Source organism: Saccostrea cucullata, unplaced genomic scaffold (genome assembly GCF_032062105.1).
Source record: "Saccostrea cucullata isolate Sc308-1 unplaced genomic scaffold, CSIRO_AGI_Scuc_v1 ctg295, whole genome shotgun sequence".
NCBI lineage: Eukaryota > Metazoa > Mollusca > Bivalvia > Ostreida > Ostreidae > Saccostrea > Saccostrea cuccullata.
Window position 1 is genome coordinate 580,107 of NW_026937303.1, and position 144,179 is coordinate 724,285.

The 144,179-nt window shown below is 33.2% G+C and overlaps 5 protein-coding genes and 1 long non-coding RNA gene across 17 annotated transcripts in view; all 6 read left to right on the forward strand.

The window, feature by feature from the left end:
* Positions 1–3,582: 3,582 nt before the first annotated feature.
* Positions 3,583–4,821, forward strand: LOC134247847 (integumentary mucin C.1-like). Its single transcript, XM_062730251.1, has one exon. It carries the CDS (start codon positions 3,583–3,585, stop codon positions 4,762–4,764), a length of 1,182 nt encoding a protein of 393 aa, XP_062586235.1. The 3' UTR covers positions 4,765–4,821.
* Positions 4,822–16,793: 11,972 nt separating this feature from the next.
* Positions 16,794–108,981, forward strand: LOC134247828 (uncharacterized). 11 transcript variants are annotated; one of them, XR_009987928.1, is made up of 8 exons: positions 16,829–16,867; positions 40,059–40,213; positions 40,623–40,737; positions 40,823–40,968; positions 41,138–41,273; positions 42,296–42,447; positions 42,601–42,715; positions 43,333–43,641. XR_009987928.1 is itself a non-coding variant. In XM_062730230.1 (6 exons), the coding sequence occupies exons 1-6, from the start codon at positions 16,811–16,813 to the stop codon at positions 33,552–33,554; spliced, it is 834 nt and encodes a 277-aa protein (XP_062586214.1). In that variant the 5' UTR covers positions 16,794–16,810; the 3' UTR covers positions 33,555–33,595. The 11 variants fall into 11 exon arrangements, 3 of the variants coding, with proteins under 3 accessions (XP_062586214.1, XP_062586216.1, XP_062586215.1); XR_009987930.1 differs by lacking the exons at positions 16,829–16,867; positions 40,059–40,213; positions 40,623–40,737; ... (3 more) ...; positions 42,601–42,715; positions 43,333–43,641 and adding exons at positions 95,434–96,032; positions 98,868–99,022; positions 99,620–99,734; ... (3 more) ...; positions 101,546–101,660; positions 102,218–102,363; XM_062730230.1 differs by lacking the exons at positions 40,059–40,213; positions 40,623–40,737; positions 40,823–40,968; ... (2 more) ...; positions 42,601–42,715; positions 43,333–43,641 and adding exons at positions 20,862–21,019; positions 21,266–21,380; positions 24,275–24,417; positions 26,809–27,164; positions 33,550–33,595 and having other exon boundaries at positions 16,794–16,867.
* On the forward strand, positions 58,066–63,164 carry LOC134247834 (uncharacterized). Its single transcript, XR_009987936.1, has 2 exons — positions 58,066–59,288; positions 63,099–63,164. It is a non-coding gene; the product is annotated as an uncharacterized LOC134247834 (long non-coding RNA).
* On the forward strand, positions 76,338–88,817 carry LOC134247829 (uncharacterized). Of its 2 annotated transcripts, none has more exons than XM_062730233.1 (5): positions 76,338–76,498; positions 86,774–86,919; positions 87,147–87,261; positions 87,348–87,499; positions 88,047–88,812. In XM_062730233.1, the coding sequence occupies exons 1-5, from the start codon at positions 76,445–76,447 to the stop codon at positions 88,156–88,158; spliced, it is 579 nt and encodes a 192-aa protein (XP_062586217.1). In that variant the 5' UTR covers positions 76,338–76,444; the 3' UTR covers positions 88,159–88,812. The 2 variants fall into 2 exon arrangements, with proteins under 2 accessions (XP_062586217.1, XP_062586218.1); XM_062730234.1 differs by having other exon boundaries at positions 76,339–76,498; positions 88,054–88,817.
* A 5,254-nt stretch (positions 108,982–114,235) lies between the features above and the next one.
* On the forward strand, positions 114,236–120,081 carry LOC134247821 (cell death abnormality protein 1-like). Its single transcript, XM_062730218.1, has 8 exons — positions 114,236–114,417; positions 114,745–114,887; positions 114,981–115,104; positions 115,378–115,520; positions 115,776–118,852; positions 118,936–119,294; positions 119,422–119,525; positions 119,620–120,081. The coding sequence occupies exons 1-8, from the start codon at positions 114,376–114,378 to the stop codon at positions 119,837–119,839; spliced, it is 4,212 nt and encodes a 1,403-aa protein (XP_062586202.1). The 5' UTR covers positions 114,236–114,375; the 3' UTR covers positions 119,840–120,081.
* A 16,499-nt stretch (positions 120,082–136,580) lies between these two features.
* LOC134247848 (mucin-2-like) overlaps positions 136,581–144,179 on the forward strand; it is a 19,993-nt gene continuing 12,394 nt past the window's right edge. The window contains 8 exon segments of the mRNA XM_062730253.1: positions 136,581–136,774; positions 138,998–140,105; positions 140,107–140,891; positions 141,040–141,483; positions 141,695–141,854; positions 142,802–142,887; positions 143,667–143,791; positions 143,945–143,997. Coding sequence (XP_062586237.1) covers positions 136,581–136,774; positions 138,998–140,105; positions 140,107–140,891; positions 141,040–141,483; positions 141,695–141,854; positions 142,802–142,887; positions 143,667–143,791; positions 143,945–143,997 — 2,955 coding nt within the window.

A 144,179-nucleotide genomic window follows, 5' to 3' on the forward strand; every position in this document is an offset into this window, starting at 1 on the left:
CTAAATATCTCATCACTAAAGTTGCGTATGAGGGAGCAACTTTTGTTCCCATGGCGGTTCCTTTTATTTGTAGGTAGAACTCATTGTTAAAATGGAAATGGTTATTTTCCAACACTATCTTCAGTCCTTCTAAAATGAATTCCTTTGGGAATCGTTCATTTATAATATCCGGATGTTTGTCTATCCAGTAACTAACTGCTTCCAGTCCCAAAGTATGTGGGATATTTGTGTACAAACTTGTAACATCAAAACTGACGAGAATAGTGTTTGGGTCTACATTTTGGGGAATATAATTCAGAAAATCCATATCATCTCTTACGAAGCTGGGTAATAATTTGCATAGGGGTTTCAATAAAATGTCCAATAAATTACTCAGTCGTTGGGTGCTTGATGCAGGTCCAGCGATGATCGGACGTATTTTAAGGTCAGCAGGTTGGGATATTTTTATATATGCGTCATCACAATTTTTTACAGCTTCCTGGATCTCCTTAGATTTGTGGACTTTTGGTAATCCGTAGAAATTACTGGATTTCAATTCAAAGTTAGTTAAGAAATCAATTTCATTTTTTGTTAAATTGTCGGCATATTTTTTAGTTAATTTCTCAACCTTGAGCATTGTGTGACGATCTTCGTTGGCTGTTAATTTTCTATAAAACCGACAGTTCTGAAGTTCGTTCAGTACCATTTCCTTATAATGGGGTTTGTCCATAATAATAACAGCGCCTCCTTTATCAGCTTCTTTTATGATTATGGATGAATCATTCCGTAGATCCTGTATTGCATTTTGTTGGGAAAACATGAAAAGTTTAGTTCAGCCAAATGATATCATAAACAGTCGACGACAAGCACCAAGTCTTAAAAAACTGTTGACCAAGGCCCGTTTTACAACACAGGAGGAAATTCCAACCATTAAAAAATGCGGAGATCCGAGATGCGGAACATGTACATATTTAGAAGAGGGGAATAAAATCCAACTTAAATCAGGAATGGAAATTCGAACCAACTCATCTATGAACTGTAAATCGGAAAACGTCATCTACTGTGCCATCTGTCCGACGTGTAAAGAATATTATATTGGACAAACGGGAAAATTAAATGCCAGGGTTCGTGTGCACAAGCAACAAATTAAAGACCCTAGTGTGCGTAATACACCGTGTTGTGAACATTTCGCAAAATGTGGCAAAGGAATATTTAAGATTTTCCCTTTTTATAAACTTCCAAATGAAAACGAAAATTTACGTTTGGCAAAAGAAGACTATTTTATCAACCTCTTTAAACCCAAACTTAATCGCAAATGATACTGTATATTTTATATTTTGAAATTTCATTTGTATAATGTGTGAAAGTTAGTGCAAGATTTGTACATTAACAATTACGCCAACTTAACGCTACCTACATCTATTATGACGTCACAATGAACTTTATGCTTTTGACGTTACCAGGTAACCTACCTGACATTTGTATAACTGCCTGAAGAGCCGAACATGGCGAAAGCGCTTGCAGTAAATGTTTTGTGATATTTTTGGATTTTTACTTTTAAATATATATATATATATATATATATATATATATAGAGAGAGAGAGAGAGAGAGAGAGAGAGAGAGAGAGAGAGAGAGAGAGAGAGAGAGAGAGAGAGAGAGAGAGAGAGAGAGAGAGAGAGAGAGAGAGAATAATACATACCCTTTTCCATATCACATCCTGTATCAGCCCGAGACACCAATATCAGCCAGAGGGCCGAAGGCCCGAGGGCTGATATTGGTCGAGGGCTGATACAGGATGTGATGTGGAAAAGGGTATGTTTTATTATATTTATTACATACTTAGTAATAAAATACAGTTGAGAAGAAAATAAGTAAATAATCATGCATGGACTTCTTACATACATGTACATAGTCTAATGTCTCATAAGATTTGGGTTTGTTTCTATTTCTATTTCAATGCACTTGATCCGTAATTTGAAAATATTCTATAGTATATACATGTATTTGTAAATTAAGATTAACTTTAATTTCAAAAAGTTAAAATTAAGAGAATATGAACCCATCAAAAATTGTGTATGAGTACAAGTACTGTTATTGTGGTTTTATTTACTAAGGGTGTGATATTGACGTCACAATAGCCGTATCAGCCCTGCAGGGCTGATATGGATTTGCAGGGCTGATACGGATATCAGCCCCGCAAATCCATATCAGCCCTGCAGGATTGATACGGCTATTGTGACGTCAGCCATATCGCATATGCAAAAACCTGTATTTATTACTAAGTGTGTAATAAATATATATATATATGTAAATCTAAAAACCTTATATACTGTATGACGTGTCCTACATGTGAGGAAAATTATATAGGACAAACCGGAACTAAATTAGCCGACCGTGTTCGCGTGCACAAACAACAGATTAAGGATCCGACCATAAGAAACACGCCATGTAGTGAACACTTTGATTCGTGTGGCAAAGGACAATTTTATATATTTCCTTTTTACAAAATAAAAGAGGAAAATGAACAATTACGGAAAGCCAAAGAACAATATTTTATAAATCTGTTTAAACCAAAATTGAACTGTTAAAAGGAATTTATTTCAAATTATTTTATTATGTACAATTTATATAAAATGTCTCCATTATTGTACATTTAAAATAGGCGCTAAACTTTGATCAGATGAACTGTAAAACTTTATCTGTGCGCCTCACTGAACTGTGATTATTATTACGTCACAATCATTATGTTTAACGTTGCCTACATAACGTCACGAGAATGACGTCATAATGTAACTTGTTTACAATTTCAAATCTACTGATGAGCCCGCATGGGGCGAAAGCGCTTTAGATAAAAGTTTGAGTTTATCATTTGAATTTGGATTTTATATATATATATATATATAAGAGTTATCTCGTTTAAACCACTGTAAATTTATTCAGTAGGCGACAACATAGTTGTAACTGTGCATGCTCGCTTAAGCTATTTCATTGTCATCTGAAGGGTGACAATAATTGTCAACCTGCGCGTGAGAGAGACATCACGAATTGTCACACCTCACGCGAAATGCTCTAAACCAATCAGATTGACTGTATAATTCTGAAGGATAATGATATATATTATAAACGTATTATAAATGATATAAGGCCAAAATTGTTATTTCTTTTCTTTTCAGCCCTCATTTCAAATATCAGTGCATACATACGACCACGATGCTTTCGCTGACAAAGATGATCTTGGCGTGACAAACTATACGTATAGAGGGAATACAACTACAGGACAAACTGTCACCACAAAACCCGGAAATAAAAACCTAACGTGAGAAGCAATCAATTCAAGTTACACTCTTGGTTCCAAAACTAAGTTTTAAATGTTTAAGGGGAGTTAATCTTTCAGATCCAAAAGAGGGTTTTTTTAAATATTATTTTATAGTTAGATAAAAAGAGGTCAATTTAAACTATTCCCTCAAAAACTAGTAAACCTTTGAATATCAACCAATGTTAATAGTTCTTGTTTCCGTTATCTAGGATCAAGTTACAACTTACAATTTCTTGCTCTTCAAATTATATTGGTTGGCAGTGTGAACAGGAAAATACAACAACAATGACAACTACAAGGACATCAATAACTAAAACAACGGCTGCAGATAAAACAACAAGTGCACAAGCAAAAGCAACTATTCTGACAACCACTATAGTAACACCATTACCACCACCAACAACAAGAACCACTACATCAACAACCACCACTTTACTAACAACAGCCACTAAACCAACAATAAAAAATACCACAATACCACCAACAAGAACAACTACACCAACACCAATTACAACCACAACACCAATTACAACCTCTACAACAATAACAACCACAACACAAATTACAACCTCTACTTCACCAATAACAACAACCACTACACCACCAACAACAACCACCACAACACCAATAACAACTACTACAACAACAACCACCACTACACCAACAACCACCACTACACCAATAACAACAACCACTACACCAATAACAACTACCACTACACCAATAACAACTACCACTACACCAATAACAACCACAACAACCACTACACCAACAACTACACTAACAACCCCAACTACACCAATAACAATAACAACAACCACCACACGAACAACTACCCCCACTAAAAAAATAACAACAATTATTAAACTAATAACAACAACCACAACCACTACACCAAAAACAACAACAACGACCTCTACACCAACAACTACACTAACAACCCCCACTACACCAATAACAACAACAACGACCACAACTACCCCCACTAAAAAAATAACAACAATTATTACACCAATAACAACAACCACAACCACTACACCAACAACCACACCAACAACCCCCACTACACCAATAACAACAACAACCACCACTACACCAATAACAACAACAACAACCACCCCCACTACACCAATAACAACAACTACACTAAAAACAACCACCACTACACCAATAACAACAACAACCACAACTACACCAATAACAACAACAACAACCACTACACCAACAACCACTAAACCAACAACAACAATATTTTCAACAACTTTATCAAGAACCACCATATCAACTTCCACTAGGTTACTGAAAAATACTACACCACCAACAACCAATAATCCATTAATACTTTCTTCACAACACAAAACACTTACATCAAGTACACCCAGGACATCATCAATTAGCACACAAGCGAATAGACCTTGGAGTCATGGCAATATTAATATAATTATGTTTTTCCTCTCTTTGAATTAAAATCTTGATAATATTTGGCTGGAATTGAAAATATGTGAAAAGATATAAAAGTACGCATCGCACTATATTGATATATTAGAAATTAAAATTCTATATCTGTATCAGCCCGAATAAAATCTACAAATTCAAAACAACCATATTTTTATTTATTTTAATTCCTCAATCAGAATTTCATCATAATTTTTAAATCCTAAAATATAAGCACTGGTGAAAAGTAGAAAGTATCTTTAACGGTAATATTCCCAATTTTTTAAGTTAATCAAGAATATGAGGCGGATGACTATAAAATCACTGTACTATAAAGAGGCTGGGACAACAATTTGAATCTCATTTAAAAAAAAGAATATCAAGACTTAAATGTTGCTGGATCATTTCACACCCAAACATATTAAAAGTATATAGAGGAACTTCTTTTGTCTGGAAAAAATTAAAACTGTAAATTTCGGGATGTAGTGATTGACACATACATTGTATCCTTGCACTTTCACAAAGTATACTTTATCCATAATACTTTAGAAAAAATGAAGTCTTGTTTTTTATTGACGAGAAATGGACATTTAAGATGGTAAACAATGCAACTGTGTCCAAGGTCCTCTAGAACCGTAATCGTTATAATTGAAAATTGTGTTTACATATATTGACCATAATTAACACTTAAATTCAGTAAATTTGTAAATAAAAATATTCCTCTCGAGTAATGTGTAATCGAGCAGTTAAGGGAAAATGATGAATAAGATGGTGGTGTCCATTTTATTTATTGAGTATATGGAAAAACACATTGACCTATAACAAATACAAAGAATACATTAGATAAAAAAATACAATTTACATATAGTTTCATAAACACTGAAAATAAGATACCGTTTATTCAGCATACATATTTCAGAAAGAAAAATGTTCTGTAGCAAAATATAAACCTTGAACATACAGACAAAATATTTACTCAGACAACTTAAATGCAAAAATATCATAAAGTGTAAACTTTGCAATTAAAATAATATATTATGATAGTAAAGTAACAAATAATTAAATATGAAAGTTACATACCACAAAATGCAGCTGATATCAGCTAGACATAATGGATATAACTTCTTCTTTAAAATGTAATACTGCCCAATTTTGCTTAGTTTGAACAGTTACTTATACTTTAGGTAAATTAAAACTGTTGGATAATATCAAATGAACCAATGAAATTGAAGATAAAATGTTTAAGATTACTTTAGATGAAACGAAAAATAGAATGATCCCAAAACGAATAAATACATAAGAGATAAATTATTATTTTAAATTTGGTCTACCACAAATGTAAATATATATACCTGTTATATGGTTAAAGAAACAGTTACGTTAAGAGCAATGTTTCTACTAGCTGCAGATCTGTAGCGTTATGGTTTTATATAATTGTCGTTGGTCATAACGCTTCAGATCCCGTAATGCAAGAAAGGTGCAATTTACGGCGCGATATTTTTTGCTCACTTTTGCATTGGTCAATCAACTACCTTTTACTTCCTAATTCTAGACACATTCTGTAGCCAAATATGTATATTTTATCCACTTCCCAAACATTTATATTTGTCTCTAAAGGGCAATAAACTCGCTTGAAGTGAATTTTCAGTTAATCATGCGAGTTTAACACTTGTAGGGACGACTATGAACAGATGAATAAAATATACAGATAAGTTAAATGGTGTGCGTAGAATTAGGGAGCGAAAGGTAGTTAAATGACCGAAAATCAACGATTACACACTTCGGGCTTCATGGGATTGTCACGTGTCCAACCCGTATTTACATAGCGATAAATGTTTTAAAATCGTATCTTATTATTTTTTTTTTTTACAAATAACATTAAATTATTCGAAAATATCTCTTTCAATATAATATAAATGTTTTACAGCAAATTTTCTCATTACAACACAGAATGCCCACTCCTTAATCTTCATTTAAGTGCCCTACCAATTGAGCTATCTGACCAACGGCCATCAAACTCACCCAAACACCCAATTCAAAATTTCCCTGGCATTTCTAACTTGTCACTTCTAGGACAAGACAAAGGACCTAATGTAACAGCAGATTAAATGTGACGGACTAGATCGGTATTCGAACCAGAGCCCCCGGAATTTCTATTCAGGTGATCTATCAACTGAGCTATCTGATCATCGATTATCAAACCGTCACGTCTCTCTCTCCTTAAAGAGAGAGATGGTGATACTTATATTTAAATGTCCACATCTTGGGGATATTAAAGATGTTGAATAATTTTTATAATAAAAAATTAGATATAAACTTAATAAAGATAAATATTTACATTCAGTGTAATTTTCCTTATGAAATCCATTAGAAATCCACGACGTTCAAATTTCTATAACACACGCGAAACCTTGTCACCGCGCGTTAGAATACACAGTAGGAACTATACGCATTTTCAATAATCTAGGAACACCAAAATGTAAAATGTTTTATTTCAATTTAATGAAAAACTATAACCCTAAAAAATTAACATAAAATTAACGTAATGTGCGTTAAGAATTAATTTGTCACTTTTTTTCTCGCAATGTTTGTTTGCGTCATTTAACGTCATATGACGTCACAAACGGCTCTTACATCTACTAACCACGAGAGTTTTGAAGGGCGCTAAATTCACATTGAAGATTAACGGAATAAGAAATTATGAGGAGGGAAAATTAGGGAATGTAAATATAAGCATTGAATTCATATTAAAGTCATCAATGACCTTCTCAAAAAATACAATTTATCATTGAGTCAAATGCTGACTGACGTTTTTCATACTAAATGTTATTCATTAATTATACACTGAATTAACGAACAGATTTTTCCGTAATTTTCTGATCATGATAAGGAGCACACGGCGGGTATGACCCGTCAGCAGGGGATGCTCACTCCTCTATGGCACAATATCCCACCTCTGATGTTTCGGGGGTCCGTGTTTGCTCAATTCCCCACGACAAATTATCATACCGTGCTAAAGCGTGGTATTCAATTTGTCGGCACGGCCAGGTGTGTTATAGGACAGAAAACATCCAAAAATATGAATTCAATGCTTAAATAAACTATGTTCACAGGACTTGTTTCCTAGGTAATTTGATATGTTAGTATATTGGTAGGCTCATTAAAGTAATGCATTACAATACCATTACATTACTAGAGTAAATAAATACATTACTATTACCAAAATGAATTTGAACTACCGTATATATATTGGATTCTGAAACTTCATAAGAATCCTTACAAACAAAGATACATTGCGGGTTCCAGTAATTGTTCAACCAAGCCTCTTTCATTTCTCCTCACTAAGATATTAACAGTAGTGAAGGATAAACTTCAAGAGTACTGTGCAACTATATATTCAAGAAGTGGTGTGAATCAGATGTGGATACTTAAAAATTCTAAAGAACTCTTGGACAATTTGAAATCACAAGACTTTACAAAAATCACCAGCTTAAAAACTTACGACTTTTCAACTTTATAAACAACAATTCCCCACGACAAATTAAAATCCAGGCTTTTTGATATCATTGACAGCTGTTTCTTCAATAAAAATAGAACTCGTAAATTTACTTACCTCATCATTGGTCATTTGCAAAATTATTTGTTAAAACAGATTCTGATTGCACACATAAGTACTTTGAAGTTGACATCAAGAAGATGCTTGAGTTTCTGATTGACAATATCTATGTGGTTTTTGGAGACCAGGTATTCCAACAATCTATTGGAATTCCCATGGGTACAAATTGCGCTCCGTTATTAGAAGACTTTTTTATATTCATATGAAGCATAATTTATGCAAAATGTTATGCGTGAAAAGACGAAAACACTTCCTGTGGCCTTCAACTCGACATTTAGATATATCGACGACGTATTGTCAATTAACAATGGTAATTTCGATCCCTACGTCGATACGATATATCCTGGTGAGCTTGAGATAAAAAAAACCCCACAGATTCTGACACTTCTGTTTCATACTTGGATATTTTACTTGAAAAAAGACGCTAATGGTAATCTCACAACCAAACTATATGATAAACGTGATGACTTTAACTTTTCTGTCGTCAACTTCCCATACGTATGCAGCAATATACCTTCATCACCTGCATCAGAGTCTATATATCTCTGTTGATTCGATTCCCAAGAGCATGATTTACGTATGAACAATTTCTTAAACGAGTTAAATTATTGACAAGCAAGTTAATGAAACAAGAATACCATCAGTCTCGTTTAAAGTCATCATTTTGTAAGTTCTATGGTCGATACAATGACCTTGTCAGCAAATACAATTTATCATTGCGTCAAATGCTGACTGACGTGTTTCATACCAATTGTTAGTCCATTATTTATACACTGAATTAACGACGGATTTTTTCCGTTATTTCCTGATCATGTCAAGGAACACACGGCGGATGTGTCCAGTCGGCAGTGGATGCTCACTCCTCCATGTCACCTGATCCCACCTCTGATGTTTCGGAGGTCCGTGTTACCTCTGCTCTTATTTTGCATTGTTTTATGGAAATTGAGATTTGGTACTGTTCGTTATCTACATATCCCTCCTTATTTCAAATTTTAAAGAAAATGAGTCAGATTCTGTGTGTCTTTTTCATTAATTAAATAAAATTTAATATAAATAGTTCATAGGACATAAATGAATTAAATAGTAGACATCCTTTCTTCCGTCAAAGGACATAATGTACATGTATAAAGGCATTGTGTACTTGTTGGTTAAACGTCTAGCCCAAACGTCACAAGGTCGTTGACCATTGTATTTATTGATAAGAAAAAACATAGTGCCAAACAATACATGACCTAAATATCAAATTCCAACCTCTAACAGTTCTCTAGGTATAAGATATAAGACGGACAAACAGATATCGTTCTCACTAGAGTTTAAAATGAAGAGACATGTTCTTATTGTCCAACATTCTGGGTTAAGTTTTGTAGTGTGGGATAAACCTCTCAGTGACAGGGTTTAATTATGTTTAAAATGACTGTGTGAAGATTTTAAAAAGAGACCCCACAAGGATTCTCAGACATGATATGAAGCTTGTCTAACGTAGATATGAACACAAGAAAGCTCGCACTAAAATTACTCCAATTTGGTGAAAAGATAGATAATCGGATTAAGTGATCTTGTCGATCACTTTGTTCTGCAGGCTACACAAATACCAGTTGTCTGATTAATTTCGTGATATTAAGAAGCACCAGTAAAGCTTACATATAATGAAACGCAAAAGAAACGCAACATGCGTTTTAGGAGGGAATTATTATGTTTAAAAAAAACTTTATGACAAAGTATATGTTTACAACTTTTCTATCTAATTCATCAAATTTGTTTTAGTCAACATTGTTTTTTTTATCGATTCAAAATATTCTTTGATGAAGGATATGGAGATAGCGAACAGTTTTCAAGATCAAAAGTCCATAAACAATACAAAACAGCAGCAGAGCAAACACGGACCCCCGAAACATCAGAGGTGGGATATTGTGCCATAGAGGAGTGAGCATCCCCTGCTGACGGGTCACACCCGCCGTGTGCTCCTTATCATGATCAGAAAATTACGGAAAAATCTGTCGTTAAATCAGTGTATAAATAATGAATAACATTTAGTATGAAAAACGTCAGTCCGCATTTGACTTAATGATAAATTGTATTTGTTGACAAGGTCATTGTGTCAACCAAAGAACTTAGATAATGATGACTTTAAACGAGACTGCTGATACTCTTAATTGTTTCATCAATTTTTTGTCAATAATTACCTCTTGACGTTTTTTTCGAGTAAAGTATCCAAATATGAAAAATATGTGTCACACGCTGAGGTATCTTTAATCTCAAGGTCACCAGGATATATCGTATCGACGCAGGAAAGGAAATAACCATTGTTAAAGCCGCTTGGTCCGATTCTAATCGCTAAAAATATATATTCGTTTTTCTTCTTGAAAAATATTTGTCCATAAATTGTTTCAACTTTTGTCAAATTATATCCCAAAAGTCTTTTTTCTTTTAAAAGATATCAAAATTCAAAAGTTAAAAAAATAATTTTTGTTAGGTCACACAAAAAATAATCCTATGTTGATCATTGTTGATATCGCGTAAAATTACCTTAATTAAATTTATCGCTTGCATGTTTATCTCATGAAGAACAAACCTGAGCGTTTTTTTTTTCACAACAAAGTACATATATTACTTGTACTTGGACAATATTTTAGCTCCTTTAAAAAAATCATTTAAAATATCTGATTTTCCTTTCTCCTTTAAATATGCATATCAATATAATAATTACTATGGATTATATTCAATTAATTTCTTAATTTTGAAAAGATGTATTATGACTAAGACTTTCTACTGATAGAGAAAAAAATAATCGGGTTTGAATTATCTTCAATATTAGATATATCCGATAAAATTATTTTTTTTCAAAATTGACTTCATAACAGATCTTAACTTCCGTCAGGAACTACAGTTTGTCAATAAGGTTTTTAATCTTCGTTTTCCATGTAAGGATTGTTGTAATAAACTATTAATCAATCTTATAATTTATTTTTATATATTATCTATGTAATGACGTACTTTTAAGTACTTTATTTTACGTAAGATAATATGTGCCTGTTTCGGGTTAAGCGGCTTTAATTGACAACACGTCGTCGATATTATATAAATATTGCATGTAGTTGAGTGTAACATTGAAAATTTTCAATGTTACACTCAACTACATTCAATATTTATTTAAGAAATAAGGTATCATTTTTAAACATCTATCGGGATATAAATACGGGTTGGTCACGAGTTTAAATTCCATAAAGCCCGAATGATGAATTTAATCTTGTACCAACCCGTATTTATAGCCCCATAGATGTTTTAAAATGATACCTTATTACTTATATTTACATTTGTGACATATTCATACTTTATATTTGCCTGATTATGACTTTTAACGTGTGAAATGCATCAGTTTTCAAACCCAACGGCATGCATGTAATCAACTGAACTCGAGTCAACCCTTTATGACGTCACAGTTAAATTACGTCAAACGTTTATCCATACGCACATCTATGACCTCTTGACCCCGTACCTGTATTTATACAGTTGTCTTTCACTAATTAACAATTTTCAATTGTCAATGAGTACATGACTAATGACAATTGAAAATTGTTAATTAGTGAAAGACACAGTTATAGATACGCATTGCTTTCAGTAATGTTATATAAAGGAAAACATTTGCAAATGTAAATATTATATTATACTGAATGTTCTATACAAATACATATAACAGTGAACCGTGGGCGCATAATTTCTGCGCAGTCGCTACTTTTTTTTATATCACCCATCTTCAAGCAATGTTGAATGTTGCTACGCTGGAGGTAGTGGCTTCATTATTCAGCGGGTAATAATGTTTTTAAACAAATGTTTCTCGACCAATCAAATTCAACTAATTTACATGAAAGTATAATATATCTAAATGTTGAGTTAATTGAAGGCCTCAGCAAATGTATTCTTCTTTTCACGCATAAGATTTTGTATCTACATCTTCTAACTATCTACTGGAATTTTCATGAAACAAACACTAAAAGTATGTTTTATTGCGGCGTTTTGGATTTTATGCAGATTTTTTTGAAAACGTACAAAAACATTTTCTTTAAACCCAAATTTCTCTTGATATGTGAGATTTCATTGCTAGAATTTGTAAATGGAAACGAACAAGTATTTAAAATATGTCAGTATTAGAATATTCTCACTGATAATTTTTCGTGAATGAAATAATTTTATTTCAGTGATATTTTTAAGTGATGTGCAAATGTGTGAATGTATTTGATAAAAGTATCTTAAACAGAGACAGAAAATGCATGCTTTTAATATATGTTTAAAATATTATTCAAACTATGCAGAAAAAACGAAAAACGAAAAAACGAAAGAAAAAAAAGCTTTGGATAATTCAGATATTGCAAGTTCCTGTTAATTAAATAGTCATGTTAACCTCCTGGGAACTTCTTCAAGAAGAATAATGCGTGCTGAATGTCTGTAGTTTTAAATGTACAGTCAACATTTTGAAATTCCATGGTCAATAGAATGACCTTCTCGGCTAAAATAATACATTATTACGTTGAATATTAAATGACGTTTTTATATAAATTTATTTCTTCTGACACACTAAACAGTAAATGAAATTCTATGCGTCTTATTCCTCCAGGGTATATAATGAGTCAAAACCAGGTGTTTCTTTGAAGATAATTGTATCATATAACAAAAGATTTATGTGAAATGTGAATATATCAAAGTTTTACAAACTCAACTGCCACTTTAAAGTAAGAAAAAAACTGCAAAATGCAAGTGCCAGAAAAACAAACGTATCTTTTGCCTTATTTTGTATAGTCAATGACAACAAGTCAAGGTCCAGCTTCCTTTATTTTTAGCGTGTATAAACAACATTAAATTTTAGCAAGCAAAAATAAGGAATAAGTTCAAAAACCTTTTTTTGAAAAAATTGTTTCAAAATTCTCAGTCATTCAACTTCAATATCTATGGCATTGAAAATATGTAAAATTATTGCTTTTCAGCGCAAGCGTACAATAAAAAGGAAGAAGTGAAACACTTTTTGTGTTGGAGTATAAACATATTTTTTGGATATCCGTGTCTACCTAGCACCTATTTTGTATTGTTTTATGGACTTTGATATTGAATACTGTTCGTTATTTCCAAATCCTTTATTAGGGTCTTCTGTCTTCACGGAAGACATTATATAATAGTGATTCTACTGTTTCTATATTATTATTACTTTTCCGTACATCAAATTTTGTGCACGCGATTTCTCAAAGACTTCTGGGTGGATTTTCATGACATTTACAGGAATAATGTGTTGTTATCTTAAATACTTAAATAATTTAATCCAAGAGATTTTTTGAAAATTCGTTTCCGGTGACAAGTTTCGGGACGTTTCCTGAATTTTAAATGACATATTGTCCGCGGATAATCTCGAGAACGGGGAAAGATATCAATGGGAAACTTTTAGGGATTATAGATCGTGATAAATTCTATCCAGGACGCGACTTTTTGTTCGTCGTCAATACTTCCGTTTGGTAGGAGATGCAAATTTAAACATGAGAATTTTCTAACATTTTTGTTTTTTTCAATATTTTTCATTCATTTTTCTTATGTTGATAGAAACGTTTCTTATAATGCTAACTGTGTACTTTGTTTGAATATTGATGAATCCAAACTCTAGATATTAACATTTGAAAATCTGAAGCTGGTCCAAAATAGCGGCTGTCTCCGTAAAGTCTTACATTGAGCAAGTCAGGTATATGGAGACAGCTGAGCGTTTGAATGAACGAAACTAACATAAGGATAAATGAAATGTGAAGGAATACTTGGATTGTCACGTCGTAGTAACGTTGCATTTCTGAGTCACATTAAAGTTTTAATGCAAGGTTTTCTCGACCGTTTTCTATAACTTGTTTTCGCTGGTTTTCAAAGTAGAAAAGGAAAAGATTACATGTACAAATAAATTACGATACTGTATACCAGAAAATTCTGCACCCGTTTTGTGTTCGCCCATGTCACAAGTAAGCGAATTCAAAACGGGACCAATTCAAAGAACACAGTATAATCTTTTTAACAGAACTCTGACTGAGCGAATACAAAACGTGGCAAACTTGTTAGCAAGTGTAAAGGGGCGAAAATAACACGGGCGTTAAGAAATCTGTATACAGTATCTATAACATTTTGTTTTGCATCTCGGAAAAACAGATCTAAAATCAAGGTTTAATTTTCCAAGAAACATTATATATAGTAAGTATAAAACGTGACCACTGTTCTTTCCATGCACATCCGTGTCCTATTAAACTAATAGAAAAGAGAGAAAAAAAAGTGAAAACCATTTTTTAAAAGATAGTTTAATGGAATTTATATAAACTTTTTTCTCAAAGATTTAATTTAAGTTCTGGAACATAAATGGAATCTGATTCCTTGAACGTCATAGAGCGAGACACGTTTTTCGGCGAAACATTCCATCCTTTTCATGAAAGTGTGCATGTAACTTATCGGATAGTCCACTTAAGGGATGAACAGGAAATTTTAAAAAGTAAAATAATCATAGCCGCTTCACTGTCCTAGTGTTACTTGCCTATAAGGAATGTGTACAATGTATGAATTAAATATACTCTCAAAACCTTGAAATGTAGGCTACAAGAATGTTCTATTTTATTTTAATTAAGATATCACATCTATATGTATTAGAAAATTCCTAAGAAAAGGCGCAAATATCGCAAATATTAACTCGTGGTGTTTGGGGAGTAATTATGAATAGTGACCTGTCTTTCATAATTCTTGCACAGATGTACTATTGAGAAGTATCTACAGGTACCTTTAGAGCATTGGTCCCAATAGCGTTATGGTTAGCGCGTCAACTTGGCATGGCATGCTGTCGACCTGGATTCAACCCCCCTCCTTGTGTCCAAATTTTTTTGCTGACTTTTTCAGTTAGATTTTACTTTTTTTAGAATCGGGCGGAAGACCTCTCGTTGCTCACAATGAGATCGTTTCTAGTTAGTTTTATTTTTCTCCAAAACTGTAGACTTTCAGGTTCTGAAACCTGTAATTTTAACTTAACCTTACCTGTAATTTTCTGAATTCTTATATCTTCAAAAACTAAAAATAAGTTTACAGAGTCTGACACATCTGTTTCATACTTGGATATTTTACTTGAAAAAGACGTTAATGGTAATCTAACAACCAAGCTATATGATAAACCTGATAACTTTAACTTTTCTATCGTCAACTTCCCATGCATATGCAGCAATATACCTTCATCACCTGCATCAGAGACTTTATATCTCAGTTGATTCGATACGCAAGAGCATGTTCTACGTATGAACAATTTCTTAAACGAGGCAAATTATTAACAAGCAAGTTGATGAAACAAGAATATCAATAGTCTCGTTTAAAGTCATAATCTCGTAAATTCTATGGTCGATACAATGACCTTCTCAGTAAATACAATTTATCATTGAGACAAATGCTGACTGACGTGTTTCATACTAATTGTTAGTGCATTATTTATACACTGAATTGACGACGGATTTTTTCGTTATTTCCCGATCAAGACAAGGAGCACACACCGGGTATGACCGGTCAGCAGGGGATGCTCACTCCTCTATTGCACCTAATTCAACCTCTCATGTTTCGGAAGTTCCGAGTTTGCTCTGCTCCTTTTTTGTATTGTTTTATGGACTTTGATATGGAATACTGTTCGTTATCTCCATATCCTTCATGCAAAAGTTCTACTTCTGTCAATTTTTCTGTTCTTCATTACTGTGTATCTGTAAGCTGATAAACTGTTTGTTTTCTCCATATTTAGCCTAATATGGTCATATATAATTTCTGTATTTAATATTTGGAGTAAACTTCTAATGAAGAAAAAGAAATGAAATTAAAACAAACAAGACTTTTCTACAGAAAAATTTCAAATATTTTATGGCTAAAAAATGGAATTTTTAGGGTTGAACCAAAGTAATAAACATTCTAATCATTATTTTTTCCCTTCGTGATTAACATGCTTTATAAATACGCTTTACAGCACCTTAAAAATAAAGGCATTTAAATAACACTTTTCTTTGACTAAATAGATCTGAAATATTTTTTTTATAAAAGATACGAATATTTTGTCATAAAAGTATACTTTATTTAAGTATAGTGGGTCTTTGCTACGTATCTATTACCCTGAGGATTTTTAGTATAATGTCATGAAAAGGAGCAAAGACCCACTCATATTGAAACTTTGTGTTTATGCAGGTGACATTTATCTTTTATTTGGTGTTTACCTTTTTACTTTAGTAAACAGTAGTAAGTTAGATTAAATAGGAAAAATAATATATATTGAAATCTATTTTTTTTTTCATTGTCGCTCAATAGACAGTTTGTTCGCCTTGTTCGCCCATCTTCTTTCAGCAAGTAAACTGCAGTATAAGATTAGATCATAAAAGTCTTGTCTTCCGTTAAGAAATGTGCTTTAAATAGGGAGCGGATAAAAAAAAGTAATGCAGAATGAAAATGAAGACCTGGATATTGATCATGCTTTTCTTCACAGGACTTGTTTCCAAGGTAATTATTATATCGAAGTATTATGGTAGAAGTATGGCAACGAAGGTCAAATTTATACAAATAATTCTAAATTCTCTTGGGTTCATTTTATAGAAAGATGCATGCTGATACGGTTACCGTAGAGTTCCAAATTTAAATATTTAAAAAAAAATAATTTGATGTTGTAAATGTACACATAAATTTAAGCTCTTTACAATGTAATAAAAAGATAATATGAAACTGTGAAGTAAAAAATTGTTAAATATAAAAAAAATGTCAACTACTGATAACCTGCAGACTTTATGAATGAAATTCGCTTTTTAATATATATATATATATATATATATATATATATATATATATATATATATATATATATATATATATATATATATATATATATATATATATATATATATATATATATATATATATATATATATATATATAACACTTATATAAGGATACTTAATAAAATAATATCTGTAAAATCAGTTTGATGTTTTCACAGTTTTTTTAACTCTCATTACTGTTGTCATTATCTATGCAAATAGAATGAAAGAAGACCCTGTGAACGCCTTTTTTAAAATTCTACTCTGATTATCAATAAGATAATATCAATAACAGGTATTATTCCACTGTTGCAGAGTTAACATTAAAAAAACTGTTACAATTACTTAGAATACACAAAAGATCAAGGTCAGCGATAGAAAGGAGAGTTTTTTTTTCCCGAATTCATCCAAAACTGTTGCCCGAACAGATACTCACTTCGGTGTTATCGTTTGACAGATAAACCTACAATATACCTTTATTAATTACGTATAAAACTTTAATCTCTCAGTTGCTTAGATACACAAGAGCATGCTCTGTGGCAACGCACTTTGAAAAAATTACGCACTTTGAAAACTTTTTTCAAAGTGCGTTAAATTTGGAAAAAAATCAACTTCAAAGTGCGTTAAATTTGGGACACACTCAACGCACTTTGAAATTTTTTTCAAAGTGCGTAAGGGGTGTACATAAATATTTTTTACATTAAGGACATTTAACGCACTTAGAAAAAATATGTATTTTAACAAAAAACTCTAAACTCAGATTTTAGTAATTGAGAGAATCAATTTATATTAATTTTATCTTTCGAAAAACGTTTTAATTTACATGTACTCATTTAACCTCATTGGGTACAAGAAGAAGACGAGTATAAGGGCACTCAGCCCAACTCTTTTTTCTTATACATTGTACTTAGCCGTCTGTAGCAAATTGAAAGTGGACACCCCCGTCAAAGGTAAGACCCAATTTTTAATGCCTATATATCTTTGCAAAACATTTGTGTGCCTAAGACCCCCGTCCCAGTACATGTACCGATGTCCATTCTACACCTAAATATATGTAGTTGTATAACTGGTATGACGTTGAAAACTTTCAATAAATTTTAGTTTACATATAGAATGCATGCAAACTGGACAAATTAAGTACATGTACAGTAAAACATTGAAGAGAGATAGAATTTTCAAAGTACGAAAAATCAAAATCGCTTACTTTAACATCTTGAAGTGACCTCATCACCGAAGAGTTATCAAACAGATTCAATTATTTATCTTACCTACAATTTGCAAGAATATTGACCAGGCCACACAATGTTTTCAAAGTGCGCTAATATGGTCGATATTAAACGCACTTTGAAAAGAAATTTTATTTTTTCAAAGTGCGTTAATTTGGTCCCAGTGCGTAATTTTTCAAAGTGCGTTGTAACAATTCTCTACATACGAACAGTTTCTAGAAGGATGTAAGTTATTGACAAACAAGTTGATGAATCAAAAATATCATCAGTCTTGTACACGTAATCTTTTCGCAAGTTCTATGGTGGATACAATGACCTTACCAGTAAATGCAACCTAATATTTTGTCAAATTCTGAATGAAGGTTTTACTGATTGTTAGGCAATGCTTAACGCACTGAATTATTGACAGATTTTCCCGGGTTTTTTTTTTCGCTCATGACAAGGAGCACATTGTAGATGTGACCGGTCGAAAGTCACTCCTCTATGGCACCTGATCCCACCTCTGATTATTAAGATGCCTGCGTTTCTCTCCTCATGATATTTGTTTTATGAATGGACTTTTGAGCAGAATAATGTTCCTTATCTCCATATCTCATTGCCATATTACCATATTTTATTGACAAAACCTTCAGATAGAAATAAAAAAAAAACAAGATTCAACTATCACACTCAGATTTAAGTGGGGGGAAATTTTTAAGTGTAGATGCACCTAATAAAGGTACTGCGTATGTTTTTTTAAGATATCAAAATTAGAAAAACACAAACTATTAAAAATTTTCTGCATTTCTTATCGTGCTTTTACACAATGTTTTTTTCTTGTTTGTACTGCATTACCACTTCTTTCTTTTTCTTTCATTTCCGTCCTTACATTCGTTTAAAGCGGAAGAACATCTGTGTTTACTGTACTTTGCAGCTTTTCTTTTCCTTCATTTTGAAATATTTCTTAATATAAATTTGATTTCTTTATTTATCTTCCTAAATTTACATTTTCTATTAACGTCGCATGAATATCAGATAATAACATTGAGTGTTTTGAATTATTCTGGTTTCTATTTTTTTTTCCATTTACACATTTTCTCTTCCTTCGATGATTAATTTCTTTTATCTTTTTTCAGCCAAATTCTTATTCTCAATTTGGATCGTGTTGCGGGGTTTACCCTACTCCAGCATGCTAGAGGTTCACGGCGAGATACTTTTGACTTGGCGCCGCGTAACGTCTAGCATCCATTGTAAAAATTCTCGCCGCTGAAACCCCAAGTGGAAATGAATTATTTAAAATTTCAGGCTTTGAATATCAAAGAACGACACGAAACAATAAAATATTCATCATTTACGATAAAACTTACTCATTAAACAATGTTAATATCTCGTATTAAATTAGCGATAAATCCATTATTTTTTAAATCGAAGCAGAAATTGAAACAAGTCGTCTGTTTAAAAGTAGGAAATGGAAAGCAGAAAATCTGACGAAACGAAACTAGTTTACTGCAACGAAATCTTCGTTTTCTGGATAGCAATCCGCAAAATTAACGTTAAAGTCAAAATGAAAGCACTACTGGTCACAAATTGAAATAATTACGATTTTGATTAATGAACAATGATGCACGCTAAAAGAAACATACTTTATAAATTCTTGTGACTTTTATACGCTATGCAAACACGTAGGTACCTGAAAATTACTTGTTTACAGTTTATTTCATGCATTATATGTTCCGTCCAAAATCTCAGACGGAACGAGCTCGTTAGAGAATGGCCTTCGGATGTAAAATTCCGAGGTTTATAAGGAGCGTAGGGACGTTAATCGAGGCTCTTACTTGTAGGAGTAGGGTTTACCCTAAGTAACAAGGTTTATTGAAGAATGTTTCTCAGTTTTGTGAAAGTTATTTGTGTGTAAATCACACAGACTCTTCACATAGTCATATTTTATAAAGCTTGCAATGAATTTCACTCCACATATGTTGATAGATAGACAGACATACGTCGGGTAAAGTAATCCTCTAGTTTATATCTCTCAATTACAATTATAATAATGAAACAATTTATCATTGGGTCAAATGCTGACTGACATTTTTCAAACTAATTGTTATTTACATCATAAATTGTCAATGGACTTTTCCATTATTTCTCAACCATGACAAGAAACACACGGCGAGTGTGACATGTAGGTGGGGGATGCTCACTCCTCCATGGCACCTGATCCCACTTCTGATGTTTTAAAGGTCCGTGTTTTCTCTGCGCCAATTTTGTATTTTTTAACGGGCTTTGAGCTTGAATGTTGTTCGTTATTTCCAGATATTTCTATTAGTTTGTGTTGCTCTGATCTGCAGGCTACACTAGTTCCTAGAGATTATGAAGTGTCAGTGAACAATCAAGTTGGTCTATGTATATTAATTATGTAATATTAGTGTTTACGTACTAATTTTTATATTTTTACAATGATATTAACTTGTTTTGAAGATTGTTTTCGGAAACTATGATGTCTCAGTAAAGTTACTTGAGTACTATAGAGACGAGGACCTTAACTGTGATGGCGTGGTGATTCCCTGGATCACCAGTGAACGGGAGTGTGATGTATATTTTGAGATATGCCTGCAAACGTCACCTCGGGCACAGATGTAACTCTCTCTCTCTCTCTCTCTCTCTCTCTCTCTCTCTCTCAGGCATTTTTTAACAATGCACACGGATATTTAATATAATTGAATGAAGTTAATGTTATTTTGAATTGTTGACAATAACTGTTAAGACTTTTTGCCCCGGTATGTCTATTGATTATACAAGCAACTTAATTAAAAAGAAAATTTTAAAATTCTTGAGAGCAATGTTAATTTTTTTTAAAATATAACTTCTAGTTGTTTTTTCAGACAAAAATGCTATGGAAATAACAAAACCCAGCGAGTTTCTAATACACATAGCTTTTTATTCGCTGAACATCCCAGAAAGGATCAGTATTACGTGTGGAGGAATATTATAGGGCGGGTAAATATTTTACAGATAAGTAAAAATTGAAAATAATTTAATTAAACAAAAAAATGCTTTTTGTTACTTTTTAGCTCACCTGAGCCGAAGGCTCATGTGAGCTTTTCTGACCAAAATTTGTCCGTTGTCTGTCGTTGTCGTTTTTAGCTCACCTGAGCCAAAGGCTCAAGTGAGCTTTTCTGATCAAACTTTGTCCGTTCTCTGTCGTCGTTGTCGTTGTTGTCTTCGTCGTTCTTGTAAACTTTTCACATTTTCATTTTCTTCTCAAGAACCACTGGGCCAATTTCATCCAACTTGGCACAAAGTATCCTTTGCTGAAGGGAATTCAAGTTTGTTCAAATGAAGAGCCACAGCCTTATTCAAGGGGAGATTATTCAGAAATAGTGAAATTTGGTGGTATGTTTTTCTTCTCAAGAACCACTGTGCAAGGAAAAATGAAACTTATATGAAGGCATCCTCAGGTAGTGTAGATTCAAATTTGTTCATATCATGACCCCCAAGGGTAGGGCGGGGCCAGTTACATAGAAATATATAAGAAAATTCCTCAAAAATCCCCTTTTCAAGAATAACAAAGGCATGAATGATAATATTTATATGTAAGCATCCTCAGGTAGTGTAGATTTAATTTTGTTCAAATCATGACCCCCAGCGATAGGGCAGGGCCACAATGGCCAATCGAAATTTTACATAGAAATATATAAGAAAATTCCTCAAAAATCCTCTTTTCAAGAATAGCAAAGGCATGAATGATCATATTTATATGTAAGCATCCTCAGGTAGTGTAGATTTAATTTTGTTCAAATCATGACCCCCAGCGGTAGGGCAGGGCCACAATGGCCAAACAAAGTTTTACATAGAAATATATAAGAAAATTCTATAAAAATCTTCTTCTCAAGAACCATTGTGCCAGGAAAGATGAAGCTAAAAGGGAAGCATCCTCAAGTAGCATAGATTCAGTTTTGTTCAAATCATGACCCCCAGGGCAGGGCTGGGACACAATGGCCGATCAATGTATTACTTAAGAAATAAGATATGATTTTTAGAGTTTTACATATTTCAAAAATAAACTCTAAAAAATGATATTTTATTTCTAATATTTAAATTTTTATTTCTATTCACATTACAAAGAAAAAATGCACTATTTAGACTTTGTTATTGAAATGCAACGTAACGTATATATACGACGTCATATGACGTCACACTCAAGACTTTCCAAATGTCTCGCGCTATTTGCTTTAAATCTGATCATGTGACCGACTGCATGTCATTTAAGGAATGTTTTTAAGTTTTGTGTGAGTTATTGGTGTGTGAATCACACAGACTTGTCAAGTAGGCATATTTCATGAAGCGCGCTCATATATGGAAGCATCCTCAGGTAGTGAAGATTTAGGTGTGTTCAAGTCATGACCCCTGGGGACTCCGGGACCACAATGGCCAGTCAAAAGTACATAGAAATATGTAGAAAAATTCTTTAAAAATCCTCTTGTCAAGAATAGCAAAGGCATGAATGATCATATTTATATGTAAGCATCCTCAGGTAGTGTAAATTTAATTTTGTTCAAATCATGTCCCCCGTGGGTAGGGCGGGGTCACAACATAGAATCAAAGTTTTACATAGAAACATGTAGAAAAATTCTTTAAAAATCTTCTTTTCAAAAATGGCAAAACCATGTTCAGTCATATTAATATGTAAGCATTCTCAGGAAGTGTAGACTCAAGTTTGTTCAAATCATGACACCTGGTGGTAGGGTGGGGCCACAATGTAAAGGACAAGAAAGAAGCCAAGGTAGTCAAAGAAATATGCAAGCATCCTCAGTGTAGATTCAAGTGTGTTCAAATCATACCCTCTCCCCTTTAAGGATTGGTTGGGACCACTTTTGGGTTTAAACTTTTCAAAAATAAATTGATTCTGTTTTTTTCAAGTTACAGTGCTCAGATGAGCGATGTGGCCCATGGGCTTCTTGTTGTAGTCGTTATAGTCGTCGACGTCGTAAGCTTTTCACATTTTCATCTTCTTCTCAAGAACCAATGGGCTAATTTCAACCAAACTTGCCACAAAGTATCCTTTGGTGAAGGGAATTCAAGTTTGTTCAAATGAAGGGCCAAGCCTTCTTCCAAGGGGAGATAATTATGAATTAATGAAAAATTAATGGCATCTTTTAAAAATCTTATACTCCAGAACCACTGGACCAGGAAAGATGAAACTCATGTGGAAGCAATCTCATGTAGTGTAGATTCAAGTTTGTTCAAATCATGACCCCCGGGGGTAGGGCGGGGCCACTATGGCTGATCAAAATTTTACATAGGAATATAAAGGAAATTCTTTAAAAATCATCAGATCAAGAATAGCAAAGCCATGAAAAATCTTCTCCAGAACCACTGGGCCCGGAAAGATGAAACTCATGTGGAAGCATCCTCAGGTAGGGTAGATTCATGTTTGTTTAAATCATGACCCCCGGGGGTAGGGCGGAGCCATAATAGCTGATCAAACTTTTACATTGGAATATATAGGAAAAATCTTTAAGAATCTTCTACTCAAAATTAGCAAAGCTATTATTGGTGATAATAATATGGAAACATCCTCAGTTAGAGTTAATTCATGTTTGTTCATATGATGACGACCCCTGGGAGTAAGGTGGGGTTATGTTGGGCAATCAAATCTTTACATTGAAATATATAGGAAAAAGTTTTAAAATTCTTCTCAATCATGGCGAAATTATACATGTTGATATTATTGAGCTTTATTGATATAGTGCATTATGAAGTAATAAAAAAGTTCAACCCCCTCCCCCAACAAGTAAACTTTTCAATACTGAGCTGATTTGTGTTTTTTTTTTAACTAGCCCATGTGCTCAGATGAGCGATGTGGCCCATGGGCCTCCTGTTTTACGTAGCCGTCCTTTCAACTATCAATTTACGCTTACGACTACGATGTTACCGGTAAAAATGATTATCTGGGCGTGACAAGCTACATGTACAGAGGGAATACAACTGAGGGATTGACGGTCACCACACGACCCGGAAATAAAAGTCTATGGTCAGTTTCTATCTCTCCGTGTGTGCGTGGGGGGAGGGGTGAAGATGTGTGCAAGTGTGTAATGTGTGTTATGAGTTAGTGCGTATGAGATGATGCGAATTTAAATCTATATATTTACATAACACTTGTATTTTCATATAAATTGTGTGGAAATTTACGGTATTTAAAACACCATAACACAAACGGGGTCAAAAAGTTAAAGATTACGATTTATCTTTACGTCACAAATGTTAAACGCCGAAGAAGTGCAACGCCCTAAACGAAAATCAAATATCACACTACTTTTCAGAACGAAAGTTGTTGCATTGGTTCTTCTATTAACTTGACTTTGCCCTAACGATAATACAGGAATTTTTAAATATAACTCAAACTTGCAATGAAAGGCAATATGAGTTAATAATGTAATTATAAGCAATGAAGCATTACATGTATTTCTTGAAAGATTTTTTTGCACATACCGCACCCCTACTAATGTTATTGTGATTTAAATTCAAGACACGTGGTTTAGGTTTACCTATTCAAAGGTTATAGGGTACAACCGGTTTTATAAATAAAATTGGCAGTAAACAGGAAATTGCTATAGTCTTTTTCTTCTGAAAACATGTCCTGTGTTCCAGAACTTTCTGAATGATTTTCATGATTTTTAACAGAAATCAAATCAGTGGCTAAAAAAGGGGGGATTAAATAACAAGTAATGCATCTTATTATAGTTTACTGCAAAAATAACAGCTCACTAGCGAACGATACAAAGTGTATAATATCATCTACACTGACAAACCTTTGTTTGCCTTATATGGCTATTGCTATTAATGCGCACAGAGGAGCTTACCACGATCAACTGACCATTTGTTGATTGAATACGTTTTACCAAATATTATCATTTTACTAACTGCGTGACAGTTCGCTTGATTGGGCGTGCCAAAATTTTGTGTGCTGATTTTCATCTTACTCATCGATTGGATGCTATATTTCAATGGAATCAATAATGGAGGTTTGGTTTTATCTCATCTTGATATTTTGAAATTTTGAAATATTTTGAAATTCCTGACTAATTTGTCTACGTGTTTAAAAAGTTATCCAAATTGTTTAAAAGAAACTCTTTCCACAGCTTAAAAACGTCATTTTCCATATGTTTCAATAGTAAAGCGTAAACAAGTACTAAAAACTAGCCCGCGTTTACAATAACATAACATTAAAACTACGTAGGCAAATTTAATAAAAATTAGAGATAATACGCAGTAAATTCTAAGGAACATTATATCAAATTTTTAGGATATCTTTTCTTTTAAGAATTTTTATGCAGTAAACCCGCGACCTACCTTAAGTAATGAATCATTATTGTTTGAAAGATATAGTCTAATAACTGCAACGGTATGTGCAAACAAATTGAAATATGTGCGCTAGTGCGTTATGAAAATTTGTTTGAACACTCTGTTGCAGTTATAAGACAATATCTTTCAAGAAATAAATGTAATGATTCATTGCTTATAATTACATTTTTAACTCATATTGCCTTTCATTGCAAGTTTGAGTTATATTTCAAAATTCCTGTATTATCGTTAGGGCAAAGTCAAGTTAATAGAAAACCCAATGCAAAATTTCATTGCAAATTTGAGTTTTGGTTTTACCTCATCTTGATATTTTGAAATTCCTGAAACATTCTACGTGTTTAAAAAGTTATCCAAACTTTTTAAAAGAAACTCTTTCCACATAATTGGCTTAAAAGCGTCATTTATCCATATGTTTCAATAGTAAAGCATAAAAAGGTACTAAAAACTATACCGTGTTTACAGTAACATAACATTAAAACTATGTAGACAAATTTAATAAAAATTTCAGATAATACGCAGTAAATTCTAAGGAACATTACATCAAATTTTCAGGATATGTTTTCTCTTAAGAATTTTTATGCAGTAAACCCGCGACCTACCTTAAACAATCCTGATCACTTTTGATAATGTAAGGAAGGCAAAACCTTTATGTTAATTATCACTTTATATTTACATTTACAAATGTTTCCCTTTATAAAAAAATATTGAAAGTAGTGTGTATATATAACCGTATAGATACAGGTTCATCGTGTCATAAAGTTTTTCAGTGACGTAATAAAGGGTAGACACGCAATTAACGGATTACGTTCATGCTGATAAGTAATATAATAAAACATTTCACGTGTGAACAAATATAAAATATGAACGTCACAAATGTAATTATAAGCAATAAGGTATCATTTAGATACATATGTTTGGCTATGAATACAAGTTGGTACGAGACCAGAATGGCTTTATGGTATTTGATCTCGTGACCAACTCGTATTTATAGCTCCATAAATGTTTACAAATATATGATACCTTATTTTTTAAAACATATATTGTATTTTCCATTAACTAGGATAAAATTAACACTGACAGTCTCTTGTTCAGTAAATTATTTTGGACAACAATGTGATCAGGGAAGCAAAACAACAATGGTATCTACAACGACATCAAAAATTCCATCAACGACTACGGTGAGAATAACAAGTAGGCAGAAAAAGGTTTTTACACCACCTACAACACCAAGCACCACGACAACGATGGCTACGACAAGAATAACAAGTAAACGGGCAAAGATTATTACACCAACAGATACAACAACAACAACGACTACAGAGAATTTAAAGAACACAGGAAAAGGTTATTACACCACCAAACGCAACATCTACAACAACGGCTACAGCAAAAGAAACAACAAAAGCAAAACAAAAGGTTATGTATCACTACGCCAAAAAATCCTATTGCTACAACTACAACATTAACAGCATTAGATAAACAAAAGAAAAACTTCATCAAAAATATAACACTGCAGAAAAACTACAAACAACACCATCACTACATTACGTACATTTACATGTAACAATGGTACGCTAACAACGATCAAGGACATGCGCAACGTACGTTACCTACCTATAATTTTTCAAGATATTCTTATTTAAAGATAATCAGCCATCAGATGTTCGAAGACAAAAATCAACGTGCATTACCAGGGTTTTGAAAAGATATCTATCGATGAAAATTCTTGTAAAATTGAAGGAAAAATAATTTTTAAAAAGATAGATGTTTTGCTTATCCAGATTTGTTTTAGAAGTGTACAACAGCATATATAGATATAAAATTTAGCAAACGTTCCTTAAAGAATGGAACTCTTCAACTCCAGGGGAAAACACAAAAAAGTTCAAACTACGTTGCATATGTCCTTAAACCTAGAAAAAGCTCCACACTAACAGAAACTCTACAAACAACAATAACCACAAAAAACAACTACACCATTACATCCACTACACAAACAAGAACTACAACAAAAAAACTGCAATTTCGGGTAATATCTTTTGTATTTTATGCATTATGTCGCTTTAAGAATAGTATTCGGTAGTTTATAATAATCAACAAGCGAATTATATAGTAACAGCGACGGCTTTTTATTTGCTGACACTATGAAATCCGCCGATTTCTACACGAGGACGAAAATCAGGGAAATGGTAAATGCACATACATGAAAATTGTAAATGATATTAATCAGTCAATTTTTTTGCTAATTTTTACTTTTTGTACATAGCCCTCATTTGAAATATTTCTTTATACCTTTGACTTTCACGTCTTAGCATCCGACGATGATCTTGGAATAACAACATTCGAGAGATAACACAATTATGAAACTGATTGTCACTCCTAAACCGACAGTACAGATTTACGGTAAGAGGAAATTGATTGACTCCTCGCTATTGAAAATATCCTACTATGCTGCTTGCTCTGAGTGCAATCGATTTTTAAAGTAAGCGAGGACATCGAAGATGGAATCAGGTGCCATGGAGGAGTGAGCATCCCCTGTCGACCGGTAACACCCGCCGTGTGCTCTTGTCATGATCGGGAAAAAACGTATAGCAATTCAGTGTATAAATAACGGACTAACATCTAGTATGAAAAACGACAGTCAGCATTTGACTTAATGAAAAATTGTATTTGCTGACAAGGTCATTGTATACCATAGAATTTACGAAATAATGACTTTTATTGAGACTGCTAAGATTCTTGATTCATTAACTTGTTTGTCAATAATTTACCTCGTTTTAGTAATTTTTCATACGTAGAGCATGCTCTTGCATATCGAATCAACTGAGATATATTGACTCCGTATGCAGGTGGCGAAGGTATATTGCTGCATAAGTAAGGAAAGTTGACGATAGAAAAGTTAAAGTAATCACGTTTATCAAAGAGCTTGGTTCTTAGATTGCCATTAAGGTCTTTTTCAAGTAAAATATCTAAGTATGAAAGCATGAAAGTTCACCAGGATATATCGTATAGACATAGGAATGGAAATTCCCATTATTAATTGACTACGTCATCGATATACCTGCCCCGTGGGGATCCGGGTTAGAATAGGTCCTCAGTACCCCCTTGCTTGTCGTAAAAGGCGACTAAATGGGGCGATCCTTCGGATGAGACCGTATAAACCGAGGCCCCGTGTCACAGCAGGTGTGGCACGATAAAGATCCCTCCCTGCTCAAAGGCCATAAGTGCCGAGCATAGGCCTAAATTTGCAGCCCTTCACCGGCAATGGTGACGTCTCCATATCAGTGAAATATTCTGGAGAGGGACGTTAAACAGTATACAATCAATCAATCAATCGATATACCTAAATATCGAGTTGAAGGCCACAGCAAGTGTTTTCTTCTTTATACGCATAAGATTTTGCACAAATTGTGCTTCATATGAATATATAAATAGGTTTGCAAGTGGCCAATGACAAGGTAAGTAAATTTACACGTTCCATTTTTATTGAAAAAGCAATCGTTAATGATATAAAAGAGCCTGGACTTTAATTTATCTTTGGGAATGTTTGTGTATCAAGTTGAAAAGTCGAAAGTTTTCAAGCTGCTGATTGTGAGGAAATCCTGTGATTTCAAATTGTCCAAAAGTTCCGTGGAATTTTTAAGTATTCATATCTGATTTATACCGCTTCTTGAATATATTGTTGAACAGTACTCTTGAAGTTTCTCCTTAACTATTGTTAATATTTCAGTAAGGAGTAAAGACAAAGGCTTGGTGGAACATTTACAGGAACCCGCTAAGTATCTCTGTTTGGAAGGATTCTCATAAAGTTTCGAACTCCAATATATATATGGTAGTTTAAATTCATTTTGGTTTTTTTTTTTTTTGGATATTAAAAATACTAGTATTCAAATCTTACATATGATTTTGAAGAATTTCTTCCTTAGAAAGAGAACTATGAGTGTAAGTTGTATTACCACTTGTAAAATTAAATCCAAGTTCTTAAATACAGTTTATGCAATAAGCCTTACAAACGAAGGCAAGCTTGTCATTAGGGACCAGAACATACTGATCATGTAATCTATCTTAATTCCTTTTTCACTTATGGATTATTGTATACAGAAGGATAGATAGTTTTCCTATTGTCACCCAATCTTTAAATATGTGATTTAAACATGCATCTGATACATTTTATCCATTCTGACAAAGTATCAATATCTGATCCATCGTCTGACGTAATTGTCAACAGAATCCACAATATTTATGAAATTCCGATGCCAGTTGAAGGATCGAGGTTCCCTATTTTAGTACCTTTTTAAATAAGTGATCTGATGTCATTATTAACTATATTTACGTCACCTGTAATAAGGTGAAGAAGAACATTAACACAATTCAGTGTATAAATTATAGGCTAACAATTAGTATCAAAACGTCAGACAGCAATTTACTCAATGATAAATTGTATTTGCTGATAAGTGATCAATGTAAAAAAAAAATAGACAATTTTGAGCGCCGTTGTTACTATAATTATCAGCTGGATCATGTAATAAACGTGAATAAACCCCTGTTCTAGTGTTGAAATTAGATAACTGTAAGAATTAGAAAAAGAGCACAAAAACTCAAGGTTAGCAATCGACAGGAGAGTAGTTTTCTTCTGAATTCATAAAAAAACACTATGGTTAATATACACAGAAATAATCCTTTCAGTGTTATCAACATGTATTGGTAACAATCCTCTGTTAAAACTAATGTCCAAATAACTGTATCTCGTCAATGACTGTGTAGTGTAGGGCAGCGGCAGACTCGGCATACAAAATACCCTTAACACATATATATATATATATATATATATATATATATATATATATATATATATATATATATATATATATATATATATATATATATATATATATCTGTTAATAGGCAAAAGCATGCTCTACGTACAAGCAATTTCTTAAGCGAGGTAGGTTATTGAAAATCAATTTGATGATACAAGAATATCATCAGTCTCGCTTATTGTCATCATTTTACAAGTTCTGTGGTCGATTCATGGCAAATACAACCCATCAATAGTCTGATGCCGACTTTCGTTTTTCATACTAATTTTCAGGTAATTCTTTCGACACTGAAATTCTACGGATTTGTTTTCCTTTATCGCTCGTGACATGGAACACACTCTCGGCTTGCCCATTTGGCAGTGGATGCCGCCCCACACTACATGGTCATTGAGAATAGAAGATAGACACTTATTTGGTCATTTGTATTATTAGAGGATCTTTACCGATGCACACTCTACGGAAATTTATTTGCAGGGTGGTATTTATAAATTACAGATCGCACTTCCATTCTAGAGTGCGATTTCATCCTTAAAAAAAACTTTCCTAAAAACTTCCTCAAAAAACTGAAAAATTGGATAAAAGGAAAATTGTAAGAAATCCTGTCTTAGTAAGAAGCCTGGCTTTGTACGGTTTACCTAGAATAACTTCCGCAAAACAGTAGAAGGATGAAGGCCTGGATTTTTGTAATATTTTCCCTCTTAACTAGCTTTGTTTCTCAGGTAAACATTAGGCGATATAAATGTTTATATATGAAGTGAATTGAGCATAATTATTTTGCATTTTTAAAAGTTTAAAATAAAAATGCATGTTTAAACATAATATGAGCTCTTTTCAAAAAATATTATCAAATAGAATCATTGTGAATAGGAAAAAATAAAATGAATGAATAATATTCAACTAATAGTAAAAGTCAAACTATTTGTGTTAAAAAAGCTAGCATTTGCTCGAGTACGAGTATTATGCCAATAAATTACTATTTATTCCTGTATATCATTATACAAATGATTTATTTTGTATTTACCTGTATAATTGAAGAATTTTCTAAACAAAAATGCTTATGTATATGAAAATTATGAACGTTTTCTATATCAATGTAAGCCAAAACTGAGAAAAGAAAGCAATTGGGGTAGAAAAAAAACAAACAAAGAAGTACTGTATACCATAAATGAACGCGATGAAATAAGGCATAAAACTCCTTTTCTGCAATAGTTTAAACATTAATTAACGCTTTGAAGTTCTGTCAGCGTGTGAAAACTTGTATTATATAACATGGGAGAGTTCTTTTAACAGTTTCCACAAAACTTGCCAATAAATACTCAACCAAATCAAAGCAATACTAGTATTTCAAACGGAAGTATTTCAAAACATGGACATATCCATACTGTCTTTGGAGGTAAATGGTTCCCATTATTAATATTCTAGCAGAAAATCAACCATTTTTGACTGAAAAATTTAAGTACATAATTATCATCGTATTTTCCGAACATTATAATAAACTGTCAAAGAATGGGTGGACTTAACGCCCTATTTTGGATCTTTTTGCGACTCCTCTACCAAGCTGTAAATGAAGTTAATCCAAAATATTTAACGAGCAATGGAAAGGGCTACATATACATGGTTATATTAGGTGGAACATTTATGCAAAAACAATGCCATGTTGTCATGTATCAAAATTGAAGCAACGATACATAAGTGTTGTTTTCCGGAATTCGAAATGTACCCGGAGTGGTTTTTATGTCACACAATCAATATTTACAGGAGGCGGGGCTATCGATCGGCGTCATTGTTGACATCTCTCTCTCTATCCCTCTCTATCTCTCCAAAAATTCGAATACGTGTTTAGCATATTACAGCGATGTCAATATGAAATTATTTTAAAAATGTGATGACACACAAAATTAAAACAATATTTAATTTGCCAAATTCTGAATATGGCAACAAAACACGCTCAAAGACATGATTTAGATCGAGGTCAGGTTGAAGAATACAATGTTTTCATGAGTACACTCGCAGGTGGACATCACGTGATGAATTGTAATATTTAACAGGTCAATCGAAGACATAACAATGGAAGCAAGAATTTTGTTCGGAACTTTTTTTTTGTTAAATTAGCACACGTTTATCGGCTCTTCTCCTTTTAATATAACATTATTTTGTTCAATATACAACTACAGTTTTCTTAAGAACAGCCGACAAACATGTGCTGACTATGTATTCAGACGATGAAAATGTGTGACCCTTATTATCTATTGATATTCAAGAAATCTTCAGGTACCATGCCTTCGATATTTATTAAGTTTACCCTGAAAAGAGCGCTTTAAATTCACATCCGTACCATGAATACACGGTCAAGATATCGGGGGTTAATATTATGGGAAAAAAAATAAACATTTTATGAATTTACGGCATTTTTTTCTGGCCAATTAAGTCCACCCATTCTTTCTGACTTTCTTATTTAGTCAAATACAGATTTATGATTTTTTTTCTCTTTAATTTTAATACTGTCTTTTTACATAACTTTTTGGGGACATATTTTTTCTTCCTTCATTAATCTCCTCAATCTTGATCTCTTGATCTCTTTCAAAAATCGTCCTTACATCAGTTTCTAAAGTATTTTTTTCTGATTTGAGGATGTTATGTATTATAGAAAAATTTTTTGCGTATCATTATCTTTCTTTGGATCATCTTTTTTTTCCAATTATTTATTCAGGAACGATAAAAACTGTCTAAATATTGCAAAAACAAAAGTTAAATGACTGCCTGTTGATCTGTAGTTTTCCTTAAACGTTGAAAACCTCGGGTCTCCTTTTTCATAGTTTCTCTGTCCTGTCGTCTATAGTTTTATTCATATAAACAAGACTTTAAAAATAAATTTATTTTCACTTAACAATGATGACTTTATCTGCTCATCTTGAACGTCTAGTTAGTTTAATAAGTATTGTAAATATTATGATCTTGTTTCCTACATTGGTTGTATATAATAGGTTAATGGAGGCTATGACGTGTCTGTAAAGTTATTGGAGTATTACAGAGACCCAGACAATTGCTGTGATACGGTTATTGGGTGTGCCGGGGAGTGTGACGTTTATTTCCAGATCTGCTTGAAACCATTACAACCAAAACAATAGTAAGGATCTCTCTCTCTCTCTCTCTCTCTCTCTAACGGACCGGATTTGCTTTAAATATATCTTATTTTATGATTATAATGACACTCATGAATGATTGAAGGAGTAATTATCGATACATACTACAAATAACCATTCTCATGATTCTAGGTGGTAGATAAAAGAAACTCCTAATGAAAAGTTGAAAGTTTTTGATCCGATTTCTTCTTGTAATTTCTTCAGTCAGAAGTGCTATGGCAAAAATCGAAACCAGAGAGTTAGAAACACACACAACTTTTTGTTCGCCGACTCTCTGAAATCTGCTGATTTATACACGTGGAAAGACATCATAGGACAGGTAAATGTACATTAATGTGCATTAAAATTGTAGATGATATTAAGTCGTCAATAATTTAATGCTAGGTATTGCTTCTTGTACACAGCCATCGTTTGATATATCAGTCCATGCCTTTGACTTTGACGACTTTTCATCTGATGATGAACTTGGGGTAACAACATACGAGTACAGAGATTACACAACACAGAAACTGACTGTCACAACGAATCCCGGGAGTAAAAAATTACGGTAAGAGGAAATGGACTGATTCCTTGTTATTGATAAAAGCATCCAATATGTTTTACAATATTACTCAGTCATATGATCAAGAGAAAGTTATAAGTAATTCATAGATAAATAAAATTCAAATACTAGTACTATATATATAGGAGACTGGATTGAAAAAAAATGATTATCTATCTATATACCTAAAAAATCAGGTTTAAATTCTTTTTTTCTCCTAAAGGATAAAGTTATCCCTGGATGTTTCAAGTGGACAAGAAAGTGTGAATACTCCAATAGAGAAGTGGCTACATTTAGTTGTCGCTGTGTCCGCTGCCTCGTTGTTTTGTCTTTAGACAGTTAATACATCTCCTGTATGGGTTCGACAAATACAAGGCTTTTAATAAATCTATTTGATTTTGAATCATTCAATTATTTAATGCTTAATGAATTATTTCTGTTTCATATGATCTTGTCATGTATGAAGATTTCTACTGGGTTTCTTAATAAACGATAGAATACTCTACAACTTTACCTACAACGTGTAACACTAAACCAAATCAAAACAATACTTCAAACAGAAGTACGTCAAAACCTGGACGTATCCATATAAATTTAAAAGTTAAATGTTTCAAGCCATAACTTGAATAACTTGACGAATTCTGAAGGAAATTTGAAGTGGAGTTGTTTAGGATTTAAACACTGACTTTTCACAATAAAAACTCCATCAGCATGTCGATCTGTCTGACAGATTATAGTGATTTTATACCTGATATCAACGTTGAAGACAAATTCTTCAATAGTTTAAACAAAATATTAATATTCTAGCAAAAAACAGTTTCATTAAAAACAAGAGAATAAGTACATTAGTACATTAGCAGGGAGTTTTCCAATTATTTTTACAAAAAGTAAAAATTCTGAATTTTTGTTTAATCAAACACATATTTTTGATTTTACTTTCTCTGTATTTTTAGCACAGGTTTTTGTTTTACATCACGTTTTAGGACACTTTCCTTCCTTCTTTAATCTCCTCCATCTTGTTTTAAAAGTTTTTAAAGTATTTTTTTCTGATTTGAGGATGTTACGTTACGTATTTTACAAACATTCTTCGGCGTTTCAGATCTTTCTTTCGATCATCTTTTTTCATTATTTAATACATCTTCACAGCTATTTTAATCCAAAATTAGAAGGACACGGACGACAGATTATAAAGATAAATAATTTTCAAAATGATTTACGTGTTTGCAATTTATACTTCCGTATGCTTGTTTGTTTTTTTAATGTAAGTTTATTCTGACTGCCCTTTATCTTTATTCAAGCCATTCTCTCTTTTCTGTCGTATTGTCTTGCACAATTGGACCAAGACTATGCCTTAAAACAAGCAGAGTGTGCTTCTGTGTATCCGATAAGTTGATAAACGTAACTCCTCTATATGCAGGGTGAAGGTCGTTCAAAAGACGTAGCAGTAAAAAAAAACTTTATGTGTCAGACATAATTACAAATTAATTGCTCCTTAGTGCTAATTTATTTGCCCCTTTTTTCTTTTAATTTTGTATTAAGATATGTGTAGATTCTAAAAATATACTTGACAAAACATTCTCAATACGTTTGATGACAAGAGCCATCGTCCTTAAAATCAGGTCTTTGCTACGCTTCGAAATTTTGGTAGTCGCTTTGCACAGCGACCATCAGAATTTCAGAGCGTAACAAAGATTTTATTTTAATCAGATTGACACACGTGATGGCTTCAAGAACCTCTTTTTGTTTAAGAATCTCAATATGGACGCTTTAGCTTCTTCAGAAGAAGGATATGGAGATAACGAGCAATCTCAAAGTCCATAAAATAATACAAAATAGAAGCAGAGCAAACAGGAACCTCCAAAAACATCAGATGGCTCATTCAAAAACTTCAAGGGAACTGAGCAAAGATGTGATGTGATGAAAATTTTTAGAGTGATAAATTGTTTATTGATTTTATGCAAAACCTCATCAAAAGAGACATGTATGTTTTGGTCTACTGTATATAATCAATGTCATTTACTACGCTCACTTCTATGTGTATTGTTAAAACAACTCAACACATTCGGGGTTTGAAAGATTACATTAATCTATCAGTTGTTGCAACCATACGGCAAAAATAATGCCTTAACATTTTGACAAATTTCCCATAATCGTAAACGTACTGTACACTGGCTCTCAGTTATTATATATAAATAGAGAAAAGATGTAACCCCAGTCTTGATATATGACTTTTTGATTTCTAAGGCAATAAAATAGACTGAAATACACAAATATGTGTAATATATTCAGTATTGTAAAATTCTCCCATTAGTGCTCGAAAATACATGTTTACTTCATTGGCATATAAAAGAATAATGCAACTGAATATGATCGTTGTATCTTCAGGATAAGCAGATACACACGATTTTATTAGATATAAAAATATTATATGGTTTTAAAAAAGAGAGAAGATTAAAATCGTAAATTCTTGTCTTCCGTTTGAAGTTCGATTAAGAAAGGAGGCGGGGAAAAATAAAGTAATGCGAAGTGAAAATGAAGACCTGGATATTTGCAATGGTTTTCTTCTCAGGATTTGTTTTCCAGGTAATTTTATATAAGGTAGTAGTAGTATGGCAGGTTTGGTGCCAATAGATTGTAAAGCAAATGTATTACAATTACCATTACTTCTTTAATTTGGGCTTTAGATAACTATACCTGTAAACTCAATTGAATATTATTTGAAATTAAAGTTTATCTAATATAGGCATAATATTTGTTCATGTAATTTTTGTTATTTAGACAGAATATGATAACAGTTAAATGTTGTAGATTGATTGTAATGCTAAATAAAATTTAAAAAAATCCTGTAAAGCATGATTAGATGCACTTATTTTCTTAACTTGATAACTGTTACAAGTGTCTATGCAAGAATAACAAGACCCTTTTCAACACTGTTTTCAGTAATAATTAAATAATTATCTAATCAGTAGGATATTATCATTAATGTACTTAAAACTATATTTTGAATGTTGATGAATGTAAATAACAAAGAGATGTTAAAATTACCTATCACGGAAACTGAATTCGGTGAAAGAAAGATTTTACTTTTTCCTGAGTTAACTCAAAATGTAGACGGAAAATTCCTTTAGATCGATCTCTGAATGAAAGCAGACAGATCCTGTACGTGAAAATAAATACAAACGAGACACAAATATCAAACTGTAATTTGTATCTTTTATCTCAAGCTCACCAATATGAAATAAATTATGAAATGAAATAAACTTTTTAAAAATGCTTACAATTTTGGTCATTTTTAAAAAAGAATTTACAGGATATGGGGAAGATGACACATTGCATGACGTCATAATGCATTGAATAAAGAGAAAATTACTTCATGTTCAGTATATACACGGCCACAGAGGGTAAATACTGTATTGTCAACTAAAACTGAACAGTTTTGATTTTTTCAGAAATATAGAGGACGAAAAAGACTCTAAGTGGTCCATGCTCTTAAGGGGGCCGACTTTGGTTTTGATTGCGCAATATTTCACGCATCATAGTAAAATGAAGCGTACTTACTGTTTTAAGCAACTTTTTTTTCACTTCATTGATAAAATTAAACAAACTTAAGAAAAATCAAGTTTAAAAATGTAATTATAATTTTGTATAACTGATTTTTAACCGATTTTGCAATTGACTGGTAGGTTGACGTCGTTATAGAGTGTTTTTGACGTTATGATAAACTGAAACTCTTAAGAAATGGGTAATAAAAATGTTATTTAAGGAGAAGGTATAAACAAACGCTCTTGAAATTTATAACAGAGAAATTTAAGGATATCTTCAATATTTTAATGTTTTCATATAAATCTCTTGTGTCCGTTATATTTTGTAGTACTCTATAAAAACAGGAAAATTCATTGATTTTTTTTTTGCATTTTGAGATGCCCCCTCTGGTAACAAGACGGTTGAATTTTGTGTTTCTTATATATAATTTTCAATATTGTATTACTCGTCATATTTTATAGTTCGAACAACAAGTATTTTGCATTATTTGTATTATATGCTTTTTAAAGTGCTAAAAATGGCACTTTCTTATATAATTCTATGGGAAAGGTATCTGTATTTTGAGACGGATACCTGGAGGGTAGATTTTTCCAAAACTTGGCATGTACGCTGGTGTTAATGTATATATATGGTATTAAAATGAAGAGTTTCGCTATTGTAGTTTTTACACAATAAAACTCAAGTCCGCCGACTTAAATTACAATGTTGAATGAAGATAGCACAGACTATTCCTTTAATGCATTTTAATTTTTATCACACTTTTACACTTTTCTTGTACCTCATCATTATTTCTTCCTATCTTTTAATTTTCTGTCTTTTGTTTCTGTCTAATTTAAGCGGACAGACGTCAGAATAAAATTAAATTAATTTTATGTCATTTTTTTCTACGTAGTATCCGATTAAAAAACAGATGAAATACATGTAGATGACGTTTTTCATATCAATTGTTAGTCCATTATTCATACACTCAATTGACAGCGAATTTTTTCCCCCGTTATTTCCTGATCATGACAACGAGCACACGGCGGGTGTGACCGGTCGGCAGGGGATGCTCACTCCTCCATGGCACCTGATCCCACCTCTGATGTTTCGGAGGTCTGTGTTTGCTCTGCTCTTATTTTGTATATTGTTTAATGGACTTTGAGATTTACTGTATAGGGGGAAAATAACTCGCGGTGTTAATATTCGCTATATTCACGGTTATAATAAATCCGTGAATTCAAGAAACAGTGAATAATTTTTCAAAAATCTCAATGTTTTATTTTGAAATTTGAAAATACCGGTAGACTACGATAGGTTTAAATGCATGTACCATTGACAGTAAATGGTCATTTCACTAACTACGAGTAGTACTTGTCATTCAATTATTTTAATTAGCACATTTTACATTAATTCAAATCAACAGATAATAACCTGTATTTGTTAAAAGGCTTTTTAATAGCTAACGCTACATGTTTCATCAATTAAAACACGTGGGCCTTGAGTTTTGATTACCCGTGCGTAACTAATGTTACCACGCACAGTGTATTTGTTACCTGCATTATCATGCATATTATAGTTTTTATCGACATTTTGATTTTTAAAAATTGTCAAATAAATATTGAACTTATTGACGATGTGGAAGGATATTCTTTCGTCAACCTACATTAACACATTTATTACCGTCCAGTGGTTTTTCGCCGCGTTGTTTTGAAGATCTTGAAGTGTATACAGACAATTCATTTGACGTTTATTGTCAAGGACTTTTGATAATAGCACCTGTTTTAATTAATTGTCAATTATTTGATAAGTCTAACTATTCCATTTTAACTTACCCTGTTGTTGGTGAAATAAAGACATACCAATAAAAAATGTCGTTTACTACGTGTAGCTTTGCTATGGATTAAACGGATATAGACACGGGAGGTAACTTCTATGACATAAGAATTCCGCGAATTCAAGAAACCGCGATCGTGTCCGATGAGAGAAATCCGTGAAAATTACAACCCGTGAAATTAATCCCCTATACAGTAATACTGTTCGTTATCTCCATACCCATGATTTAGATTTGTCTACTAGATAAATTAAATGGAATTTTCTGACTCGGATAATGTGATTCTTTAGTGTTGCTGTATAGCATGCTACTTATATACAAAAAACAGTGGACTGAATAGTTTCTTGAGACTATGAAGAGCTTATATAGTCAAGAGTTGTATATTTATCATATTTTAGGTTGTCAATGTCCTGGCTTAGATATTTGTACAGTGATTTTAACTTGTTTTTACAGACTATCTTTGGAGACTATGACGTCACAGTAACTCTGCTGGAGTACAACAGAGACGAGGACTGTACGTGTGACGTTTCGATTCTCGGGTCCGTATCTGTACGGGAGTGTGATGTATATTTCGGGATATGTCTGGAAACGACACCTCAGACACAAGGGTGACTCTCTCTTTCAATTTACTCATTTAAGAAATGTATTTGTTTACAATGTACATTAACACTCAGCATGTTAAAATGACCTCAGTGTTATTATACAATTATGGACTTCAGTGTAGGTCGATATGTGGTTATAAGGACTCATGGCAATTGATATTGACCGAAGACACAGAAAGTGATAGCGACCGAGCCTGCGAGGAATATCATGTGACGTCCTTTCAGCCAATGAAATTAGAGAAAATAATCCTCTTATATAATATTCCAAATTAATGGGTGACAATGATTATCAAGACTTCATACCCAGGAATGTCGAATGTCTGTACATATAAAATTTTTAAAGAGAAAAGCTTAAATTTTTGGAACAGATAGTTTCATTTCTGTTAAATGATTTAATTTTCGGTGCTTGTTTTAGAAAAATATGCTATGGTAATGACACACTCCAGCGAGTTTTTTACACAAATAGCTTTTTATTTGTCCAACATCCGAGAACGACTAATGTTTACACGTGGACGGAAATCAAAGGGCAGGTAAATGTTCAAATACAGATAGGAAAAATTACAAATGATTTCTTTTAAACAAATAATTGCTTTTTGTTTCTTATCTTGTCCGTAGCCCTCCTTTCAAATATTAGTTCACGCTTACGACTACGATCCAATCGGTGGCAATGATGGTCTTGGTGTGACAAACTACACACACAGAGGGAATACAACTACACGAGTGACCAACGTCACCACAACACCCGGAGATAAAAACTTATGGTGAAAGTCAAGAAGTTTAATCAATAATTTTTTGACTGAACAAAATTTTATTCAGTTCTACAATGTCACTCATTTTTAGATTTCTCAGATTTTTACTGAAGGAAAATGTGGATTAATTGAACCTTTTTATGCTGATTATCACTCCATATTTCGTACTTTTCTTATCTAGGATAAGATTAACACTGGAGGTCTCGTGCTCAGTAAATTATTTTGGACAACAGTGTGATCAGAGAGGCATAACAACGACATCAGAAACTCTACCACTAATACCTGTAACGACTACAACAAGAGCAACAAAAGAAAAGGTTTTAAATGAATCACTTCACAGAAATTAATTTCACCAAAAACAGCCACTAAAACATTGACAGCATAAAATAAACAATGGAAAAAGTTCACCAACAAGAAAAGTTACACCAATAACAATTCTAAAACCAACAAACACTGCACAAAAACTATGCAAGTAAAAACAACTACTGTACACCATCACATCAACACGTACATTAAACAACAATACACGAACAACGATTAAACCCACAACAAAGCACCATACTAACAGAGATTCAACAAACAGCAATACCCCAAAAAATTATCAACTATACCAACAACAACATTGATAAAAGAAATTAATTACAACAACAAACCCCGAAAATGCGATCAATATCAACCTTAGCAAAAATAAAAATACCATCAATATTAGCCACCATGTCAGCAACAACCACGACACCACCAACAATCACTTTATCAGGAACAACAACACCATACGAACAGAAACTCTATAAACAGCAATAATTATGAAAACAACTACACCAACTTAAACTAATACACAAACAACAACAACAGCAACGACTAACTTACAACGCTATAAACATCAAGCATACAACTCAACACATAAAACCATCAACATCAACCACCATGCCTAAAACAACCACTTCACTACCACCAATCACTTCCTCAACAACGAGGGTTATATCAATAGAACAACTTCGATGAAAAACATTCATAACACCAGCCACCACGATTATACAAACAAGAAATTGTTAAGTGAATGAAATATAGTAGATTTTTTTAAAAATACAATGCGATGTTGTTTTTTTTCATGAAGCACATTTTTGATTTACTCTCCCTCTATCTCAGACGTTTTGGAGGCCCATGTTTGCTCTGCTTCTATTTTGTATTGTTTCATGGACTTTTGTAATTGAATACTGTTCGTTATCTCCATATCCTTCATGTAGGAGTAAATACATATATGATACATATTATGATTAGATATATATGATACATACTATAAATCCTAAATGACTGTACATAAAATACACTTGCCTGGTAGGTTACTGGTAACTGTGACGTGTCAGTGAAGCAGCTGAAGTACAACTGAGACAGAGACCGGGATTGTGAATGTGATCGGGCTTTTCTCAGACTCTGTGACGATTGTGATGTTTATTTCCAGATTTGCTTACAACCTTTATCACCAAGACAAGAGTAAGGAACTCTCTCTCTCTCTCTCTCTCTCTCTCTCTCTCTCTCTCTCTCTCTCTCTCTGATTTAATATACTAAATTTATTCAAGATGAACATTAAAATAATTTTAAAGATAAAATCCTTCAAAAATAACGTCAGTTATTTGTATTTTTCAGTCCTTAGTGTTCTGAGGATGATGATAATCTGCGAGTTAGAAACACACACAGCTTTGTATTCGAAGACTCGCTCAAATCCGCTGATTCCTACACGTGGAAGAACATCACTGGACAGGTAAATACACATGCATCAATATTTAAGAAGACATTTCAAAACCTTCAATTATTATTCCTCCGGCTTGAAAAGTGGTGGGATGTAAGGTGATCTGGCTGTTTGTCCGTCCGTTGCCTCTGTGCATCTGTCCGTCTGTTAAACTCTGGGGTACCTATCTCTTATCCGCAACTCCTATTATAACAGGGAATTATTTTTCATGAGAATGAAACTTTCAAAGAATCTTTGTTACATGGTGCCATTATGCACCTACAGTTTACTTTTTTGATCGGTACCTACAGTTTACTTTTTGATCGGGCTGATATTTCGGGTTTCCTATAGCAAAACATGAACACTGACATTTGTTCTATTATGTTGAAGGGTGCCCTTCTCTTATCCATCCGCAACTCCTCCTATACCTATGCCACTGGATAAAGTTTGATAATACTTTCACAGATTCTTTATACCATAATGCCACTGTGCACCTCCTATTTTCGTTTTTGATTTGACACTTATTCCGAGTATCCCGGAGCATACACATGAAATTTGAATTCAGAATCATATGGGAGGGCGGGTATTTTAGTGAGCTCGGTGTTCAAAGTACCTCTAGTTTAATGCTAACTTAATCTTCTTGTACATAGTCCTTGTTTGATATATCTGTTCATGCCTTTAACTATGACATCCCACGAAACAAAGGTGATCTTGGTGTAACAACATACGAATACAGAGACTACACAGCTAGGAAACTGACTGTCACAACAAATCCTGGGAGAAGAAATCTACGGTAAGAGGAAATAGATTGATTCCTTTTAATTGATGAAAGCATGTTAATTTTACAATAATCACTTATTCTAAGTTATTTGTCCTGAAGAAAATAAAGAGGCCCCTATTTTCGATCATTCTATAAATAAATAACACACGCAATATAAGAGGTTTGATTGCAATATGATCTTTTTTTTTGTTATCAGAGTAATGTTAGCTCTAGATGTTTCAAGTAGAAAAGACAACGCTCTAAGTGGACAAACCTTAAAAACCGAGGCCCCCTGTCAGCGGCAGGCGTTGGCACGATAAAGATCCCTCACTGCTCAATGGCCCTGAGTGCCGAGTAAAGGTCAAAATTTGAAGCCCTTCACCGGCATACGGTGACGTCTCCATATCAGTGAAAAATTCTCGAGAGGGACGTTAAACAATATGCAATCAATCAATCAATCTAAGTGGACAAGAAAATGTCTACACTCCAATACAGAAATGGATACATTTAGTTGTCGCCGTGTCGGCTGCCTTACTGTTTTATCTGTAGTCAGTTAATTCCTTCATGTATGTGTGAGACGAACTCAAAGTAATTTTATGAACTTGTCTGTTTATGTGTCTCCAATCAATGCTTTAATCATTTCTCTATCAGGTAATATTGTTGTATGACATCATGATTTCTGTGTTTTTTAATCAATGGTAGATTATTCTACAACTTTAATTCAATGTGTTTTCATAAAGGGAGAGAGAGACTTAAGCTGTCCGAAGACAGAGGAAAAAGTCTAATTTCGGAATTATCTGAACCTAACTGCTGAGATATAATTTATGTTTTTTGCACATGAATAGAACGAGAATCTTAATTCTTTGACATTTGTTTTGAGATATCATTGTATCGATAACAACCGTTGAATTTGGAGTCTCTTTTTTCAGCTAGGTTTCGTTGCATTAAAACAAATAATTTTAAATTGAGACACAATCTTCTGTTGATAAAGTCTGAATAGTGTTTGTTTTTCTCATGTAGATTTTTTGAAAAGAAATATGCTTTATTTGAATACAAAATTAGATAAGATCATAAAGAGGTGATACTAGTTCCCAGGAAATTCAACAAAACTTGGAAGACTTGACCCCGGGATCATGAAACATCTTGAGGGAAGTCAAAATTTTTATGTTGTATTTAATGTTGTAGAAGTCATGCAACCCTAAATTAAAATACTGGTATTTCTCCACATTATTTTCTAACTGTTATCTTCAAACTTTAATATTAATTCAATGATCGACAAACATTTACAGGCAATTGGAAATTTGATTTAAGTCTAAGTCTGTTTGATGATCCTGGGGCCTGGCCTGGAGACCATACTGAGGATAGATTTAAGTCAAATTTTGATTTTAAATATCCTGTCTTTAATAATACATACGTTATAAAAAATCATTAGGTTTGCATAATATTTCAATTTAAACAAATAAAGATTTTTTTTGTCATCAACATTATATCAAAAATTATATTGATTTGAAATTTCGACTAATTAAGTCTGTTCTCATTTTATTATCTTGGGGCCTGATCTCCAAAAACCATATTTACATATACATTTTTTTTTCAATCAAAATCTCAAGCTTCAATTTTATATCAACTTAAGAGTACTTACGTAAACAATCAAAAAGTTTTATAAAGAAAACAATATATGCACATGACAAATGTACGAAAGCCCAGAAGGCTCATTCGAGATTCAAGTTTCGAAATATGAGATTCGAAATTCGAGATTCGAAATTCAAGATCCAAACTAACCAATCAAAAGCGGGTTCATTTTTTGATTACTCCCCTTTGTTACGTTTTTACTATCAAGAAAAAATGTTTTATGTATTAAAACAAAATAAAAATAAAATTTGGATTACATTTTGAAAAATACATATATAATCTTATTTTTTTAATTTTACAAAATAGTAAATACGTATATATGGAATATTATAGGCCTATGGTCTTACCGTTGACTTGCGGAACAAGTAGGTCAAGTAATTTTCTTATCAGATCATTGTTGATGGAGAATGTTGCATTTGATTATAATTAGATATGAAATATTATGATTCATATCTACACTGCACAGTAGTTTAAGGGTATTTATTTCATTGCATTTATAAAGGGTACACTTGTGCAGTGAGACTTGACTGCTGAATCGAACTGTAGCGTTATATAAGGTTTTATAAGAGTATATTTTAGTCTTTGGCCATAAAGCTATGGTCAGAGACTAAAATATAACACCATAACGCTATATAGTTCTGCATCTAATTTAGACTCATCTACTATTTGATATAAGATAAAATAAATGCCGCATTTATTTTAATTCATATTGCCAAGCTGTATTGTAGATATAATTTTGATTAATTCAAGAAATCAAAGCCTTAAATGAAGATTAGTAATTAAATACTTAATTTTTATGTATTTCCTCTATCAGGAAAACGAACGCGATTTTTGTTTATCAATACTACAATGAAGCGCATTGAAGTGGTAAAATTTTCTGTTTGGATGGAACGTTTTGAGCTATCTTTAGACACGCCCAATTCTTTAGAAAGGAAAAATCGGTCAAATGATTCAATCGAATATCTGTAGAACAGGTATTTCATGAATATAATAACCAATGAAATTGACGGTCTACATGAACACCGAGTAAGCACGTGTTCGACTGATACATGCGCTATGCTAACTCCAATAAACATGAAAAAATCATAATAATTATGTACAAATTCGTTTCAATGCGTGTTTCACATCAGCGGAACTCAATGCATAGCTCTTTCTTATTTAAAAATCTTCATTTCAATGTAACTCATGTTGCTTGTCGCGGAAAGTGTAGTGTCCTTAAACATTACGACGAATATTCCTTTCTCTCTTCTAAAGAAATGGGCGTGTCGTTATGTTATAATTGACGTTCAAAACATGACTCAGAACGCTTCGTCCAAATGGAAAATTTTACCACTTCAATGCGCTTCATTGTACGTCGTCTTTCAAGTTTCAAACCTTGCAGTGTGTTTGGAAAAATGGACAGGCGGGATAGGGGTTGGGTTATTGTTAATCTTTATATTCTTGACACTTATTTATAACTTTATTTATATGTCATCAACCCCGTAAACAAAGTAGACAATACAAAAATATATATTCCTGATATATGTATTCTATTTAATATGTAAGAAGCCATAATATAAATTGAAGTATATCTTGCTGATCAAAAATCCAATGATTATTTAAATTTCCTTCTAATATATATAACACTCTTTCTTGCATTGTAATTCAATTAAATGACTCATTTGTTATAAATATACTAAACGATTTCTTGATAGTAAAATCATAATTAAGGGGAGTAATCAAATCTTGAACCCGCTTTTGATTGGTTAATCTGGATCTTGAATCTCGAAACTCGAATTTCGATTCTCGTATTTCGAACCTTGGATCTCGAATGTACGAAAGCCCAGAAGGCTCATTCGAGATTCGAGTTTCCAAATACGAGATTCGAAATTCGAGATTCAAAATTCGAAATTCGAGATTCAAAATTCGAGTTTCGAGATTCAAGATCCAAACGAACCAATCAAAAGCGGGTTCAACATTTGATTATTTCCCTTTATTATGTTTTTACTATCAAGAAATAGTTCAATATAATTATATCAAATGGGTCATTTGATTAAATTACAATGCAAGAAAAAGTGTTATATATATTAGAGGGAAATTTAAATAATTAATGGAATTTTGATCAGCAAAAAATATTTTTATTTATATTATAGATTCTTAAATATTAAATAGATTTCATATATCAGGAGTATATATATTTTTGAATTGTCTACTAAACTTAATTTTTATGCATTTCCTGTGTTAGGAAAACCACAGGTACTTGTGAAAGGTACCACCCCCCCTCCCCCCTCGATATTCAACCCTAGGGCTTATTGGACATTTTTTTCACAAGTTTTATTTATTAAACTTATTCATCATTTATACAATAACAAAAAATTGTAAAATCCCCAGAATAATCGCTCAACACCCCCCCCCCCCAAATACCCACTATACATTATAAGAGAAGGATATGCCACACCAGTCTGTTTACGTTGTACCCCCACTGGTGTTAAATGCATTTATTTTGTTTTAACTTTATATGTCGATTCACACTGTCTCTATATATACAATGTATTTCCAGGGGCGGATCCAGGAATTGAAGTTAGGGGGGCGCCAGATTCAGGCAGGGAGTCTGGGGGCCGCCTTGAGGCCCCCAGTGGGTCCAGGGCAAAGCCCTGGTGGGGGCCCAGGGGGCGAAGGCCCCGGAAGCTCTTGGATTCTAGAGGTTTTGTAGGGTAAAAATGAGGTCTACCGAGTAGACATTTAAAACATTTTCTCGACAAACTATGTTTTATGCTAACTTGGACAATTTTAAGGGGCGCGCGCCGGGTGCGCCCCCCCCCCCCTTAAATCTGCCACTGATTTCTGTCTTAGTCCATGCTATCGGACTGACTCTGCATCACGTAATAATCCCACATTTTTTCCGTAAACAGCTTTCTTTCTTGTAAAGTGGGGTAATAAATAGTGTTTTTTTGTTTTGTTTTTTTTGGTTGAGCGATTATTCTGGGGGTTTTACGCCAGCGATTTTTTTCGTATTGTAAGGCTACACATAACAGAGAAATAAGCCCCGGGGTTCAATAACAAGGAGGAGGGGGGGTCGTGTCCACACGTACCTGTGTTTTTCTAAAAATTAAGACAAGAAAAATGTATTGACGTAAGCGTCAAAAATCGGCCGCAAGCCAATTAATGTTCCTTTTATGAAGCAACTAAAGACTATGGTGGTCTGTTTTTAAAATATCTTATATTTATCTTTTAATATATATCCTCGTGATATTAAAAGCTTGTGCTCTACATTGCATGATTTTCTTAATTATATAATGCATGTTCAGTATTAACCCCTGGTACTCTGCGTCAACAACTTTTGAACCGTGGGCCTGTATGGCATTTACATTAAAAGTTTAAAACTAAAATTAAATGTAATCTACAACTAGATATGCAGTGTAGTTTAATTTAATAAAAATGCAGCAAATATGTTGGTATCCTTGCTCTCTCTTAGAGGAAAAAACTAAACTCCCTCTAGATCCGCCACTTCATTTCTTCTCTTTGAGTTGTAGCGGGAAAATTCTTGGCACATTGTAAAACGTGCATTATCCTCGTAAATCTTGTAATATTTTGTAGCCTGCTAAGTCTTTTAATGAATTTACATTTAACCATATTTTTCAAAATGTTTATATGTGTACATATGTACACGTCATTTTAAAATAAATACGTACAACAAATCCCGTTTGAATAGAGAAAGTAAAATTGTGTAATATACATAACGCGGTCTTTGATTTAGACTACGCCCAACACATGTCTTAATTTTCTCCGTACTTCAAACATATCTAAATTTCTAAGTCAGTATTGGATGAATTATTTGCCTCATTCTTCATAAGAATTTTTGATTTTATGTTTATTGTGCGTTTTTCTTTAACCTTAATACCGTCTTTTTAATATATTTTTTATCTAAATTGTTTTAACTCCGCAGAAACGCACAGCGACTTCGAACTTTCATATCATATAACCGACCATCTCCTGGCGGCCGGTAATTTGTCATCAATACAAAAATATAATTATATACTCCTGATATATGTAATCTATTTAATATTTAAGAATCTATAATATAAATTGAAATATTCATTGCGGATCAAAAATCCATAAATTATTTAAATTCCCTCTAATATATATATCACTTTTTCTTGCATTGTAATTTAATGAAATGACCCATTTGATATAATTATATTGAATTATTTCTTGATAGTAAAAACATAATAAAGGGAAATAATCAAATGTTGAACCCGCTTTTGATTGGTTCGTTTGGATCTTGAATCTCGAAACTCGAATTTCGAATCTCGTATTTCGAACCTTGAATCTCGAATGAGCCTTCTGGGCGCTTTTGATTGGTTAATCTGGATCTTGAATCCCGAATCTCGAATTTCGAATCTCGTATATCGAACCTTGAATCTCGAATGAGCCTTCTGAGCTTTCGTACAAATGACAGTGTGAGTATACTTACATGTTCTATTTATATTGAAAAGGTAGCTTCTCTGAGTCTGAAAATTCTTAATTTAAATTTATTTGAGAAATGGTTCATTAAAGAGTTGAAAAATCGTACTGTTTGATATTGTAGATTTTGGTAAAACTCTATGATTATATAATATATAATAATAATAATATATATAATATTTTAAAGGTTTCTTTAGGTTTTTAAGTATCTACATCTGATGAACAACGCTTTCTGAATATACTTTTGTTAAGTCTTCCTGGAGGCTATCCTTCACTGCTGTATAATTAGTTTAATGAATTCTATTTCGAATATCTATAATAAAGGATATTTAGATGGGAGAAAGCAAATGTTTTGAGAGTGGTTGGGGTTGGGTTAAGTTTTCCTTTCGATGGATCCCACCCGCCATGGGCTTATTGTTTTTCTTTCGATGATTCAATACACACTTTAGATAATTTGCTTGCTTTCTTCGCCAATCGTTTTGTTTTTTAGCAAACAAGCTAAAAAGAAGATTAATTCGTAAACTCTTGCCTTCCGTTTCGAAGTAAAATTTTAATAGGAGACGGAGAAAAAATAACGTAGTGCAAAGTAAAGATGAAGACCTGGATACATGCAGTGGTTTTATTCACAGGACTTGTCTCGAAGTAATTCTATGTGGTAGAAGTATGGTATGCTTGAGGCGAATTAGATTTTCAAGCAACGCATTACATAACTGTCATAGGGCGTAACTTTTCTTATTAAAGTCACAATACGTGAATTCGTATTTCTCCAAAACACAAACAGCTCAGATAAATTGTTCAATTATATTTTAATTACGATTCTTCACTTCAAGTGGAATAATAGCAATATGGTATATATCATCAATGGTGGTCTACAATAAATATGAATACCTTACGTACCGTTCATTCACACATTAAATATTTTAACTGAGATTTATATCATTATTTAATTCATAATTTAATTTACTGGTTATAAAATAGTTTAATTAAAATAACTTACCATGTAGACAGAATTTATACATTCCTATTTATTTAGGATAGGTTACATTGATGTAAGTCACCCGTAACGTCTGTCTCTGCGAGGGTTTTCATACGATGTGAATAAAAATATTATTTCATGCAAGGGTTAATAAAATTCGCGCCAGCCATGCGCAGTGACTAGAAAAACCAGTCAAACACACCCATACGCATTCCATACTCACCGTATGACATCAGAGGTCATGAACTTACAACCCATGAATGGATAAATGAAAGAAATGACGCATGCGCAAATTAAACCATAGTAAACATAGTAAATAATGATCCTGTGACATTCTCCCTGTGTAAGAGGAAAATGTCTCCTGACATTTTAACTAAAATAAAAAAATAATATGCAAATAGCTATGATATGAAAAATATTAAACCAAACAATCTAATTAGCATTATAATCCTTAGTCATAATACTACAGGTACCTTGTTATGTATCATAACCATCAAACCTTAAAACTCTACTGTTACCTATATTGTAACCATTTAAAGTCATAAAACTATATACAATAAAGTCCATATACCTCTTGGCATCTACTGTTAGTCATAATAACTTAACTCTATCTGTGACATTCTTCCTGTGTCACTAACACTTACACATACCAAACCTGGTGATCTCCCACATACCAACTACCGTACCTGTCAGGAGCATTCTTAACCCTAGTGGATCTCCTCAGAGATCTGCGCGGCGAAACTATAGGACTTAGTACATTCCTAACATCACCATTTTGTGACAAAGATGGGGATGAAGGTGGTAAATCTATGTGTGGTACAGACAGAATGGGAGACTCATTGTCTGTCTTAACAGTCGAATTTGGTCCGAACTGTGTTGAATTATGAGAACCGCGACTTAAGTTGTCGGAACTAACTCTGCCCTCGGTACCGAAAGATTTATAACAATCATTCACATGGTGGATACTTGAAGTATCAGGCCTAGTCCGATCTCTACTACGTGTACTTACTCTGTATACCTCCTCATCACTGGATGATGAGCTATCATCCGAGTCAGTAGGTCTCGTACACTGCCTCCTAGTCTGCTTTTCTTTTTTCTGTGGTAGTCCTTCACTGGTATCTGAAATATACATAAATGGTAATAATAAATTTCTGTGTAAGGTTTTGATCTTTCCTTTACCTGAATCTTTTTGAACTTTGTACACTGGAATGTCTTCATTTGGAATTTCTATAATCTTGTAAGGTTCTTTTTCCCATTTGTCTGATAATTTTTTTCCTGCTTTCACCAATACTCTAACCAATACTTTGTCTCCTATCTCTAACTTGGAATTCCTAACTTTGTTGTCATATTGCTGCTTGTATCTCTCCGTGTTCTTGTTCATGTTCGTCCTCGCAACTTTGTATGCAAAATCTAACCGCTTCTTTAACTTGTCAACATAATCCTCCCTACTCTTGGGCTTCTCAGATAACTCATCTATTCCTAGGTATGCATCTATAGCAAGTCTGGGATGGCAGCCAAACATCAAATAGTGCGGTGAGTATCCAGTGGTCTCGTGTTTTGTGGCGTTGTATGCCTGCACTAATGGTTTGATGTATGCCTTCCAGTCTTCCTTCTGATACTCCTCAAGAGTTCCAAGCATCTTCAGTAGAGTCTGATTAAAACGCTCCACATTCCCATTCCCCATAGGATGGTAAGGGGTCGTCCTGCTCTTACTCACTCCTGCGATGTTACATAATTCTCTAACAAGCCTACTTTCAAAGTTCCTGCCTTGGTCGCTGTGTATTCGCTGTGGGAAACCATAGTAACTGAAGAAATTCTCATACAGGGCTTTTGCTGTTGTGGACGCTTTCTGGTTCCTCGTTGGTACCGCCACTGCATACTTTGAAAAATGATCGGTTATTACCAGTATATCCTCAATGTTTCCCTTGGATTTCTCTAAAGAAAGAAAATCTATACATACCAGTTCCATTGGCTGTGATGTTTTGATGGTGATGAGCTCTGATCTAGGTTGTTCTCTGGTCTTACTTCGGATACATCGTCCACAATGCTCAACTCTCTCTCTGATATCCATATCCATTCCTGGCCAATAAAAACGTCTTCTGACAAGCCAACTGGTCTTTTCTCTCCCCTGATGTCCTAAATCCTCATGTAAACCTTTAAACACTACTCCTACCATACTCTTTGGTAATACAAGTTGCCAAACATCCATTCCGTCAAGAAGGGTATTTCTAAATAATACACCTTTCCTAATCTCAAAACTTTTCCTCTCTCTAAGATACTTCTTAATCTCAACTGTCTCTAAATCAACATTCTCCGAATCAAACCTTTCCCCTGTTGTTATCAGGTACTTCACCTTACTGATGACTGGATCCTCATCCTGCTTCTCTCTCCAGTTTATAGTACTCAGTTCCTGTGATTCTGTCACTGTCACATCAGGATGTAACTGGCCAGTGTCTGTAATGAGCAAACTCTCCGCTAGTGGAAGTTGTTCCCGGTCTATGAGTGCTGCTTGACAGACTGCTTTGACAGCTTCGGGAAATATCTGGAGATGATATGGACGCCTGGATAACCCATCTGCATCTTGATTTAATTTCCCAGATCTGTAATATATCTTGAAATTGTAATTGCTCAAAGCTGCAAGCCAACGATGACCTGTGGCATCGAGTTTCGCTGAAGTTGTGACATAGGTCAACGGATTATTATCCGTTCTAACTTCAAAAGAATTGTTGTATAAATAGTCTTTAAACTTGTCGACTACTGCCCACTTTAAACACAAAAACTCAAGTTTATGTGCTGGATACAACTTTTCACTTTTTCTTAAACCACGACTGCCATATGCAATTACACGTTCTAAACCATTCTGGTTCTGATAGAGAACAGCTCCTAAGCCCTCAGTGGAGGCATCAATATTCAAGATGAATGGTTTAGAAAAATCTGCATAGCCGAGAATAGGGGGATTGGTCAACTTACTGATAAGTGTCTCGAAAGCAAATTGTTGTTCCTTACCCCATAACCATGGTACTTTCTTTCTGTTTCCTTGGTTCTTTCCCTTTGCTGTTGGGTGTCCTACCAGTAACTCATTCAGCGGTTGAACGACTCTGGCATAGTCTCTGATAAAGCGCCGGTAATACCCGGTAAAACCTAAAAATGAGCGTAATTCTTTAATATTCTTTGGTACTGGCCATGACTTAAGTGCTTCAATCTTATCTGGGTCGGTTTTGATACCGTCCTTCGAAACAATGTGACCTAAGTACTTAACTTCACTCATGAAGAATTCACACTTGGATGGTTTTAACTTTAAGTGATGTTTGTCAAGTTTCTCAAAAACTGCCTCTAATCTTTTAAGATGTTCATCAAAAGACTGAGAAAACACTAAAATGTCATCTAAAAATATGAGACATTCCCTCAAATGTGAATCACCCATACAGGTTTCCATTAAACGTTGGAAAGTGGCCGGGGCATTGGTTAGGCCAAATGCCATCCGATTGCATTCATAAAACCCCAAAGGTCCCAACGAAAAAGCTGTTTTATGCTTATCCTCTTCCTTAATCTCGACTTGCCAGTATCCTGATCTTAAATCGAGTTTTGTAAAGTATTTACTCCCAATCAAAGTATCAATTGTCTCGTCAACTCTAGGCAAGGTATAAGCATCTTTTATGGTTTTGTTGTTAAGTTTTCTAAGATCAATACAGAATCTTAATGACCCATCAGATTTCTTAACTAACACTACATTTGAAGAGTAAGGGCTTTGTGATTTACGTATAGCACCTGCTTCAAGCATTTCCTTCAAATGTTGTCTTACCTCTTGGTACATCCCAGGTGAAATTCTTCTGTAGGGCTCTTTGAAAGGAATATTGTCAGTAAGCTTGATCTCATGCTTAACCAAATCTGTTTTACCTATATCTGTAAATGATGTCGAGAAAATATGTTTCCATTTATTCAACAGCTCTGCTGTCTTTGTCATTTCCTCACCTGTAAGATTTTGTTTGTTTATCTTAGCACCTAAAGTCTCAATGAAAATATCTGAGTTACCTCCCTTGATTTCTGAAGACTCAAACTCGGACTCAGGTTTCCATGAATCGACTACCTTGACAGGACTAACTGAACAAATAACAGATTTAGGTAAGATCTTAATAGTCTGTGCTGACAAATTACAAACTCTTACTGGTACTCTAGATGTGCTACCTACCTTAGATTTAAGGTTAACAACTCTAGGACAAATAACTAAGCTCCCTGGCTGAGATGTATCTGACTGTTCAGTCATAGCAGTTTCTAAGTCATAAGATTTTCTGACTAACCCTGTTATCATCTTGACCTCTTTTGGACCTAAGCTAATTGGAAAATGGTTTGTTGTTTTTACCTTCAAAGCAGTGTCACACATACCTTTGAATGCTAAGTTCCAAACTTCAGGTATTTCTGAAACATTTTCCATCTGACCAAAAATCTCTTTACAATTTCTGATAACATTGGTGCCAATGATTAAAGGAAACTCAGAACCACCCTTTCTATCTGATGACTGACTCACCAATATAGGGGCAAAAATTGTCTTCTGACTCAAGAATGGAATTTCTAACTCACCCTCAATATACCCAGAAAAAGGAAGTGAGTGCCCACCTGCACCATAAACATCTAACTGAAAATCTTCCAATTTCCTAAGCTCGGGCTTTGGTTCTAGAGAATCATAAAATTGTTTTGACATACAAGTTATCATTGAACCTGTGTCTACCAATGCATCTGTTTCTCTGTCACATAACTTTACCTTACATTGGTTAACATGTCCAACCATTCTAGTGATCAATTTTTCAGTTTCAGGGCTATGACCTTTGACCTCCTCAGTTTGCCCTATAACGGAAGAGGTAACCCTTTTGGGTCATTCTCTCCCTTCTTACTATACTCACCTTGACCTTGATGCTTTTGGTAAGACTGACCTCTAAAATTGCCTCTAAAATTTCTACCATAACCTCTACTAAAGCCTCTACCTCTACTAAAACCTCTGTTTTCTTTGTATTGACTAAGTGGACTGTTAGAAGAAGTGTTTCTATTTTGTTGAGTCTCTAAGTTACTCAATCTCCTAGACATATCTTGATAACTGGATGACTGAGAGTTAATGCTACGTTCTAACCTTTCCATCTTTGAAATCAAGACTCTAAGTTCCTTCTTCATGTCTTCTTGACTCTCTGTCACTTCTGCTTCTAACAACACATGTTCTGAATATTGTCCACTCTTTCTTAAACACTTCACCTCAAAACTCCAGACCTCATATTTTACTTCACCTTTCTGGGGTTCATCTGTCCCACTGAAAACAGGTAATTTGGGAACACTCAATTGACTGGTAATAAGTGAAACATTGGGATTACCTGGATTTGGAGTTTCAGGGAGTGGGCTTAAAAATTCAGTCTTAGGCTTAGTCTTATGCACAGCATCATAAAAAGCTTTCATTCTAGGCCCAAACTGACCCGTTGGGGTACTGAAGGTAAATTTTTTTCCCGTAACTTTATCAGGACCTGCTTTAGGAGTACTAGCTTTAAGTAAATTGTACTCTTCCATTGTCACTACCCTATAATTAGGATTTTGATTCACCTTTTCAATGTGTTCAAGAATGTCATCAGCATTTTCTTCTTCCTTATCTAAATGGTTTTCAGGTGTTTTACCCTCACCGGTAGCCATGGTGAAAATAACCACACTCAGAATTAGAATTTCTGATATATGTAAACTAAAAGATTTTCTAAAACAACAAAACATGAACTACTCACCGTGTTTTTCCTGGAAAACCGTTCTTTGATTTCGCATAAATTTCCGAACGTTCAACACAGTCGAGCCATATTCGAGGTGCGGAATGGGATTACGATATCTATGGTATCCAAACACCTAAATATCTTTCAAAATAAAGTCAATATCAATCAGTCAAAAATCTGCTAAATCATAGTATCAACTCTTGACACACTGACTACTTATACTAAGAGCAAAACTGTTATAAACTTAGCAATTCAGATTGCAAGTACTGACTATATACTATAGTACTAGTCTACTCTGTTACATGTATGTAATATTATGATATATTTAGACTGAATAATATCTCCTTGAAATAAATTGCCTTAAAATTGTAAAAACCGCTATGCGCTAGATATGCAATATGAAATGATATGATATGGAAATGAAAATGAAACTGACCTGAATTCCCAAAACAACTGACTTACTTACTCTCTTCCGAATTTTCTCTGCGGCGCTGTAGCTGTTAATGTTAGTCAAACTGAATAACTACATGCAGTGAAGGATTGTTAAATAACTCACAGTTAATTTCAAATGTCTTCAGGTCAATGTGTTTATATAAACTTTGAAAATACTTTTAGAAAATAAAGTTTACGCGATTTTACCTGTACTCATGCAACTGCAACAAACTTTCGTACATGAAACATGATAAATGAAAACAAAATGGAATTGACAACAAAATACAACAATTCAAAATGAAAATATGAAACAGTTTCTAAATTCACACGGATTGTTTATCTCATAAATGTCCGCGAAGCGCGTTTGAGATCTCAAAGTTGTGCACAAGTCGACAAATGTCCAGGATTCATGGGCGCATCCATCTTGGTTATGACGTCACACATCCGGAAGTACAGTAGTAAAGAAAATGTTCCCGGGGAAACTGGTTTTCTCCGCTCTAGCTAACGGTAATTTCGTTGAAGCGTAGTAAACTGGTTTTACAAGTATAGTAGTGCACTCTCAGGCCCGTGAATGGAATCACACAATAAGCAAATGAATCAACGGAATTTTAAAACACAGAAAACTCTTCTTTCACAATAACCACCAAGGATCATCCCTCGAAGAATTATTTATTAGGAACGTTTGCGCCGGAGACCCAATCGTTGGGCGCCATTGTCATAGGGCGTAACTTTTCTTATTAAAGTCACAATACGTGAATTCGTATTTCTCCAAAACACAAACAGCTCAGATAAATTGTTCAATTATATTTTAATTACGATTCTTCACTTCAAGTGGAATAATAGCAATATGGTATATATCATCAATGGTGGTCTACAATAAATATGAATACCTTACGTACCGTTCATTCACACATTAAATATTTTAACTGAGATTTATATCATTATTTAATTCATAATTTAATTTACTGGTTATAAAATAGTTTAATTAAAATAACTTACCATGTAGACAGAATTTATACATTCCTATTTATTTAGGATAGGTTACATTGATGTAAGTCACCCGTAACGTCTGTCTCTGCGAGGGTTTTCATACGATGTGAATAAAAATATTATTTCATGCAAGGGTTAATAAAATTCGCGCCAGCCATGCGCAGTGACTAGAAAAACCAGTCAAACACACCCATACGCATTCCATACTCACCGTATGACATCAGAGGTCATGAACTTACAACCCATGAATGGATGAATGAAAGAAATGACGCATGCGCAAATTAAACCATAGTAAACATAGTAAATAATGATCCTGTGACATAACCATTACTTCTTTAATTTGGGCATGAAATAACTATACACTGAGTGTCTAAAAAAGGTATAACTTTGAAGCCGTCCGCCGTCAAATAGTGTCTCCATATGAGTGAAAAATTCTCGATAGGGATGTTAGATAATCAGTCCAACGAACAAAAAGCAAACAAAACCCCCTTCCCTGAACCAATTACATGTAGGGCAAGGGAAATAACCACAATAAACTGATAAGCTGCGACTATTTGCTGAGTCAGTGATGAATGTTTAAAATGTGTAATTTTCAATTAATAAATGTAACATTTTTATTTTATTCAAGTAATGTAGGGTATGTAATGTGATAAAAGCATCGCATGGTAATCAAAATACCTTCAGGCGAAGCGAAAGGTGTGAGTGAAATCAGGCACCTATATACTATAAAGGTCCCTGATGTAATATGTAATATTTAGGTCCCTGTCGAAACGTTTTGTTTACATGACATTTGGGACACAGGCATAAAGTAGCCATGTTTTCTATAGCATATAATTATAATTATTTCGGCAAAAGGTCGGGGGCTCATCTTCATCTTTCCTACGGCCATAAAAAAAGAAAATTACAAGTAATACAGTATAAATTTAAAAGAAAATTACGTATGAACAATTTCTAAAACGAGGTAAATTATTGATAAACAACTTGATGAAAAAAGAATATCAACAGTCTTGTTTAAAGTCATCATTTCGTAACTTCTATGGTCGATACAATGACCTTGTCAGCAAATATAATTTATCATTGAGTCAAATGCTGACTGACGTTTATCATACTCATTGTTAGTCCATTATTTATACACTGAATTGACGACATATTTTCCCGTTATTTCCCGTTCATGACAAGGAGCACACGGCGGGTGTGACCGGTCGGCAGGGGATGCTCATCCTCAATGGCACCTGATCCAACCCCTGATGTTTTTGAGGTCCGTGTTTGCTCTGCACCTATTTTGTACTGTTCTTTGGACTTTGAAATTGAATGCTGTTCGTTATCTTTATATCCTCCATACACTAATTTAGACATTAATTTTGTTAGGGATCACTACCGATACAGAATGTATGAAATTAATTTTATTTATAAAGTAGATATATCACTTCCATTCTCAATGACAATTTTATTTCCTACGAATTTCCTCGAAAAATGAAGCATATAAAAAGGGGGATGAAGTGAAAACTGCACGAACTCTTGTCTTAGCAAGGAAGTGTACCTTGTGTGCTAAGCAGAGAATAAATTTAATAATACATTAGAATGATGAGGACCTGGTTATTTGTAATATCTATCCTCTTCGATGGCTTTGTTTCTCAGGTAAAAATTAGATAATTTTAATGTTTTTATGAAGTGAATTTAGTACCTTTTTTAGCATGATTTGGCATTTAAATATTTTATAGAAAAATGTATGTTCTAACATTTTGTGAGATCTTTTTCAGAAACATTATAAAATAAAATCATTGTGAATAGGAAAAAAATAAAATGAATGGATCAAATATTTTTATAATAAATTATTTACTTACATAATTACTTACTTAATAAAAGTCAAACTAATCGTGCTAAAAATGCAGGCATTTCCCTTGAGTAAGCGAATCATGCCAATAAATTATGTATTATTCATATATATATATATATATATATATATATATATATATATATATATATATATATATATATATTACATTTTACAACAACTCTTAAACTAACATAACTGCCCTAAGTGAAGAAATATTGATATAGAAAGCACAAAGAAATTCACTTTTACATGGATACCCACTTCTGCCCCAGCCCGGGGTTGAACTCTCGACCTTCGGAATCTGTCTCCTAGCAGTGCAGGAACAGCGCGCTAGACCGCTCGGCTATCTAGGCAAGTCAAAAAACTTGCTTTCGATGCCGATGGAATTCTCGCGGCGCTGCCCTACACTACACGGTCATTGAGAATAGAAGTGAGATACAGTTATTTGGACATTAGTTTTAACCGAGGATTGTTACCAATACATGTTGTAATGAAATTAATTATTATTTATAAAGCACATTTTACAACAACTCTTAAACTAACATAGCTGCCCTAAGTGAAGAAATATTAATATAGAAAGCACAAAGAAATTCACTTTTACATGGATACCCACTTCCGCCCCAGCCCGGGGTTGAACTCACGACCTTCGGAATCTGTCTCCTAGCAGTGCAGGAACAGCGCGCTAGACCGCTCGGCTATCTAGGCAAGTCAAAAAACTTGCTTTCGATGCCGATGGAATTCTCGCGGCGCGGCGCTGCCCTACACTACACGGTCATTGAGAATAGAAGTGAGATTGGTAACAATCCTCGGTTAAAACTAATGTCCAAATAACTGTATCTCACTTCTATTCAGCGCCGCGAGAATTCCATCGGCATCGAAAGCAAGTTTTTTTGACTTGCCTAGATAGCCGAGCGGTCTAGCGCGCTGTTCCTGCACTGCTAGGAAACAAATTCCGAAGGTCGAGAGTTCAACCCTGGGCTGGGGCGGAAGTGGGTATCCATGTAAAAGTGAATTTCTTTGTGCTTTCTATATTAATATTTCTTCACTTAGGGCAGTTATGTTAGTTTAAGAGTTGTTGTAAAATGTGCTTTATAAATAATAATTAATTTCATTACAACATGTATTGGTAACAATCCTCGGTTAAAACTAATGTCCAAATAACTGTATCTCACTTCTATTCTCAATGACCGTGTAGTGTATGGCAGCGCCGCGAGAATTCCATCGGCATCGAAAGCAAGTTTTTTGACTTGCCTAGATAGCCGAGCGGCCTAGCGCGCTGTTCCTGCACTGCTAGGAGACAGAGTCCGAAGGTCGAGAGTTCAACCCCGGGCTGGGGCGGAAGTGGGTATCCATGTAAAAGTGAATTTCTTTGTGCTTTATATATATATTTATATATATATATATATATATATATATATATATATATATATCGATTTACAAAGGATTTTTAAACCTGTATAATTAAAAACATTCCTAAATAAAAACCGTTATATTTATGAATATTAACTACGTCAATGCAAGCCAAAACTGGGAAAAAGAAGGCATATCAATCGTGTGGAAAAAAAATACCGTAAACGCGCATAAATGAGCTCGGTAAAACTCCTCTTCTGATGAATAGCGTTCAATATTTATTTCCCTCTTTTAGAAGATTTTATGATACATACAAATTATATATTTAAAGCATAATAAACATCACAGAAAATACATATGGCGGGTGAAAATAACATAAAGATATGTCACAGAGAAACGTACGCAATGACACCACAAACAAATTTTGAACATGTACGAGGGCTGTTCAATAAATAATGTCCTCGGTGCTTGGTAAGATGCAAAAGACGCTTTGCAATGATTTATTCTTAATGATTTAACTTAATATTCTCTTTTAATTAAAAAAAACATGTCCGTAACATGTTAAAATCCTATTTCTGATTGTTTTTAGAATTTTTGGGCATTACCCATAGTATACTGGAAAATGGCAGATCCTATGATTTACTGGACTTGTTTCTTTCTTCTGAATTTTTTTTTTAATTTGGAAATAGAAACAAGTAAAAAGATCAAATATCTGCCGAATATTGTTAATGTGAAAAAACTTTAACTTTCTGTTTATTCCCAAAACTCCTTTACAGTCTTCAGGGCGTGCGGGTTTGGACGCTGTCATGAAGAAATTTAATGTCATGGATTCCTGATTCTTGGTCCTTCCCCTAATAACCTTTCGATTTAAAAAAAAAATTGCTTTCTAGACTCCTCAAGAAATTAAACCGTCTTCCCGAGTTCGAATTTTAACAACAATACCACTAATATTTAAGAAAATTGCATATAAATCTGTCTTTGTGCTTTTGCAATTCTTTGGTCTTGTCAGGCCTTCTTTGTTTTTGTTAAGTAAATCGTATGGTAAATTTTGTTTTGAGGGTTTTAAGCAATGCCGACGGAAGTTTTTCATACCAGTTGTTAGTCCATTATTTATACACTGAATTGACGACGGATTTTTTCCCCGTTATTTCCTGATCATGACAACGAGCACACGGCGGGTGTGACCGGTCGGCAGGGGATGCTCACTCCTCCATGGCACCTGATCCCACCTCTGATGTTTCGGAGGTCCGTGTTTGCTCTGCTCTGATTTTGTATATTGTTCAATGGACTTTGAGATTGAATACTGTTCGTTATCTCCATATCCTTCATTCAAGTTTCATATTTGTTTGAATTTCAAACAAACATGGATAACTAAAATTACCGATATTTTAAAATGATTGTAAAGACATTCGTACACGCTGTCATTTAAACTCATTTTCAAAATACGGGGTGATCTTTGAGTGCTAAGCTTTTTTTACCGTCAAACGTTTCTTAAAAACAGTGTAAACTACTCCCGAAATGATGTCTATCGAATTTGCTATGTGTTTTAAGTCAATCATACATCATCAAATATTATTTGTTTAAATTTTGCAAACAGTACATACGTTGCCAAAAATTTTTGTTGGCAAGGACGGTATCCATTTTTGATACCCGTTACACAATTTTTTATCATTGAAATCCACCTGCTCATTTGTCTCTAAAACATGCATTGGCTGCTGTAAATTTCACATATTTCATTGAATATTTTTTGGGGATTTTTAATAAGTTTTACAGCAGCTTTAATGAAGCTTTTATTTTCACTCTAGTTCACAGATTCTTTACCATTCATTTATAATGCAGTGTCTCAAATAGCCCTTGTTTTCCAGCTTCTCACAATGAAACTATGTGATAAAAAATGGTCAAATAAACTGTTATAAATCCGTTACATTGTAAAGATTAAATAATGAGAGGAAGTCAAGCTTTATGTCATATGATATCTGTATTGTATGTCATACAGTTCAGAACATTATTTATTGAACAGCCCTCGTACAAATAAATTCTTTCATGTCATTTATTTCTGATAAAGACGCTGGTTCGAACCCTTCTAGTAACATAAATATAACAAATCATTGCTTGATTGTGAGAGCTCTACGTACAAGTGTACGTCAAAGTTATCGATTATGTTTTCAAAAAAAGCATTTTTTGATAGGTCTAGAAAGTAGGCACGCCAACACAGCATGTTTTTAAAGAGATTATTGTACATATATTAACATAAACTACAGGTTTGTACCGAAGATGAGGGTGGGATAATCCAGAGTTTGGAGAAAAATTTGATGTCTGGATCAACATCAAACAAAAAGGTAAATTTCCAAATTTCCAAAAAACAATAAGTTTCCACGTTCCTTTCTGGGGAAATATACCGGTACTGTATTATATTGTGTTTCATTAATATTTCGAACACGTCCTTTATAAAACCAGAAAAATGTTTCCTGTTGTTCTGTAAGAAGTCGTATAATCTTGCCAAGAAGATGCTTTTTTTAGAATGTCAATTAACACAGTTTTCCCAAAGAATAATAGTTTTCGCTTGTCTAATTCCGAGATAATGAGAAGTACCCCTAGCATACTTTTGCACATATCTGATATAGTAGAAAAACTTCTAATCTCAAAAATTTCTAAACTCAAAATCACTAAATGCTGAAATTTATTTAGGAGATGTAAATCCGTTTGTTTTAAATCGTTCCATAGCTCACATCCATGTAAAACAGTAGGAAACACAACTTTCCTGTATACACTTACAAGGGTTAAAGGGTTGGTACTATTGGAGAGATCATTACGTATTGCAAAGTATGTTTTTCTACCTTTGTTGCGGCTATTTGTAGTTCGGCCACTTGATTTAAATCGACAATGTTGGATGTTTCCTAAATGTTGTCCCTCGACGGAAGGTTTTCACCACCTAATTTCCAAACTTGCTGTTTTGTGGGCTTGCCCTGATCAAAAACAACAATACATGAATATTGCACATTAAATGAAAGATATGGAGACAACAAACAGTATTCAATTTCAATGTCCATAAAACAATACAAAATAGGAGCAGAGCAAACACGAACCTCCGCAACATCAGAGGTAGGATCAGGTGCCATGAGAAATGCCATAAACATGGATATGAAATGCCAAGTTGTTTCTTGTAAATTAAAACCAGCCGTAATGCAGCTCAGATCTCTCTGAAAATCCCTGCTGTTTAGGGTTTTGTACTTTGATTTTACTGAGAGTAATTTCTGATATTCTATTATATAATATTTTTGGAAAAAGTTTTAACAAACAGTAGAGGCACAGTAGAGAGATAGCGATAGCTACCCGGAGAGTTGTTTGCCTTGTTATCCCCCTTGTAAATAGGAACTACGATGCCCCTTTTCCATTCTTTAGGAATCCGTCCGACCTACATGATACTATTGAAAAGTCTGCAGACTTGGTGCGTAACTGTGACACCACCATATCTCATATGTTCTGCTTAAATGCCGTCAAGACCCGGTACCTTGTTTAGACTTGCATTAAATAACTTGGGAGAGTTCTTTTAAACAGTATCCACAGATCTTAACTTGCCAATAAACACTCAACCAAATCAAAGCAATACTCCAAACGGAACATTGACGTATCCATACTAACTTAAGAGATTATTGGTTTGACACATACTAGTATTTTGAAGAACTTGAAGAATGATTTTAAGGAAATTTGAAGTAGTGTGCTTTAGGAGTAGAACACATACTTTTTGAAATAAAACTTATCAGCATGGCAATCTGACGGACAGATTGGAGCGGTTATAGGCCCGAACTTAGCTTTGAAGACACTGGCAAAAGTAGATATATATATTTAAAAAGTATATAAAAAAACATTTATATTCTAGCAGAAAAATAAATCGTGTTTGATTGAAAAAAGAACATTAGTACATAATTACCAAGGTATTCTCCTAACATTTGAGTAGAATGTTACTTTTTTCATTGAATCAAAACCTCACAGATTTATGGTTTTACCTCCTCTGTATTTCTATTACTGCCCTTTTTAATGATTTTAGGACAATTTTTTCTTCATTAATCTCCGCCATCTTGATTTCTTTCCAAAATCAACCTTATACCAGTTTTTAAAGTATTTCTCGGATTTGAAGATGTTATGTATTCCAGAAACAGTTTTCTGTGTTTTAGTATCTTTTCTTGGATCATCTTTTTTTCCCATTTTTAAATACAAACTTCCTTCATCTTGATTTTCACTAAAGATTACAAGAACAAGGACGTCAGATTATGAAGAAAAATCAAAATGATTAACTTTTTGTCGGAATTTACATTGAGTTCTTCCGTATTCTTATTTTTTCCTCATTCTAGATCATTCTAACTATTCATTGTCTTGATTTAATCATTCTCTCTTTCCTGTCCTAATTTTCTTGCACGATTGGATCAACACTAGGCGTAAAGAGAAGCAGAGCATGCATTTTGCGTATCGAATAATTGGGAAACTTAATCCCTCTATACTCAGTATGCAGGTGAAGTTTATTTTCAAGGCGTAGAATTGAAACCAAGTTCTTTTAAAATACAGTTAAAATAATAAGTCTTACAAACAAAGTTGATATTGTCAAAAGTCTTCTGTAATCACGTGACCTATGGCTAGGGTGGTCACGGTGTAAATTGAGGAGAGGATTAAGTCGATCTGTGATTTAATGGTTTAGTCGTTGCTCCCAAAACTTTGCAGAGGTGTTTCTATATAGTTGGAGTGTCTTTTGTGAAAATTTGGAAAAAATTGGTGAGTGTTTAGAAGTTTGTAACTTCAAAAATTATGGCCTCTCAAAATAGCAAGGATGAGAACAATTCACAGTGTAACCCAGCCTTGTCGTCGGGAGTCACTGGAGCGTCACCGCAGATGTCCGCTATTCATGATTGCTTGCGGTCAATTACCGGTAAACTGGACAATATCAATGTTCTACAGCAATCAGTAAATAATATGAATCGGGATCTATGGGACGAGGATGGGTTAGATGAGCGCATCAAATACATCGGTCAACAACATGAAGATAATGTTGGAGAAATCGAGACGCTGAAATTAGAAAACAATTATTTGCGAAAAGAACTCCAAGTTTTAAAGTCAATCGTCGTTAACTTAGATAGAAGGGTCAGTCAGCAAGAGAATGAAATAGTGGACCTCAGAGGAAGATCGATGAGGGACAATATTCTTGTACATAACTTAGCTGAAGATGACCAGGAAAATCTGAACACTAGAGTTAGCGAGTTGATCAAGGAACATTTGAATTTGGAAGTTGGTTTCATCAGGATACACCGAAACGGTCAGAAATTCCCTGGCAACCCGAAACCAAGGACAATAACAGGGAAATTACAGAACTACAATGATAAAGAACTCATCTTCCAAGCTATTCGTCAAAAGAAGGAAAATGGCACCGCTAAGGACATGCCCTTCTATATCACTCCACAGACGCCTCTGCAAATAAATGAAAGTAAAAAGAAACTGCAGGAGATGAACAATAAATATCGAGAAGAAAACGTCAAAACAAAGATAGTGGGAAACAAGTTAGTCTTTCCAAACGGAAGCGTGTACCGGGACAAGGTGCTACCACCACGGGCTGAGGATATACTCATGTTGGACAAGGACGAAATCGAAAAACTGGATGAATGCGATGTAAGGAAGTGCGAAAGCGTAACAGAAGATGGGAACATCTTTACTTCATTAATCGCCGAAATTCACACATATGCACATGCTAGGAACGTTTACAAAAATATTCTACGCAACCCGGACTATGCCTGTGCCAACCATAATATCCTTGTATACCGATTCAAAGATGCCCAAGGGCGAGTGCATGACGGCTATTGCGACAATGGGGAATACGGGGCCGGACGTCGACTACTTAAGGTACTGGTTGAGAGAGAAGTATCGAACGTAGCGATTGTCATTTCGAGGAAGAATGGTAAACATTTAGGTCCCCGTCGGTTTGACATTATGAAGGATCTGGTAAACAAAGCCGTCAGCCACACTTGTTATTAAGAATTTTAATAGATGAACAATTACAATAAACACTGTCACTGTGTTACATGCAAAAGTAATTTTTGTTAAAATTTCCAACTCATAAGTACAATTACATGTACGGTCTAATAGTACATTTTTATACTTGGCTAGTTCTTTCCGGAAAAATATTAGTTACAAAGACTGACTCATAAACTATTTAGCAATTTATATTTCCGATTGTACTTGTTTTGGGACTACTTATCAGAAGTTTTGTAAACATGGTAAATGCAGATTGACAAATTTCCTTTCTCCATCAGTAAATACGATCAATAGACTGATGCCAATTAGTTTCATTCACCTTGTTTGTAAATATGCACCCTTATCTCTCTTTCACGTTTCTATCCCCCTTTTCCTATCTTTCCTTTACATTGGGCATTCATTCGATTCTTTATTGATGTTTTTGTACGATTACGGTAAAAGATAATAATCTAAATATACTTACAGTTAACTGCCAGGGTCTTGGAGATAAAAATAAAAGATTAGATGTTTTTAATACTTTAAGAAAAAAGAACTATAATGTTTATTTTCTGCAAGACACACACTTCGTTAAAAGTGACGAAAAATTTATCCAAACACAGTGGGGCTATCGGGCATTTTTCAGTTCGTATAAGTCTAATTCGCGTGGTGTTGCTATTCTTTTTAATAATAATTGCGAAATAGATATCCACAAACATTTAAGCGATGAAAATGGAAATTATATAATAATAGACTGTACTATTGAGGGTATGAACTTTATACTTGTAAATATTTATGGGCCAAATTCTGATACACCAGTTTTCTATTCTAATTTGATGAATGAGATTGAAAAAATCTACATGTTGCAACAAATAATCATAGCAGGCGATTTTAACTTAGTTTTAGATAAGGAATTAGATTCCATGAACTATAAAAATTTGAACAATCCAAAAGCGAGACTGGAAGTTATAAGTTTAATGGAAAATTTGAATCTAAAAGATATATTTCGTGAAAACTACGCTCAAGTTAGGCGCTATTCGTGGAGAAAAAAGACACCCTTAAAACAGGCTAGACTAGACTTTTTTCTTATATCTGAATCTTTGCTCCCTTCTGTTAGTACTGTTCAATATGAAAACAGTTACAGATCCGACCATTCTCCAGTTGTGATGTCTTTGAAAATTAATGACTTTATTAAAGGTAAAGGATTTTGGAAATTTAATAATTCTCTTTTAACAGATAAGGCTTATATTGATTCAATTAAACAAAAAATCAATGACGTAAAAGTTCAGTATGCATGCCCAGTGTATGACTTAGATAATCTTTGTTCTGTCGATAATGAATTATTGTTGTTCACTGTTAGTGACCAATGTTTCCTAGATATTTTACTCATGGAAATTAGAGGAAAGACTATATCTTACTCAAGTTATAAGAAAAAAAAGATGCATGAAAGAGAATTATTTTTAGAAAATGAGATTTTACATTTAGAACAAAATCTGACAGAAAGTACATTAGATACCCTTAAAATGAAACAAACAGAACTTGAAGATATACATAAGACAAAGTTAAAGGGACAGGTTGTTCGTTCTAGAATGAAATGGATTGATGAAGGTGAAAAACCGTCAAAATATTTTTGTCAACTTGAATCTAGAAATTATTTAAGTAAACTGATACCAAGATTAGAAAAAGAAAATGGATCTATTATTTCAGATCAATATGATATTTTAAATGAAACAAAACTTTTTTATGAAAATCTATATAAAAAAAGAGAAGTTGTTGAAAATGAAAACTACAGCAAAAAATTGTCAGAATATAAAGATATCCCAAAGCTTTCTTTTGAAGAAGCTCTAAGTATAGAGGGTCCTATAACAAAATCAGAGGTTCTAAACTTTCTTAAACAGATGAAAAATGATAAAAGCCCAGGTCCAGATGGATTCACATGTGAATTTTTTAAATTTTTTTGGAGGGATATTGGCACATTTATTACAAGAGCAATCAATGACTCATACTTAAAACAAACTTTTTCCGAACCAAACAAATTAGGGGTAATAACATGTATTCCAAAAACTGGTAAGCCAAAACAATTTTTAAAAAATTGGCGGCCTATTAGCCTCTTAAATGTTGTATATAAATTAGCCTCAGGGTGCATTGCGGAAAGAATTAAAAAATTCTTAGATAAGCTAATACATGGGGACCAAACAGGATTTATTAAAGGTAGATTTATTGGCGAAAATATTAGATTAATATATGATATTATGCACCAAGCAGAGTCAAGAAATATACCTGGTCTCTTAATGTTTATCGATTTTGAAAAAGCATTTGATACCATTTCATGGAACTTCATAAATCAAACACTTTGTTTCTTCAATTTTGGTCAGTCAATTAGAAATTGGATAAAATGTTTCTATAATAATATAAAGTCCTGTGTTATTCAAAATGGGATAGTGTCTCAGTACTTTTACCCTGAAAGGGGTTGTAGACAAGGTGATCCTATTTCACCGTACCTTTTTTTACTTTGTGCAGAGATTCTAGGTATTTTAATTAGAAAAAATAAGGATATTAAAGGTATAACTATTGATGGTGAAGAATACAAGTTGTCACAATATGCAGATGATACATCTGTTATTTCTGATGGCTCTCCAAGCTCATTGGATGGAATTACAAGAGTGTTAGATTATTTTGCATCAATCTCGGGTCTAAAAATAAATTTTTCTAAAACTAAATTAGTCTGGATTGGAAGTAAAAAATTCTCAAAAGATGTTTTTCATCACTCAAGATGGAAGTTTGATCCCAGTACTACATCCTTTGATTTACTAGGTGTTAAGTTTTCTGTTGATTTACATGAGATGGTAGATATTAATTACAAATTAAAAATTGAAGAAATTAAAAAAACCATGTTACAATGGAAAGCTCGCAAACTTACTCCTCTTGGAAGATTGACTGTAATAAAAACATTATTAATTCCTAAACTAAATCATCTTGTCCTCACTTTACCAAACCCTAACGATGATGTCATGAGTGCTTTCGAAAAAGACTTGTATAATTTTTTATGGAATAATAAAAATCATAAAGTTAAGAAAAATGTAATTATTCAAGAGCATAAATTTGGGGGCTTGAAAATGATAGACTATCAAAATTTTGTTACTTCATTGAAATCTAGTTGGGTAAGGCGGGTTATGTACTCAAGTGCAAAATGGGTTAAATTACTTGAAGCAGAATTGGGAATAAGTATAAATCATCTTTGGCTGTTTGGAATAGACTTTATTAAGAATCTGAGTAGTACCACAAAAAATAAGTTTTGGAAAGATGTTTTCTCTAGCTGGTATAAAGTAAATCAGGCTAAAGCTATAGCTGATTTAAGTCCTCTCCAAGAACACATATGGCATAATCCAGGAGTCACCATTGGTGGCCAGTCAATTTTCATTAAAAGTTACTTTAATTCGGGCTTTGTTTTTATCAATGATTTCTTAGATTTAAATGGAAACTTTTACAGTTTTGATTTTATTCATTATAACTTGAAGGTAAATACAAACTATGTTGAATATGCCGGACTAAGAACAGCAATTAAAAAGAGACTATCATGTTTTAAGAATTATGAAATAAAGCCAATGCCTAGACCAATGCTTCCATCCAGCCTTGAAATTTTCCTAAAGAGTAAAAAAGGGTGTAACGATATGTATAATGTTCTTATTAGAAATAAAAAGGGCAATATAACTTCAGTTATAAAATGGAGTGAAAATGGGGAAGAATTTAGTGAAAAATACTGGGAAAAAATTTTTGAGCTACCTTTCAAAACAACCCAAGAATCAAAACTTCAATGGTTACAATTCCAAATCTTACATAGAATAATTCCTACTAATTGCCATCTTTTTAAATTAAGACTTATTGATTCACCATTATGCTCCTTCTGTGAGAAGGATATTGAAACTATTGATCACTTTTTTGTTGAATGTTCTGCTGTAAAAGAAATATGGTTAGAGATTGAAGAATGGATCTTGCAAAAAGTAAACAAGTCTGTTTGTTTTGATAGACAATCAATTTTATTTGGTAAATTTTTAAACAGAAACTCCTACAAGTTAGAAAATCTACTTATTCTGATCATAAAACAATATATTTTTGCTAGTAAGTATGCCAAAACTATAAAATTAAACATTGAGACTTTGAAAAATGTTATTACTGAAAGAATTAGAGTAGAAATATTTCTTTTGTTAAAAAATTGTAAATATGATGAATTTGAAAGACACTGGCAGGAAATATTTGAAAAACTTTAAAATTTTCTTTCCGCTAGCTGTTCAATAAAGTGTGTGCCCTCTCATCTCTCTCTCTCACTCACTTTCTTTCTTTCCCCCTTTCTCCCCCCCCTCTCTTTCCACATTAACTTTCACACTAGCTTTTATTATTATTATTTTTGTTTTCTGCTTTATTTGTATATGTATTTATGTATACGTCTCTTTCATATCTGTGTAATTTGTGTGAAAGTTAAAATAAACTTCTCAACAAAAAAAAAAAAAAAAAAAAAAAAAAAAAAAAAAAAAAAAAAAAAAAAAAAAAAAAAAGTCTTCTGTAACCCTATCATTTTGTTTAAGCAGGTTTATTAATTCTTTTATCACCTCCGAATTAGTAAAACACAGCAGAATAGAAGTTTTGCATGTTGGATTTTCACTTTCTGATACAGTTCTTTTATATATTTCTTAAAAAAGAAATCCATTATGACAAGGTTCGCTGGAATTTTCGATTATACTTAATCCACAATGCCAAACAAAATATTTTGTCAGAATTCATTAAATAATTTTCATACTAATTGTTTTGCCATTATTTACACACTGGATGGCGTACACATTTTCCCATTTTCCGATCATGACATGGAGCACAAAGTAGATTGACTTTGACGGTTGGGAGGGGATGCTTACTCCTGCATAACACCTGATCTTATCTCCGATGTTTTCAGACGTTTGTTCTGTTCTTCATTAGTATAGTTATAATGGACTTTTAACTTGATATCTGTTTTTCATCCCCATAATTTCTGTCGCGACTTTAAATTTCGGGATCGCTTACTAGTATTGAGGTCCTTTTAAAATGATTGCGTTTGGGTCTTCATGTTCAATTATGTTGACATACCAGTAATATGACGTGTCTTGTAGCTGAAAGAAGAAAAAAAAGTACTCTAAAGAGGACTCTGTTTTAGATGTTCAATACCTAGTCACACTTAGGTTTGTTTTATAAATGAAAAAAATTGAAACTGACGTCTAATCATTTTTGTAGTAAATGCAAAATGTAGACTTCAGCTTTAAAAATAGTGGAATAAAAGACTGATCTTTTTTATGAATAAGAATGTTACTTAATATGTTTACAATCTGTTTTCCTTTGTTGGCAAATTTAAGTTTGAAGAACCGACAGGTATATTGAGAATTATCTCGGACACACGCGTCATTTAAACAAGGTAAATACATGTAATTACAAACACTAGCTTGTATTCTATTGTTGAAAAGTCTAAGAATGGAGTTGCTTTAGCTTCTTAAAATGGCCCATTCAAAAATTTCAAGGGAATCGAGCAAAGATTACTCCGAATGTGATCTAGACCTTATAGTTCAGTGACTTCAGGCAAACGTCAATCAAAAATCACATCATGTATATTTGGTCTATTGTATAATCGATGTCCTTTGCTGCACCTGTATGGAAAAAAACTCAACACATTGTGGGTTTCACAGATTACATTATTCAAGTGTTCGTTGCAACCATACGGAGAAAGTCATGCCTGAAAATTTTGACCAATATTCAATGAACAGAAATATACACTGGCTCTCAGTAAGACAAATAACCAGAGAAAAGATGTGTTTCCTGGGTTTAACAACAAACCGCATACAGGTTAAAATCTTCCCATCGGATAGATAACATACACATGTATCTGTACAGCTAGATAAAAGAATAACAAATGTTCATCTTTTTTGATAATTTTATTGGAAAATTCTCAGATTATGATTAACTCTGGCATACTTTGTCTTGTTTTATTCATTAAATGCATTTTAGGAATATACTTCGTATATAAATGTTTCTTTTTTTAACTGAAAAATGACTGTGACTTATGAAGAAACTTTCTTAAGTTTCCTTAAACGCGGGAATACAACCTCGTTTTTCCTTTTCTATAGTTCCTCTGTCCTTCTCATCTATTTTTTAACCATATTTGATGGACTTTTTCTGTTGGCTTTATTGAAGTCAAGATTTAACATGTTTAAACCGATATGTTTATTTTTTCTTTCATTTTATTTTAATTAACAATGACGACTTTATCTGCTCAAATTGAACGTCTACTTAGAGTTGATAAGTAGTAAATATTATATTTTTTCTGACAATGGTTGTATATAATAGGATAATGGAGGCTATGACGTGTCTGTAAAGTTATTGGAGTATTACAGAGAGCCAGACGATTGCTGTGATGATATTCTCGGATGTAGCGGAGAGTGTGACGTTTATTTCCAGATCTGCTTGGAACCATTACATCCAACACAAGAGTGAGGATCTCTCTCTCTCTCTCTCTCTCTCTCTAACGATTTCGCATACTGACTTTGCTTAAAATGTATTTTTATATGATTAATATAATGACAAACACTACAAATCTACAAATACCCAGTCTGATGGATATAGGAATCTTCCAATGAAATGTTCAAAGTTCTTGATTCGACTTCCTCTTGTAATTTCTTCAGTCAGAAGTGCTATGGGAAAAATAATAACCAGCGAGTTGAAAACACAAACAGATTTTTATTTGCTGACTCTCTGAAATCCGCTGATTTCTACACGTGGAAAGACATCCGGGGACAGGTAAATGTACATACATTGAATTTGTAGGTGATATTAAGCCGTCAATTATTTAATGCTTATTTTACGTTCTTGTACATAGCCCTCGTTTGATATATCAGTTCATGTCTTTGATCATGACGACTTATCATCCGATGATAAAATTGGAGTAACAACATACGAGTATAGAGATTACACAACAAAGAAGCTGACTGTCACAACAACACCTGGGAGTAGAAAATTACGGTAAGATGCAAAGGATTGATCCCTTGTTATTGATAAAAGCATGTAAATTTTACAACACTGACTATTTCTCAGTCTGTTGTCCCAGAAAAAAAAATAAAGTCCCTATATTTCGTCAATCCTAAGATACATCAAATTTACAGACCAGAAAATTGGATTGCATAATAATAATCCATTAATATATGCATAAATTGGGTTTCATTTTTTTTTCAAAAGGATAAAGTTATTACTGGATATTTCAAGTGGACAAGAAAATGTTAACACTCCAATACAGAAATGGCTGCATTTAGTTGTCGCAATGTCAGCTGCCTCTTTGTTTTGCCATTAGACGATTAATTTCTCTCCTGTATATGTTTGACGAACCTAAAGTATTTTAACACCCTTCCCCGCAGTCACGCATTTTAACGCATATACCATTTCCTGTTTCTAACGCAAAATCACGCATTTACCGTTTCCCCGCAATCACGCATTTTCACGCACTTTAAAAAGTTCATTTAATCTTCAATTTATAGCCAAATTCCAACTATTTTATACTTTCTTGATCCTCATAAAATAAGAAAAGTGATTTTCTAATTAAAATATTATTTCAGTATATTGTTTACGCTAAACTTTAGAGAAATTTGTACCCCGCTATATAGTGCTTGCGGGGAAATGGTAAAGTAATATTTCAATGACGCGAGGATTCAATGTATGTTGCATAGCAATTCTGTAAGTTGTAAAGAGTTAATAAACACAGCCAGGAGAGAAGGACAAGTTTCTGGAGACTTCCAAGAACAATACATTATTTGGATTATTACATAATCAGAAGGTTGAACTCAATTCTCAAGGTGCCAAAAAAAGATAATTTATGTAATTATTTCTATCAAGAGAGAATATGATAAAAGTTTATTGTTGAAGTGTATAATATATACAGCGGTTTTAATTATATTAGGTAAGATTGTTTAATTCATGTTTATTATTTTAAAATTTGTCTAATCTTAATGATTTTCCCTTCCACTTATAAATCTAGAAGATGAGTATATAGGTACATGAATACAAGATAATGCATTGTAATGCTGGGTAATTCCAGCCTTACTCCAGGTTTGAGAAAGTGATGCATTACATCACCATTTCAAGTAATGTAGATTTTTTGCATTACATATTACTAGCATTACTTTGATTTAATGTTTTCCATTGCAATACATTTTTATTATATTTAGCAATACCCCAAACCTGTAGTATGATAACATACTCTGATGTTATGCAATGATACTGAATTTCTTTAAGAACATTTTATAGAAAAATACATATTGATACAAAAAGATAATTGAATGTGTAAGTTTTATAAACAAAGGTTCATTCTCTATAAGCCGTTTTCCGGCCTACAATGACTGAAAAATTTCAATAATATTTTCCTCTTAAACACTGCTTGAATCATCAGACTAATATTCAGTTTATTGATAAATGTTGTTTGGTAAATGATTCTTTAGTAAATGTTATGATATAACATATGTATACTTATGATACAAATACATAAAAATCATACAAAAAGTTATACATGAAGACAGCAAAACCTTATTTGTTAGGCATATATCACTTTTATACCCATTTTGTCTGATTTTTATTCGGACTGGTACTTAAATGAAAAATAAAAAATATTATTTTATGAAAATGTCAGTCAGCATTCGACTCAATGATAAATTGTATTTGTTGATAAGTGATCAATGTAAATATAAAGAAAATTGACAATTTTTAACTTCATTGTTCAATCATACTTTAATTATCAACAGAATCATATCATGATCACTGCTTCAGTGTTACAAATAAAAAAAACTGTTAGAATTAGAAAAAAGCGCAAAAACTCAAGGTCAGCAATCGAAAGGAGATTTTTCTTCTGAATTCATCAAAAGCTTTAACCTACACAGACAATCCCTTCGACGTCGATTATCGTCTGTCGGGCAGACTTACAAAATACCCTTAACACTTTCATATGGGTACAGGAATATCTCTCAGTTGACACAATACGCAAAAGAATGCTCTACGTACGAGCAGTTTCTTAATTAAATGAGGTAAGTTATTGACAATCAAGTTGAAGATACAAGAATATCATCAGTCTCGCTTTATGTCATCATTTTACAAGTTCTATGGTCGATATAATGATCTTGTCAGCAAATACAATTTATCATTGAGTCAAATACTGAATGACGTTTCTCATACTAATTGTTAGGTAATTTTTTTCATACGGAAATGTCTACGAATTTTTCTTCCTTTTTTTCGTTCGTGACAAGAAGCAGAGTTTGAGTTAGCCCGTTTGGCAGAGGATGCCACCCAACACAACATGGCCATAGAGAATGGTAGAGATACACTTATTTGTTTTATTAGAAGATCGTTACGTTACCGATTCATATTGTACTGAAATTAATTTTATTTATAAAGTACATATCTCACTTCAATCTTCAAGGGCGATTTTATCTCCTAGGCACTTCCTTTAAAAACTTGAGTAAAGAAGGGGATAAAAGAAAAGTTGTGAAAAATCTTGTCTTAGTAAGAAAGTTGGCTTTGTACGGTGTACCTAGAATACCATTAGCAATACAGAAGAAGGATGAAGGCCTGGATTTTTGTAATATTTTCCCTCTTCGCTGGCTTTATTTTTCAGGTAAACATTAGACGATATAAATGTTTATATGAAGTGAATTGAGCATAATAATTTGTCTTTTTTTAAATAGTCAATAGAAAAATACATACTCTAACATTATGTGAGATCTTTTTCAAAAAGATATTTTAAAAAGTTATTGTGGATAGGAAAAAATAAAATGAATTGTTAAAATACTATTTAAAATAAAAGCTTAACTAAGAGTATCATACCAATTAATCATGATTTATTCATATGTAAAGCTTTACAAAGGATATTTCTTACTTTACTCTAATAATTCAAGAATTTTCTGAAGAAAAATACTTATATGAAAATTATTAACGTTTACTATATCAATGGAAGCCAAAACAAAGCATAGAAATCGTGGGAAGAAAAACTATTATAAACGTGCATCAATAAATGTGCGCAAATACCTTAAATATTATTAGCACATTCAAAATACTGTCAGCTTGTGAAGATTTGCTTTTGTAACGTGTCGGACCAGAGCGGTCAGTAGGTCCGTGCTCGGATTACCGAGTTTTACTGGGGATATGATTGAATGCAATATATACAGATGATATTAATATGACACCTGCCTGGTGTATTTAAATCAAATGACCTAAGTGCTTTGTACAATTATATATCTTCAGTTAATACCGACACCTGCCTGGTGCCATATGACAATTGCCTCACTATACCACTGACTATACAAGTCAACAGCCACCTGCCTGGTGCCTCTTGATTTAGCCTTTAACACCTGCCTGGTGTCTTACTGCTTACCAAGTTGCTTATATAACTCTAGTCAAGTGGCTACAATATACTTACGCAGTATGATTTAACTTGTAAGAGCTTCTCTGTCTTAACGACAAACCTATAGCTAACGTCACACAGCTCTATTTTAACTAGTCACTGACTACGACAACTTTGCACAATCCGATATGATTGATGCAGCAACTGGTTTCTGTACCAAAGTGAAGACGCAAGCCAGTTGGCTGTACTGCCCCCTTGTACCTCCACTTAATCAATGATCATAAGTTTTTCAGATATTATATTAGCAAAATACAACAAACTGCCTTTCTTTTGCCAACACTATTATTATTTTCTAACAGAACATCATTTATCAATAATACTTGTATAATCTTTCGTCAATTGACCAATTAATTACAATATTTACATTGATTATCTATTATAATACAAACAAGTAACGGGAGGTAACTCCTCCAACCATTTCACTTCCCTCCCCTTAAGAACATGCGTCCCGCATGACCTTTACAACATGGCAAAATAAGTGAGGAAATGGTTAAGTATTTACATTTACTCACTCGGTGTTCACTTAATCTAACACATAGTCTTGCAACCAGATAGGCGGTCTTCTGATTCTTGCCCCACCCCCATTAATATCAAAATTGTCATCAGTTGGAGGTGCGTCTGTGTCATTGCTTTCATTGTCAGTTACACTTTTCTCCGTGTCTCGACCAGTGTCTTCTTGAGGACTATTGTCCTCTACAACCTCATCTCTCAACGTCTGGCTACGTTTGAGACGCAATCTGTCCACATGCACAATCTGTGGTTTGCCTCTTGGTCCACAGTTTACCTTGTAGGTAATGTCTGTCATTTTGTCTAAGACTTCGTATGGACCACGCCAGTAGCTTGTAAACTTCGGCGACAATCCTGCTTTCCGGACAGGGAAAAAGACATACTTCGTCACCCTTTTTAAACTGCTGCCAGGATAACTTCTGGTCATGATATCTCTTTTGTCTGATCATGGCCGCTTTTATATTTTCCCTAACATGTCTATGGGCATCTTCCATTGTCTCCTTGAGATGCCAAGCCCACTGATTACTAGGGATGTATTTGACTGCATTGGGCATATCGTACATAATGTCAAGTGGGGTTGATACCTCCCGACCAAACATCATGAAGTTGGGAGTGAACCTAGTCGTTTCGTGCACAGATTCTCGGAACGCCATCATGACGTTAGGCAAATATCTATCCCAGTCTGAGTGGTGTTCATTGACGAAAGGGCTTAGCATCATGACAAGGGTCTTATTGAAGCGCTCGACCATGCCATCGCTCTGGGGATGGTAAGGCGAGGTGCGAGACTTCTTTATGTGCAGGACATGGCATACTTCTGAAAAGAGCTCACTCTCGTACTGGCGTCCTTGGTCTGAATGTATACTGGAAGGTACACCAAATCGCGATACTACCTCCTCGACTAAAATCTTGGCAACTGTTGCAGCCTCCATGTTTGGCATTGGGATGCTTTCCGTCCATTTGGTGAAATAGTCGGATATAACAAGGATGTACTTGTTGCCATTATCAGTCATGGGCAGTTCACCGAGGATATCGGTAGCGATTCTGTCCATAGGCATTCCACTCTCGACAATTGTCATGGGTGCTCTTTTTTCTTCTGAGGACTCTTTCTCTTTGAGCACTTCTCGCAGCCTGCAATGTAGGCTCTTGTGTCTGCCTGAAGACCTGGCCAATAGTACTTTTGTCGGATGCGTGCCAGTGTCTTAGCCACACCTAAGTGAGCAGCTGTTTCAATATCATGACAGTATTGCAATACTGTCCTACGCTCACTGCTGGGTACTATTGCCTGTAGACAAGATGACTTGCCACTGTCCTCTTGGTGTCTCCTGTACAAGATGTCATTCTCAATGGAAAGGCTTTCCCATTGCGACCATAGGGATCTTATGACATACCCATGTCCACTTATTTCATTATACAAAGGTCGACTCTTTGTTTGCAGCCAGCCTTTCACTAATTTAAGGTCCCTGTCTTTGCCTTGCAGTTCTTGAATCTTGTGACAAGGCTCTCTGCCTGAGTTGACTGGAAGAGCTGCATTGACATGTGTCACTGTATTTGCATCTTGAACACTCTTATCATCTGGTGTTGATTTCTCCCAATCAGGGTCATAACCACATTGTCGACAAGGTACTCTGCTCAAGGCATCAGCATTTCTATGTTGTATGCCAGGTCGATGTTGGATCTGAAACTTCTATGTACTAAGGGTTTCTAACCATCTGGCTAGTAACTTAATCAGCCACCTTAACGAACCATGATCACTGCGAATCAAGAACTCTTTGCCATAAAGGTAGTGTTTAAAATGCTTAACGAAATGCACTACTGCTAAAAGTTCCTTTCTTGTAACGCAGTATCTGCGTTCACATTTCGTTAGTGTTCTACTGGCATAGGCTATGACATGCTCCTTTCCATCTACATTCTATGAGAGCACTGCCCCAATCGCTTGGTCACTAGCATCTGTGTCTAATATGAATGGAACAGTAAAATCTGGATGGGCTAGCACTGGGGACTGAACCAAATGGTTTTTCAGACAATCAAATGCCTCTTGGCACTCTTGTTGTCCATGCAAATGGTTTCCCCTTCTCTGTTAGAATATGCAGACACTTGGCAGTGGCAGAGAAGTTTTTGATAAATCTCCGATAGTATCCGCACAAGCCCAAAAATGACCTAAGCTCTGTGACATTAGCAGGAATTGGCCACTCTTTTACAACTGCTATCTTGTTCGGGTATGTTGATACCCCTTGTTCTGAAACAACATGTCCGAGATATGTTACTTTTCGTGCAAATAGACAACACTTCTTGGCCTTCAGCTTTAGATTGGCAGTTCTCAGTCTTTCAAATACCTTTTCCAAATTGTCAAGCATTTGTTCGAATGTTTTGCCAGTGACAATTATGTCGTTTAGGTATATCATACAAATGTCCCATTGCAATCCGGCAAGGACGCTCTCCATGAGGCGTTCGAAAGTTGCCGGGGCACAACTCAAGCCAAACGGCATAACGTTGAATTTCAACAAGCCTCGTCTTGAGGTAAAGGCGGTCTTTGGTTTGTCTGCAGATGCCATTTCAACTTGCCAGTAGCCTGAGCAGAGGTCGAGTGTCGGAAACCAGGTCGACCCAGACAACTGGTCAAGTGACTCGTCAATCCTCGGGAGAGGGTATGCATCTTGTATAGTGCAACTGTTAAGGCGGCGGTAGTCAATACAGAACCCATACGTCCCATCTTTCTTCCTCACCAACACTATTGGTGAGGACCATGGACTGTTGGAAGGCTGTATGACACCTTTTTCAAGCATGTCGTCTATGTTTTTGTCTACTTCATCTGTCAGGTGAGCTGGTACCCTTCGTGGTCTTTGTTTAGGTCTACTGTCACCTGTGTCGATATGATGCTTGACTATTCCTGTCCTGCCAAAGTCCAAGCTATTTTCTGCAAACAAGTTGGTATATTTTAATAGAAAGCCTTCTTCCCGCTTCAACTGTGTAGGAGTCATGTTGTCCTTACTCTTATAAAGTAGATCAGCTAAATCTTTGCGCAGAACGTTGGTAGTGGCTGATTCCTTATTTACAATTGAGTCCTTCACTGTGTCTATTTCAGCAAGTTGACCAGTTACGGTCCCAGAGTACACTACCTTTGACTCTTCTTCAACATTCATTAGTCTAACTGGCACAGTTTCTTGGGGATTTACCACTGTTCTCGCAGTTAGTGTGCTCTGCTGATTGTTGTACTTGTCAACTGGTTCAATGATACTCTCGCAGTATGGCAGACTTGAACCCTCTGGAACGCACACTTTACCGGGAACAATTATCTCTATCCTTGGCGGAATGCTCACCGTCTTAGCTGCTGTTATTCTAAAACATCCAAGTGAACCTTCTATTGTCATTCTCTTAACATGACCATTGGCATCCAGAACTTCGTTGCTAACATCGACTTTGCAGTGATTTCTTTTCATAAAGTCTAGGCCCAATATGCCATCTGCCTTTAAGTTAGCAACCACTGCCTCATTGTGGTATGTCAACTGGTCAATGTTAATATTGAATTCTGCCTTCCCATGAACAGACAGATCAGTGCCATTGGCCGACATGATGGTCTGATTTACCTCATGTAACTTCGGTCTCACAGATGCTGGCAACTTCTTGTACAATGTGTCAGAAACAAGGGTAACAGTAGCACCAGTGTCTACTAGAAACTAAGCTTTTACCCCTTGAACATTTACATCTATGTACAACCCACACTCCTCTATAGATGAACCGAGGCTTATGGACACCTGTGGTCCTGATGCTCTTTTTCCATCTCCGCTGGCCTGGTTCATAGATACTTTTCCAGACATGTCATCTGACTGCATTTGCCTTCTCTTCAACTGAGGGCAGTTATGCCTGATGTGTCCTGGATTTTTGCATTCATAGCATCTTATCTCCTGCTTTCTACCACTTGCCCCTGTCTCTCTGTATCCATTGTCGTAAGGTCTTCTCTGGTTAGAGACCTTAAGTTCCCTGAGCTCTTCAGTTATGCTTTTCATATTCTCTTTAATAGATTTCATCCAAATAGCAAGTTGGCCACTATTACATTTGTCAGGTTGTTCTTCAACAAAAGCTGCTCTCAAATGACCTTTGAGTTCTCTGTCTCTCCTCTCTACTCTGTTATAGGCCTCCAGTTCTACAGCAAGGCTAATTGCTTCATTCAAATTGGCAGGGCGTGACTGTTTGATTCTTATGCGGATTTCAGAATCAATCAATGCATCAATGAATTGATCCTTTGCCGGTGTCTCACGAACTTCACCTGGTGCAGTTGGATAAGCCAAGTTGGTCAATCGTCTGATGCTCTGGCCTAATTCAGAGAGTGTCTCTGTTGGTTTTTGTCTCCCCTCTTTAAGTTGTATCCGGTATAGGTCGGTTTGGTTTGGAGGAGAAAACCTTTCTCGCAGAGACCTTACAAGTGTATCATAATGTTGGCCTCTGTCAGTTGGTAAATCGCCAAGGACAGCCTGAGCTTGACCCTGTAATGATAAGGCTAGAAACAATCCTTTCTTCTCTTCATTCCAACCATTCACATTGGCACAAGCCTCAAAGTGACACTTGTAGTCCAGCCAGGAGCTTGAACCATCGTATGTAGCTGGCTTGACTGTGAGCTTTCTCTCTCTATCGTCTCTTTCCGTCTGACGATATGGGTCAGGGACATATGGATCAGGGGATGACTGTCGCGTGTGTGTCCCTTTAGCCAAGTTGTCTAATGACCAGCTGTCATACTGTTTCTCTGCAACATGGCAATCATCGGCAAATCGGACTTTTGGTCTTACTCCGTCATATGGACGTCTGGACGGTGTGTCCCTTATTTCTTTCTCTTCATCCCAATGACTCATTGTACTTTTCTTTCCTTGTGATCTGTTTTCTGAGATGATTCTCAATGTTCTGTCATAATCAAATGAGTCATCTGACCGATGAGTTGCAAGCCCACCGCACGGCTTGTCACTTGGTCATGTTCCCTAGATATAGGCGTCGACTGGTCAAGGTGATACCTCTTTAGCTTTTCTTCCATCCTATCTAATGATTCCCTTAGACTATCTTCAATTGATTTATTACGTTCAGCCATACCTCCAGTAAAATCCCACCGCTGCCACCACTTTTGTAACGTGTCGGACCTGAGCGGTCAGTAGGTCCGTGCTCGGATTACCGAGTTTTACTGGGGATATGATTGAATGCAATATATACAGATAATAATATGACACCTGCCTGGTGTCTTTAAATCAAATGACCTAAGTGCTTTGTACAATTATATATCTTCAGTTAATACCGGCACCTGCCTGGTGCCATATGACAATTGCCTCACTATACCACTGACTATACAAGTCAACAGCCACCTGCCTGGTGCCTCTTGATTTAGCCTTTAACACCTGCCTGGTGTCTTACTGCTTACCAAGTTGCCTATACAACTCTAGTAAAGTGGCTACAATATACTTACACAGTATGATTTAACTTGTAAGAGCTTCTCTGTCTTAACGACAAACCTATAGCTAACGTCACACAGCTCTATTTTAACTAGTCACTGACTACGGCAACTTTGCACAATCCGATATGATTGATGCAGCAACTGGTTTCTGTACCAAAGTGAAGACGCAAGCCAGTTGGCTGTACTGCCCCCTTGTACCTCCACTTAATCAATGATCATAAGTTTTCAGATATTATATTAGCAAAATACAACAAATTGCCTTTCTTTTGCCAACACTATTATTATTTTCTAACAGAACATCATTTATCAATAATACTTGTATAATCTTTTGTCAATTGACCAATTAATTACAATATTTACATTGATTATCTATTATAATACAAACAAGTAACGGGAGGTAACTCCTCCAACCATTTCACTTTAAAATCTTTGAAACAATGTCCACAAATACAAACTTGTTAATGAACACACAACCAAATCAAAGCAATACTTCAAACAGAAGTACGTCAAAACCAAGACGTATCCTAACTACATTAATGGTAAATGGTTTAAAAACATAACTTGAAGAAAGTTGAAGGAAATTTGAAATGAAGTTCTTTAGGAGTTGAACACAAAATTTTTACAATAAAAAAAACTCCATCAGCATGTCGATCTGACGGACAGATTGGAGTGATTCTAGACCTGATATCAAAGTTGAAGACAGATAAAGAGTTACAACAAAATAAGAATTGATATTCTAGCAAAAAAAACTCTGTTTGATTGAAAGATGAGCATAAGTATATTATTTATAGTGAATTTTGCGAGCATTTTAATAAGAAGTCAAAATTCCGACTTTTTGTTTAATCAAACAAATATGTATTTTAGTATTTTTTACATCACGTTTTAGGACAAATTTTTCTTCCTTCTTGAATCTCTTTCATCTTTTTTTCTTTCCGAAATCGCACTTACATCAGTGTTTTAAAATACTTTTTTTCTGATTTGAGGATGAAATGTACTTCTAAAAAGAAGCGTTTCATATCTTTCTTTCGATAATTTTTTTTTATTATTTAATACATTTTCACATTGATTTTCACCAAAAGATTACAAAGACATAGACGTCAGATTATAATGATAAATTATTTTCAAAATGATTTACGTGTTTATATTCTATTCTTCCGTATACATGTACTTATTTTTTCTTAATTTTAGATTATTCAGACTACCCTTTGTCTTTATTCAAGCCTATCACCGTACAGGATATCTCGGTAGAGCACTCGGTCCGTGATTGGGAGGTCGTGAGTTCGAATCTCGGCCGCGACGGACCTAAGTCAATAAAAATGGGTGGCAACTGCTCCTTCGCCATGAGCTCTGTACTTTGAAGTAAAAATTGCGGGCCGTTCTAATGAGACCTTAAAAACCGAGGCCCAGTGTCACGGCAGACGTTGGCACGAAAAAGATTCCTCACTGCTCAATGGCTCTGAGTGCCGAGTAAAGGTCAAAAGTTAAAGCCCTTCACCGGCTCTATTTGAGAGATAAATTCTCGAATGGGACATAAAACATTCAATATTCAAGCCATCTCTAATTTCTTTCACATTTGCCTTCAAAACTGTTGATGCATAAGCTTCATCAAAGTCAAGATTTAAGTGATATGTTTAATGTTCTTTATTAGTGTCTCTCTGGATTTTTTCTAGTGTTGGCAACGAGTACCCGGTTAACCGGTTAACCGTCGAACGATGCGAGTATCGGTTAGTAAAACTGCTAACTCGGATTCATCTTATATGGTAAATCTAAAAAATAAAATGTTAATTTGTTTATAAGTGTGCAAATAAACATTTCTCTAATTTTCTTTACCGTTAGACTTAATGATCTATGGTTTCACTAATACAATTGGTTTTCAACTTAGTTGATAGCTTAATTGGATTGCCAGCAGGTTATACAAGTTTTGAAGACCCAAGTTATAATTCCCTCATTAAATGATTTAGATGCCGCCAAAGACATGTATAACTTGGAAGTATTTTAAAAGAACAGCTGATTCTATACCTGTAAAATGTAATTAATGTGAATTGGAGTTATCGTGACTTCAAATTTCTTGATAATTATTCTCCTTGATCTCTGACATATATCGGGGGATTGTAAAATAGCGTGAAACATTGCATATTTATTTTTCTTCTGATTTAATTAATTTTTTGATTATAATTATATTCAAAATTAATAACTTTATAAGTTTATAAATAAAGTTAATTCACAATACCTTTGTGTTTTATTAGAACCGACAGTAAAAGATGAGATGAACCGGGTACTCGATCGGAAGAGTATGCGAGTAACCGGTTACTAAAAATCGTCCGATTTGCCAACACTAATTTTTTCAATTAATGAACAACATAGAGAAAACGAAGAGTATTCAATATCAAGTCAATAAAACAATAGAAAATGGGAGCAAAGCAAACACGAACCTCCAAAACATCAGAGGTGGGATCAGGTGCCATGGAGGAGTGAGCATCCCCTGCTGACCGGTCACACACCCCGTGTGCTCCTTGATCGGAAAATAACGGGAAAATCCGACATCAATTCAGTGTACAAATTATGGACTAGCAATAAGTATTGAAAATGTCAGTCAGCATTTGACTCAACGATGAATTCTATTTGCTGACAACGTCATTCTATCGACCAAAGAACTTACGAAATGATGACTTTAAACGAGACTGCTGATATTCTTGTTTCAATGAATTGTTGATTAATAATTTACCTCGTTTTAGAAATTGTTCATACGTAGAGCATGCTCTTGCGTATCGAACCAACTGAGATATATAAACGTCTTATGTACATTGTAGGTGATGAAGGTATATTGCTGCCCAAGTAAGGGAAGTTGACGATAGAAAAGTTATAGTTATCACGTTTATTATAGAGGTCTGTTGTTAGATTACTATTAACGTCTTTTCAAGTAAAATATCCAAGTTTGAAAAAGATGTGTCAGACCTCTTGGTATCTTTCATCTCAAGCTCACCAGGATATATCGTATCGACATGGGAATGGAAATACCCATTGTTAATTGACAATACGTCGATATATCTAAATGTTGAGATAGGCCACAGCAAGTGTTTTCTTCTTTTCATGCATAAGATTTGGCACAAATTCTTCTTCATATGAATACAAAAATAGGTCTGCTTATAACGGAGGCCAATTAGTACCCACTGAGATTCCAATAGATTGTTGGAAGACCTGGCCCCCAAAAACCACATAGATTTTGTCAATCAGAAACTCAAGCATCTTTTTGGTGTCAACTTCAGTGCACTTGGGTGTGCAATTAGAATGTGTTTTATCAAAATAATTTTGCAAATGACCAATGACCAAGGACGTTAATTTACGAGTGCCATTTTTATTGAAAAAGTAGCTGTCAATGATATCAAAAAGCCTAGACTTTAATGTATCGTGGGGAATGGTTGTGTAAAAAGTTGAAAAGTTCGATTTTAAGTTTTTTAACAATGATTCATTTATCTGCTCATGATGAACATCTATTTAGAGTTGATAATAAGAAATTATTATGTTTGTTTTACATTGGTGGTATATAATAGGTTAATGGAGACTATGAAGTGTCTGTAAAGTTATTGGAGTACAACAGAGACCCGGCCGATTGCTGTGATAGACCACTATTCTTTGGGTGTGACGAGTGTGACGTTTATTTCCAGATCTGCTTGAAACCATTACAACCAATACAATAGTAAAGAATTCTCTCTCTCTCTCTCTCTCTCTCTCTCTCTCTCTCTCTCTCTCTCTCTCTCTAGCAGACTGGATTTGCTTAATCTTTTTATTATACGATGATAGTACAGGCATGAATAATTGAAAGAGTAAATGTCGATACAAACTACAAATAACGATTCTGGTAGATAAAAGAATCTTCTTATGGTTCAAAGTTCTTGATCCGATTTCTTCTTGTAATTATTTCAGTCAAAAGTGCTATGGGAAAAATGAAAACCAGCGAGTTACCGAAACAAATAACTTTTTATTCGCCGATAAACTAAACTCCGCTGATTCCTACTCCTGGAAAGACATCAGAGGGCAGGTAAATATACGTACATCAAAACTGTAGATCATACAATGTATTAAGCAGTCAGTTATTTAATGCTTTTTTGATCTTTTTGTTCATAGCCGTCGTTTGATATTTCTGTTCATGCCTTTGACTTGGACATCACGGGATCTGAGGATCTTGGGGTAACAACATACGAGGAGTATAGAGGTAACACAACTGACACAACTAAGAAAATGACTGTCACAACAGCACCTGGGAGAAACAATTTACGGTAAGAGGAAATGGATTGATTCCTTCCTATTGATAAAAGCATGCAAAATGTTACTCAGTCATTTGTTCAAGAGAAAGTAATGAATAGTTCATAGATAAATAAAATTCAAATACTGTAGACCCTTTTCCTATGACATATTTTGCCTAGGAGTTATTCCCCTTAGCCGCCATCTTGTAGGGCAGAGTAGTGAATTTACCTCTTTGAGCAACCAATTTTAGATATGCATGCAAGAAATATATGTGGGAAAATATTTACAATTTTAAAATTATGAATTAATAGAAGCCTTGACAAACATATATTCATAAGAAAAATAGTGTTATCTTTACCTCATTAACCAATATAACAAATTGAACTTCGTTGAATAATGAAGGGATCTGGATATGTTGTCCTACAATATGGCGGCTAAGGGGAACAACTCCTAGACAAAATAAGTCATAGGAAAAGGGTCTATTGTTATACATGTATAAGTAGGACACTGGATTGAAGAAAATCATTATCTATCTAAATACGTATAAATCAGGTTTAAATTCTTTTTTTTCTCCAAAAGGATAAAGTTAATCCTGGATGTTTCAAGTGGACAAGAAAGTGTGAATACTCCAATAGAGAAATGGCTACATTTAGTTTTTGCTGTGTCCGCTGCCTCGTTGTTTTGTCTTTAGACAGTAAATACATCTCCTGCATGGGTTTGACAAATACAAGGCTTTTTATGAATTTATTTGATTTTGAACCATTCAGTTTTTTAATGCTTAATCAACTATTTCTGTATCATATGATCTTGTCAAGTATGAAGATTTCTGTGCTTTTCCTTTTTAATAAACGATAGAATACTCTACAACTATACCTACAACGTGTAACACTAAACCAAATCAAAACAATACTTCAAACAGAAGTACGTCAAAACCTGGACGTACCCATAACCTTAAGAGTAAAATGGCTTAGGACATAACTTGAATAACTTGACAAATTCTGAAGGAAATTTGAAATGAAGTTGTTTAGGAGTTGAACACAAACTTTTCACGATAAAAACTCTATCAGCATGTCGATCTGACTGACAGACAGGAGTAGTTCTAGACCTGATATCAACGTTGAAGACAGATAATAAGTTCAAACAAAATATTAATATTCTAGCAAAAAAAACACTTTTATTTTAAAAAGAAGAGAGCATAAGTACAACACTTGCAGTGAGTTTTCCGAATATTTTAATAAAAAGTCAAATTTCTGAGTTTTTGTTTAATCAAACACAGATTTATGGTTTACTTTCTCTGTATTTTTAGTACTGTTTTTCACATCACGTTTTAGGACAATTTTCTTCATTCTTTTATCTCCTCCATCTTGTTTCCTTTTCAAAATCGCACTTATATATAAGTTTTTAAAGTATTTTTTTCTGATTTGAGGATGTAACGTATATTACAAACATTCCTTCTGCGTTTCACATTTTTCTTTTGATCATCTTTTTTTATCATTTAATACATCTTCACAGTTATTTTAATCCAAGATTAGAAGGACACCGACGAAGATTAAAAAGATAAATAATTTTCAAAATGATTTACGTGTTTGTAATTTATACTTCCGTATGATTATTATTTTCTTAATGTTAGATTATTCTGACTACCCTTTATCTTTATTTAAGCCATTCTCTCTTTTCTGTCGTATTGTCTTGCACGATTGGACCAACACTAGACCTGAAAACAAGCAGAGCATGCTTTTGCGTATCCAATAAGTTGATAAACGTATCTCCTCTCTCTATATGCAAGGTGAAAGTTTTTCAAAAGATGTAGTAGTAAAATAAAAACTTTATGTGTTAGACGTAATTATAGAACAAAAAGGTCAAATTAATTGCTCCTTAGTGCTAATCTTTTGCCCCTTTTTGTTTTGATTTTGTATTAAGCTATGTGTAGATTCTAAAAATTTACTTAACAGTAATTTCTCAATACTTTTGATGACAGGAGCCAATCTTCTTAAAATCAGATCTTTGCTACGCTCCGAAATTCTAGATCTCACTTTTTACAGCGACCCTCAGAATTTCAGAACGTAACAGATATCTTATTTTAATCAGACTGACACACGTGATGGCTTCAAGAACCTCTTTCTGACAACATCAATAATTGCAAACACAAGCATGTATTCATAGTTTAAGAATCTAAGTCTGGACACTTAAGCTTTTTCAGAAGAAGGATATGGAGATAACGAAATGTATTCAATCTCAAAGTCCATTATTCAAAACAAAATAGAAGGAGAGCAAACACGAAACTCCGAAACATCAGATGGCTCATTCAAAAATTTCAAGGAAACTGAGCAAAAGACGTGATGTGATGAAAATCTTATTGTTCATCGACTTTAGACAAAACCTCATCAAAAGAGACATGTATGTTTGGTCTACCGTATATAATCGATGTCATTTACTACGCCTACTTCTATGTGTATTGTTTTAAAAAAATCAACACATTGGGGGTTTGAAAGATTACATTATGCAATCAGTCGTTGCAACCATACAGCAAAAGCAATGCCGTTAACATTTTGACAAATTTCCCATGATCGTAATCTTACTGAACACTGGCTCTCAGTAAGAAATATAAAAGATGTAACCCCAATCTTGATATATGACTTTTTGATTTATAATGCAATAAAATAGTAAAGAATGAAATATACAAATATTTATAATATATTCAGTATTGTAAAATCCACACATTAGTGCTTGAAAATATATGGTTACTTCATTGGCATAAAAAAATTTGCAACTGAATATGATTGTTGTATCTCCAGGATAAGCAGATACGCAAGATCTTGTTAGATATTGAAAATATTCTATGATTTAAACAAAATGAAAGTTCTGAGGTTGACACAAGTAATACATGTTTTTATTATCTATTTTTATTTGTATTCCTTCTTTCGCGCTTTTACAGTCTTTTGGTACCTCACCATAGGTATATTCCTATATTTTTTAATTTGGTCTTTCGTTTCGTTCAAAAGCGGATAGGTGTCAGTTTTTAAGTATTTTTCTGATTTACTTCCTCCGAAATTTGACTTCTTTCCATGAGACCGTTTTTTTCTTAATTTATCTTCTTCCATCTTGATTTCGTTTTCAAGATTACCTGAATATGAGTTAAGTATTTTGTTCTATTTTGTTTTCCTATCTTTCTTTCTTTTTTTTATTATTAATTTATATTATCTTCTTCTATAGCCAATATCCCATCTCTTCTTTCGCAATTTGGATGGACTACAGACTTAGAAAATTATTGAGTGAATGATTCTATGATAATTTTATCTTTAAGGTAGGATTCTTCTCTGGTTTCTGACTAGATGGAATATTCAAAGTTTATTTGTTGATATGTCTTATATATTTAGATATAAGAGATTTAAAAGACCATATTTTTCTTTCCTCATCACAATTATATAACTTTAAATAGAAATGGTAAACTGCGTTTGAAAACTAACAGGGACTATATTTTTGGCGGAATGGTGGCATATGAAAATATCTAAATATCTAAAATATCTACTTTTCTGCCTCTCAAAATTATTATAGAAAATTGAATTTAATTATAATTTTTACGCAATCAAAGACTAGACGAAATTTTCAAATGTAAGTTAAATTAAAATTAATAAAAAGAGACTAAAGTTTCAAAATATATCAAATAAATAAGATTTTTCACACATAATAGAACTATGTTCCCTTTTAAAGACTTCAAATCTAAGTACAGATTTGAGCCAAAAATCCATAAAATGTTATTTCTCTCTAAGTAATCGATCAAAACTTTTAGTTTTTGTATCATTTTGTACCTTTATGTGACAACTTTACTATATGTGAAAACTGGAAAAAGTTAAATATAGGAAGCATATAAAAATGACTAATAAATCCTAAAAATTTAAGAAAAGTAGAGGAAATTCGGATTAGCAAATATCCATTTTATTTAAATGATCCATGTCAATTTAGTAATATCACCTTATAGGTCCTATATGGTAGTATCTTTTTATGCAAAAGAAAAACATTCAATCTTTTGAATTACAAGTAGGGATCGCATGATTGGAAACAATATTTTTTATTCTTAATGTCTAGGAAAAAGGTAATGACCTTGACCTGACCTTGCCTCTAATATCAATCGGTCAAATTTAATCTCACTGATACCATCACTTAGTGATATTGTCCTCTTGATTCTGTGAAAATTTCATTAATTTTTAAATACAAGAAATGTGAGAAGAATCCAACCTTAAATATGTTCGACTGTTCACGGTAGCTATAAGTCTATAGATATCTTGCTCTTTAACGGTAGGTCATGAGTTCGAATCTCCGACGAAACTGACCTGAATCGATAAAAAAAAATGGGTAACTACTGTTCCTTTGCCATGTGCTTAGCACTTGAAGTAAAATTGCGGGCCCTTCGGATGAAACCTTATAAACCGAGGTCCTGTATCATGACAGATGTTGGCACGATAAAGAACCCTCACTGCCCAATGGTCCTGGGTGTCGAGTAAAGGTCAAAATTTGAAGCCATTCATTGATATATGGTGACATCTCTACATGAATGGGGGTTTGTTCATGTTTGATATGAGTGTGCAAATAATTTATAAAGAGGACCAACACGTCAGACATGATATGAGACTTGTCTATGGTTGCTTTGAATAATCAGAGTATGAGAAAACTTGCACTGAAATCCCCTCCCAACTTGATAGTTTTTTAAATAGTTAAACTTTTGAGCTTCAATTCAAAACAATACACGATAATTGACATGGGAAAATCAGTATAAATATTTCGTGCGCACATAATAAACAATCTTATAACGTTGTTGTGAAATAATAAAAATACTAATGTATATGGAAATCTTATTTACATCAAAAAGCACTTTTCGTAAATTGTACTATGTCACATGTATGCAGGACTACATAGAATTAATACAATAACACGGATTTTATTTAAAATGCTTTTTTTAGCTTTCAAGAATGAAGTGTACAATTCGATAAGTGAACCTTTTATACTGTATGATTTGTTTTCTTGAATAGTGTTTTGTTTTTCCTTCAAAACAATTTATCATTTAAGTCAAGCATTCGTACATTTTATTTATTTATTTGCATTTGTCAATTTATTTCCACGTTGTTTGCATCCACAGAAATAATTTTAGTAATAAAGTTTTACTTAAACTATCTCTAGACTACGAAAGCCCAGAAGGCTCATTCGAGATTCAAGGTTCGAAATACGAGATTCGAAATTCGAGATTCGAAATTCAAGTTAACCAATCAGAAGCGGATTCAAGATTTGATTACTTCCCTTTATTATGATTTTAACCAATCGTTTAATATATAAATAACAAAAGGCTCATTTAATAAAATTACAATGCAAGAAGGAGTGTTATTTATATAAGATTTAAATTCGAATAATCAGATTTCAAGATCCAAGATTAACCAATATATTAAGCGGGTTAAATATTTGATTACTATCGGGAATATATATATTATGATTTTACTATCAAGGAATAAAGTTTAATATATAAATAACAAATAAGTCATTTAATAAAATTACAATGCAAGAAGAAAAAGTGTTATTTATATAAGATTTAAATTTAAATAATCATTGGATTTTTGATCAGCAAGATATACTTCAATTTATATTATAGCTTTTTAAATATTAAATAGAATACATATATCGGGAATATATATATTTTTGTATTGTCTACTTTGTTAACGGGGTTGATGACATATAAATAAAGTTATGAATACGTGGCAAGTGTCTAAAGGTTAACAATAACCCCACCCCGCAATGCCCATTTTTCCCAACACACTGAAAGGCTTGAAACTTGAAAGACGACGTAGTATTGATAAAAGAAAAATCGCGTTCGTTTTCCTGCAAATTTAGAGATATAATACATAAAGAATTAAGTATTTAATTACTTATCTTCATCTAAAAAGGCTTTGATTTCATTTTTGAATTAATTAAAAATTATATCTACAATACAGCTTGGCGATATGAATTAAAATAAATGCGGCATTTATTTTATCTTATATCAAATAGTAGATGAGTCTAAATAAGATGCAGAACTATATAGCGTTGTGGTGTTATATTTTAGTCTCTGGCCATAGCTTTATGGCCATTTATATACTAAAATATTTTTTACTCAATTATAAAACCTTATATAACGCTATAGTTCGATTCAGCAGTCAAGTCTCACTGCACAAATATACCCTTTATAAATGTAATGAAATATATACCCTTAAATTATTGTGCATTGTGTAGATAAGGATAATTTTTACCCTAATCTTATGTATAATATTTCATATCTAATTATAATTAAATGCAACATTCTCCATCAGCAATGATCTGATGAAATAAAATTAGCAAGTCAACGATTAGACCATATAATATTTACGTATTTACTATTTTGTTAAATTAGAAAAATAAGATTATATATGTATTTTTCAAAATGTAATCCAAATTTTATTTTTATTTCGTTTAAATACATAAAACATTTTTTCTTGCATTATCATTTTAGCAAATGATCCATTTTAATAAATATATTCAACGATTTCGTGATAGTAAAAACGTAACAAAGGGAAGTAATCATAAGTTGAACCAGCTTTTGATTGGTTAGTTTGGATCTTGAATTTCGAAACTCGAATCTTGAATTTTGAATCTCGTATTTCGAAACATGAATCTCGAATGAGCCTTCTGGGCTTTCGTACTAGACCTTTAGTTTACCCGTGAAATAGGACGGTCTAAACCCATCTCACATTCTTTATTAGTTACCAATCCAACGCTTAGTGAATTCTGCTTCACAATGATAGAATTACGTCTAGCTAAAAGTAAAAAAAAAATTTTAAAGACGCTATATTTGCGTCTCGCTAAAATTTCCACGTATTCGGTATAAAGTATTTGAGCATCGATCCATTTGAAAGCTGCTATCCATATTGACTGATTATATGCAAAAGAGTAGTGAAACTTTAAAATGCGAAGATGATTATTATTTTTCACTACAGACAAACTTCTTTGAATTTACCCGACAATCATCCTAATATTATAAAATTATAAATTTTATGTTACAAAATCGTTCCCCGAGAAAAAAAATATCAAAGTCCAGGCTTTTTGATATCATTAACAGCTGCTTTTGTCAATAGCAAATGGAACTCTTAAATTAACTTACCTTGTCATTGGTCATTTGCAAACTTAATTAAAAAACCTTCTGATTGTACACACAAGTTCTCTGAAGTTGACATAAAAAAGATGCTTGAGTTTCTGATTGACACTATTTATGTCGTTTTTTAGACAAGTTTTTTTTAATTTATTGGAATTTCCATGGGTACTAATTGCGCTCTGTTATTACCAGACATATTTTTGTGTTTATATGAAGCACAATTTGTTTAAAATCTTATGCGTGAAAAGAAGAAAGCTGTTGCCGTGGCCTTCAACTCGACATTTCGATATTACGACGACGTAAAGACAATTAACAATGGTAATTTCCATTCTTATGTCGATACTTTCCAGGTAGGCTTAAGATAGAAGATATCACAGAGTCTGACACCTCTGTTTCATATTTGGATATTTTACATGGAAAGACATACATGTAAATGGTATTCTTACAACCAAGCCCTATGAAAAACGTGATGACTTTAACTTTTCTATCGTCGACCTCCTTACTTAATTATACAGCAATATACCTTCATCACCTGCATACGGTGTGTATATATCTCAGATGAATCGATAGGCAAGAACATAAACTACGTACGAACAATTTCTAAAATGAGGTACATTATTGACAAAAAGGTTAATAAAACAAGTTTATAAGGAGTCTCGTTAGAAGTCATCATATCATAAGTTCTATGGTCGATACAATGACATTGTCACCAAAACACAATTTATCTTTAAGTTAAATGCTGACTGACGTTTTCCATTCAAATTGTAAGTCCATATTTATACACTGAATTGACTACGGATTTTTCCGCTTTTTCCCGATCATGACAAAGAGCAAACGGCGGGTGTGACCAGTCGGCAGGGGATGCTCACTTCTCCAAGGCACCTCTGACGTTTCGGAGGTCCGCGTTTGCTCTGCTCCAATTTTGAATTATTTTATGGACTTTTTATTTTGAATATTGTTATTTATATGCATTTCTTTCGTTTCATAGAACAAAAATCCATAATAGGGAAATTTCTGTTTTGCAGAAGGGATTGATGATTGATTTAGTGTATATTTTTTTTATTTGAACAAACCTTAATTTGAGTACAAGTCCATATGAAACTCATACAGATGTGTTGCAATAAGGCAGCAAAGCCTAATTTTGGCAGTCATTAATCACCTTTAAACCCAATGTTGAGAAATAGGATGAAATATTTTAGATTTGAATTTTTTTCACTTTCTTCCTTGATGAACAATAGACAATTTGCTCGCTTTCTTCGCCAATCAGCTAAATAGTAAGAGATCAAAATCGTAAAGTCTTGCCTTCCGCTTTGAAGTTAGATTTAAATAGGAGGCGGAGAAAAATAACGCAGTGCAAGGTGAAGATGAAGACCTGGATACATGCAGTGGTTTTCTTCACAGGACTTGTTTCCCAGGTAATTTTATATGGTAGTAGTATGGTAGGCTTGGGGTGAATTAGATTGTAAAGCAGTCCATGGCATTACCATTACTTCTTTATTTTAGACATTAAATACCCTTACTGTCGAAATTAGGTATAAATTTGCAGCCGTGCGCCGTCAAATTCTGTCTCCATATACTGTAGAAGCACAAATTTTCGTGGGCATAAAATTTCGTTGTTTTGCGTGGGCATTTAATTTCGTTGTTTTGTCTATTCAATGTATAGTCATATAAAAGTTGAATATTGTTAACAACGAAAAATTCTCAATATTTGTGCTTTCACAGTATGTAGGGATGTTAAATACACATTTCAACAAGCAGAAAGCCATCTCATGAACTAATTGTTTATTTTACATTTATCGTACGTATATTCACAAATAAAGATGATGGACAGTCCTTATATTCTGCTCTGCAAAAAAAGTAGTGTGTCTGTCTTTTTTAATCTTTTCATGCAATGCATTTGTCATGGTCAGGTTCCGGTATCCCAGCTCAAATAATGGTTCATAGAAACTGCGAGGAGACCAAGAAGGACTACTATCATTCCAATAACGGCGTGTCACTTTTGCTAGATAGTGGTAAAATTTCACATGTTGATTTCCATATTACTCCTCGATTGGATGTTTGATTTCAATGAAAGCAATGCTACTCTACTTATGAAATACAGAATCCAGCAATACCACTTACAATACTGACCAATCTTATCGAATGATTGTTTAGGAGAATGCTGTAAACAACAATCACATGTGGACAGGGGAAGCAAGTTTTAATCCTCATAATGACGGACTTTTAAAATCATTACATACAATATAATATATCATAATAATTTCAAAGTATAGCCTTACTGATTTCATGCTTTAAAAGTTCTCATACTTATTAAAATTAACTCAAATCGGTCAAATCACAACAAATATGACACGTGTTTTCTTTTTTTTTTTTGGGGGGGGGGGGGGGGGGGGGGGAAACGGGCTTTGATTGACCATATGTTTCCTGTGACTACAAATGCCGCGCTGGAAAACGATCATTCACTACGATTGGTCAGTGTTATCGGGATATTGTTGGATTCTGTATTTCATATTAAAGTAGCGTAAATTTCATTCAAATCAAATATCCAGTCGATGAATAACATGGTAATCAATTCGTGAAATGTTACCACGGTCAATCAAGCAAAGTGACACGCTGATATTGGAATGATAGTAATTTCTGGAGTTTCTCAAATTAAATATTTTTGGGATTGTTACATAATGATACAGGTTAATATCACTTCTGAGGTATACAGTATTAATAATTGATTTCTTGTGTACCTTAATTTGATTTCATCATACTGCAATTTATTTTTAAGGGTTTTTTTAAAACTCAAATGAATATTATTTGAAAACTTTATTAAGTTTACCCCATAAAATTAATTTGTGTCATTTTTGTTATTTAGACAGAATATGATAAAAGTTAAACGTTGTAGATTGATTGTAATGCCAAATAAAATCAATCTAAACTTCTTATAAGGAATGATTGGATGCACTTATTTTTTTAACTTGATAACAGCTAATAGTGTCTATGCAAGAATAACAAAATCCTTTTCAACACTGTTTTTCAGTGTTTTTTCGTTTTTTTATGATCTTATCATAAATGTACTTAAAATCATTGTTTGAATGTAAATGACAGAGAATTGTTAAAATTACCAAACATATAAACTGAATTCAGTGAAAGAAATAAAAACATCAGAATGATTCTCAATTCAATGTAAATCATAAAGTTATAAGCAGAACTAAAGGTTGGTCTTTTTTGTTGCTTCTTTTGTAAATAGGGCCTCAGTAGTATGTGACTGCGTTCATCAAAATATTAAATTTTGTTTTAGGATCTTTAAAAACAAATCTTGCATAGTGTAATAGCAATTTTTGGATCGGAGATTGTTTTTATATGAAATATATTTTTTAAATGCTACAAATTTTAGCTATTTTTAAAGGAATTTACATGATATTGTTTTAATATTTTGACCAAACTTCAGTTCCACTTATAACTTTCATTGAATTGAAAATCATTCTGATGTTTTCAAAAGAAATATACAAAAATATTTTATTGCTAAAGATTTTAAAATGACTCACTGATTAGACATTGTTTTTATCGCCCTTTTACACTTTTTCTGGTACCTCATCATTTTTTCTTCCTATCTTATAATTTTCAGTCTTTCGTTTTCGTCTAAAAGCGGACAGACGTAAAATATTTTAAGTATTTTGATTTACTTCCTCTAAATCTTGACATCTTTCCAGCTTTTTTCTTCATTTATCTTCCTCCATCTTGATTTTCATCGGATTCCCTGGACATAAGATAATTATAAGATATTATATAATAATGATTGATCTATATTAGCTATTCTTTAGTCAATACTTCAGGGTCAATTTTGGGCTTCTTTTACGTTCTAAGCGGACTCCAGACATCAGAAATTATCGAGAGAATAATTCTATAAAAAAAAATTTCATTTGGCCTAATAACTTTTCGGGTTTCCTTTAAATCTAATTTTATAAGTCAATTTTTTCTAGTTTTATATCCAACTTAACCAAGATGAAACAGCTAATTTTGATTTCGTTGTATGTTTTATAGATTAAATGGAATTTTGAGATTGGGATAATGTGATTCTTTATTGTTGCTGTTTAGCATGCTGCGAATAGAAAAGACCTGTTGATTGACTTGTTTCTTGAGACTACAAAGTCTACAATGTGTCAAAGCTTATATAATTAAGAGTTGTATATTTATCCTGTTTTGGGTTGTTAATGTCCTGGCTCAGATATTTGTACAATGATCGTAACTTGTTTTTACAGACTGTCTTTGGAGACTATGACGTCACAGTAAAGCTGCTGGAGTACAACAGAGATCAGAACTGTGATGACGTTACTCCATTAATTGAGCCCGAATCTGTAGCGGAGTGTGATGTTTATTTCGAGATATGCTTGGACACGACATCTCAGAATCAAGAGTAACTCTCTCTCTCTCTTTATCTCTCTCTCTCTCTCTCTCTCTCTCTCTCTCTCTCTCTCTCAAGTCATCCAATAAGAATTTTATTTGTTTACAATGTACTTTAACCCTCAGCATGTTCGAATGACCTCGATGTAAATTCGAAATTTGTGACATTAACTATCAAGACTTCTTACCCGGGAATGTCGATTGTCAGTTCGTATAAACTTTTTAGACAGCAGGACATGCGCAATCGCAACTTCTCGGGCCTTTCCGACTAGCGGAAAAATTACATTGACGCCATGACAATCCCCCTTTCACAAACTTTGAAATAAATGTTGGAAGACCTATTATCTATAGAGTATGGAGTTTAACTTTATCGGATGTTATTATATTACCTAAAATATACAAGAGAAGGGGCTTTTAAATCCTTCAATTGCATTTTCAAGTAAACAGGAAATGTATAAATTTTTAACATCCGGAGATGTCAATACATTCGAGGTTGTTTTTGCGACCTCAGAAGGAAAGACCCGAGATGCGATCGAAGAGAAAGGCTTAATTTTTTTGAAATGTTTTCATTTCTGTTATTAATAATTTAATTTCTCGATGCTTGTTTTAGACAAATATGCTATGGAAATGACAAAACCAAGCGAGTTTCTGACACAAATAGCTTTTTATTTGCCAATCATTCGAGTACGACTAATGTTTACACTTGGACGGATATCAAAGGGCAGGTAAATGTTAATATACAGATAGGAAAAATTACATATGATTTCTTTTAAACAAATAGTTGCTTTTTGTTACTTATCTTGTCCGTAGCCCTCCTTTCAAGTATCAGTCCAAGCTTACGACTACGATACTATCGGTGACAATGATGATCTTGGCGTGACAAGCTACGTGTACAGCGGGAATACAACAGGAGTGACCACCGTCACCACAACACCTGGACGGAAAAACTTACGGTAAATGTGAAGAAGTTCAATTAATAATTGTTTTGACTGAACAAAATTTTATCAAGTTCTACAAAGACACTCATTCATATTTCTCAGATTTTTAATTAAGAAAAACGTGGATTATTTAATCCTTTTTATGCTGATTATCACTCCATATTTCGTATTTTCCTTATCTAGGATAAGATTAACACTTGAAGTCTCGTGCTCAGAAAATTATTTTGGACAATAGTGTGATCAGGGAGGCATAACAACGACATCAGAAACTCCACAACCAATACCTGTAACGACTACAACAAAAGCAACACAAGAAAAGGTTATACATGAATCACTTCACAGAAACTGATTTCACCAACAACAGCTACTAAAACATTCACAGCATAAAATAAACAAAAGAAAAGTTCACCAGCAAGAAAAGTTACCCCAATTAATATTCTAAAACCAACAAACACTGCACTAAAACTATAAGATTAAAAACAACTACACCATCACATCAACACAAACACTAAACAACACAAAAACAACGATTAAACCAACAACAAGCACAAAACAGAGACTCTACAAACAGCAATACCCATAAAAACATCAACTATACCAACAACAACAACAATACAAACATTAACTACAACAAACGCCATAATGCTATCAACATCATCCCCTAGCAACAAAATCAAATACACAATCAACATCAACCACCATGTCAGTAACAAACACTACACCTCCAACAATCACTTCCTCAACAACGAGGGTTACAGAAACAAAAACAACTTCGATGAAAAACAATCATTACACCAGCGACCACGAATATAAGAACAAGAAAACATTTTAAAAATCAAACAACTACATAACTATACAATTACAACTACGTCAACAACAACAAAAAATCAATTAAAATACTGCCGCTTGAAAAGTGGGAGGGGATAGAGTGATCGGGATATCCGTCCGTCCGTCTGTTACGCTTTAGAGTACCTATCTCTTATCTGCAACTCCTATTATACCACAGAATAATATTTGATAAGACTTTTACAGAACCTTTGTTACATGGTACAAAAATGCTCTCCAGTTTACTTTTTCGTCAGGCTCGTATTTCGGGTTTCCCATACCAAAACAAGGCCATTCTTTTATCAGTAAATATATGATACATATTATGATTCAATATATGAAACATACTATAAATTCTCAATGACTGTACATAAAATACACTTTCTTGATAGGTTATTAGTAGCTATGACGTGTCAGTGAAGCTGCTGGAGTACAAAAGAGACCCAGAAAGATGCTGTGATCGTGTTATCCTTTGTGATGAATGTGATGTCTATTTCCAGATCTGCTTACAACCTTTATCACCAAGACAAGAGTAAGGATCTCTCTCTCTCTCTCTCTCTCTGGATTTAGTATATTGAATTATTGAAAATAAACTTTAATATTATCTTAAAGATAACATCCTACCTATGTAATGCAAATCATTGCTTTTAACACCAATAATTGCTGGTGCATACACAGAAGTCTCAAGATAAATATTTCCTCTTAATGAAAATATTCATTAATCAGGTATGAATTTAGTGGCAATGATTCGATCTTTATTTGTATTTTTACAGTCCTAAGTGTTATGGGGATGATGAAAACCTGCGAGTTAGTGACACAAACAGCTTTTTATTCGAAGACTCTCTGAAATCCGCTGATTTCTACACGTGGAAGACCATCCGTGGACAGGTTATTACACATACATAAAAATTGTAGAAGATATTTCAAAAGCCTTCAATTAAAATACTGCCGCTTGAAAAGTGGGAGGGGATAGAGTGATCGGGATATCCGTCCGTCCGTCTGTTACGCTTTAGAGTACCTATTTCTTATCTGCAACTCCTATTATACCACAGAATAATATTTGATGAGACTTTTACAGAATCTTTGTTACATAATGTCATTATGCACCTCCAGTTTACTTTTTGATCAGGTCCGTATTTCGGGTATCCCAAAGAAAAACATGAACACAGACATTCTCTCTATAATGCTGAATGGAACCCTTCGATCATCCATCCGCAACTGCTTCTAATCCACTGAGTAAAGTTTAATGATACTTTCGCAGATTCTTTATAAAACAATGCCATTGTGTACCTCCTATTTTACATTTTTATCTAACACTTATTCCGAGTATCCCGGAACAAAACATGAACTTTGCATTTGTAATCATATAGGAGGGCGGGGTATTTTTTATTGAGCTCAGAGTTTACAGCACCTCTAATTTAATGCTTACGTTAACTTCTACATAGCCCTCGTTTGATATATCTGTTCATGCCTTTGACTTTGATGACTTTGATGACAATGATGATCTTGGTGTAACAACATACGAATACCGAGGTAACACAACGACTAAGAATCTGACTGTCACAACGGAACCCGGCAGAAGAAATCTACGGTAAGATGAAATGGAACGATTCCTTGTTATTGAAAAAAGCATGTTGATTTTACAATAATCACTTATTCTCAGTTATTTGTCTTAGAGAAAATAATGAAACCCCTATTTTCAATCAATCTATAAATAATTAACACACGTATTATAAAAGATTGGATTGCACATATGATCTATTTAATAAATCAGGTTTCGATTCTTTATTTCTTAAGAATAAAGTTAGCACTAGATGTTACAAGTAGAAAAGACAACGCTCGAAGTGGACAAGAAAATGTCAACATTCCAAAACAGAAATGGCTACATTTAGTTGTCGCTGTGTCGGCTGCATCTTTGTTTTGTCTGTAGTCCATTAATTCCTTTATGTATGTGTTAGACGAACACAAAGTATTTCTATGAACGTGTCTGTTTATGTGTCTCCAATCCATGCTTTATTTATTTCTCTATCAGGTAATATTGTTTTATATGACTTCATGATTTCTGTGTTTTTTGAATAAATGGTAGATTGTTCTAAAACTATTACTCAATGTGTTTTCATAAAGAGAGAGAGGGGAGAGAGAGAAAGAGAGACTTAAGTTGTCCTTAGTGAGAAGAAAGTCTAAGATTTCGGGATATTTCCTCAATGAATAAGAAAACATCTACGTACAAAGGAATCAAAATAAAAGTTTTCAATGCTTAACGAAGGGATTTTGAATAGTTTTAATTTATTTAAACTAGTTAAAAATACAATGCTAGAAAACTATGAAAGTGAAATGAACCAAATTCCCCAAATTAACATGACTGATAACAAATAAGAGGCTGATCAATTTGCACCTGAAAAAGTTTTTTAAAAGTTGTCTGTCCTTAATGAAAAATAGAAAAATTAATTTTATGAAAAGAGAGTAAAAAGAGAGCTTATGCATATTTCCACCAAGAGCTTTCTATGAAATGTACGTTACTTGTTTACAATATCTCAATAAAACATGTGCTGTCTATAGACACCAATGAAAAATTAAAGGTACAATGAATTAAACAATAATTAAAATTTTGTAAATTCCTTTCGTGGTGTATGTTCATTTCATAATGCATATACCTTCAAAACGTTACCATAATTAATCATTTCTGACTATTCGTTTGTTAGGTACAAAATATACACAAAATACAGTCGTTATATATTGAATACCTTAAACTCTGAACTCAACTACTGAGATATAATTTAAGTTTTGTGCACACGAATACAACGAGAATCTTATTTCCTTCACATTTCTTTAGAAAATAGCATTGTATCGATAACAAGCGTTGAATTTGGAACTTCTTGTTCTTTTTTTTTTCAGCTAGGTTTCGTTGCATTAAATCAAATAATTAATTGAGACACAATCTTTTGTTGAAAAAGTCAGAAGAGTGATTCGTTTTTCTCATGTAAATTTTTTAAAAAGAAATATGCTTTATATAAATGGTGATACTAGTTCCAAGGAATTCCAACAAAAATTAGAAGACCTGGCCCCGGGATCATGAAACATCTTGAGGGAAGTCAAGAGTCTTATGTTGTATTTAAATGTTGTAGATGTCATAAAGCCCTATAAATCAAAATATTTCTCCACATTATTTTCTAAAAGTGCTGTTATCTACAAATTTTGAGATTAATTAAATTATTGATAAATATTTTGCAGGCATTTAAGAATTTTACTTAAGTCTGAGTCTGTTTCATGATACTAGGGCCTGGCCTGGAGACCATAATGAGAACAGATTTAAGTTAAATTTTTGGAATATACTGTCACTAATAATGCATACGTTATAAAGATAATCATTAGGTTTGTATCATATTTCAATTGAAACATATGATAAATATGTTCATCAAAATTATATCAAAAGTTATATTGATTTGAAATTTCGACTTAATTAAGTATGTTTTCATTTTTTGGTCTTGGAGCCTGATCTCCAAAAACCACATTCATTTTTTTCAATCAGAATCTCAAACTTCTTTTCAATATCAACTTAAGAGTACCTGTGTGTACAATCAGAAAGTTTTATAGCAAAATATATGCATATGACAAATGACAATGTGAGTATACTTACGGGTTCTAATCATATTGAAAAGGTAGCTTCTAGTAACAAAGTGTTGAAAAATCTTCTCTTTGATATTGTAGAATTTGGTAAAACTTTTGTAAAGTCTTCCTGAGGACTCTCCTTCACTGCTGTAATTAGTTTAATGAATTCTCTGTCAAATATCTGGAAGAAAGAAAATGTTTTGAGAGTGGTTGGGGTTGAGTTAAGTTTTCCTTTCGACGGATTCCACCAGCCATGGGCTTATCGTCATGCTCAGATGGAAAGTCGGCGACAATTCAAAATGAAAATCTGTATAAAAACGTCTGTCAACGACCCATCGACAGACTGTGTTTGCAAATGTTGTCATTTTCTAGCGAGCACGAAATTTGCAAAACGCACACTGTGAAGGAAAATGTTGAACAAGTTATATCTTTAGCTTATTTTTCAATCATCTGCTGCATTTATGAAATTGTTCGTAAATAGAACATGCACTTGCTTATCAATTCAAGTGAAAAAAACACATTTACTCCATGTACAGGTAATTACAAGTTATTGCTTCATAAAAAAGATGTTGACAAAAAATGTTAGTCGTCGCGTTTAGTTGTTAGTCCATTAAACTCAGATATCAGATTTCTTGGTATTTTTATTTCGCTTTTAGTGATATAATACCGCATATTTGAGTTCATCTCACAATATGCGTCGTTATCAAAGCTCTATCCTTTAATTATATGTCATCATTCACCTCCTTTTTGTGAAAAAACAAATAAATGAGATAAGCCGGAATTTATTTATCCATCCATACTGTGTCAGTACTTAGTCACTATGGTTACGGGTTATGTCCCCTTTTCTATGCATCAATGAAAGTGAAAGGTGGGTGATGAAAGTATCCGATTTCTTTTTCTGTATTATGAAATATTTTATCATAATTTCCAGTTTTTAAAGTTAAGTTTCAGTCAAAGAATTAACATGGATTATCGTATCAACATTGCTTTTGCCCGATGGCAAATATTTCATTTGATTGAAACGGATCGATTTGCCTCCCGTCCATACTTTAAACACTGGCACATGGTACAAGATATACAAATATGGTAATAATAACCAACTTCATCAGCATATTTTGAATGAAGAAAAGCGTAATATGTGAAATATTATTTAAACAAAATGAGCTAATCTAAAAATAGGTCTGAACTTCAACTTTATTCGGTCCATGTTATTTAAGGTCATTGGTCAAACACCCGTACACATGGAAAAGTGTAGCCTATATTTAGATACTTAGGTCCCTTGGCCTATCTTTAGGGGGTTTAGAAATGGGAATATATATAGGTATAATTCTTACAATATGAGTATGGTTTTGTAACTTTGGGCTTGTTGTATTTATCAGTTTATTCAAAATATTTTGTGACATTTAAAAAAAAAACTACCTTTTTCCTTAAAACAGTGAATAAATAGAAAAAAATACAGATTGAGAATTAATTAAAGTTTGATAAATCTATTGTATCATGTCTTTAGAAATGTTATTTACCTCGATTCACAAAAAAACAGAACTCTAATTAAGGATATAAATTTTCAATCAAGGCCATTCAACTTTAACATGGGTCCAAAGAGAGGCATGATAGGTATGGAATTGCGATAAAGGCAGTAATCAATTGTGAAATAAAATAATTTGAAGTAAAATACAGGACAAGTTGTGGTGCTTTTGAAAGTTACAATTTACAAGTTACAATTAATGCATTTTTATGCATATGAATTTAACATGAAGTAAGATGTGTATTTGTTTATACATATTTACAGTTGTACATGTACACATGCTATGACAAAACTCAAGGTAAGTAAATACGAATGATGACTTAATAGATTTTGAGTCAAAAATTTCAGTTGGATGGAAGCATTGCAATGAACAATTCAGGCTGTAAAAGCTGGGGCATAGGTTCTATGCACCCGAGTTGAATTGTACATTGTGTGTCAAATCTACATATTAATAGTTATATTAGGACCAGCAGCATCCTCAACTATTCGGATATCTCTTCTCTTAGGGGGCTTGACAAGGAGGACAACTTCAGACTCAACCAGAACAATAACAATGTGTGCATAGTAATTTAGGGCCTCAATGGTTCACTAGTTGATATAGATAGGATTCCCCGAATTTTATTTTAATTAAATATATGTAGATATCTATTATCTAGCAGGGCTAGCTACTATTTTGCTGGTTAATATATGTATATATATATATATATATAAGTGTTCAGATTAAGTGAGAGGGGGTCAAAGGCTTGATTCGCATATATATTCTGTGTTGACATTTTGGTTTGGTTAAAGTTATACATAAAGGAAATAAATGAAGGTCAGGCTGTTTGTTCATTTGGAAGCCGTCTTCAGTGTATATATGAAAATAATTATGAACTTTCTCTAACAGGGCCTGTACCTTAATTAAGTAGGTTTGATGATATCATGATAACACAATAAAGACACATACATTTAATGACTTCTCACCCCTTAACTGCATAAAGGCCTTGTTATATAGTTGTGTTTAGAAAATGAAAAGATTTGTATCATCTTAAGTTAACATGCAAAATCAGGTAAACTTATTTTACTAAATTTATTATATAGATTATTTCACAAATGTCGATTATTCACACAGAGATCAATCACTAAATTTATTATATAGAATATTTCACAAATGTCGATAATTCACACAGAGATTAATTTCAGCACGGGCTTTTATTTCCTGACAGTCTAGTCACTTGTTTATTAAGATTTATACAAGAAGAGAATTTTTAGGCATTTAAATATAATTCTACAAATAAAAGACTATAAAACAAATAATAATATATAGGCTAATTGAAGCACTGTAAAAAAAAAAGAACTTGTCAAAATTATTAGTAAATTAACATTTATTCCTTTCTCATTAAGGAAAGTGAACCTTAAAATAGGAAATGCAACTTCAAGTCCCTGAACTTTTACCAATTTTACTTAAGTTATTCAGTTTCGCAAAGGGATGAGGGACAAATTACAGAGTTCTTTAGGTGCTAAAGTCAATGCACGCTCATTTGAATAAGGCTCGCAGTGCTGGTCTTTCTATGTATTTTCCTTATGGCATATGCTGTATGAATGGTCACGACATAATAATAAATAAATCAACAAATAAATAAAATAAAGAGGGTTATAATGAGACTTCCAGTATAAGGTTTAAAATGGGGCTTAAATTTTTGTCATTGTTGGTTTCTGCTGTGTCTCTAAGTTATTAGAAAAAAAAGATTTGCTATTTTCACACAGATAAAACTTGCTTCAGTTAAAATTCTATATTCACAGATTTTAAATTCACAAAGGATAAATTGTTTAGGTAACTGGTTTGATTTATGTGGAATTATAAGATTTAAAAAAATAAATAAATAAATAAATAAAATAAATAAATTAAAAAAGACAAAGTTATGCTTAAACATTTTTTCTCTCTCAAACGCTTAAGGCGAGATTTCCAGTGAACAGCATAGGGGATTTTACAAATTCTTGGGGGGGGGGGAATTTGTTAAAATGACCTTATTTTAAGTCAACTGAAAACCGGCGGACATATAAGATTAAGTATGAACTTAAACAAATATAGTCAGAATGAAAAAATACTATTTTCTGAGTCAAAATCGTAAAAAAAACCTTTTTATCACAGGCTAGATTACAATCTGATCCATTTCCTACAATATTTTCTTTTTAATAGTATAGCCTGGCCTTTACTGTTAGCTTACACATACTTTCATATCTCTAGTCATTATTTGGGGGCATTTCTTCATTGAAAATATCAGACCCCTTCAAACCCAGTTGCCAATCGCATGTAGAGACTGCTCTATAGTCGTATAAGGATCAGTGTGTGGTTTTATCCCTAAAACATGTAAGCAGTTAACTGAATTATTTTCTGTTTAGACAGTAATCTCATATGGGATTAAGATGCAGATTGTTATTAGTTCTTAAATTTTCGGTACATAATTGTATATGTACATGTAGTTTACATCCATGCATTAGCTAATGGGTACAAATACAGGTTACTCCTGTAATAAAAATAATTGTGCAAGCACAGAAGTCACTTATGAAGTTTACAGGTGCGTCGATGTTTAGTCCATTTCATTGAGTATAATTCTAATTAGATCCTTATGATTCGGAAGATTTTCTTTAAAAGTTTAAAACTGAAATAGCATGGTAAAAAATCCTTGGGAAAATTTGTGTACCTGTGTGTTAAAAGCCAAGTGCATTTAAAGTATTGGTTGAAGTTAAGTAACCGTGAACCTCTAGCATGCTGGAACTATAAAAAGTAAAATACAGGTTAGCTAGGGGATATAAATACAAATCCACAACTGAGTAGGAGTTAACGTTTCATAGTGCTAAGATTAGATAAACTTCGACAGCATTTTAGGGTATTAACAGAAAGGATAGGTTTCCACTGACTTAGCATATTAATTTTCATGCTCTCTATCATATATCCATTTTTTACAGCCTTAAAAAGAAGTATTTTTATGAACGTGTCTGTTTAAGTGTCTCCAATCCATGCTTTATTTATTTCTCTATCAGGTAATATTGTTATGTATGACATCATGATTTCTGTGCTTTTTGAATAAATGGTAGATTATTCTAAAACTATTACTCAATGTGTTTTCATAAAGAGAGAGAGAGAGAGGGGGGAGAGATGGAGAGACTTAAGTTGTCCTTAGTCTGAAGAAAAGTCTAAGATTTCGGGATATTTCCTCAATTAATAAGAAAACATCTACGTACAAAGGAATCAAAATAAAAGTATTCAATGCTTAACGAAGGGATTTTGAATAGTTTTTAATTTATTTAAACTAGTTAAAAATACAATGGTAGAAAACTATGAAAGTGAAATGAACCAAATTCCCCAAATTAACATGACTGATAACAAATGAGAGGCTGATCAATTTGCACCTGAAAAAGTTTTGGAAAAGTCTGTCCTTAATGAAAAATAGAAAAATTAATTTTATGAAAAGAGAGTAAAAAGAGAGTTTATGCATATTTCCACCAAGAGCTTTCTATGAAATGTACGTTACTTGTTTACAATATCTCAATAAAACATGTGCTGTCTATAGACGCCAATGAAAAATTTAAGGTACAATGAATTAAACAAAAATTAAAAGTTTGTAAATTCCTTTGGTGCTGTATGTTCATTTCATAATACATACGCCTTCAAAACGTTAACATGATTAATTATTGATTAATGATTTCTGACTATTCGTTTGTTAGGTACAAAATATACACAAAATACAGTCGTTATATATTGAATACCTTAAACTCTGAACTCAACTACTGAGATATAATTTAAGTTTTGTTCACACGAATACAACGATAATCTTATTTCCTTCACATTTCTTTAGAAAATAGCATTGTATCGATAACAAGCGTTGAATTTGGAACTTCTTGTTCTTTTTTTTTTCAGCTAGGTTCCGCTGCATTAAATCAAATAATTAATTGAGACACAATTTTTTGTTGAAATATTCTGAAGAGTGATTTGTTTTTCTCATGTAAATTTTTTAAAAAGAAATATGCTTTTAAATTATATAAATGGTGATACTAGTTCCAAGGAATTCCAACAAAAATTAGAAGACCTGGCCCCGGGATCATGAAACATCTTGAGGGAAGTCAAGAGTCTTATGTTGTATTTAAATGTTGTAAATGTCATAAAGCCCTATAAATCAAAATATTTCTCCACATTATTTTCTAAAAGTGCTGTTATCTACAAATTTTGAGATTAATTGAATTATTGATAAATATTTTGCAGGCAATTAAAAATTTTACTTAAGTCTGAGTCTGTTTCATGATACTAGGGCCTGGCCTGGAGACCATACTGAGAACAGATTTAAGTTAAAGATTTGGAATATACTGTCACTAATAATGCATACGTTATAAAAATAATCACTAGGTTTGTATAATATTTCAATTGAAACATATGATAAAGATGTTCATCAAAATTATATCAAAAGTTATATTGATTTGAAATTTCGACTTAATTAAGTCTGTTTTCATTTTTTGGTCTTGGGGCCTGATCTCCAAAAACCACATTCATTTTTTTCAATCAGAATCTCAAACTTCTTTTCAATATCAACTTAAGAGTACCTGTGTGTACAGTCAGAAAGTTTTAAAACAAAATATATGCATATGACAAATTACAATGTGAGTATACTTACGGGTTCTAATCATATTGAAAAGGTAGATTCTAGTAACAAAGTGTTGAAAAATCTTCTCTTTGATATTGTAGAATTTGGTAAAACTTTTGTAAAGTCTTCCTGAGGGGTCTCCTTCACTGCTGTAATTAGTTTAATGAATTCTCTGTCGAATATCTGGAAGAAAGCAAATGTTGTGAGAGGGGTTGGGATTGAGTTAAGTTTTCCTTTCGACGAATTCCACCAGCCATGGGCTTATCGTCATGCTCAGATGGAAAGTCGGCGACAATTCAAAATGAAAATCTGTTTTAAAACGTCTGTCAACGACCCATCGACAGACTGAGTTTGCAAATGTCATTCCCTAGCGACCATAAAATTTGCAAAACGTACACTGTGAAGGAAAATGTTGAACAAGTTATATCTTTAACTTATTTGTCAATCATCTGCTGCATTTATGAAATTGTTCCTAAGTAGAACATGCACTTGCGTATCAATTCAAGTGAAAAAAAAAACAAGCTCCATGTGCAGGTAATTACAAGTTATTGCTTCATAAAAAAAGATGTTGACAAAAAATGTTAGTCATCGCGTTTAGTTGTTAATCTATTGAACTCAGATATCAGATTTCTTGGTATTTTTATTTCGCTTTTAGTGATATAAATAGTAATGAAGCTGAATATTGTCAATTGATGAAACGGCATCAATATATCTGATTTAGTATTGAAAGGAGTAGAGTTTTCTTCTTTTCTTTTAGAATGTTTTTTTTAATAATTCTGCCTCATATGAATGTAAAAATAGGTCTGCTTACAACGTATCCATGAGTATTTAAACAGATTGTAAAAAGAAATGGTGTCTTTGTAAACCAAATAATTTATATAATGTCAATGATAAACTCAAGTTTAGATGAGTCAGTTGAGATAACATCGGGTAAGTTAAACACGGATGTATTTTTATTATTTATTATCAAACCGAGTTAATAATTAATCATTACGAGCTCGTACGTTAGGAAAAGTTTCAGAATAAAGTTTGCTGATTTTGAATTTCTGTCTCACGTTATTTCAATTTTATCGCGTTGGGTCACCGAGAGTATTGATATCTTTATTTATCTAAAACTCAAACAATGTTACAGTTACCAAGTTTATTATATACAAAACACATATTGGATCATGGGGACTGACAACTGACTTACCCTGCGTTAATGAAACTGATCTATCTCCACCACAATTTGGAGATAGGCATTAGGCAAAGTCTACATGGTAACACATAAGAAGCAAACAAGTAATAAGAATGCACGACTGTTAAAATATATACAAATGTAATAAACAAACATACATATGGAAAACACACACATTAACCCCCTGAAAAAAAACTTGGGGATTATTGGTTAAAATATAGAATTTTTTTAAAGAATTTTTGTCAAAACAACTTCAAAATTAAAAAACCTTGAAATAGGTATCAAAACATTAATCCAGATAATGAACGGTATCGGATTGACGCAAAAATAGGAGATGGGCCTGGGCGATTGTTTTCTTACTAAGACGGCAATAGAGTTTGTAAATGTTGTTTCCATGTATACACTTCCTCATTGACCTTATGGTTAGGTTTGGGGATAATGGTACAGAGTGGTGAATGTTTATCCTTTGTTATCTCATATAATCTCAGGTCTTATGTAAATACTGTAACATCTCATTACAGGTACATATATCATAGGAGTATGGACCTTTCTAACACTTTATTTCTAATTTCAATTTAACTTCTTTTATTATACTGTAGAAATTTATTTTTACAAAGCCAGATATGTCAGACAGGACGTTGGTTGTACGCAACGCTGCAGGTTCAAGTATATGTAGATATGTAGAATATTATTGTTGCGAAAACATATTTACTGTTTCAATGGTTCTGGTAACTTCCTAAGACGAATGGTTTAATAGTATCAATGTAAATTAATTACAACAAACCAACTGTTTGTACTCTCCCGATTTATGATGAAAAACTGTCGTCGGCAGGAGTGTAGGTGGGCAAATCTTTAAAGGTGTTTTTTTTTTTTACGTTAATGCTAAATTTTCAAAACGTTATTTAATAAACATACAAAATTATTTCCTGGATAGTAAGCAAATTTTGATGCGGCCAATTTAATCCAGTCGGTTTGGAGGAGAGAGTGCAAACAATAATTTTTTTACTATGACCCCATGCTATAAATTTTTCTTTTATCGTAAAAAATATTATAGATGAGAAAAAATGGAATTTTTCCAGGTTTATGTTCATTAACATGAAAAGAGTAGTATGAAGTTTGTAACAGAAGAAGGGGTTAGTAAAGAAGTAAACAAAAATATTAAACACTGAATGATTTAATAGTAAATTTGTTAATTTTAAAATGTCTTAAGGTAGGTCACTCGTCATATTTTTAGAGAAGTTCAGGCAGAACCTATTACTTCAAAAATATTTATTTAAATTCATTTTTATATCATATTCAAACTAAACAATGTAAATTGTTCAACATTCAATAAAAAAAATAAATAAATGAATTAAAAAAAACACAAGGAAGCAAGATTTATGAGGGACTATTTCTTATAGTGGAAGGATATTTAGCAAAAATTCTGCAAGTTTGCACATTTATTAAATTTAATATCTTGCATATTTCATATACTTTTACTTGGAGAATATTTTCCGTTATGATATGCTAGGAATATTAAGTATCGGTCTCAATTAGTATTTTTAAATCAAATATTTATACCCTTCCCTCAGCAAACTTTGCCGAAAATGAAGATATATGTATGTTAAAGAAGTCAAAATAAAACTCATCCCTTTTTTTGCCTGAAAATTGCATAGTTTGATCAATATTTCCAATTTTACATCACTAACCCGAACATTTTCTTTCGTTTTTTTTAAACTCCTTGATACTTAAGACTGATCAGGACTTAACTCGTAAAATGTTTGATACAAGATCGAGAATCTTTTATTGCCTATTCACATCTTTAATACCCCCAAATATGTTAATTTTTAAGTCCAAATAGGTCACACAATAATCTAAGCGCATTACTTTGCGATATTTGCTCAGTGATGAATATAATTCAAACCATTTTAAGTAAAATAAATTTGATTGCAGTCATTGTTACATCTGAGAGATTATGATAACGGTTAATAAAAGGTCAACTTAATTGTACCGTAGCTAAGTAAGATGCATACTGACCCCCTATTTTCTCTGCGATTTTGAGTCACACTATATGAGTACTTATCCAAAATATTCTTCTTCAAAATTCCTTGATATAACAAATTTCATGAGTAGCATACCTTTAATAGGAAGATGATAACAAACAGTTATCACGATCAATAGTATAATTAAACAATGCAAATCGTGAGCAGAGGAAATATGGATCTCTAAATTAAAAAATCATGTGATGGAATGGGGTACCATAGAAAAGTTATCATCCTTTTTCTACGGGTCACACGCATGTTCTTAGCCATGCATGACCGATTAGGCAAGGAAAATCGTAGATAATTCAGTGTGAAAATAACCTAATAATAAAAATATCAGTCAATCATCGACTCAGAGATCAGATAGGTTGTGTTTACCAAGATGTTTGTTATATCTTGTGTGTTAATTAGGTATACGGGACATTCAATCGTCAAATACAGTATAAAATCAAAGCCCAGACAATCACATCAATTGTAGCTGGGCTTATTTGTCGTTCTGTACAACTGTTGTATGTGATTGTGTTATCAGTTTTAATTTCTTTATCTATATACTGATAGGTACTAACATCACTTTGCTTGTGATTTGTTTATATTCTTGAATAAGAGGAATATTTATACTTTACAATTTCATAATCAAAATGCCAAACAAAAGATGAAATACGTTGTTTTGTTTATTCTTTGGGGAATATTTCAGGTATGTTTTATTTAATTCATATAAATTTGATGAACAAAGTTAATTTTTAAAAGATCAGGCACATTGTTCAGATGAATTTAGGATTTTAAGAATAAGACTTAAAGTTTTATTTTGATAAAAATTATTTCATTTTGAGGCATAGAATTGCAACTCTTAACAACACGGCTATCGGTAAATATTCTTATAGACAATAATCAATTGCAGGCCTCTATTGTTCATATTAGTGGTTGACATGTGAAATGCAATGTCTCTTCCAAATAAGTTCATGCCTGGTTATGTACATTTTGAAACTGACCAGATAGTTAATTTTTCCACATCTGTAACCAGGTGTCTGTGGGGGAATACTCCGTGGAGGTGAACCTGGTACGCTACAACAGGGAGGAAGAGAGGTGCTGTGATGGCGCCCTTATCATTTGTAACGAGTGTGACGTGTATATGAAGGTGTGTCTGTACCCCAGTGGAATATCCAGGTAAGGCTTATAATCACATTCTTTATACTCGTTAATTAATGTGGATATTTTAACAAATGTACTTACATACTTTCTACTCCCTGCTTTATTTAGCCAGACATGCCAAGGAGGAAACAAAAATTACAGAGTGGACGATACCCATGGGTTTCTGTTTAAGGACCAATCAAAAGTCAGGCATCATTCTGACTATAAATGGCATAATCTAAAGGAAAAGAAGGTAAATTGTGATAATGAAATAATTTCCTATGATTGGTATTACTTTTTCATAGCTTACAAATTAATTTCGTGAATTAATTTCATGCTTTTTTTTTAAAATATAAACTGTTAAATGATAATGATTTGATAAATTTTCCATCTTAAGTCCTTGAAGCCTAAGAATATTTGCATACAATTAAGAGTTTCTTAGTTTCATAATGATGAGAAAAATCAGACCCAAATTTTAGCAATATTAACCAATGTTTCTACTGTCTGAGATATATTTTTTTTTCAGGTAAATATAACGGTAGAAATTGTTGTGTACGACTATGAAGCATTCCATTCGGAGACGACCCTCGGAATTCTTCGGCACAATTACGTTGGTCCTATGGTTCAGAACAAGTCCATAACCACAATGCCGGGACGGAAACAAATCCAGTAAGTTAAAATTATGTTTTATATTTTATACTTTTATTACAGGTAATTTGCCGTTATCTATTTTTGAATAAACCCTTTTTAAAATCCGAAATAGTAGCAATGTTACATGAAAACACATAATTACTATAAAAAAATTATTCAGCTTCACACATATATTTTTGTCGTCAGATTTGTATAATAATGGTTCATGAAATATCGAATGTTTACCTCATTTCTTTCAGTTCGTACAATTTAACAATCAATGATAACTTTCAGGGTAGAATTCTTGCTGAGTATCACGTGTAGTCCACATTACTATGGGCCTTCATGTTCTAAGGTTTGTGTATCACATGGTAATCTGACGTGTGACATTAATGGAGATTTAAAATGCCAACGGAATCATTGTGGACCAGACTGTTGTCAAGATTGTTTAGCTGGAAATAATTACGTCTGCGGTACAAACGGTACCAAAATATGCAAGCAAGATTTTTACGGTCCGAATTGTTCCATCAAATGTACCCCGCAGAGCAATCTAAGCTGTGATTCCCAGGGTCAGCTGGTGTGCCGACCAGGTCACTGTGGGCCTGATTGCTGTAAAGGCTGCATAGCGCACAGCAATCACATCTGTGACAATAACGGCACTCTCAGGTGTAGAGACACTTTTTACGGACCCAGCTGTAAAACACGCTGTGTTCCCAATTCCAATCAGTTTTGCGATGATTTTGGAAACCTTCATTGTAAACCGAATTACTATGGTCCTCTTTGTTTGACCAAATGTGTAGGCACTGGTAATGTGACGTGTGATAAGAGTGGGCGTCAAATCTGTAGGCCGAACCACTGCGGGATGGACTGTTGTGGTTCGTGTATTGCTACCGGGAATCAGATCTGTGAATCAAATGGAACAATCGCATGCAAACCTTCGTACTATGGTCAAAATTGTTCGATACAGTGCATTCCCAACGAGAATCAGATTTGTAATCATACTGGAAAATTGCAATGTAAGTCTAACTACTATGGAGTGAACTGTTCTACACGTTGTTTCCCACGTGACCATGTGACGTGCAATGAATTTGGAAAACATATTTGTTTGTCTAATTACTGCGGCGAGGATTGTTGTGGGAATTGTATCGCTGTTGGTAACTTTGTCTGCAAAAATGAAACGAAAGTATGCAAACAGAATTACTATGGCAGCAATTGTACTGTCAAATGTGTCCCCAGCCTAAACCAAGATTGCAATGACAAAGGCGAATTAAAATGTAAACCTTCCTTCTACGGTACAAATTGTTCCATCAACTGCATACCGAAAGGTAATTTGGTCTGTAATACACAAGGTAAACATGTGTGCAAGGATAACCACTGTGGCGAAGATTGTTGCAACAGCTGTATTGCCAGTGGAAACCAGGTGTGTAACAGTAAGGGGTCTATAGTATGTAAACAGACCTATTATGGTGAGAATTGCTCTAAACAATGTATTCCATATGGAAACAAAGAATGTGATTCTTCTGGAGATTTGAAATGTAAAGAGAATTATTACGGACCGAACTGTTCCACAAACTGTATTCCAGTGGGGAACCTGACGTGTAGTTCTGGTGGTAAACTGGAATGTAGCCCGGTCCACTGTGGCTCTGATTGCTGTGGTCAGTGTATTGCATCCGGGAACCAGATCTGTGCGCAAAACGGAACTCTTATCTGTAAACAGAATTACTATGGGAACGATTGTAGAGTTTATTGTGTTCCAAACCCGAATCAAATCTGTAATAACGATGGTACCTTAAAATGCAAGCCTTCGTTTTACAGTCCAAATTGCTCTATTCATTGTGTTCCACAGGGGAATTTTATTTGTAACTCTCATGGACAACGCATGTGTAGGACAAATTACTGTGGAATAGATTGTTGTGGTAATTGCATCGCAAATGGAAACCAGATATGTAACGCGTCGGGGTCTCTGGTTTGTAAACATACCTTTTACGGTGTGAATTGCTCTAAACAATGTATTCCAACTGGAAATAAAATTTGTGATTCCTCTGGAAACTTAAAATGTAGCGAGCATTTTTACGGACCGGACTGTTTAATAAAGTGTTCCCCATTTGGAAACCTCTCATGTGACCCAGGTGGAAATCTAATTTGTAACAAGAATCACTGTGATTCGGACTGCTGTGGTAGGTGTATAGCATCAGGAAATCAGATTTGTGCAGCAAATGAAACTCTTATCTGTAACCCAGGGTTTTATGGAAGTAACTGTACAAAACACTGTGTTCAAGGAAATACCACAACCTGTGATTCCAATGGTAATATTATCTGTCAACCAAATTATTTTGGACCGCAATGTGCAGTGTCTTGCATTCCAAGCGGAAATATTGAATGTGACGATCACGGAGGACTGACTTGTAAACCAAACTATTGCGGACCTGATTGTTGTGGGTCTTGTATCTCTTCAGGTAACAGGATTTGTTCGAAAAACCAGGAACTTATTTGTAAAGAAAATTACTACGGCTCAAATTGTACTAAATTATGCTTACCGAAAGGAATGAAGATTTGCAATACAGAGGGTAATCTCGTATGTAGAGCAGATTTCTACGGATTGAATTGTGAAAATCATTGTGTATCGACCGGAAACCTTACTTGTGATACAAACGGGCACCTGAAATGCAAGGAAAGCCATTGTGGTCCAGACTGTTGTTCAGACTGTGTCGCAGATGTTAACAGTGAATGTACATCTAACGGTACAAAGATTTGTAAAATAAATTATTACGGCACAGATTGTTCCATTTTCTGTAAAGCTGACAAACACCATCAGTGTAACGCGAAGGGGAACTTAGTTTGTGCTGACAACTTTTACGACGACAAATGTTCAAAATACTGCCATCCCAAGGGGAACCTCACCTGCTCTAAAGAAGGAGATTTAATCTGTATAAGGAATCATTGTGGGACGGACTGTTGCTTAAACTGCATCGCTACAGGAAATCAGATATGCGCACTGAATGGTTCAACGGTGTGTCTGCCTAACTATTATGGAGCGCAGTGTTCAAGATACTGTAAGTCGATAGGCAATAAAGTCTGTGACGCGTCTGGACATTTTGTTTGTGCCAAGGATTTCTACGGCAGAGACTGCAACATCCACTGTGTGGCCTTAGGAAACCTGACTTGTGACGTAAATGGTGTTCTGCAGTGCATTCCTGATCATTGTGGTGAAGACTGTTGTAGAAACTGTATAGCAACAAACACAACCTCTTGTGGCCCGGACGGACATTCTCATTGTAAGGATAACTTTTATGGGCCAAGCTGCACAAAGTTTTGCGCGCCAACAACAAATTATCTATGTGGAAATGATGGCGCAAAAATATGCAATAAAGGTATGTCTAACAGAAAAAGTAACACATTTTCTGTTTTCCATTCACATTATTTCTGATAGCATATAATTTTGTCATTTCTGAAGGATATACAGGAAAAGACTGCAAGGATTCAATCACAACAACACTGGAATCAACGGTAGTCACAGCAGATACTTTCACGACCTCTGTCAAAGCTACACAGCTAAAGACGACAAAACCAAAAACCAAAATAATAACAGAAACAACTGAACCAAATACTAAAGTGGCCACAAAGTCTATGACTTACACAACAACAAGTAAACCAGCAACCACGTCCTCTGATGTCACATTAAATCCTCATACATCTCCCCGACACACCTCAACGAAATCGTCACCGACAATAGTGACACATGATCCAAGTAGCCTGAAAACGTCAAGGAATCCTATCTTTTCAGATACCAATAAAAAGGTTGTGAATAATAAGGTATGTACAAATTCTTATCTAGACATAAAAAATACTTTTCATCACTAACTTCGTGAAAAGAACGTTTTTTCTTTATTTAAAAATTCGCTCAGTTTACTATTGAATTATTTTCTATTTTGGACACTAGAGCTGGGCAGACAGAACCATGCCTATTGTTGGCGGATCCATAGGAGCGGCGGCAGTAGTGATTATAATTGTGTTGATTGTTATACTTTACATCAACAAACAAAGGTAGGCTGAAAGAATTGCATACTTAAAGTCCATACAACGGAAATACTTTGAAGAGAAAGATATATTCACAAAATCCTTCATTTTTGGTTTATAGAAGACGCCCAGTAATGGAGAAATCAAGAATATTTGGAGAAAATAGCGTTGGTTATCAGGATAACTTTGACCTAAATATGATTGACCAGGAAGAGGGGGCAACCTTTGACAATCCAACATACGGCACGACAAAAGTAGTCATTAAAACACAGGAAAACGTCCAGTCCAATCCATCGTTACATATGACGGACGCCGCTAGCACTCATAGCATGGAAGTATAAGGCATTAGATGCTAACTGTAGCTTTATGTGATTATACATGCGTGGACTACTTTATAAATGAGCATTTATTTTTCATCAGATCCATAAGATATATCTGAATCGATCGATATTTAATAGGTTTCTAAGAATATTTAATTTTTAAACCTTGTAAAATAGCATCCACCCCTAAGACTTTGACAAATTAAACATTTTCAAAGTGAGACTAAATTTGGTTTTTCTTTGTGCAAACAGAACTTGTATTTTTTACAATAAAAAAATTATATCTAGGCTTATAAAAATGTAAGTATTATTTCCCTTTGTCAATGTAAAAATTTTAAATATTTAAAAGTCCATTGACAAATTATACTATATCTTTATAGGTAAAGCTTTTGGCAACAAAAGAAAAATAATGAACATACAGATACAGATTTTATTCATCAGATACTTACGGAAACGTATAACCGCCCCGTGTTGTTGTTTTAGAACGCGATATTATGACATTTAAATGTTGTCAAATACAATTGCTTCTATGTTTGGCGATATAATTATGACAACAATCTCTGATGAATAATACATTTCTGATATGTTTTAGACGACTTATACACTTTAATATATCCAAGTTGAATTTCTAAATGTCGCACTAAAATAATGTGTAAACATTATGCCGCTCAAATTAGATATTGCAAACATTAGTGCAATATATTATTATAACATATTATATGAACACTTCGCTTAGACGACTAGATTTAATCAAAGAGAAAAATTCAACAAAATTTGAACGACATGTAACATCAGATCTATACAAGATACGAATTTCATTAGTCCAATTTTGGCCCCTGAAGGAGCAAAAAAGATTTATAAACAAAAGAAGGAGGAGGATCCAATTGATAGAACAAACATGATCTTACATATAATGAGAGCAATTGATAAAAACGTAGATAAGAGATTTACTGAGTATACATGCATGTATTGTATATATATGTTAAAATAATATTATAGTCAAAGGCAAGAAACTGGGAAAAAAGAACATTAATGCATATCAAAATATCCGCAATTAAGGTAGATTACCAAGGAATCTAGCAAGTTATCTAAGGATGTCAGAGTCTTCATTAGACATGAGCCAATAATTAAATTGATTATCATAAGATAGAGACTGAATTTTTTTTTACATTTAATTTTACAAATATTTATGAGTTCAGGTCTTGGTACATTAAGATGAGGACATACAAGGAGAAAATGAATTTCATCCTTAATATGACGTATTTTTTTAAGTAATCAATTTCGGAGAATAAAAATCAGGCACGTAGCTACTGTTTTCAAAGAGTGACTCGAGTCTTCGGAAAAGCACACAATCAGAAAAAGAGGAAAGCATGGTCTAGACATGCACTTCGGGCCTGCAATTAGTGTTATAACAATTTGAATTATTTTATTTAAATCAGACACCAATGCAATGTAATACGTTATATTAATAAATCTGATGTTACAAGTCGTTCGCATTTTGCTGAATATCCTCTTTCATTCAATCTTGTAGTCTACTCAGATTCTTCATATATGTTATATTGCACTAATGTCTGCGATATTTAATTTTAGCGGCTTAATTTTTACACATTATTTTAGTGCGACATTTAGGAATTCAACTTGGATATATCAAAGTGTACAAGTCGTCTAAAACATATTAGAAAAATATTATTCATAAGAGATTCTTGTAATAATTATATCTCCAAACCTTAAAGTAATTGTATTTGACTACATTTTTATATCATAATATCGCCTTCTAAAACAACAACACGAGGCGATTATACGTTTCCGTAGATACTACTTTATGAAGTCAAAAATTCTGTAGAGGTATAAGCCTAATGTCGGAGTTCTCGGCATTTTTATTTTGTTTAAAGTCAACATTTCATAACGCTATGGTAGTTATAACGTCCTATAGCAAATGTATGGTGGCAAATTTCTGCCCCCTACATGCAAGATAAATTATGTTAACATGCAACATAATTATGTAGACATGCAACATATGCAACATATTTATGTCAACATGCTAGTTAATTATGTTGACATACAAGTTACCGATCGTATAAGAAAATATAATTAAAACATGGGTAAATGATACGCACTGGATTTTACCCATATTTAAATCAAATTCCCTAAAACATTTGTAACTTGTATGTCAACATAGTTATTTTGCATGAGAACATAATTTTCTTGCATGTTAACATAATTCATCTTGCATGTTGGGGGCAGAAATTTGCCACCATACAAATGCAATAAATTATATTGACTTCCATATTTTCTACCTATTGTAAGCCTTTTTTAGCCAATTTTGAAATTTCAGAAATGATCTTATTAATGCAATATGGTCATGACACATTATACAATTTACACTGAATTATTTTGTAATAAATAAAGAACGGAATAATTTCTCTTACACTTAAAAATAAGAGAGCCAAAAATGCTTTGAGTATTTGCTCAAATTGCACCAAAATACAAAATGGGTTAAGGAAAAGAAAACTACCGAAAATTATATTTACATGTATATGTATGCTGTATTTTTTTAAGGACAGTTGTTATATCTTTGATATTAATCAAGAGTTGCTGAGTCCTTACATCGCGAGCATGAATCTGACTGTGGAAGGTGGAGACCTGTCCTTCGAATGAGACCGTATAAATCGAGGTCCCATGTCGCAGTAGGTGCTGGCACAAAATTTGCAGCTCTCCGCTGTCAAGTGGTGGCGTCTCCATTTAAGTGAAAAATTTCTTGAGAGGGAATTTAAACAACAATCAATAAATCTTTTGAAATGCTAACACAATGCAAATCGGTTAGTTTTCAAAGAATTCAGTAAGTTTTACAAATTTGTTTTCGTCCAACAAGATTTTTATCCTCAATTATTAATTAACTCTTTACAACTTACTGAACTGTGACGCATACACTTTATGTTTACGTCAGAGAAATATGATGTTGTATTTTTCCCACAAGCACTCCATGGCGCGGTACAAGTTTCTCTAAAGTTAAGCGTAAATAATATTATGACGTAATATTTTAATAAGAAGATAACTTTTCTTACTTATGAAATTTAAGAAAGTATGAAACAGAAGGAAATTGGCATCATATTGAAGATTAAATAAACTCTTTAAAGTGCCTGAAAATGCGTGATTACGGCGAAACAGTATATGCGTGATTATGCGTTAGAAATAGGAAATGGTATATGTGTTAAAATGCGTGACTGCAGGCAAGGGGGTTAAGGTAACTGTTTTAGCAGCTTGACAGCTCTATATTGATGTTCTTTTCTTACTCTGATTGTTATCTGGATAGTTTGGATCCTGACTACAATCTCCCTTTCACTTATTTTTCTTGAATAAAGACTACTTTAATTATCTGTTTCACACAATTCTTGCTTAACGTTTAAAGTCTAGATACATTTCATTCATAAACATGGTGTACATCTGCGACCTTCATTGTTACGTATACTAGTATTTGTTTCTAATCAAACAGTCAATCCCCCGTTATCTCGCAATCTGAAGTGGTCCCATGTCGAGATTTTCCGAAATCCAACGAACGAGACATTTGATTAAGTGATGTTGCCCTTGCTTATATAAGATGGTAAGGGAAAATCATGGCCATACATGGTTTGCAATATACCATATGTTTTTGTTAAATGTCCATTATGAAATATTGCCTGAATTCCACAATCTTTAAGTACATGTACATAATTACATTTAGAGTCTTCCCAAGATTCTGATTAATGTCTAATTTTCTCCTTTTTTATTATCACAAATAAAGTATCAAAAAAATCGGTAAACGTGCTGTCTATGTTACTATTTTCAAGTATTTAAATAAAACTATTCTGCTAAAATTATTAACTATAAATTACACAAAGTACTTTAAATTCATTAATAAGATAGAAAAACATATATTTTGCGTTTTCCAGAGCGAAACATTGAAAATGCCATTTTTATACCCCTGGCTTGAAAAGCGGGAGGGTATAAAGTAATCGTTAATTCCGTCCGTCTGTACGTCCGTCCGTCCGTCTGTCCGTCCATCCTTCCGTCCGTCTGTTACGCTTTGGGGTACCCATCTCTTATCCGCAACTCCTCTCATACCACTGAATGAAATTTGATGAAACTTTCACAGAATCTTTATTACATACTACCATTGTGACCTCCTATTTTACTTTTTGATCTGACACATGTTTTGGGTTTCCCGGACACAGCAAAACATGGACTTTGCAATTATAACTATATGGAGGCGGGGGGTATAATTTAGTGAGCTCATCGCTCACAGTACCTCTAGTTTCTATAGTATTCAAGGATTCCTATCTCTTATCCGCAACTCCTCCTATACCACTGGACAAAATTTAATGATACTTTCACAGATTCTTTCTTACATGATGCCATTGTGCATCTCCTATTTTACTTTTTTGATCCGACACTATTTTGGGTCTCCAAGAGCAAAACAGGAACTGTGTCATTATAATCATATGGGAGGCGGGGGTATCATTTAGTGAGCTCATTGATCACAGTACCTCTAGTTCCTATTCCTTTTTCTTTGATTGTTTTAAACATTACATTATGTTCTTTATCTCTTTGATTGATTCTTATAATTATTTTTTTCCAAATTACTAACACGATCCTCATTGTTGATAAGCTTTCCTTTGACAGCTGTTAAACATCCACATCATTTTCTAGCTTTGTAATTCGTTCTTCTAAATCTTCAAAAGTGAGATCCAGTATGTGAACTGAAAAGTTTGATTTTTCATCTTCAACGGCTTTAAAAAATTTGATTTTACTGTTTTTTAAAGCTTATCATTCTGTCATTAGTGTCTTGGAGATGTTTGATTATGGCTTCTATATGTGCATTGACAGCCTTGCCTGTTGGTTTTTAGGATATATTGGAATCGAAAACATTTCGATTTCCAAAACAGATGTCAGTTATTTGATGATATTAATTTTTTTTTTTTGGTCATGTTAAAATTTGACAATTTGGTCTGATGGCGCCATTTTGTCGAACGAAACACAATGCTTGTTTCTTTGAGATTTGGTTATTTTTTCTGTTCTATCACCTATGGGCAGCGGAAAGGGCATAAATTACCATAATGTGAAAACAAACAATTATTTTAATTTCAATGACCATAAAAACTTAACAAATGATATACAATGCATAATCAACAGACGTTTTCACACAACAAATATACATTAAAGCAAAACCAACGACCAAGTAGGTAACAAACATATATGAATGCAAAACCAACAATCATCTTTGCAGTACAAACGTACATAAAAACACGACAAACAAAAAAAACTTAACAAACGTGCAAGCGGTAAATCTAGTCTTCCCGACTCCCGACGGTCCCGGTTTTTGTTTTTTGTTTTTTTTTTTCTTGGGGATTTCCCTTTTGTCGGTGCACAGAAACTCATCACACTTCTCAGGGCTGAGGCACATTTCTAGGTTTCAAAAATCATTAAATTTAATACATTCTCCTGAATGCCATTTCGTCATTTTTTATTTAAAACATGTATATATAAAAACTTTAACAAGTTTGCGTCCGCAGTCTCAACTGTCAAAAAGCGGTAAATCTAGTACTCAGCTATAAATGCGAAAATCACTGAAAACAAAGGATACCGATTTTTTCGTAGAATCGCGATTAAAAACAACAAATTGATGTATATACTTTTTTTAAATAAATGAAAATCCCCATTTGCATGCAAAATAATTTGTATGCACAAAAATTCCCCACACTTTTTTTTTTCGTATAGAACTCTTGGCTTCATCATGTTTATGTTCCCACGCTCTAAAACATGGACTTGGTTCTTCCTAGGATCCCCCTTTAATTTTTTGGGTGGAGAGGGGATAATTTATCCTTAAAATTTCAAATAAAAGAAAAGAATTTACATAAAATGAAAATAAAATCTCATTTTTGTGAATGCCGTTTCGTCATTTTTTATTTTGTTGTTGTTACATAAATTGGTTCTCTCCAATTCTTTAAATATAACAAGAATCTACATTACAGTGACATATTATTTGACAGGCACGTAGCAACATTTCCCAATATTAAGAAAAGGGTAAAAAAAAAAAGGGGGGGCGTTATGTAGTATATTAGGAAGAAAAATTGGTACTGAAAGAAGTTGAACCGACACCCCCCCCCCCCCCCCCCCGCCACCACACACACACACACACACCCTCACCCACGAAATGGGATTTCGAGTTTGGGCTACTTCGAATTCACTTTAATTTCCTTTTTGTTTTTGTTTGTCAAGTTTTTAAAATCTTTTTTCAGTTTAATAGATTGAATTTTTTTCTCTGGTTACCCTCTTCTTTCGAAAACGATGAGCACTACGTCAATGTATAACAATGCAATACTTTCATTTTGCATGGTTTTACCATAAGTACAATGTTAGATTTAGATATTTTTATGAAAATTTGGTAAAAATCTTATTTGAAATCAAATCATTTTGATGTTATGAATTTTTATAGAATTTAAATGTTCGTTTTTTATTATTAACATCAACAATTCTCACTGAAATACTAATTCCATCTTTTTGAGAAGAAATATCTTCTCAATATCAATATTTTTAATATCTTTAAAGATACAGGGACAAAGATTTGAAGTTAATTTCATTTCATCTTAAAGTTATTGAAACAAGATTGCCACTTTTCTTAAGTATTAAGAATAAAATTAAAATTTGCGAGAGTGCAAGGATGTGTCAATCAAACCCGACTAAAAGTTTGAAGTTTTAATAACTTTTAGATGAAATAAGATTTTTAATATATTTTTGTATGTATGAAATGCTATTACAATATATAAGAAAATATTAACTCCAAATCTGTGTCTATGCAACTTTACTTTCTACGTCTCTCTGTATCGATGTATAAAGGAGAACTACCGATTACATTTACCGCTTTTGGCAGGTGATACTGCTGATTCAGTAATAAATACCAAAGTTGTTTAAGTTTTTACATATTATTGAATTCATTTAAAAAGGAAATATGCCTGAGAAGTTTGAAGAGCACCGACAAAATAGAAATCGCCCCCCCTCAAAAAAACTAAAACAAAAACGGGAGTGCCGGGAGTCGGGAAGACTAGATTTACCGCGTGCACGTTTGTTAAGTTTTTTTCGCTTGTCGTGTTTTATGTACGTTTGTACTGCAAAGTTGCTTGTTGGTTTTGCATTCATATATGTTTGTTACGTACGTGGTCGTTGGTTTTGCTTTAATGTATATTTGTTGTTCGAAAACGTCTGTTGATTATGCATTGTATATCACTTGTTAAGTTTTTTATGGTTATTGAAATTAAATTAATTGTTTGTTTTCTCATTATGGTAATTTTTACCCTTTCCGCTGCCCATAATCACCCACCTGTATATCATATATAACGGTTTTCTAAAGTTCAAATCAGTAGTACTTACATGCTGACATATGCCCAAAGTAATGGTGAAATTGATGAAAGTTTGTAAATATTGTATAGGAATTTTTTTTTTTGCGGACATGTTGACAGTATTTGTTGATAGTAATTGTTTACAATTATAAGTTAAACTTGCGACGTGCAATGCAGGCGCATAATTGATTGTTTATACATGCATTACCAACTAGAATGAATGACGATAAGTACAGTCATGTATCATTCATATTCTGTACCTATGATAACGTGATAGGTTTTTGGAAACTAACTGATCGAATGTTGGGTCACCAATCCTCTGTTATCTCTTGATCTAAGATAGTTAGATATTATTTTATTTCCTTTACACCCCATAGTATTAATAATAAAGGTTAAAAGAAGCAGATACGAGATATTTGGAAACTGACCGTGCGTAAGGTCATCTTTTCTCCGTTATCTTATGTAGTAGGTGTGATTCGATATTTTTGTAGATATAATACTAATATTAGTTCAAAAAGAGTTTGAATATAAGCACAGAGCATGGAGAGGAATACGATCTTTGTTTTCTTCCTGTGGATTAACTTGGGTTGCATAAAGGTACACAAAAATTCAAACTTTCAATATACAGTCCTGAAAAGGTATTATTTAATGTCAGAATTGTCACTAAATCTGTATTGAGAAATATAAAACAGTTAAAGTGTTGTCCCGAGGAAATGAATATAATTGGGGTCACTCGGGAAACTGTTGACCGAAACCGATAAATAAAGGCAACACTTTTTCAGGTCTACCACCATGAAACGCTTTTTTCTTTATGGTGGTACACCAGTCTGTCTGTTTCCCTAGTTGTCATGGAATGTCTTTAAATTCAGTCAATAAAATATTTCCTTAATGTAATGATATGAACATGAAAATCAACGGGTTTTTAGATAAGTTCTCAACAGTTTGTAGCATTTCTTTAAACCATTATCTTATGTAATAATGAGAATTGTTACTGATAGTTGGTAATCAGTTTCAGAAAAAAATATTCTTGACCAGCTTAAGGTCATTCTCCTTATTACCTTAGATATGGAGTGGTCTAATTGATAATTGTAACTTTCTTTGATAGGAATAATAAAGTGATAGTAAAAGTACATTACCACGAAGGAAAAGCAAATTTTAAAATGATTAAATTCTTATTAGTTAATAAAATTTATTCATCTGTTAGTCTATTGTTCTGATATCATTTTAGCAGATACTTAGACAGCAATAGGTTAGATTAATAATTACAATATCTACTCCCCTACACATTCCCAACAGGTGTTTCCTCTTTCCACAAATAATTTTTAATTTATATATTGACATCACCATATTGATATACATTCAAAATAAGAAATCAAATAGCATTATAACATACGCAAGAGCGTATTTCTTGCAAGAGCAATTTCTGAAACGAGGTAAATTATTGACAAGCAAGTTGATGAAACAAGAATATCAGCAGTCTTGTTTAAAGTCATCATTTCGGAAGTTCTATGGTCGATACAATGACCTTGTCAGCAAATACAATTTATCATTGAGTCAAATGCTGACTGACGTTTTTCATACCAATTGTTAGTCCATTATTTATACACTGAATTGACGACGGATTTTTTCCATTATTTCCTCATCATGACAAGGAGCACACGGCGGGTGTGACCGGTCGGCAGGGGATGCTCACTCCTCCATGGCACCTGAACCCACCTCTGATGTTTCAGGTGTCCGTGTTTGCTCTGCTCTTATTTTGTATTGTTTTATGGACTTTTTGAATACTGTTCGTTATCTCCATATCCTTCCTTGCTAGCAATATATTTTACACAATTCTTTATCATGTTTATAGTCCCTGGATTTGTTTTCTCTATACGAAACATTTATCTAAGTAGTTACACAAACGTTTGGTAGTATTATAACCACATTGGTTAACAATTAATTTCTGTAATGGGATTAGTTCTGTTGTTGGGCAATAAGAATTTTCTTTTCACAATTAAATTACACTATGTGTTCAATCACTCCTTTTTTTTCCTTGGGGAAGAATTGTGGTATCAGGGTTTTTTTTTATTTCTATAGTTTCTCTGTGACACAAAACCTTGGCCATGGGAGTACATTAAGAATTCAATTGGGATGATTTTGATTTTGTCCAGATTTCATTTTGTAAGATTTCTCTTAGGGACATGATTTTCCTTTTTTGTTTGTTTTGGATTTCATCTTGAAGTTTCTCAAACATCTTGCTATTTGGTATGGTATATTTCAAGTCAGTATCATTATCCACCTCTAGTAGTTGACCGTTTTGTTTGGTATCAACACTCTCAGTTAAGTAGTATTGTGGAGTCTTACTTGGGTCATTTACTTGTATTTCTTTCCCTTTAATCATTTTCCTGTTGGATTCTAAATCTGCTGAGAGTTCCTTATGAACTCTTTGAGTTTTGTTGATTTCTTCAGATTGCTTACGGATTTCTTTTTCCATGGCTTCTATTTGAAAATCTTTTTCCTTTCCTTTTTCATGTTTTTCTTCGAATGTTTGAAACATTGCATTTTGTTCTTTATCTCTACGAAAGTCTAGAAGGCTCATTCGTACGAAAGCCCAGAAGGCTCATTCGAGATTCAAGTTTCGAAATACGAGATTCAAAATTCGAGATTCGAAATTCGAGTTTCGAGATTCAAGATCCAGATTAACCAATCAAAAGGCTCATTCGAGATTCGAGGTTCGAAATACGAGATTCGAGATTCGAGTTTCGAGATTCAAAATCCAGATTAACCAATCAAAAGCGGGTTCAACATTTGATTACTCCCCTTTATTATGTTTTATCTATCAATAAATCGTTTAATATATTTATAACAAATGAGTCATTTGATTAAATTACAATACAAGAAAGAGTATTATATATAATAGAAGGAAAGTTAAATAATCATTGGATTTTTGATCAGCAAGATATACTTCAATTTATATTATGACTTCTTAAATATTAAATAGAATGCATACATCAGGAATATATATATTTTTGCATTGTCTACTTTATATAAATGGTTGTTGACATAATAATAAAGATATAAATAGTGACTAAAGATTCACAAAATCCCCACCCCTACCCGCCACACCTGCCACTTTTTCCCGACACTGAAAATGTTACTTTAAAAACTTGAAAGGCAATGTAGCCTTGATAAATAAAAACCGTGTTCGTTTTCCCATTAGAGGGAATACTCAGTACATAAAAATAAAGTTTTCAATTACTTATCTTCATCTTAGGCTTTGATTTCTTGAATTAATTAACAATTATATATACAATACAGATTGCAAATATGAATTAGAATAAATGCAGCATTCATTTTATCTGATATCAAACAGTAGATTAGTCTAAATTAGCTGCAGAGCTATAGAGTTATGGTTTTATATTTAAGTCTCTGACCATAGCGTTATGGTCAAAGATTAAAATATACTCGGTTTTTATTTACCAAGGCTATATTGCTTTTCAAGTTTTTAAAGTAACATTTTCAGTGTCGGAAAAAAGTGACAGGTGTGGCGGGTAGGGGTGGGGATTTTGTGAATCTTTATTATTATTATTATTATTATTATTCTACTTTTATATAGCGCCCTATATAATTATGGAATTACCCTAAAGCGCTTTACACGTAAAAAACAATTACAATATAAAACAAAGGACGGGTACAATATAAAATACTTAGTAGCAAAAAGGTAAAATCATAGGTTTTTTTTTTTTTTTTTTTTTTTTTTTTTTTTAAATAAAATAAAAACCAACTGGATGCTCCATTGTGACTAGAGCCTTATAAACTAAAGGCGAGTCTAAAAAGATGTGTTTTTAGATTTCTTTTAAAAACAAGAAAGTCACTATTTAGTCACTATTTATAACTTTATTATTATGTCAACAACCCTTTATATAAAGTAGACAATGCAAAAATATATATATTCCTGATGTATGTATTCTATTTAATATTTAAGAAGTCATAATATAAATTGAAGTATATCTTGCTGATCAAAAATCCAATGATTATTTAACTTTCCTTCTAATATATATATAACACTCTTTCTTGCATTGTAATTTAATCAAATGACTCATTTGTTATAAATATATTAAACGATTTATTGATAGATAAAACATAATAAAGGGGAGTAATCAAATGTTGAACCCGCTTTTGATTGGTTAATCTGGATTTTGAATCTCGAAACTCGAATTTCGAATCTCGTATTTCGAACCTCGAATCTCGAATGAGCCTTTTGATTGGTTAATCTGGATCTTGAATCTCGAAACTCGAATTTCGAATCTCGAATTTTGAATCTCGTATTTCGAAACTTGAATCTCGAATGAGCCTTCTGGGCTTTCGTACATTCGAGATTCAAGTTTCGAAATACGAGATTCGAAATTCGAGATTCGAAATTCAAGTTTCAAAATTCAAGATCCAAACTAACCAATCAAAAGCGGGTTCAACATTTGATTACTCCCCTTTGTTATGTTTTTACTATCAAGATTCGTTGAATATATTTATAACAAATGAGTCATTTGCTAAAATGATAATGCAAGAAAAAATGTTTTATGTATTAAAACGAAAAAGAAATAAAATTTGGATTACATTTTGAAAAATACATATATAATCTTATTTTTCTCATTAAACAAAATAGTAAATACGTATATATGGAATATTATATGGTCTTATTGTTGACTTGCGGAACAAGTAGGTCGACTTTTTTTATCAGATCATTGCTGAGGGAGAATATTGTATTTGATTATAATTAGATATGAAATATGAATCTTCCTTACAATGCACAGTAATTCAAGGGTATATATTTCATTACATTTATAAAGGATACATTTGTGCAGTGAGACTTGACTGCTGAATCAAACTGTAGCGCTATAAGGTTTCACGAGTATATTTTAGTCTTCGGCCATAACGATATGGTCAGAGACTAAAATATAAAACCATAACGCTATAGTTCTGCATTTAATTTAGACTCATCTACTATTTGATATAACATAAAATAAATGCGGCATTTATTTTAATTCATATTGCCAATCTGTATTGTATATATCATTTTTAATTAATTCAAGAAATCTAATCCTTAGATGAAGATAAGTAATTAAATACTTAATTTTTATGTATTTCCTCTATCAGGAAAGCGAACGCGATTTTTGTTTATCAATACTACGCCGCCTTTCAGTTTTACAAGTAACATTTTCAGTGTTTTTGGAAAAATAGGCAGGTAGTGTGGGTAGGGTTGGGGTTATTGTTAATTTTTAGACACTTGGCACTTATTTATAACTTTATTTTATGTCATCAACCCCGTAAACAAAGTAGACAATACAAAAAATATATAATACTCCTGATATATGTATTCTATTTAATATTTAAGAAGCCATAATATAAATTGAAGTATATCTTGCTGATCAAAAATCCAATGATTATTTAAATTTCCTTCTAATATATATAACACTCTTTCTTGTATTGTAATTTAATCAAATGACTCATTTGTTATAAATATATTCAACGATTTCTTGATAGTAAAATCATAATAAAGGGGAGTAATCAAATGTTGAACCCGCTTTTGTTTGGTCAATCGAGATCTTGCATTTCGAGTCTCGAATTTCAAATCTCGTATTTTGAACCTCGAATCTCGAATGAGCCTTCTGTGCTTTCGTATTATCTCTTTGTTAGATTCTTTTAAAAGTTTTTTTTTTCCAAATTACTTACACAATCCTCTTTGCTGTTTAGTTTTCCTTCGACAGCTCCTAAAACATATACATCCTTTTCTAGCTTTGTGATTCGTTCTTCTAGATTTTCAGAAGTGGGATCCAGTAATTGAACTGAATTGCTTGATTTTCATTTACAACGGCTTTGAGATATTTGAATTCACTCCTCACACCATTGATCATAAAAATGTCATTGAATGGTAGACAAATGTATTGTAATCTATACATGAATTGCAATACGTTTTACTGTTATCTCGCCTTTGGTGCTTGCACTTGATGAGTCTTTTGCGAGTTTTATCATCACTTCATCAACTCCGTTTTCATTCTTTTACAAGTCGATCCAATCACAAATAGTGTTTTTTTTTCATTCCATAGTGATAGTGGTAGCTGTAAGCTAACGCTTTCAACCATAATTTTACACAGATTCTAATGTTTATTTTAAAGCTTACCATTCTGGCATTTGTTTCCTAGACATGTTTGTTTATGGTTCCTATCTCTGCATTTACAGTCTTGCCTGTTCGTTTTTAGGACATTTTGGAATCGAATACTTTTTGATGTCCAAAACAGATGACCAGTAGTTTGATGACATTGCGTTTTTTATGTCATGTTTAACTTCTTGGTCTAACGGCGCTATTCTGTCGAACGAAAGGCAATGCTTGTTTACTGGAGTTTTGGGTATTATTTCTGTTCTATCAACTATATTATATATAACGGTTTTCTTATGTTCAAATTAGTAGTATTCACATGCTGACATATGCCCACTGTGACAATGAAATGTATGAAAGTTTGTAAATATTGTATGGGAAAATGTTGGCTGACAAGTTGATAGTATTTGTTGAAATCAATTGTTTACAATTTTTAGTGAAACTTGCGATGCGCAGTGCAGGTGCATAATTGATTGTTTATGCATGTATATACAACTAGAATGAATGACAATAAGAACAAATATCATTCATATTTTGTACCTGTGATAACTTGCTAGGTTTTTGGAAACTCACTGATCGAATGTTGGGTCACCAATCCTCTGTTATCTCTAGATCTAAGATAGTGGGATGTTATTTCATTTTCTTTACATCCTATAGTATGAATAATAAAGGTTAAAAGACGCAGTTCACAGGTACGAGTTATTGGGAAACTGACCGTGCGTAAGGTCATCTTTTCTCCGTTATCTTATATAGTAGGTGTGATTCGATTTTTGTGTAGATATAATAGTGATAAGTTTGAAAAGAGTCTGAATGCAAGCACAGAGTATGGAGAAAAATACGATCCTTGTTTTATTCCTGTGGATCTATTTAGGGAGCATAAAGGTAAAGAAAAATACTAACTTTCATTAATAGGTTTTTTTTTAAATGTCAGAATTTTCATTTAATATTTGTTGAAAAATATGAAACAGTCAAATTGTTGTCCCAAGAAAATACAGGTAATTGAGGTAATTCAGGAAACTGTTGACCGAAGCTGAAAAACAAGGGCAACACTTTTTTATTTCTACCACCAAGAAAGCTTTTTTTCTTAATGGAGGTACACCAGTTTGTCTGCTTCCCATGGAATACGTGTTTTATTTTTTTTTTCATTGCCTTTAGAATAATTCCTTAAAGTTATTTTCATTTCTACCACCAAGAAAAGCTTTTTTCTTAATGGAGGTATACCAGTTTGTCTGCTTCCAAAGAATACGTGTTTTATATTTTTCCTTGCTTTTAAAATGATTCCGTAAAGTTATGATAATTACATGAAAATCAACGGTTTAAATAAAATCTCAACTGTCTGTAATATTTTCTTAAAGCAGGTTACGTATATTTGAGAAGTGTTATTGATAGTTGGTCTGTTTTGGGGACTCAATTCTTAATCAGATTAAGAAAAGAAAATTCTCATGTCCAGCGTAAGGTCATTCCCTTCATTATCTTAGATATGGAGTGGTCTGATTGATATTTGTAACTTCCCTTGAAAGGTGAATTAAGTGTAAACTACAGGTGTAATAAAAAAATCATGGTGAAAATACATTATCATGAAGAAAAGTAACACTGTAAATTTTAAGATGGTTAAATTCATATTAGTTAAATTATTCCAATCTGCTATTTTTGTAAAATTTATTCATATTTTAGTCTACTGTTCCGATATCATTCTAACAGATAATTAGACAGAACTTGGTTTAGATTAGTGAATACAATAACTTCTGCCCTACACATTAACATTTTTTCGATGGTCTATTGCATTTTTAAACTTAAGGAGAAACATTATTTTTTATATAACTTCTTTATATGTATGAAGTATAGTAGTTCAAAGCTTTCTCAAAAAATATAAATAACAATGATATTATATAATAAACTATATTGACATTTTGCAGATTTATTACCAATATCTGTGATTCTCTTTTAATGTCACTTACAGCTGCAAATTCCTAAATGTTAACTTTGTAAAAAGTACACGAAATTTTAAATAATAATTATTATTCATTGAAATTTTTTTTATCATATGTGCACATGCCAAATGAAGTAAAATAAAACATAAGCACCTGAACTGACCCCTACAGAAGATAGATTGTATTTATAAAAAAAATCTTATTTGTATTGTTTCTGAACATAACCTAGTTGCTGCATTGAACATTTTTCAAGTCTTGTATAGAATTAAATCCCAATAAGTTTTTTAATATATGATTTTTGAAGACACCCTAGATGGTAGGAAATAGTTTAATATACGCATCATGATATAAAAGAATTAAATTAATATTATACGACCTCTAATTTGACAAATGTTAGGTAGCCAACTATGCATTTTAAAGCTTTTTTAAATATTAAGACAAAATAATACTGTATATTGAGCTTCATTGAATGGAAAAGTCATATAAATCATTATTGTACAGGACGACATAATGCAATTTTGATTCAATCGAAGCTTATACATAGTTCTTCCATCACAAATATTACAACAGAAGTTTATTAACGTTATTTTTTCTGTCATTGAAGGAGTTATTTACAATTTTGCACCAAAATATTCTGACATCGAAGTTGCAGCTCACATTGCCTTAAATAAGATACATATCATGTCATATACACTTTTTTTCGGGGATCTTTATCACAGAAAGAATATCTGCTATCAGTAGTTGTTTTCTGTTGTGTGATTAAAATGTACATGGTTAGATGATTTTGACCTGTACTTACAGTTAGTAGTCGGAGACTATGAAGTGTCAATGAAGTTACTGGAGTACAACAGAGACCAGGACTGTGATTGTGATTTAAGAGCTTTCTGGCAATGCCACGAGTGTGACGTTTATTTTCAAGTTTGTCTGCAACCTTTATTACCGACACAAAGGTTAGTCTTTCTCCCTATCTCTCTCATCTTATAACAAATTTGGGTTGATTTGGGATGATCAACATCTATTTTAGTTATACTAACCTTGCATATTCACAAATTAACAAATCTTTCATAAGAATGCTTCTGTAAAAAATTAAATCAATGTTGTGCACTATTCAGCCAATGCTTGCTTTATCGATACATGATTTTTCTTCTTTTCTGTTACTATTTAAGCCAGGTGTGCTATGGTAATGATAAAAATCAGCGAGTTGATGACACACATCACTTTTTATTTGCCAACTCTTTGAAGGAAGCTGATTCCTACACATGGAGGAAAATCGGTGGACAAGTATATTTTGTTAGACTAGGTGTATTTGAATGTAATGAATGATGTTTAGCAACCAAAAATGTAATTTCTCATTTGACTCTTCTTGTTTTCAGCCTTCATTTCAAATATCATTCCATGCTTACGACTTCGATTCTGTCGGTGGCAATGATGATCTTAAAGTGACAAGTTACGTGTACAGAGGAAATACAGCTACAGGATTGACAGTCACCACAACACCTGGAGAAAAGAACTTATGGTGAGAAACGAAAGATATATAACATAACCTTTTTTTCTTCGGAAATCAGCAACATTTTTTCATGGATTTATAGTCAAATAAGTAACCTAAATAATGTTCATAAAGCAAAGTGGGAGAACTTTGTAACTTCGCAACGTTTGAAATGTATAGAACTACATGTACCCGATATATATATATATATATATATATATATATATATATATATATATATATATATATATATATATATATATATATATATATATATATATATATATATATATATATATATATATATATATATATATATATATATATATATATATATATATATATATATATATATATATATATATATATATATATATATATATATATATATATATATATATATATATATATATATATATATATATATATATATATATATATATATATATATATATATATATATATATATATATATATATATATATATATATATATATAAACATTTACAAAGTTGCATATTCGGGAAACAAAGACAATTTACGATTTCTTGATATTTTAGCGATGTATTATTAATGTCAAATTCTATTAAAATTAATCAACCGCCGAAATATGGCTGACATATTGCCGACTCGGCGTAAAGCAGGAATAACAATCAATCAAAATCAGTCAAAAATATATCAATTATATCACTTAATTTTTGTTACGAATCTTTGATGAAATCTCGGTCAAATACATGTTTTTAAAAAATTCAAGATTTTCCACTATGCATCGCGCGGTTTAACTTTGAAAGATACTAGAAATTTTCTGTTAAATATACGTTTTAGTCTGACCTACACCAGTTGAAAATAATTGTTGCAATAATCGCAATATTTTACCGTTAATTTAGGAAAAATCCAGGCTACTCAAATTTGAAATATGCATGGAAACTGTAACATCAGAAATTACAATATAGTTTCCTTTTATGAAAATCACTTAAAACTAGTGGTTCCTTTCCTCAAATTTTCCACTTTATTTTCTACATTAATATTAAAATAAACAGTGTAAGTTTCCTAAAATTTTTACCAGTTGAAAAAGTGAATAGGATTTGTGCAGCATTTTTATTAATTTTAAGAATGTTCTTCTTGATATTATACATTATTTATTCTAAATTGAATAGGATATGCCCTTGCGACGACGTTGCTTTGTTGATGTATTTTATTACCTTGAATGGGAAAGAACAATTACGTCATAATACGACGTCATAATTTGCACTTGCATTAAAATACTGTGGGTACTAAGTATGTATAAGAAAATAAATTTGAACTTTCTCCGTACATAAAGTATACAATTTATGCATTTTTATTAGCTCATTTGCATTGAAAAGCTTATATTTAGCCTTAATTCACTTGCGAATTAATTCTTTTTTAAATACATGTACGAGGGTTGTACGGTAAAATCGTGGACAAATTGTCTATGGTGAAATATAATCATCACTGCCTTCTATTCTGTAGAACATTTTTCATCAATATCATATCAGATTTCAAATAAATATATGTATAAATAAAATAATTATGAGGTTTTATGCTATGTGATGTAACGCCTTACGGCGCACGGATGATAACGTTAAAGTGTCTAAAGCAGCTTCACTTTTCCTCTTTGCTAAAAAAAAAAGTTGGATAAGTCCCACTTAAAAATGACTTTAAAAATCTCATTTTGCTGGTATACTAAAAATCTCTTGACATCTTTTTTATATTATTGTAGAACTTTAGTATTTATCTAAAGTCTCTTAGGGTATTATTACTACATCCATATCAAATTGAACTACTCCCTGGTGCACCGTAACATCATCAAACGTCGCCATTTTTGTGTGATGTGTGCACTTTCCCATTTCGGATGCTCGGGAAATTGAAAAAAAAAAATTAGGCAAATCCCTTGAAATTTTCAAAAAGACCCCAAAATAGATTTTTTACTCCAATTTTATGCATTTAATACTTTTATTTCGAAATAAACTCGTGTATTCTCTAATGAAACCCTGGGATTTTTTTCGTGCGTAGTAGGACGTATCCTGTGCACATTTAAGAATAATAAATAATAAAAAACTTGATTATGTTTTATCCAAAAAATATTTGAAAGATATACTTAAATCTGATAGATAAATTATTGCTAAAAATCTGAGATTAAAGGGCTCATTAATAAGAAAAACACTTTACCCACCATTTTACCGGACAACCCTCGTATTTACAATACTTAAAACATCAGTTTTTCATTATCTAGGATAAAATTACAACTGACAGTTTCGTGCTCGGAAAACTCTTTTGGTCCAGGGTGTGATAAGCAAAAAACAACAACAGTAGCCACTACCACGCATAAACCAATGACTTCTGCACCGAAACCAACCACTACCACACCAAAATCAACCACCACCACGCCAGAACCAACCACTACCACACCACAACCAACAACTACCACACCACAACCAACAATTACCACGCCAGAATCAACCACTTCCACACCACAACCAACCACTACCACACCACAACCAACAACTACCACACCACAACCAACCACTTCCACACCACAACCAACAACTACCACACCACAACCAACCACTACCACACCAGAACCAACAACTACCACACCAGAACCAACAACTACCACTTCAGAACCAACCACTACCACACCACAACCAACAACTACCACACCACAACCAACAACTACCACACCACAACCAACAATTACCACGCCAGAATCAACCACTTCCACACCACAACCAACAACTACCACACCACAACCAACCACTACCACACCAGAACCAACAACTACCACACCAGAACCAACAACTACCACTTCAGAACCAACCACTACCACACCACAACTAACAACTACAACACCACAACCAACAACTACCACACCACAACAAACCACTTCCACACCACAACCAACCAGTACCACACCACAACCAACAACTACCACACCACAACCAACTACTACAATACCAGAACCAACCACTACCACACCAGAACCAACAACTACCACACCAGAACCAACAACTACCACTCCAGAACCAACCACTACCACACCACAACCAACAACTACCACACCACAACCAACCACAACCACACCACAACCAACCACTACCACACCACAACCAACCGCTACCACTCCAGAATCAACCACTTCCACACCACAACCAACCACTACCATACCACAACCAACCACTTCCACACCACAATCAACCACTTCCACACCACAACCAACCAGTACCACACCACAACCAACAGCTACCACACCACAACCAACCACTACAATACCAGAACCAACCACTACCACACCAGAACCAACAACTACCACACCAAAACCAACAACTAACTCCAGAACCAACACTACCAAAACAACCAACAACTACCACACCACAACCAACCAACACACCACAACCAACCAGTACCACACCACAACCAACCACTACCACACCACAACCAACAACTACAACACTCGAAGCAACCACTTCCACACCAGAACCAACAACTACCACACCAAAAGCTATCACCACCCAACAAAAACCAATAACTTCCACGACAAAACCAACCACTTCAACACGAAAAACTTCAAGTTACACGCCAAAACCAACCCCTACCACACCAGAACCAATCACTACAATACCAGAACCAACCACTACCACACCACAACCAACAACTACCACACCCGAACCAACCCCTACAACATCCAAACCGACCACTACAACACCCGAACCAACCCCTACCACACCAGATCCAACCACTACCACACCAGAACCAACCACTACCACACAACAACCAACCACTACTACACGAAAAACTACAACTTTCAGGCCAAAACCAAACACTTCTTCGCCAAAAACAACCACTTCCACCACATCAAAACCAACAAAAACAACTACCACACCAAAAAATATCAGCAACGACTACCACACCAAAACCAACAAAAATTACCATACCAAAACCAACAACAACCACTTCCACACCAAAACAACAACAACTATTACACAAAAGCAACAAGCAACTACTTCAACAAAATCAACAACAGACTTCCACAGCAAAAAAAACAACAATAACTACCACGATAAAACCAACAACAACTTCCACACCAAAACACTCAACAACTATACCCCAAAAGCAACAACAATAACGACGTACCACACCAAAATCAACAACAGCAACTTCACCAACATCCAAAACAAACAACAATAAACCAAAATAAAACCAATTAACAACCACTTCCACACCACAGCCAAAAACAACAACCACACAAAACAAATAACAACACCAACCACACCACAGCCAACAAAAATCAACAAGAACTTCCACACCTAAAAACCCAACAACAATCTTCTACACCAACAAAACCAACAACAACACTATGACGACAATATCACTAACACCCCAACCAGCAGCAATGTCCTCTAAGCTAAAAACAAAAACAGTGACTATTTCACCAACACTAACAACAACGACTTCTAAAATCACTAGATCAACAATTTCACCAAGCACAGTCAATATCCAAACAAAAACCACTTCACATTCAACTACTACATTGAGGGAGATAACCACTGTTCGTTCCCCTGGAGGAAGTAGAAAACAAACATTCAGGATATTTGGTCAAATATCAACAAATCAACTTCAACAACTCAAGAAAGAAATAATAAAGCATCTACAGCAGCTTAATTCTGATAAACAATCCTTTAAGATTGAGTTTCAAGTCGAATTCATGTTCGGTACAAATAAGTGAGTAAAGAATTTTTTTTTTAAATCGATCCTTTTATGATAAATTTTATTTGGTAATCAACACATTATTGATAAATAAATGTTGAAAATAGAAGCCGATTGTGGGGTTTATTTTTTTCTATTCTATAAAAGAAAAAACACATTAGCATTCTCTTTCTTCAAAAAATATAAATACAGTATGATCCTAACATAACATCTTGTCTCCTTTTAGTGATCCAGTAACGGAGATTCTATACAACTACAAATGTTTGCAATGTGACCTTGAAGACGATCAGTTTAAGAACGGTGTCAAGGCAGCTCTACAGACAATGAAACTGAAACAATACAATGGAGAGGTAAATCCCAAGAAGATAATTCTGAATAAAAACAAGGTATAGTAAACCTTTATTTTTATGATGAAGATTATATGTATTATATCTATCAGGATGTCAACCTTAAAACCATTAGGGACAATGTTTCGTACACATATTTTATTGGTCAAAGGTTTCATTATGAAATATATTATAAATTGAGATATTGTAAAAATTAAGATTCCTAAGCAAAGAACTACTTTGCAGTAATTATATTATACTTACTATGTTCGTACATATAATTTGTAAATATTAGTTGTCAAGAAAGAAAACAGCATAACGTACTGCTAGTTGAGTTGATGAATAGAACTCCAAACACAATTACTTATGATTTTCTTAACTCTTTATGCTAAAATGGTAATATATATATATATATATATATATATATATATATATATATATATATATATATATATATATATATATATATATATATATATATATATATATATATATATATATATATATATTAGGGTTGTCAAAATATTTATTTTCCATAAAACAATACAAAATAAGGGGGTAACATTTAGCAAAACAAAACATGCAGAGGTGGGATCAGATGTGAAATGAAATACATTGACATGCCCTGACAATTCTCGAAAATGTCACACTCCGTGTGCCCCATTGGTCTGCACATCAGGAAATAACATAGAGAATTGTCAGTCAATTTTTCAGTTATTAAATAATATTAACCATTAGGATGAGTAAACACACACTAACCAGGTGACTAATTTTAAATTGTACATGGTTTGCTGATCAAGGCCAATTAAATTTTATGACCATAAAACTTATAATTTATGACTTTAAACAAGCATGTTCATTAATTAAGAAATAAATATTGCGGATCTGAAGTAAAATGTACATAGAAGTCAAAAGGATTTGCCTTGGAAATTTAACATTATATTAAACATTTATTACCTTCACATTGTAAATTTTAGTGCGGGTTATGCTTTTCTCTGATTTTGTAGAAAAACACTGGACTTGTTGCTGGAGTTGCTGTATCTGTTGTGTTGCTGTTAATCATCATTACAGGAATCACAGTTGTGTATGGAAGGTCAGGGGTCTTCTTATAATTTCCCTAATATATAATTATATATATATATATATATTATATATATATATATATATATATATATATATATATATATATATATATATATATATAACATAGAAATAATTTTTTCTTTGATACTCAATGTTTCACTGACGAGCTTTTATGGACTAAAGGAAAGAAAAGGAGTAAAATTTGCCTTCACGATTTAACATTATATTTAACAATTGTAATTCATTTATAAATTCTAAATATATTCCTCTCATTTTGAAAATTAATGGACAATATATATATATATATATATATATATATATATATATATATATATATATATATATAGGATCAATGTTATAGAAGGTCATGGTATAGGTTAACTTTATAAAAATTACTTAAGTGTAATCATACTTCTAAGTCACTTACATGTACTGCGTAATCATTTTATAGGGATCCATACTATAATGCATCATGCACCATTACCAGTGGTGCTAATTTAAAGACACCACCAAAATATATATATATATATATATATATATATATATATATATATATATATATATATATATATATATATATATATATATATATATATATATATATATGTTAAAAGAGCTAGGGAACATTTAATTTAATGTAATCAATGATGTACATTGTAGATGACAAAAACTGTAAAATTTGTTTTGAAATAGGGATTTTTCTCATGTACATGTATTAAATAAACGTTTGAATTCGACATTTACATAAATATTTTTTTTTATATTTTTTGGTCTTTGTGATAATTACAGGAAGAAGCAACAGAGATTTAGACGCAAGGATAAGGAGTCGCGTATGAACGGACATAATAATATGGCGTTAAATATACATGATTCAGAAGACATTGCAACTTTCAAAATACCTGTTTCTGACACCAGTAACTTATGACCGTCAGTATTGGTAACAAGTGATGTCAGTTACATCCAGAACGAGGCGCTATCAGGACCGTCACAAAATGACCTCATGGAATTAATATCGTACACATAGGTGTGTGGCAAGTGTGATAAGGTTATGTGGCATTTTTTACCAGGCAGCTATGATAAAAGTGTGTCTCATGTGATAATGAAGCGATATGTCGCTTTGGTATTGAATAATATGATATGAACTGTTTCAAGAAATGTTTTTATGCCATAATAAACTATTTTTTAACAATTATATAGCATACATAAATGATCTTAGTCAAATATCATGCCAATTACTTTTGATATCCATATAAGCTGTACAACATTCCTTCACTTGATATATAAATTCAATGAAAAGTGAAG

Coding starts and splice junctions, on each gene's coding strand:
- LOC134247847 (XM_062730251.1), top strand. CDS start 3,583: ATGACAACTACAAGGACATCAATAACTAAAACAACGGCTGCAGATAAA.
- LOC134247828 (XM_062730230.1), top strand. CDS start 16,811: ATGAAAATGAAGACCTGGATATTGATCATGCTTTTCTTCACAGGACTT. Junction 16,868..20,861: donor TCACAGGACTTGTTTCCAAG/GTAATTATTATA, acceptor CTTGTTTTGAAG/ATTGTTTTCGGAAACTATGA. Junction 21,020..21,265: donor ACGTCACCTCGGGCACAGAT/GTAACTCTCTCT, acceptor TTGTTTTTTCAG/ACAAAAATGCTATGGAAATA.
- LOC134247829 (XM_062730233.1), top strand. CDS start 76,445: ATGAAGGCCTGGATTTTTGTAATATTTTCCCTCTTCGCTGGCTTTATT. Junction 86,920..87,146: donor CCATTACAACCAATACAATA/GTAAAGAATTCT, acceptor TAATTATTTCAG/TCAAAAGTGCTATGGGAAAA. Junction 87,500..88,046: donor CCTGGGAGAAACAATTTACG/GTAAGAGGAAAT, acceptor TTTCTCCAAAAG/GATAAAGTTAATCCTGGATG.
- LOC134247821 (XM_062730218.1), top strand. CDS start 114,376: ATGAAATACGTTGTTTTGTTTATTCTTTGGGGAATATTTCAG. Junction 115,105..115,377: donor ATAATCTAAAGGAAAAGAAG/GTAAATTGTGAT, acceptor TTTTTTTTTCAG/GTAAATATAACGGTAGAAAT. Junction 115,521..115,775: donor CCGGGACGGAAACAAATCCA/GTAAGTTAAAAT, acceptor GATAACTTTCAG/GGTAGAATTCTTGCTGAGTA.